Here is a 131718-nt window from a genome sequence, read left to right on the forward strand (position 1 = left end):
GACGAGATAGTACAGCATCGCTAATTTTTCTGAAGAATTACCACTGGTTACTAAAGATCTTTTGGTAAATTTGACAGATAGAGCCTGACGTTATTTTTAGCCTCCTGGTTTCTTTGCCATATGCATTCTTGTTGAAAATATTCTGTCATTTTCTCCTGGATGTTCCATTCCTGCTGTATCCTATTATTGGTATGCCATTTCATCATAAGAGCGTTATCCTTTGTATGAGTAATATTATTGGTTTTCCTTATGTCACATTTTCCTTAACTGAAACCTAGAATTAGAGTATTATGAATCAGTAACAAAAGTGCTTTTACTAATGCTTTTTAGAATTATTCCAGTGGAAAAGCTCATGGTCAGCTCTTCAGGAGCATCCCTGGTAAAGGAGATTCTGGTCCTACAGTACCTTTGCAGAAGACTTTGGTCACGATTGTGGATCAAATGGGGGAACTGAACTACCCGAAAAGAAACCCGGCAAGGAAAACCCATGACAATTTGCAGTCAAGTTCTTTATTTCATTCTAGACACAAAAACGAATTAAACGTCTATACATACACTTTTGTAATTACACTCTTACATACAGGTATTCAGGTAGCAACTGAAAAATAAAATCCTTGTAACTGAGAGAAAAAACTGGGATTACTTACACAATATTACCGCTAAGCGTTTTAATTTACGGAAAACAGTTGCCGCAATGTTCTGCAGACATAACAGGTTTATATTAAACAGTTGCTGCATGTTTATAGAATGGTATTAAAAGCCTCGTACACACAAAAGGGCTGAGACAGACGTATCTGTTTTCTGCTGCTCTGGAAGTTTCACCGGTTTACGCACAGGAAAGAAGAAACTACGGACTCTCGCCGGGACAGGTTCCTAACTAACTCGGGATGCCGCTCGTTCTGCTCTGAGAAAGCGTGTGTGACCGCGTTCCGTGCCGGGTTCACCGCGCCGGGGAAGAAGCGTCTCCGTTCAACGGAGCCCCTGCCGCGGGGTCGGCGGGAGACTCTGCGCCCGCAGCCCGGTGCCCGCCCGCAGCACGCTGCCCGCCCGCAGCCCGGTGCCCGCCCGCAGCCCGGTGCCCGCCCGCAGCCCGGTGCCCGCCCGCAGCACGGTGCCCGCCCGGCACCCCCCGGCCCCGCGCCGCCGCCATTTGCTCCGGCCGCGGGGTGAGGTGAGGCGAGGTGAGCCGAGGTCAGGGAGGCGCGCGCCCGCCGCGCCTGCGCAGCACGCGCACTCCCCGCGCACGCGTGGTGAAGCGCGCGCGCCGAGCGGGGATCACCTCCCCGGTGCGCCATACCTGCGCACGCGCGGCGACGGCGGCGGCGGCCCCGGGGTGCCGCGGGTTGCAGTGCGCGCCGGCGCACGCGCGGTGGCGCGAGGCGCCGCGGCGGCCGGCGGCGGTGGGGGCTCGCGGCGCAGGCGCAGTGTTGGCGGGGGGACTCCCGGGCCCGGGTGCTGCTGGTGCCGCCGCCGGAGGAGCAGGAGGAGGAGGAGGTTCAGTCAGTCAGTGCCGGCGGGCGGCGGGCGCGGGGCTGCGCGCGGGGAGCGGCGCTCGCCGGGACAACGCGGGCGGGCGGCGGCAGCGCGGGGCCAGGTGAGCGGCGAGCGCGGCACGGGGCGGTGCGGGCGAACCCGCCGGGGCCCGGTGCGCGGCGGCGAGGGGAAGGCGGGGGGACGGCGCGGAGGGGAGCGGTGGAAGTTTGACAGCGCCGGCGGGTCTCCCGCCGCGACCCGGCGGGGCGGGAGCGCGGCAGCTGCCCTTGGGCGGGCACGGCCGCGGCCGGGGGCGGGGGGCGCTCGCGGGGCACCCGCTAGGCCCGGTGACCCACTTTGCTCCTGTCACAACTCCCGGGCGCGTCGGGAGCGCTGCCCGCCTGGCCCCGCGCCCGCGAACCGGGCAGGGCGGGCGCGGGACTCCCTGGCATCCCCCGGGCCGGGCCGGGCCGGGCCGAGCGGAGCTGCGGGCGGCACCTCCCCGCGCGGCCCGTCCGCCGCCGCTCGGTGGGGCGGCTCGTCCCGCGGACGCCGGGGAGACCCACCCGGCCCGCCGCCCCTCGCGCGGGGGTGGTTTCCGCGGGCCCCGCGGAGCGCGCCTGTTTACACGGCGGGCGGGCGGCGGTCGGTGCCCGCTCGGCCCCGGGCCCTCCCCGCGGCGGGACAGCTCTGCGGGGCCTCGGGCTCCGGGCGGCGGCGAGAGCGTGCCCGGCGCTCGCCCTGCGGCAGGTGGGCTGGAGCTGCGGGCTTGCGTATGCACTCTGTAGGCTTTCCCCCTCCCCTCTTTTTTTTTTTTTTGGTTCTGATAACTTTATTTAGATAACTGCGGCGTGTTCACGCTTGTAGAACCTTAGGGATTCTCAGTATCCCCCGGTCCTTTCTCGAGTTACTGCGGCCTTAAAGTCAGTGGGTCAAATACTCCGTGCGTGCAGGTGTGAAATATGACCAGCGAGGCACTGGAAATCCGTGGTGCTTCAATTTTGTGTTTGGGTTAAGGTGGATCAGGATTTCTGGTTGGTTTCACTTTCAAGTTCCAGCTACTTTAGGCCTCAGTATAAATTGGAAATGTTTTTTTTTTTTTTTTTTCCGTCACGAGGAAGAGTGCTTGTGAGCTAATCAAACATATTTGCGGTGCGATTTTTGTAAGGCCGTCAGTTTCATGTCTTGGTAAGAGTTGACCTACCAAGAGGCACAGGGAAAGTCAAGTATGGTTTTGGCTGGAATATGCAATGGCATGTAGAGGACGAGTGGCTGATCATAGATCCAGATTGTTTTAATCCTAAAGTAAGTATTTTTTCATAAATGACTTCAGTTGGCAAGTAGTGCTTTTGGTGGCACTGTTGACTTGACCTGGCCTGCCACTTCCTTGCTCCAGCTGCACCAGCACAACGGTTCATGGAATTGTGTCCTGTAACTAGCTCGAGGAAATGATCCAGGTTAAAATTAACTACCTTGGTTTTTTTTTTTTTCTTTTTAATGTGGTTATAGTTAACGTATATAATTTCCCTGGGTAACAGGTGTGTCAGGAGGTAAGAGGATTGTTTTAACAAATACGCTGGTGAAAAAGTACTTGAGAAATACACCTCAACTGTGGTAGTCCTAGCAAAGTTCAGTATGAGTGGTTTCAGTTGTTTAATAATATTTAGTTTTACAGACATAATATAGACTTTTATTATAAATATCTGTGGCATTTGGGCCTGTTATTTGAAATTAGACAGCATTTGATTGTTGAAATAGAGGGATTCTACTTGACAAATAACTCTGCTTTTTAATTATTTTTTAATTAAACTATTAATTTTCATATGTATCCACTTAAGATACTTCCTCAAACTTGTTACAGACTCTGCTTTCAGATTACCTGACATTATATATTTGGTTTAGGTTTTTTTTTGTTGAATATGGGAACTTGTCTGAGAACTTTGTTGGTAAGGCAAGGGTTACTGCTTCTTAACAAACAATTCAAACAGGGAAAAAAACCCCAAACTTCCGGGTTGATATTTAATAGTTTAAGGTGCCATTCAGCCATGTCTTGTTTTTTATTTCTTCCGCTTCATGTTCTTACTTGAAAAAGTTTAACACATTTGGGCAAAATAAATGACTGCGAAGAAAGCAGAGTGTTTTCATTGGTAATGCACTTCTAAGGACCCCAAAACCTCTGCTGTAGCTAACTTTAGTCTCTTTGTACTAAGCAATTTAAAAATGGAGTGGTAATTACTTTAAATTTAATTTGTAGTGTTGGTTAATTAACTTTTTAGTAAAGATTTCACAGAAGTCATGACTCTTCATGGTTTGATTGGTCTTGGAAAATAACTTGCTGCTTTTAAGAGCTTTAAGCTTTTGCCTTTTTTTTTCCTGTATTTTACATTTCTGCAGAAAGTTGAAAATACAAACTAGTAGTGGAGGTATTGCCCCCAACTTTCTCCACGTGATCTTTATATGAAATGTTTTTATCGACTTAAAAAGTTGTGATTTTTTTTATTAAAAACCAATAAACTTGTGTTGAAAATAGTTATGAATCAAAATGGCAGTTTTCTTCACTAGGTAATTTCCTCATTTGAAAGCAGCTTCTTTTTTAGCTCTGCTTTCCTTCAGGAGATACATATAATTTGCTGTCAATGTCTCATGGCTTCAGCTTAGTTTCATAGAAGAAGACTCTGGATAGTTCTGAGAGTAGAAAATTAGTACCCTAATACGATTTTTAATACAAAGTATGAAATATAATTCAGAAGAAGTGGAATTACAGCTAAGGTGCCTTTTTATTACATTGTAATGAGTTAATTTTTCTTGAGGGAAGGACTTTGGTAGATCTCTGAAGTAAAGTTCATTTTAGTGTTTCAGTCTTTTTAAAGTACTAGCTTCCATATGAATGCTGGAAACTGTAGAGGCCAAATGAGAAAGCAGATGTAGAAATGTTTCTGAGGATTGGTGATATTAGTAGGTAGTTGCATAGCAGTCAGTAGTAGTTGTTCCTGCCATTTTTACTTTCTGTTTGTTTACTTTGCAAAGTATTTTTAATCTTTCAGTGTTAATGAACTGGTTCACCACTGAAGGGGTGGCACAAGACCAGGAGAGTCACCAGACTTTTGGGAGAACAGAAGCTGTTTTACAGTAGCTTTATCTATAGAGGAGAAAAATAGTGTGAGAGTACAGATAGCGGCCAAAACATTCAACTGTTTCTGTCATCTTAAACTAATACTGAATTATTGTTAGTAGTATTGGTATTATTATTTTCGATTTAGTAGTCTTCAGAATAAAAAGATGTGTTGGAAGCACATTTTAAGTCCCGTACCAGAATCTGGAATGAAAGATTCCAGTGTCTCTGTGTAACTCGGACACAAACAAGTGTGCCGTTAGGAAGGTACCTCATTCGCTTCTGTGGATGATCCATCTGGGGAAGGGAACTTATAAGTGCAGTTGGTTATTTTGTTAACTCAGTTAATGGGAGTCTGTAATAATTTGAAATTCTTTGTCAGACATTACACTGTTTATTTGTTGTAGGAGTTAAAAGATGTGAAGTGCAAAATCACAAAGGAGAAAGGAGACTCAGGGTTGATGCAGCTGTGTGCTGCCCTGAAGGATTGAATTCTCTATCCCTATTGCTGCCACAAAATTCCTTTGTCATGTAAAAGCCACTTTAATTTCGGCATACCTCACACCTGAGTGTTTAATTTTATAGTCCTAATGTTCTCTTACCATACTTTTTGTGTGTATTATAAATTCTTCATTATAGCTGCTTTTAGACTATATAATCATATACATAAAAAGTTTTGGTGCTCTGTGGTTTTCTTATATTTAATATTATGTGGAAGCAACAAAGCTTCACAGATTCTTTCAGCAGTTTAGAGCTGCACCCTTTGGATTCTTTCCAGTTGTTACATTTTGCCATTAAAGTCAGTTAATTAGTTCCCTTATTCTGTACTGATGTTGTGAGAAACATTGCTGAGTATATTATAAAATCATCATTAGTAGTATTAATATTTTATTAGGTATAGATTCCTAAAAATTAGTTATGCATATGAGATTCAAGACTGATAATGACTTATATTTAGAGTGTGATGTTTTTGAAGCTTAGTAGATACTATGGCTGTTTCTCATATTCATGATAAAAATGTAGCCAAATTAGGCATAAAAGTTTCTACTTCAATGCTTTGTCCTTAAAACTGTGTGTTCGATAATCTCAGAGTATGTTAGAAGGCTTCAGTTTTGAAGCTAATACCATTTTACCCAAAATGACACCTGGTACCACAAGATAAATAGCGTTTAGACTCTTATACTTTTGTTAAAACAGAAGAAAACATTTCTTGGAGTAAGATAGATCCAATTAAAGTGGATTTTAAAAATAAATATATGTGAAATCATTCTTTTATAGAGGTCCTTTTAGAGTTCCATTAAAAAGGATGTTTGTAGGTATCTGAGATGGTTTTTGATGTGTGTTATTTTGCTATATGACCAAATCCATAAAATGATACAGTGGAATCAAAACTGATTTAGATGGATTTTGTGTGTCCAGCCCCAAATAAAAATTGTAGCCATGGTAGAGGTTTCTAGGTTTTCAATAGTAAAGTTTTCCAAATACATTGAAGATTTGTTCTTATTCACATCTTCCAGAATCTTATCACAACTGAGCATCTTGGCATCTAAATCTGTTTACTATTCATAAATTAGGCAATCTGTAAATTAGGCCTTCACTTGTTCAAAGGCATGTTCAAACCACACCTCAGGCACACCTGTGGAATTGGACTTGGACCAAAACTCTGTGGTGACTCTCCCTTTTGTTCAGAAGCACAAAGGAGTGAGGAGGAAGAGGTTTTGTTCATATCTCCTTTAGAAAAAAGAAATATGCAAAATAAACAACAAACCAACAAAACTCCAAAGCCTAGAACCTCACTTTTCCTTGCAGATGAGATGATTAGTCTAATTGGGCTAAAGAGATACACTAGGCCAATTATTTTCTTGGAGAAAAAGAGGTGAGTACCTGTATTGTGGCCTGTGTTCCAAAATCTGTTTTGTCTTTTCTTCCATTTAAAATTTTAAATGCCATTGTGAACTTGAAACGGTGACTTGTGTGTCTCTTGTTGGCTGCCCTTCTCCGCAGAGAGGCATGCACAGGGCTGCTGCTGCTGCTCTGTACAGCAAAGTGTTACTTCTTATTTTTGCTTCCATATTCTGAATATTGCCACTGAAAGGAGAAGTTAAAAGTTGATCCATCTTCCCAGTGCGTTGCAGAGTCTGCTGAGAGGTTGTGGTTTGAGCTCCGTTTAGCAGAGTAGAGATTGGCTTTCCAGTTTCTGTGTTCCAGGTTACTCTGCTGTAACCCTGTGCTGCTGGACAAAATGAGAACACATCTTTTTCCCCTTGCTGGCATGTTAAAGGAATATATTACTCCTGCTTTGATGGGAAGAGCTTAGCTATGTGTTTGACAAGGACAGGGACCAGGATTGTAAGAACTAACCATACCTATTGTCCTAGACCTTCAGAAACAGTTGAAGGCAAAATACTGTGTTCACTGGTTACTTTTGTAGTTCACATCTATTAACTTTTTCAAAAGTCTTGCCGAGTGATGCATTTCTCCCTGGCCTTGGTGCTTAACAATTGTAGATCCTTTTGTGTGGAATCCCCTTTTTGTGCCCTGGTTTAGACTATGCTTTGGGGTTGTGCAGCCTATTACAGCCAGAGCAGGCTGCAGCAGGCAGCAGAACTTAACTTACTAACTTCATTGCTTGGTAGTGGTCTTGCTGTGGGACACCTAGAAAAGGAGGAATATCTGGGAATGGGCTGATCATCCAGCATGATGTCAGAATTTGAAGTGCTTTGTAGTAGGGAATAGTATTGCTAACAACCTCATCAGCAATAGTTTTTAGCTTGCAGCTCCACAAGTTGGTGAGTGTATCTCCACTGCTTGCAGAAGAATGATCCCACATCCCAAAAGGATGTCACTGTCTGCTGAATTGGTAGATCTCCAGAAAGTTTCAGCACTTTATTCATTGGGGCACGTATTGGTGAACATAGAGGAGCCAGGCTGGACTGTAAGAAGTGGCTCTTGTTGGGGGTTAATGTGTGAATTTCCTAACATACATTAGAAACACTGAGGAAATACATATTTTTACATCTTAAATTATTATCTTAATGATAGTATGAGATACCAAGCTGCCTAATAAAAAAGATACTACAAAATACATTAATATGGCTAATTTCATATTTCGAATTCTGAGAATTATGCTGCTGTTACAAATAAAAGTCTCCATTTTTACATTTGAATACAGTTTTTAATGACATAGTAAATAATAGCTTCTGGCATTTAAGGGCATTTGAAGTGTTCGGTAGCTATTTCACTGTATGTTAAATGCAGTGTCAGGGACTGCCTGTTGAGTTTTGGCTATTACTGACATGCACCCTGGAAGAATAACATTCCAGGAGTTTGGTGGTTGCTGTTGAGAAGATGGTTTTGAATACAGAGAGGGTAAACTCCTGCTGGTGTGCTATGGTAGAAGGTATGTAGTTTTTCAGATTATTCTTATTAGAGAAATGCTAAAGGCTTGGATCTTCATCAGTCATCCAAAAGCCTCAAGATACATTCAGAGAAAATACCTATCTTGTTGCATATGGTAACTTTCCCAGTGCTTACTCCCCCAAAGCTTTATTTGAAACCTAAGTGTGAAGTTGTAAAAAGATAAATCAGAAAGTATTTTGCCCAAATCTGCTTATTTCCCTTGGCTCAGTAAACAACTAGGAAATTTTCCTTGATTAAAAGCCGTAGGGAGTTGCCATTTTTAAAGCCTGATTTCCTAAGAAAATGAGATTTATGCATTTTCCTTGTTTTCTCTCATTCTTTCCTTACATGTTCACCAGTAGCTTTTGAAATCGTTGACCAATTGCAGCCACATTTGTAGGAGGAATGGAAATCACAGACTAACATTACCACAGGTTTTGGGAAAATGGGCAAGCTGGGTAGAGAGAAATGTGTCACTGCCCTCTCTTGAGAGAGAGATAATGCAATGGGATTTTGGTACTGACCTCTTTTTTCAGCACGCACTGGGTCTGTGTTGGATAGGAGGAGTTGTATGTGTCAGCAGGGCTTGAGACAGGAAGAACATAGGGCTGTTTTGGAGAGGAATGGGGACCAACAATGTTGTAGTGTGACATTATAGCAAAATAATAAATAAAAAAGTAATTTTCTATCAGCATAAGAAGAAAAGACAGTATTTCCCAAATCTGATTTCCAGTAAGCCCATTCCTCTGTCTTGTAACATGTAGTTATTAGTTGAAAAGCAGGAGTTGAACTTAGGTCTAGAATGGCATTTCTCGTCTTCTTTCCTGTCTGGCCTATATTTGCATTACCTATTTATCATGATAAACAGCAGATTGAAATCTACCTCATTATGTTCAACTTGAAGATTTTTATCAAGTCTCAGTAGGAAAATGTAGGGTGTCCTGCTGATTGGTTTAGAAAAAACTTCTCAAAAACTTAATAATGGTAAAAGTGAAGTAAATTTTATTAGCTTATGCTGCTTTCATTTCTAGAGAATTCTCTGCTGTAAAATATGAAATATACTTCTCAAGCCTTCAGTAACCAATATAATCTTCACCAATTTTAATTTATTAATTTCAAGTATTAAAAGAGTTCATTTTTAATATATCATGGTGGACTGTAAAATAGGTGATTTTGACTTGTGTTTATTTTAAAGTAGTTTTCATAGTAACAACAAATACTCTGAAGGAAGCTGGATTTTCCTCTGCTGTGAGTAGAAAAGCAAGTAGCAGCATGAATCACATCTTCTAAGAACTGTCAGAATAGGAATGCAGATTCTCTCTTTCACACACACATACACACACACACACTTTCCTGTCAGTTTTAGTGTAGTAATGTGATTTAATAAAGTTTTCTTGCCATCCACAGCAGCAACATCCATTATATGTAATCAAGCTACTACTAGCAGTTGTGTGTTTGAGATCTGCAGTTTAGAGCTAGTATGGTTGTTCTACTGATAGTTCTCTAACATCTTAGCAATTTTACATATATTTTTCTGGAAATATTATTGTTGTTAAAATGTTGTACTTTTCTTTATATATATAGCCATTTTTTCCAGCTCAGAAGCTTTGTCTAAATGTTTTGTACTGCCCTAAAGCTTTTCATTATGTTTCATAGATAAGATAGAGTTTCAGCCTTGAGAAGCTTGTGATCTGAATTTCACTGACATAGAAAATGAGGAGAATGACCTCAGAAACGGGGACAAGGATTTAAATTAATAAGCGAGTCATAGTAAGTGAATTAAATGTTCAATGTTTTTCAGGATCTGTAAAGCATAGTAAAATCAGCAAGGTACTTGGAATCAAGAGAAAGAGTAACTAGAAGGTTTAGGAAATGGGGCTAGAAGGTTTAGGAAAACTAGAAGGTTTAGGAAAAAGATCTGTAGAAACTTACAAATTATGTTGGTGGGTTTAGCTCTTTGGAAGAAAAAAAAATGAGACAGGAAAAGAATTTGAGAATATGCTGTTTCAATCAGTGGCAGGGAGGTTAGGACACAAAGTTTGATACTAAAATTTATTTTTTCAACCCTTTAAGACGTTCAGCTGTCACTTTAAAAGTAAGTTCAAGTGAGTGGCAAAACAACAGGCAGCTGTGCCTGAAAATTTGCTCAGTCACTACCTTTTATTACACACAGTTTTTCTACAGGCTGGATGACTTTGTATGAATTTCAGTACAGTTGAAGGTAGGACTATAGAAGTTTTTACTGTCAAGGGTGATTGACATACTACCACTTTATCTAAGTCAAAAGGATCACAAACTTTTTTCACTAAAATAACTGAAATGGCCTTTCCAAATAATTTTAGTTAAATTTGGACTGCCTTTATATTGACAAATTAATTTATGGTTGATTTAGATTAAGTTATGTTAATTTTTGTGTTGCCAACATAGGAAATGGAAAATAATCTTTCATAAACTGGGATAGATTTTTTAAAAATGCACCTAGACTTCATGTCCTGTAGAATATAGTTTGCCATTTCTTATCTATATGCCAGTATTTGATTCAAAACATTGATTTCTAACTTTAGAATGCTTCATTTTACTACATAGAAAAATAGATACGTAGATGATAATGATCTGCATTTCTTATCCCATTAGGCTTGGCAGTAGATCTTGCTCCAGCATTTGGCATTCTTCTTCCCCAGGTTGACAGCTTCTTTCTATGTTAGGTGTACTGGGAGACAAGGTGGTAAAGAACAGGGCTTTAGAACTTACTTTGTTTTGGTTATTTTAGGTCAAAGGAAATCCGCCTATCCTTGCATACAATGGAATGGAATAGATTCATGTATGCCTTAAAGGATATGCTTTGCCACATGGGAATGCTGAATAGAAAATACCAATAGTGGTAACTAGCAGTAGATTTTCCAGCAGATGGTCATTGGTGTGATGATGTAACCATGCTGGTGCATGTGTATTTAGAACACAGCACTGTATGGAGGAATACAGAATTTGTGATCTGTAGTAGGAGGGGAGCTGTTTCCTTGTTGAATAAGTAGTGTATTTGTGTATAGAAATCTCTATTGTATTATTAGCTTTTGATCAGCACAGCTAACTGAAATTGTTTTTTTATCAGTGAGGGGAGTTTGAGTCTTTGTTTTGCTGTTGCGTGCCACATTCTCTGAGAGTTTCTAGCTGTGTCCTGAAGTAGTCCACATGTCCTGTTAGAGCCATAGTACACATGGTTAAGATTTTATTGATGCTTTTTCTTTCCACAAGTTTGCATAGTATATCACTGATGTTCTGCAAGGTCATAATACAATCCAAAGCAGTTGTAACACAATAATTGTAATATTAATGTTTCATAGACATCATCACAGCTGTAAATTTCATGTTGCCATTGGGCTATTGCATTTGTCTTGCAGGTTTGGATTTCAGACAGAGCTATGTAAAAGGTGGTATGCAATGCTGAAGTTCTCCTTCATGAATATTTACTTCATTATAATGAATAGAGGAATTGGAAATTGAAATTGTGGACAATTTAGGGATGCATATAAAATGAAATGTCAGGAGAGAAACCAGAAATAATCAAGGGCTTACCTCTGAAATTTGTTTTGAACAGATTAATTTTTATAGACCTGCGGGGTTTTCTGTTGTTTTTCAGAAGACTGTGCCAAAGAAGACTTTTACTCAGATGACATCACATTTGGACTACTAATGCTACCCACCCACTCTACAAGGCACAATGTATTTCTAGGTAATTTAAGTAAGTATGTAGATTTTATTGCTACTAGAACAGTAATGCGTTACACAGAAACATCTCTTTTCCAACCTTAGGCAAGGTAGACATTCCACTTCAATTTGAGATTCAAATTAATGATGTGTGTGGGCAAGAACAAACTTCAAATAAGCTTTTTATAAGCTTTTATCCTGTACACTGGAGCATGGAATGAAACAACTGAACTGTACCTGAGCTGCCTTGGAAACTAGAAGGAAGAAAAAAACCAGACCTTATGAAGGCAGTCCCCAGCAATGAAGTGTGCTAACGTGGCCCTGTGGTTTCTGGAGACTAAAGGAATATTCTCCCAGGGATATGTTGCAGTGAATGAGCATATGCCATGCTCGCTGTTTTTCTGAGTGGGGTTTTTTGGGTTTTTTGTTTGTTTGTTTGTTTGTTTTTTAGATGCTCTTGTTAAGGTTGAGATGGCCTTAATACCCCATTTGTGTAAGGTTGTAGCAGAAGAGTGCATCTTAATGGGTTCAAGTACCAATATCTCTGTTCACGTCACATTATTTATGAAAGAGGTTGCATCTCCCCACTTCCTTGAGTGGACGCTATGTACTGTCCAGCTGAGGATGGGCCAGGAGGTGCAGATTTTCATCTGTGCAAGATTTGTCCATGTCTTATGTTGCAGTAAGGTTACCAATTGCTTTGTGTGTCACACTAAGGGAAGCGCACAACAGCAGGGTAGAGTGTATATGGTTCATCTTAAGAGCAACAAAGGGGGTTTGATACAATGTATCATGAGGATCATGGCCCTCTGTAGATTTAATGTATGTGTTTTTATGCTTTATCTTTCTAAATAGGTATTATTTTTCGGATGTTCTGTTGTTTTTTTGAGTGGGTCAAAACATATACTTTTATACTGAGTCAAAAAAGAACCCCAAGAAACTGATCAATTGATGTAGATCAGATATGGTGTCAGTGTTGCTGAAATGGGATTATTTTGCCTTGCTGGCAGAAAGCCTTCCTGTATTCCTCATGTCTTATAATGCATTGGAGGTGTTTGGTCATGCATGAAGTTTGGTCATGAATGGAATTACAGGTAGCAGTGCTTGTAGTTAATGATGCTTGACACTTTCTATTTCAGAACCCTGGTTTAGGTGCTTATAATTTAGTAAGACTTAAATCTCTGAGTTAGATGTCTCCTTCACCTAAAATTCTACCAGACATCAGCTTCTGTCTGAGAATGAGTTGAGAGGGAAGAACATACTGTTTTGGTGATGCAAAATGCAATGAAAATCCTGCCACTGGAAAAAAAAAGCACCTGCTTATGCTGGAGCAAGCATGCAAGGTTTTAGGAGAAACAAATTGTTACACTGCAGTAGCAGCCTATTTTTTTGTGCTATCCCAAACTCTTATATTTGGCAGCATGATAGATTTCTGAAAATAGGTTTTGTAATGGTTCAATGAATTTCCTAAATCCATTTCATCTGTCCAAATCAGATGAGGTAGATATGTTCCAAATCCTTTTAGTCATAACCAGACAGAGCTACTGAGCATGTTCTAGCTAGACTATGAGAAGTAAACGGGTCTAATCTGCTGCATTCCATTGTACAGTCAGGTACAAACACTGAGTAAGAAGATTTTCTTCTGTACTCTTAGTGATTTTCTTTAACCCTATCACCCATCTACTGTTTTGGTCCTTCAAGTTCTGCTTCAGCTATGTATTTCTATAACTGTTGTCCGTTTTTTCATTCAGCTTTGCTCTATTCTTTGCTTTTTCTTTATTGCTACTCTTGTGTTCACAACAGATCATAATAAAATTGATAATTTTGATCAATGCGGGCTGTATGTGGTTAAAAGTTATTAAGTACTTCCTTTTGAGCGTCCTGAAAACCTCTGCATGTAGGGCATCTTTGGTGTAACTTTTCAAGTAACATTTTTAGACCATAAAGACCGTATTTCTTCTGAAATGGGAAGGCAGTATACTTAAAATTTGCAGATTATGTACGTGTAAAAGGTTGTATAGTGTTGTTTTTCTTAAAAGACAATTTTTCTTTAGGAATTGGTCTAAGGAGATCTGATTTTTTTTTGTTTGTTTTTTTGTTTTTTGTTTTTGTCTAAATTTAGCAAATGTAGAGAGGAGCCCATTCTTTCATTTGCAAAATCTTCTGGAAATTTATTTGGATCTTGCATACTGAACATCAGTGCAACTAGGTGAGTCTGAATATTTTGGTTATTCTAAGCAAGTAATGAGTTATTTGTATGTGAAAAGAAAAAAAAATCCTTTTTGTAACTTACAGTTCTAGAAGAAACTCTGGCATTTAACCTAAAATCTAGAAGATTTAATTATTGTATAAACAAATAACATAGCTCAGGAAGAAAAAAAAGGGCAAAGATTAAGCAATATATTCCTGGCTTTACACCTAATGTAAAAAGCTGGGCATACACAAAATACATTTTATCCAATGTTTCTTTAATGAAGTTCTTCCATAAAATGCTTGATTAGTAATTCCCTTAGTATTTCTATATTTATTAGCAATAATATTAGCAATTCACTTAGTATTTCTGTATTTCTGTGGCTGTTCTCTGAGATGATGTTTAGAACCAGGCTAATTTCTGTCTTAGAGTAGACTAATATTGCTGTGTCATTAATCTGATTTTTCTCGATTCACATAGTTGCTTAGCACAGGATTAGAGATCGGTTTGAACCACTGAAGTAAACAAGTGATCATCTTCACCCATTTTAAGTTATGTTTGAGTTAGGTCACGTTAAGTCACAGTAGTAGTGCTTACAAACCTGTCTCAGGCTATCTGAATCTCCAGGGAAGAAAAATACTGTCTGAAAGTTCAGAAATGCAAGACTATTTCATTTTCTCTTACTGTATTTAATAGTATAGGTAATAGGAGGAGGTGAATAAATAAATGAGAGAAAGGCTGAAAGAAATAAGGTAGAAACAAGAGGAGACGTCAAATACTTAAGATGAGAAAACAGGACATAAAAGATGAAGTAAATAAGCAAAGAAAAGAGAAATGAAGCCTAAGGAATAGGGATATCTAGATTTTTGTCTTCTGCTGAATTTTGGTGTAGGGGAAATAGTTTTTTTGTGGAACCCAGTAGATTTTCATTTATTATGTTTTTTTTTAATTGTGAGGTATTACAAAGAAAAACTTACAGAATTTTTCTAGCGTCTTTCAGTGCCATGAAGTATTCGGTTTTGTGACATGACATTTGTGTTGATTAGTCTGATTGGAAAAGGCAGGGTATAAGTCTGGTATATGCATTACAGTTGTGATTTGGATGATTAAAACTGCTTTGAAGAAAATCTCTGTGTTGTCTCCCTTTACCACTTACTTGCTCAGTGTTTGAACTACATTTCTTTCTCAGAAAACTAGTCTGTGACTTCTGCTGCATGTGCAGAGTGCTTTTCTGTCTCTACTGGGGACATACAGTTCTGAAGCAATCATGAAATTCCTGGAAAAATTTGAATGGTCCATGTGATAGTGATGTTTGCTTCTGGAGACCAGATGAAACCTAGTCCAAAATAAACCCTCTTGAACAGCTAGCATAGGAGTGTCAGCACCAGCTGCTTTGATCTACTGATCCATTTGTGTGGTTTCAGATTTCTTTCTAATGGGGACAGAGCCAAAATTGTTCACTTTGGTTATAGGTCAGTAGATGAGGGCAGTGAACCTCTAAGATATGTATCTATGCTACAAATCCAGCCATGAGTTTAGGTGCTAGTATTGAGAAATTTCAAAGTGCCAAGAACATTTTTTTTCAATTTTGTGAATATAAACCATTAATGAAACATATAAATACTGTAAACAACAGTTATTCAGATCACTAAATCGTAACTGCCTTTTCAATTCTTATCAATTAGTTTGTTTTTTCCCATGCTTATATTTTTAAATTGTTAAACAGAGGAGCCTTCTGATTTTTTTCATTTTTTAACTTTTGTATAGAATTTTAAAATTTATATGCTTCCCACCCTATATGTTTTGCTTGAGCTGCTCACTTGCATTGAAAAAACCCCAAGGCCAGTGTTTTATGGCAATCACTAAGTAAGAGCATGAGAGAGAGATGATCTTCACAGGTTTTTGCTGGTATTACCCTTTTTTGTGCCTTGAGCTGTCATGAATCATGACAGACCTTTTTTATTTTGCCTGGAATGAATGCCTCAGTTGTTAAGGTTTTGAAATTCTAAGTAATATTTAGTTGCTGGTGTTAAGTCATTTTATCTTGAAATAAGAGTTGTAAAAATACTCTCCATCTGCTGTGTGTAATTTTAAGTTCCGACAGTCCCAAGAATTTTTCATGCTTAACAGTAGTATAATATCTCACATATGTAAGCCAATGATAGGGAGTAAACTCAGAGTTATGTTTCATGTTTATTAGGTCTTTGCAGAATCTAGACCTTGGATTTCAGCACTTTTTCCAGAAAATGTCCAAGTTTCAATTAAGATTTCTGTAAATAGGGACATTTAAACCTACAGCTTTTGAATTAAATCATTGAAATCCACCCAAAACTGTTAAGGTAGCAGCACAAGTAGCAGCAGCATTTTGGAGCTGTTTGGAAAAAAACACTGGCTTTAAGAAAAAACAATAAAGTTATTTGCAGTATTATTTAATTTGTTAAAAATTGAGATACAAGCCTCAATTTAAAATGAAGAAAAATACTGAGTCAAAATGTGAGAGCTGTAAACCAGTAAGTTAAGAAGACTCCTCGTTATTTTAAATAATCTTGCCTTAAGAATATTGCACTGTTTTGTTGAAGTACTCTATTTGTGAATTTTTAAATGTGTTTGGTATAAGTAACTGTTTTAAGCTTTAATGTGTGCTTAAATGCATTACAGCCATTTTCATTAGCCTGTTAACATATGGCCTGGACATATAATTCATGGTAGTTTCAGGATTTAGTGTGAATATTGATAGCTTTTGGTGTCCCATTCCTCAATACCAGAGTTTGATAGGCCCACTAGCAAGATCCTAGGTCTTTGAAACCATTCTCACAGTGTGGTGGGCAGAAGAAAATTAAATAAAACATGATTGTAATAAAACCTGATATATTAATTGTAAATTGAAATAGCTGTAATGCTTTTATGAATATTTCTTAGAGTTGTTTTTAGGGACATAAGTACTAGATTATCTGGGTCAGATTCTGTTAATAAAGTGGGAAAAGAGTCTGTGAGGAGTAGAAGCACGCACTGTGAAGGGGGCTCTGTCCCAGCAGAGAAAGTCTCTGATGGTGGGAATGACTGCCAGAGTGGCTCCTAGGTGATCAGACAGGGCACTTTCCTTAATGTTGAGATCTCAAGAGTGCAGAGAAGACTGAGGGATGAGAAATAATCACCCAGCGACATGTGTCTTGGTACATACAAATAATGTGGTCTGATCATTCTGTGAAAGAAAATCTTGAGGATTGTGAAAGACAAAAATTAAAAAACTGAGGAAGAGAATTTAAAGTCATGCAAGTGTGGTCCTAAGTAGTTGATATGATTTTGTGTTGACCATCGTGGATGGTAAAAAGGACTAATAGTTCTCACAGAAATAGTTTTGTGGACTCATTTGAAACTTTGTAGGGTTTAGGTTTATATGGGGTATCAGGACAGAATTTGAATTTCCAAAAATACAAAGAGGAGCTGAATTCATGACCTTTTCTCCCCCTTTATCTAATCTTGAAAATTCTTATCTTAAATATTGTAGCAGCAAATTTTAAAACAGCTTGGTGTAGAATTTCCTGTTACATTTTGTCTTTCAGTCAATATCATGATATTAAAATATTTGAAAGAATGTGAGATACATGATACTTTTGCTGTGAACATTGAATTAGTCTGCAAGGACTGAAAGCCTTAATTGTACAAATTCCCAGTGCCTGAAGAGTAATATTGTCATCATAATTAGTCAACTTAATTTACAGTTAAATTGACTGGACCCAAGATTTTGAAGATGCTACTGATATGTGGGAACAAGGAATTTGTTGTTTGTCTTTTGCTGTTTCTCTGGTGACCCTCAGAAGGTGATTTCTGTAGGTTTTCTGGACTCGCTTGGCACAAGCTCTGAAAGTTTTAAAGGAGGAGTGCATGCTGCTACTGCTTAGGAGAATGAAGTGAGAAAATTCGTTATTTACATCAATTGATAATGTTTTAGAAACACAGAATGCTAAAAAAAGTTAAATGTTTCAGTGTTACTTCAAACTATAATATTTCTTTGAGCTTTGTTTCCTGGACATTCTGAAATTCAGTTGTGTTCAGTACTCTTATGTTTGAATTAAGTAAGGATATTCTTTCCTTATAAGAATACATGCAGAATTATTACAGTAAAATTAAATTAGAAGTTTATTTTATGCATTTTTTCTATTGCTACATTGCTGGTTTTGCGTAGTTCATGCAGCACTATCTCTTTTGTTACAATAATATACCATCTTTCCCACCTGAAAAAGTCCAATGACTTACTAAATGCTGGCTGATTCCATTTCCTTTGGATTGTTGCTTGTAGCAGGGTGGCTTTGAGAAGGATACTTAGCATCTATACCCAAGGTGGTTACAAAGTGCTTTGCCGAAAGTTTCTAGGGACAAGAAAAATAAACTTGTTTTGTCTTAGTTTTATTCATTCTTTAGCGGAGACAGCAGTTGAGGTATTTCCTCTCGGTATAAATTGGTAAACTCTTCTGGGTTTTTTGATGTATTTTTTTTCTTTATTCTTTTCCCTGTTAAGGCACTTCTTGCCTTTGTAATATGAAGTACTTGTCCTCTATCTCAGATCTTGCAATCACTGTAATTCCAGTAATGCCTGGACTCTTCTGTTGAAAGCTCTGCCAAAAGAGTAGCACTAGTGTCTTCTTTAGTGAAATTAAGGTTTGGAATTTTGTAAGTGTAGTGTTGAATTTTTATTTACACTATAAACTTGTTTTTTCAATAACAGGTAGTTGTATTGAGAGATAAACTGAAGGATCTGACAGACAGTAGAATTCCAGAAAATTAAGTTCTTCACTTTTGTTAAAGCTTGTTATCTGTATGAATATAACAGTGAGCATGCTGATACAGAAGTGTATTTTGGCACGTATTTTTTGGATAGAATCATAGGCTTGGTTTGGAAGAGACCTTAAAGATCATCCAGTTCCAATCCCTCTCTCCCATAGGGAATGTCATTCCTTAGATCAGATTGCTCAGGGTCACATCCAGCCTGGCCTTGAACACTTCCAGGGATGGGGCATCCACAACTTCTTTGGGGCACCTGCTCCAGTGCCTTAGCACCTTCTGAATAAAGAATTTCTTCCTAACATCTGATCTAAATCTTTACTCGTTTAGTTTTATGCTCTTCCTCCTTGTTCTGTAATTATCTGCTCATGTAAAAAGTTGCTCTCCCACTTTTTTATAAATCCCCTTCAAGTACTGTGAGGCTGCAGTGAGCTCTCTGTGGAGCCTTCTCTGTTTCAGGCTGAAGAACCCCAGTTCTCTCAGGCTGTCTTCATAGGAGAGGTGCTCCAGTCTTCTGATCATCTTCATGGCCTCCATGTCTTTCTTGTGTTAAAGATCCCAGAGCTAGATGTAGTCACCTGTTGTCACTGGCCTTCATGTAGACATAGTCATTGACCACAACTCCCTGGCTGTGTCCATCCATCCAGTTCATTTTCTCTCCTATAGTCCACCATTCAAATCCTTGTCTCTCCAGTTTGGAGAAAAGGATGTGTGGGACCATGTCAAAAGCCTGACAGAAGTCTAGTTAGATGGCATTGGTTGGTCTTAACCTTGTCACGTGCTGCTGTTGCGCCATCATAGAAGGCCACCAGATTGTTCAGGCATGATTTGCCCTTAGTAAAGCTGTGCTGGCTGTCTCTGATCACCACCTTGTGTTGTATGTGCCTTAAAATTGCTTCCATGATCTTCCCAGACACAGAGGTGAGGCTCATTGGTCTGCGATTCCCTGGATCTTCCTTTCTCCCTATTTTTAAAAATAGGACTGATGTTTCTGTTTTTCCAGCCACCAGGGTTTTCCTCTGACTGCTGTGGCTTTTCAAATATGATGGAGAGTGGCATGGCAACATAATTTCATCTATTCACAAGTAGACTTGTGGCTATTCTATTTCATCAAGTGGTCCCAAACCTCCTCTGAGATTATAGTAGAAATACAATGAAATTACCATGCCCTAGTACTTCCCTTGTTTTGTTTCGTTCTTTTTTCAGCTACCTCACTCATTTTCCTTTTGTTACCACTTTCTGGTCTCCAAAATGATGTGCAGGAGTTCTGGGGAAAGTGGTGGGTGGAGGTAGGGAGTAGGAGCTGCTTGTTTGATAATTTTTGACTTGGACTTTGACTTGGACTGCGCTTCAGTGTTGTAGCTTAAAATTTTCCAGCTCTCTCATTTTATGGAAATGTGAAGTCTCACTTTTTTCTTTTTGAACGTGCTTTCCAGTGAAGTGCACTGCCTACTCCATTCTTCAGGCAGGCAAACAGTCCACTCTTGACAAAAGCTTTACAGAATAATTTAGCGGTGCATGAGTCACCCATGCTGGGAAATGTAGGCATCAGAAGCACTTCCACAGCTGCACAAATCATTGATTGTGCAATCAACTTGTAAAAAATGAAGTGATGACTATCACTAAATATTTTTAAAAGTGTTTTACTTACATGTATGCATTTCTACATCATACAGATAATTAAGTTTCAGATTAAATACTAGCTTTCTGAAACACCCGTCACATGTTTTTGGACGTTGCTGTTAGCAAATGTTGTAATTTTTTAAAAATTATGTCCATTTGGTATACCTATACATTTTTAAGGGTTACAAATTGCTGCTGTTGTTATAAATCATTCATCAAATTTTCTTAGTTTCATATTATTAATTTAGAGGAATATCCTTGTATGAGTATCTGTACCAAGGATCATCCTAAAACCATCCAGGTTGATGCTGTTTAACATGCTATGTGATAGGTAGGCTGATAACTAAGCAACATGTCAGATATATATTTTTACATTTTGCTTGAGATTCCCATTGACTCTGAGGCTGAGTTCTGGGTTTGTTTTCATATCCAGAAGCTGATCCCTGAGTGTGGATCAGTATATAAAAATAAGCCGCATTCTGCTCAGAAGTTTCATTTGTCATGGATTGCCAAATAAGATGCAGGAGTGCATGGGAGAGTAAAGATGTTTCATTTAAATATGAAGCAGGCTTCTCAAGTAGTAGCTACAATGCTCATTTCTTTGAACACAAATTTGAATCTCATTTTTCCTAATTTTGTTCTCTGGTTGTAATTTAACATATGGTGTAGGTCAGCATGAAATGGCACTGTTGCCAAAAGATGTCTAACCTGGTGATTCGCTGCTTCCCCTTCCCCTGTGCCAGCGCAGCCTTTGAGCAGTCATATGGTGAAACAAATGTAGTTGATTTAGCTGAATGAAACCTTTGGATTAGTTTTGGGCTGGACCGGTTTTGGGCTGTGTTGACTGATGACTTACTTATGCTAGCTGAAGAGAGGGAATTTAATGTGGCTGTGAAGATGAGTGGTCAGAGTAATGATCAAAGGCTAAGATTATAAAGACTTTTGGCTTGATCAAGGAGATAATAAAAGTGCTTACAGAAGTAGCTGTTAGGATGTGAAGTGCCTGGTCTCTGTAGCCATGTAGTTACCTGTGTGGTCTGAGTGTGCATTGTTCTTGCCATCTTTCATGTGGTAATTCTTTATCTGTGGTTGGATTCAGATGAAGTGTTTAAGTCTTATTTCTCCCATATTCTAGGTGAATACCCTGACCACGAGTTAGGAATAAGTCTGTCTCCTATTTAAAGAAAACCAGCCAACAAAAGGAAAAAGTGCAAAACAAAACAAACAAAACACCCCCAGCAAAACAAAACTATCCACAAAAATCCCTTGAGTTCATTTTGTTGAGTTGTCTGGCATGTTATGCCACTTTCCCTCTAACTCCTCTATCACTTTTTCATGTGGCATAATTGAGAAAAGCGGAAAGATGTTTCTGGATGTGCTAGATAATTGTATCTTAAAGGAGTAAGTTGAGGATATAAAATAATTTGATGTCCCTTAAAACTGATTTAAGACTCATAAGCTATTTCCTTTATGGACTATAAAAGGCAAGGACAAAGCAGGGCAGCAAATAAGATTGCAACCATGGACTTCAGAAGAGCTAATTTTTGCCTCCTCAAGGATCTTTGTGAAAGAATCCCATGGGAACAGGAGTCCAAGTGAGCTGGTTGATACTGAAGCATGATTTTCTCAAGGCTCAAGAGCAGTGAGCAGCAAATCGTGCAAAGGGGGCAGGAGACCTATATGAATGAATGAAGAACTCCTGTCATCTTTTCAAGTGTAATCAGGAAATACACAGGACATGGAAGCAGGGTCAGACTGCTTGGAATCAATATAGAGAGCTTCTCAAAGTAGAAATAAGACAGGAAGGGCCAAGACCCATCTGGAATTAAATCTGACCAAGGATGTCAAGGACAACAAGAAGGGCTTCTTCAAATACATAAATAACAAAAGAAAAGCCTAGAATAATTAGGGTCTGTTATTAAGTGGAAGGGGACCCTGGTGACAGAGGATGCAGAGAAAGTGGAGACACTGAATGCCTTATTTGCATTGGTCTTCACTGATAAGACCAGCCCTCTGGAATTTCTGACTCAAGAGACCAGAGTAAAGGAATCTTGGAAGGAAGACTTTACTTTGGTCAAGGAGGATTGGATTAGAGAACACGTAGGTAAACTAGGCATCTGCAAGTCCAGAGGCCCTGACAGGATGTGTCCTCAAGTGCTGAGAGAGCTGCTGGACACCATACCGAGGCTGCTCATGATCATAGACAGGTTGGGGCAATCAGGAGAAGTACCTGAGGACTGGAAGAAAGCAAATGTCACCCTGGTCTTCAGAAATGGCAGAAAGAAGAACCCGGAGGACTACTGGCCAATCAGCCTCATCTCAATCCCTGTAATGGAAAGGTGATGGAGCGTCTCATTCTGGAGGCCATCTTGCCATGTGGGTGACAAGAAGGTGATCAGGAGCATGGATTCACTAAGGGTAAATCATCCTTGACCAATCTGATTACCTTTTATGATGAAACAACTACCTGGATGGATGAGAGGAGAGCAGTGGATATTGTCTACCTGGACTTCAGCAGGGCTTTCAATACTGTCTCTCACAACGTCCTTGTAGGCAAACTCAGCAAGTGTGGACTGGATGTGTGGACAGGGAGGTGGATTGAGAACTCACTGATCCCAGAAAGTTGCTATCAGTGACATGGGCTCTAGTTGGAGGCCTGACACTAGTGGTGTCTCCCAAGGTTCAATACTGGGCCTGGCATTGTTTAACTTAGTCATCAATTACTTGGATGAAGGGGCAGATGCCTCCTCAGGAAATTTGCTGATGACACAAAGCTAGGAGGAGTGGACAGTACTGCAGAGAGCTGTGCAGCCCTTCAGAAGGGCCTCGACAGGCTGGAGAGATGGACAGAAGGGAAATTCAATGGGGGAAAGTGCAGGGTCCTGTACCTGGGGAGGAATAACCCCCTGCACCAGCACAGGCTGGGGACTGGCCTGCTGGGAAGCAGCTCTGCAGAGAAGGACCTGGGGGTCCTGGTGGACAACAAGCTCTCCATGAGCCAGTGATGTGTCTATGTGGATGAGAAGCCCAGTGGTATTCTGGGGTGCATTAGGAAGAGCATTGCTAGCAGGTTGAGGGAGGTGATTCTGCCCCTCTGCTCAGCCCTGGTGAGGCACATCTGGAGTGCTGTGTGGCGTTCTGGGATCTTCAGGACAAGAGAGACATGGAGCTCCTGGAGTGGGTCCAGTGGAAGGCCGTAAAGGTGATTAGGGGACTGGAGCATCTCTTACAAGAAAAAGCTGAGGGTGCTGGGCCTGTTCAGCCTCAAGAAGAGACAGCCGCAAGGGGATCTTATGAACCTGCAAGGAGAGTATCTGCAGGGAGAGTGCCAAGAGGATAGATCCAGGCTCTTATTGGTGGTGCCAAGCAATAGCACAAGAAACTGATGCTGAGGAAGTTCCTTCAGAAGAGGAAGAACTTCTTTACTGTGCAGGTGACTGAGCACAGGAACAGATTTCCCAGAGAGGCTGTGGAGTCTCCCTGACTGGAGATATCCAGGAACCATATAGACACAATCCTGTTCTGGGTACTCTAGTAGCGGGGAGGTTGGACCAGATGACCCTCTGTGGTCCCTCCCAGCCTGACATGTGATTCTGTTATAAAGGCACTAGCTGCAGAAATAATTTGCATAATTTACGGACCCCCTTGGCTGTCTGTTGACTTCCTTGATTTCTGAAGGTTTTAGAATGGAATAAAGAGAACAGAGCAGGAAATTTTGACTGAATCTTTTCTTGATTAGTCAGAACTCTTTATGTAAAAAGTGTAAGTGTTCATTTGGATGTAAAAGCTAATAAATCTTCATTGGGTTTTTCTTTCTGGGCTAGGATAGAGTTTTAGAAAGATTCATTTGTGTGAATTTCATAATCTCTTTTTAGCTTCCTTTCCCACTTTGTAAGACACATCTGCATACTAAAAGTCTGGCAGTTGAAGAACTCATGTAATGTGTAGGTTCATGCTTTTCTGGAAGATAATTTGAGGTAGATAGTTGAGTGTTGTTGCTGTAATAATAATGATAAAGTCTCATTTTCTAAACTTAAGCATGCATTTATATCAACACCAAACAGAAATTTTGCATGGAATGGAAGAAGAATTTCCTTTGTGTTATCTTGCTTTGAATGTGTAATAATTACATCTGTTGAAATTGATAATTAATTTTCTGCGGGACAGTTTTCAAGAAGTAGTTGACTTTCTGTATCTAGTCATTCTTCCCTCTTACTATTGGGGTAGAGGAAAACCAATGTTTGACTCTTTGATCTGTCTCATTTCTTGGTGAATTTTCATGTTTATTTTTCAGTATAGGAATAAAGTGTTTAATAATTTTTTTCTTTTGTTTGTTTTATTAGGATTCTTCATAATATTTATGCTTCGATGAAAATGTGACAAACCATTTTAGAAAAATTGGTTGTTTAAACTAACGTTTGTGTCTGATACAAAACATCAAAAATTTGTAATGCTCAGCTTTGTAAATATGCACATTTTTAATTGGATGAATTATTTCAAAGTGTTTTTAACTCCAGGATAGATATCTTGGTACTGTATTTTAAAGCTTTTTCTTTGAATTTCTGGTAATATTGAGAAATCATCAAGTGAAGATTGTTTTTTTATTGTCTGGTAGCTTTATTCTGTAGAATAAAATTGATTTGTGTGTAGTAAATAATTTTATGGGATAGTTATAATACTCAGTGGGAATTCAAACTTTAGAGTGTGTGTGTGTGTAATTTTTTCGCCTTGTGAACTTCTGAAAAAAACCTGTCAATTGTGTACCTTCTCAGTACCATTTAAGAGGCTGGAAGAAGGAAGCTTGGCTTTGTTGATTGCAAAATGTACCAAGTTTAGATGAGTCCTGTGAGAGAATGGCAGAGTCTGCAGATTTTACACCATCTATAGCACTTTTTTCCTTAGCACAGTGAGCTTTAATTTAAGATCTGTTTTCAGCTGGCTTGGCTGACTGCAGATTGTATCTTCCCAGAGTTCCAATAAAGTAAATGGAGCTTTACAGAGGGATGTGAAAGTTTTCAGTTTTGAATTGTAACACTAACAGGTTAGTGATTAGCTTTCCTTGACCTAAACTCCTGTTGCGAAGTACTGGCTTTGTGTTAAGCACCATTTAAAGAGGCAGTAGGTGTACTTTTAAGCCAGACTTGATTATGAAATATCTATTGTATTTCAGAAGTGCAAACACAACATGTACTCAAGTCTAACCCAGGGTGCCCTGTTATAGTCCAGGAGTAGCCATTGTAGCTAAGAGGTTCCTGCTCTTATTTGTTGAGGGGTACTGTTCCTTAGCTGTGCCAATTTTCGAAGGTACATGGAGCCACACTTTTAAAATACAACCTTCATTATTTTGTTCTTATTAAAACTGTGTGCTATGTATGTTCTTTTAAACACATAATTTCACAAATCTGCTTCAGTGTGTGGCCAGAGCTAAAAGGGTGCACTTTTCCAGTGAGAGCCAAGGAAGGGTGGAGCCTTATAAAAATGGGAGCAAGTGGGATCATAAGACATAGCTAGTGTCTTTTTTTGTGCAGACTAGTTGTACAGAATTTGCAAACATTCCTGGCACACTTACAACTTTGTTATTGAAGGAAGGGGGTCTTTCATAAGCAACTGTGAATACAGATGACTGAGAAAATATTTTAAATTAGACTAAGGAAGAATAGCAGCTGTTTCTGATGTCTAGTTTATTAAATGCTGCCTTTCAAATTTATCTTACAAACTTAGGTTCATACTATTTTTGATTGTCCTTTTTTTTTGGGAGCTTGTTCACTGACAACTCTGAAAATCTGTATTATATCACTTTTTTAGTATCCTTGTTACTAATTTGATGGAGGCACATGAACAACACTTTAGGTATTTATAAATGCAGTTAATTGGGATCCTGGAAGGCAAAGATAATACAGGCAGCCTGGAAAGGGATGGAGGGGGAAAAAGTCTGGTAAGTGCTTCAGCACCCCGCAGGCAAGGACCAATTATTAGACACCTGGCAACCTGCTGTGTGCTTTCCTGGTCACCCCCAGGGAGCTGGAGGGAAGCCAGGCTCAGGCAAAGAGCCCAGACTGCTAGCAAATTCCTCGTGAAGTGGCAGGTCTGAGGATGTTTTGAGAAGTCAGTTTGGTGAGTTAGAGACCAGATCAGTGGGGTACATGGCGAAGGGGTGAGCCAGGTTTAAATGCATTGTGAAATGGTTTAGGTTGGCAGGCACCTTAAAGATCATCTGGGTACAATGTTCCCCTTTTTCCAGTCACTTGGAACTTCACTTGATTGCCATGACTTTTCAAATATTATGGAGAATGGCTGTGCAAATACATCAACTAGTTCCCTCAGGACTCTGGGATGCATTGCATCAGGTCTCATGAACGTGCAGTCAGGTTCCTCAGTTGATCATGAGCCTGATCTTCCCTTGCAGTGGAAGCAACTTTGTTCCTCTAGTTTCTGTCTTGTAGTCCATCCATTCAGGAAGTGTGGGAAGAGAGATTGCCATCAAGACTGAGACAAAAAAATTGAGTGCCTCAGCCTTTTCCGCATCTGTTGTTATCTGTTTACCAGCCTTGTTTAGTGGGTGTGTACACCTTCTTTGACCTTCCTTTTCTGGTTAATATACCCATAGATGTTCTTGTTATTCTTTGCATCCCTTGCCAAGTTCAGCTACAGCTTCACCATGGCCTTTCTCATGCCATCCCTTCACTGCATCCCTATACTTTTCCCAGCATACCTGTCCTTGCTTCTGCTGCATGTGCATTTGCATCTTTCCCTTTAGTTTGACTGGTGGTCCCTGCTCATCCTTGCTAGACTCTTGCGTTCCTTGCCTGATTTCTTGTGCCTGGGCATTGTTAGCTCTGTGGAGGGCATCCTTAAAGATCGGCCAGCTCTGTTGCTCTCACTTGTCTCTGAGGGTGGTTTACCTGGTGTTTGTATTGACTAGCTCTTTGAAGAGCTGGAATTTCATTTTTCTAAAGTTCAGAGACCTAACTTTACTGCTCACCTGACTCACATCCCTCAGGACTGCAAACTCCACCAGTATGTAATCACTGTAGTACAGGTAAAGGCCTGAAGCTTATTAAAGCTTTCTTCCATGCATCCTCACTGCAGTGTGGACCAAGATTAGAGAGCTGCACTGTATCAGGGAGGGAGGGAGCTATGGGGCCACCTCTGTGTTGAGTAAGGGGAAGGAGATACAGGCTACAAGAGAAAGGTGGAACTGTGGCAGCAGAACAGCTGATGAAGCAGAGATCAGCCCAAATGATCTGGAGCAGAGGGATGGTGGGCAGGGGTGTTTTCTTTAACTGTGAGATAGAGAGATGGAAATTGCAAACTGTGAGATAGAGAGATGGAAATTGCAAACTGTGATCAGTGCCAAGTCACAGAGAAATCTCTCTCCTGATGGCAGGACAGTCTAATACATGAAGCATGCAGGAGAGAATTACTTTTTCCTGCAATCCTCATAATTCATGGTTGTATGAAGATACTATTTGTAGTGACTTTTGACCAGACTTGTTTAAGCAGCTTGCTTAGGTCCATTACTTTGTTAGGGAGTAGACCAGGATACATCTGTGTGACAAAGTGTGTCTAAGAACTTGACCTCTCTTTACCTCTGTTCTTATGTTTTCTGCTACTCAAGGTGATGTGTAGCCTCTTCCAGCTGCTGTGGACTGTGTATGAAGGTGGGCAAATAGTATGCACTCTTTCAAATGCCATTATAACTCAACTAAATCTGTGATACCACTGACTACTACCATAGCAGGCCTCCTAACAGGCATTTAATCTCTTCTGTAGACTGCTTGGACATCATCTCTTCCCAAAAGTCTTTCAGGAGCAGATATGAGACTGCCATTCAAGTAATGGCAACTCACAGCACCAGTCTTCTGCTATACTCTCCTTTCTCCATTACATGTCTTTGAGTACTCCCTGAAAAGGTGACAGACCTGAGGAAGCTGCTCATCCACAGCAGACTACTCATGGCCATTCACAAATTTTCCTATTAAAAGCCATCTGGGATCCATCCATGCTAAAAGGAACCCTCTCCTCAAATGTCCTGTGAAGTGCTGGAAGATGAACACCTGCTGCTAGAGCATGTTTTATCTACTGAAAATGACATTTCAGGGATGTGTCATCTGTTCTGCACAAGTACAGACCAAAAACTGATTTGTTGATGTGGCAGAGGAGAGGTTGCAATATGTGACTATTCCCAGCTGCTGGAATAACCTATTCAGCTGCAAAGTTTGAACAATGTTCCTTGAAATTCCTTTTAGCCCTATCTTTTGATTTTTTTCAATTGCCCTTTTTTGAGGTAGAAAAGGAGACTTGTCAGTTTTAAAACCAGAGTATTTTCACAGATAGCCTTTGATTAGCAAGAAAAGATTAATCAGTCATTATCTAAATTGCTTTCTGTTGGTGTATATACCATTGCAAGCAAAGGACCAACTATCTTGAAACCTGCTTGCTTGTTCTATTAGACCAAACTCTGTGTGACTGGAGAGCAAGTTATGGTTTACCTGTCTAAGAATCTCTTGCTCTGTGCAAAAGTCTGTGGTTCCTGGAGAGAAACCAACCCCCAGAGCAAATTCTTCCTCTACTCCTCTCATCTACCCCACCAAAAAAGAGAAAGGTAAAGAGAAAAATGGCTGGGCTGGAGGTAAACCAATGAAGCAAAGAGCAAAATGGAAAATACGAGTGATAGTGATGTGCTATTCTGGGCAGAAGGTAATGGCTGGATCTCTGCTTGCCCTAATTATGGTATAATGTCCTAGTAGAGTAAAACCCCAGGAGTTCATAATCCAAATGATCAGAAGCTCATGGGAAGGAGTATCAGAAGGGTTTGTAATTATCCTCAGAATCTCTATAATGAACAGGGCTTCTGATGCTGTGCTTACATTGGGAGTCAGGTTCTGCTTAGCTGTTTGCTAAGTGTGATGTTTCTGTCTTGGTCTTTCTTACCCTGGTGGGTGACTAGTGTTAAGAGCTCTTCAGGGCATTGCGTGCTGTGATTTTGATTCTTTAAACACAATCTTCTCTAAAGCTAATCCTCAATGATTATAATAACTAGTTTGCTCCCCTGGCAAAATTGGATTATAGCACAGAGATCACGTTGTATTAATCTATTTATGTTTGAAAAAACTAGTGTTGGAAAACTGTATTAATTTGTATGATTTTCATGTGATGTTCCAAATTGTCTTAATAATACAAGCCACCTCACATTATTTCTGAGGGCTCTATTCTGCAAAATCATGTATTACTTGTATGCCTTGACATAAATTCAACATAAGGCTTTTCTGTAAAAATATTTTTTACAGTATAAGGACAATACTGATTTTTCCTCAAAAATATTTATTAATTAGGCTGAAGTGCTGGAGATCTAGGGAATTCAGTTACTGGCTCTATACAAAATGAAGCACAGGCAATGCATTCACCATTGTCCCGTTCATTTTCAGTCCAGTCCTGAGAGAACATCTGTCATGAGCAAAACTGTACCGTAATTTCACAGTTTGTTCAATCTTCAAAATTGTTTCCAATATTTAATATTACCAACATGCATGCCAATACTGATAATAAAATTGGACTGAAGGTACTGAAATTCTTTCAGTCTAAAAAAATGGAATTTTTTATCCGATGGTGTGGACTTTTCACTGTTGCCTTAGATTGGATTATGACTTTTTACCCTGTAACTTATTCAGAACCTTTTTTATTTGGCCAGCCAGTGACTTGGGACCCAATAACTTATTGCCTCTCCTTGAGTGATTAGTCAGAATAGTGCAGAAGTTACAGTATTGCTAGTTTTTGTAATTTTTCTACAGATTGAGCAATTTTGTGTAGAAATGGTTTGCACATCCATGGCAGCAGTTAAGATTTTTGATTGAGGACCTCAGTTTCACTTAAGATACTTTCTGGATGCCTTGGTTACAGAAAAGTTTAAAAACATGCCTGAATGTGTACAAAAGACATAGTATCAAGAGACAGACACACGTAATTTTTTTTTTTTTTTTAAAAACTAATGAGTTGTGGAGACAGAATGATGACCTTTGAACACTTCTGGCTGCCAGTGCTGACGTGTAGGCGTTTTAACCTTTCTGCTGGCTTTCATACGCATGCCATTTCTACTGAGTTAGAGATCTATGTGGTTTTGGCAACAAAGGCTTTTCCACTGTGATTAGCTTCTCTTTTGGTCTGATTTAAGCTTGCTTGTGTTCACTTATGATATAAACATATTCCTTTCCTGTTCTTCTTAAAAACCCTTTTCGAAATATGTGTTAAAACTTCCTTTTTTGACATTATAAAATACGGTTCTGTGCTTAAGACCTGTGATGTTTATATGAAATGTTTACTTGTGATTTTAAAAAAATGCACCTCTACATACTGCAGAGAGGAGGTCTAAAATTTTCATCATTAGAACTCTGTTAGGCACCGAGTGAGAGTTGGCAGAGTTGTTTCACTCCAAGCACTTTAAAAACAGTAGTTTCATGTTGCAGACTTCCATGGGACTCTTTGTCACTATTAATGTTTGCACTTGTCAAATGGAACAAAACAGAATAGGAGAGGAGGCTGTAAGCACCTAAAAAAGTAGGTCAATGGGCCAGCAGGTTATTTGGCCAGACAAGAGCGAGTGGCTTCATTGAATCATGCTGTAATTGTTTTTCTCCTGTTGGCAGATTGTTCTGCTGTGCTTTAACTTCCTATGTTAGTATTTGCATCTGTATTTTAACCACTTGAGAACCTCTTTTAGGTGCTTCCAATCAAAGAAGTGATAAATCTGGTCTTTTCCATAAAAGTCATCAATGAATTTAAGCGTAGCATAACTTTGGTTTATAGATACCAGCTTCCTTTTTAGAATTTAATATGCTTTAAAATAAAATTTTTCAGAAGTGGAAGAAGTACATTTTATAGTGAATTTATTATATTTTAAGACCAGTAAGCAAGGCAGATGGAAAGAGGATAAAGATGGGGGGAAAAATCTGATTTCATGTAGCCTAAAAATGTGGGAGTGGCATGATTCGAGGGAAGCAACTATAAGTGAAATGTAATGGTATAAGGAGGCTGGAAGTAGGCGATCACTTACATCACCTGAGTTTTTGTATGGAACAAATGCGGTTGTGAAGTAAGTTTAGGATGCATTCTAGGAATTGATTTTGAAGTGGGCTTTGAAAGAAAGAGTTAATGGCTGTGTTTGAGGGAGTAGCAGTAATGCAACTGGGCAACTTTGCTAGTTGTCAGCAGCACCTTTCTACACCTTCTGGAGTCCTTGAGAATAACAATTTTGGAGACTTGGAGAGTAGAAGATGTAACAGAGAAAGCCAGAAGAGACCCTAATAAAAACTTCAGTGAAAAGGTGTTTAATGGTGTATAAATGTACTTTGAAGGTAGCAAGTGGAAGTAAAGATGTAGATGGTATGAATGATACCAAATTCTAAAGTAAAAGGGACATTAAGACTAAAGATAAACATAAAGTGATAGCTTAAAGCTGAGATGAAACTGTGTCAGAATATCCTGCTTATCAAGAAGAGCTTTAAAGCAAGGTCAATTCAGGTAGTGAAATACTTAAGATATTTTTGATGACTAGAATATTGCATTTAGAGGTTACTCTTGTTAAAACAATTGCTTGTCTTTTTTAAAAAACTAAGAAGTGATAATTTTTAAACTCACTATTTTAAAGATCTCCTTTGTTATTTTTTGACAGTTCAGAATTTGTTTTCTGCAGAAGAGGATACATCTAATTCTACACTGTTCTTCACAGGAACCAGGTTTCATCCCTAAACCTCCTACTTTAGCAAGTCCCAAAGTATAAAAGGTAAAACTGTGTTCTTAAAATTAATATGGTTCCCATGGCTTTCAGTGATCAATAGTGAAGGGCTGAGCAGCACTGTTAAGTAGTGTCTTGTTCTCCAGAGCATGGCTGAATTTGAATCTTAAACAGATATAGTCCTTTATTTATCTAGTGTTTACTTTCAACTTTCAATTCCTGGCTGGTTTTGTTGGAATTATCTCTGCAGTCTTATCCTTGGCATGTGTAATCACTGAGAGTGTTCAGTGTCTTGCAAATTTGGATGCAAAGACAGAAGTATCAGACCTTGAAAGATGGGAAACAAGTGTGCTACAGGTGCATTTCCTTTACTTTTCAGTTCCTTTAACTGTTTGTCTTGGATACCAGATCTAGGTTGCCAGTTATGACATAAGAGCTGTATACTGTAATGAATGATTTTGTTGAATTCTGGGAATTGAGTGCTCTGTTAAAGTGAAAATACTGACTTAAGTTCTGATTCTGCATGATGAAGATGTCAGTTATGTCACAAGTGAAAGTTTCCTGTATTTAGCTGGGCAGGTATTTTTCTTTTGCAGGTTAAGGAAAGTGTATAGTTAGTTAGTCCTACAGAATTTCATATTGCTCTTGGTCCCTATTATGTTAGGTACCAGTTTTGTATACAAATTAACACATGGCTGGAAGTGTAATTAGTGCATAGCTGTATTAGGGCTTACCATGAAAGGTAAACAAAAACAAGTTTACAGTTTTCGTCTTGATTTTAAACTTAGTTCCATGCCAGTTATGGTATGCTGAGCAACCTGTCTGTTGTTGCATACTTCTGAGAAAAATTTGAACAGACACTTCTTCATAATTTACTTTTCTCATCTCATTTGTGTCTGGTTTTCAAATGACACACCTCTGTTACTTGACCAGCTAATTTGGGGAGTTTGTCAATATGGCTGATGCAGTTGTTACTTTGAAGAATTGGAGGGAAGAAGTGGTTTACTGCCAGTGTGTCTTGATAGCACTAGGTTTTGGAGGGTAAAGGCAAGACAAAGGTGGGCCCTACTAACTGAAGAAGGTGGGGCATTTGGGCAAAAACACCAGCATGCCTTGTGATGTGCCTTGAAAGAGATTGTGCTGCAGCACATCTCTCCCATTTACTTTCCTACTGCACTCAAGTTATGAAACTTTGTGGTGAAAAATGCTAGTCTTGTGAAGGAAACCCACACAGTATGTAGCTGTTGTAGATGCAGAGACACTTTGGTAGAATCATAAGCTTTCTTCCTCAGTTCCCTCATAATGCATTTGCTGCTATGTTTCTTGTGGTATTGACACTGTAAGTTCCACTGCATTTAGCACTCTCAGAAACAAAAAAATCCTTTCTTCTCAGAAATTACTGAGTCACTAAATTGACTAAAATCATCTCCTTTGAAATAAATGCAGCACCTGTTTACTATTAAGTTTGTAGCCTGCTAAAAATTCCTGAAGATCTGCAAGTTCAGCTCATGCAAAACTGCTGCACGCAGTTGTTCCCTAATCACTGCCAATGTTACAATCTTGCGCTTCATTTGAGCAGCCTCTGACAACTGACTTTTCCATATGAAAGAAAGTGATTTAATTTTATTGGTTTATGTTTGACTTTAGCCATTTCATAACCTGTGTTATATTCCTTCTCTCACTATTAATATTTTGTTCACATTCTTAATTCAAAATCATGTGCAGATTCTTAATTCAAATCATATCATATGCATATGTTCATATTCTTAATTCAAAACCAAAAACTTCCTGTCATGAGTAAGTGACTGCTCCAAGAAATGGTCAGATTAACTTTCTCGCAGTATGGAGATCCCATTCCAGTTGGTGTATTAATGTTATCATTTCATGTGTCTATTATAATAATACATGCTCAAGAAAAAAATGAGTAAGAAATAAATTATAGCTGTAAAGTACTGTATCCCAAATGCTTCCTGTTTGCACTATTTCTAAATAGAATGTATTATTAAGTGTATTTCACATTTGTTCAGCCTTCAAAATTATGAGGGTTTCTTAAAAAAAGATAAAAATGAAAAGCTACATCTAAATTCAGAGTCATAAAAAGGTTTGTACTGGTTTAGTACAGACTTACTTACTGTGGCCTTTAATAATGTTCTCTTGAACTCTGTCATGTAAAATGAGTTATTGAGGTCCAGATTATGATGGTAATGGAGACTGCTTTAGAGAAGGTTGGAGGGCAGAGCAGAAGGCTGGAAGAGAGGGGAAGCTGTATTGCTCATAGAGCAATGAAAACATCAGTATGCTCTAATGAAGAAGGTATTTTTTTTCCCTCAGTCACATTTTGATATTTTTTCTTCTCTTATAGGCAAACGTACAAATGTCTACCACAAGACTAAAGTGTGACATGTTATGTTTTTTACCATAAGCAACCATAAAATGAGCTCCATTGCAGACAGGTATGTTGATAGATATGGAGAGCTTTGGGAGAATTACTGTTCAGTTCTTTCTGTAATAGTCTTTTTCATATGGTTAGTACATTTAGTTGTTAATTACTGAAAAAATTAAAGAGTAAGGTTTTGGCTATTTTTGACAAAGTTAGTTTGGTAGTTGTCACATGTGTAATTTTGTAGTCACTGGAAATAGTGATTTCAATTACTTGAGGTTAATCTTAAAATGCATTATTTGTTTTCAGCCATGGAATAACATCTGTGCAAGTTAAGCTGATTTTTAATGTTTACTTGAACTTTTAATTTTTTTAGTACTTCAGGTTTTGATTAAGGAAAGCAAATACATCTAAATGATTAGTGTTGCTGTAGATTATAGTAAAGTGACCTGCTAACCTATTTCAAGGGAAAAGTAATAGCTGAGGCATGTTTTATACTAGATTCCTTGAGCTGCACTTTCTTAGCACCTTAGGTGAATGTCTGTCCTTAGTATTCTGTGTGTTACCATTTTTGAGATTTCAGGAAATGAAACTTGCAAGTTTGACATGATTGAAATAAATAACAATAAAAGCAAAGGGTAAAACTTCCATAATGCTTGTCTAACTTGTCAGTTCTTCTAGTGAAGTTTTGTGGCATCTCACTGAAACTTCAGCCTTCTAAATATATTAATTGCTTCTAAAAGCTTGATGTTTATGTAGTAGCATACAAAATAATAACTTCCTAACATCACTGTTTATCATAATGTACAGTACAATTGCCTGATGATTTATAAATGAGAGAGATGAGGTAAGCTTTTTAAAAAGGTTACTTAGCTGACGGGAAGGAAACGTTAGAATGATTAATTTCAGGATAGACATACAGCTCAGTGTGGACAGCACTAAATAGACTGAAAGCAGGGAGAAGAATTGTGGAAGCCCATTATAGAGCAGTTTTGGAAAAGAGATGAACAGTTTTAGCTTGACTTCCAAAGCAAAAGAAAGTGAAACAGAGGTGTTGTATGAAGGATACTGGGGCATCTTCAGAGGAGAGCACATTCTTATTTTGGTACTTTAACACCTCTTAACACCTCTTTGGCAGTAGGTGGACAGTTGTCAAGCTGAGAAAAAGTGATACTTCAAGAAGCGAATATAATGATTAGTTACTGCTTAACATTGATATTAATTGTATATTTATGAAATTATATATGTGGATGAAGTATAGCATATTCCTTAGCTCTCTTGCCTAATAATTAGTGAAGAGCTTCTCTCTTCACTAATAATACTTCAGAACTTAAGAAAAAAAAAGTTTTCAGTAATTGGAATAGAAATTGCCATTAAGTAAAAATAAATTACATATGTCCTCTCCCATGTTTTCAAAAGGACAAGGTAATACAAATAATCAAGAGGACAGAAAAACAAAATTAAGCATTGTTCAATTCAGTGTTTGTATAGGGTTGTAAGTTCTTATTAGAAATAGTCCAAAATCCTTTGAGTTGTATCAGAAATGTAACGTTTTTTGCTTTTTCTTGAGTAAAACAAGCAGGACATAGAAGACTTAGCTTCAGGTTACTAATGATGGCCCTTGTGAGACACCACAGGAAAACAGTTCCTTGCTTTCTTGATGCAATTGGAGATGATAATGAATAATCAGCTCTTACCCCTTCCCCATTCTTTGTGACTGGACTTCAAAGGAGAGGAATTTTTCCTCCAACATTTATTTATTTTCTTTTGTTTCAGAAATGATGGAAGCATTTTTGATGGGCTGGTGGAAGAAGATGACAAAGATAAAGCAAAAAGGTAAGTTTTTAAGTTATTTAAAGCTAAAAAACGGCCTATACTTGTACAGTTTAACTTTCCTGTGTGATTTCTAGACAACAAAAATTTTACTCTTTTGTAAATAAACATATTACTCAACAGCATTTCTTTTACTGTTATTTTTCAGATATATTGTATATTTATAATTGTGGTTCAGTTATTTGTGTTTTGTAAAAGGGTGCTTTATTCCAAAGGCTTTGGTTGCACTGTTCCTTGAGGAGGAAGCCATTCTTCAAAAATGGTGTTTGACATATGGAGTAGGTGTTTCTGTGACAGTTCTCACAGCAGAAATTCATAAGGGTCTGTTTGCATCAGGAACCTGGCAGTAGTATGCAGCTTATAAATCTCATAGTTGTTACAAAACATTTTCTGGTTTGCTTTTCAGAGTGTCTAGAAACAAGTCCGAAAAGAAACGTCGAGATCAGTTTAACGTACTTATCAAAGAATTGGGTTCCATGCTTCCAGGTAATGCTCGGAAGATGGATAAATCCACTGTGCTGCAGAAGAGCATTGACTTTTTACGGAAGCACAAAGGTAATTATTTGTAACAATAAACATTATTTATAAATTCTTAATTTTTTAAGTGATACTCAATTATTATATAAAATATTAAAAACTTTGCCGCTCCTTTAAGAAATTTGTCAAAAAAATGTTAAGTGCTCCTGGAAAAAGGTATTCTTAAGATCACCTAGGTAGCCGAGATGTAACTGTGTTTCTGCTAATGCTTTGCAGAAGCCAGAGCTATTTTTTTCATCCCATAGTTGTCAATGAAGTCTGTTTCACAAAGGGAAGCATTTATTTTTGAAATAACCTCAGAGTTTTTTGTTCTGCTCAGATGTCGGTGCAAGTTGTTAAGGTTTTGCTTCACAGGAAAACTGCTGATCTGTTTCAGTGGAAAAATGTGCAGGAAATACTTATTTGGATATTTAGATAAGCCTGGTTTCAGCAGTCGATTTCTCTCTCCAGGTTCTACAGAAAGCAAAATAAATCACTGAAAAGCTAGTCCAAGAGAAGTTGGTGCTCCCTGTCTTCATGTCAGGTGCCTACACTACTGGATGCTTAACCAAAGATTATAAGGCAACAGTGCATTGTGGTTTCCAGTAGTGTTACTGGGTTGGTTGCTTGATGAGAGAAGGTGAAATACAGGGGGTATAGAGACCAAGAGTATGGGCATTTTGGCATTGTCTTTTCTCCTTTTAGCTGGAAAAAAAGGCCAGAAAATCCGTAAATACTTTTAGCTAAACTTTTCAAGTGTTAAGATGTACCCATGGATGTATAAGCCACTGAGTGTGTGTGTTGTTCTTTAAAGGTCATGTGAAATGTCAAAACGATCGATATCCTTGAACATCCTTGCTATGCTTTGTTCCTCTGGCTGTTTGCATCAGCTGATGGTGGGATATACCCAGATATGTTGTACTGAAGTTTGTTACAGGTTGTTATTTCTGTCATGAAAAAATTCTTCCACCAAGTATGCACTTATTTATGGGTGTTAAATATTATATATATATAAAATCTCTGTTCCTGCTCCTACACTTGTTCTTAATATGGCACCTTGTGGTTCACACTGCCAAAAACAAGACTAAAAATTGAAGAAAATGAATTCTTTTGCTAGTTAACCCATTTCCTTGGGTAATTTCTGAGAATGCATACTAACTAGAAATCAGTAGGGTCAAACGAAGTAACTATAATGTTATAAAATAAGTAAAACTATTAAATCAGTGAATAGTTACGTATTTATCAACAGTATGTGTGTCAATTTAAGGTATGAGAAATGTTCTTCCATGCCTTAGCATGTCTTTTCCATTAGTGTTATGTTTCCAGTAACACCAAATGTTATTGAATATTGCCATTAAAATTGTAAACATAATTTAAATGAAAAAGGAGGGGGGTATAATTCATATGACAATTTATAGGTTTGGGTTTTTTTATCCAATTAAATATTGATTATGCTGTTAAAATTTTCTGAGATACATTTGTCTCATAACAAAAAGCAGTATGAAGGCTCCTCTTCTGTGAAAGTCACTTCTTTAGGTTACAAGGCCTTTGTGAAAATCGGTTCTGTTTCAAAGTCACTTTACCTTGTATTGACGACTCCTGACATAAAATATAGAATGCAGAATGAACATGCATGTCAGCCAGTCATCAGCACCAGACATATTTTTTTCTTCAAAGTTCTTTCTGAAGGTTTGTTTGGTTGGTTGGTGGAGTTTTCTTTGTTGGTTTGGTTTGGGCTTTTTTTTGGGTTTTTTTGGTTTTTTTAAGAATAAAGGGGCAAAAAGCAGCTCTGAAGATGGATGCCTTTTAGGGCATGGCACTTTTGTCCTTCACTTTGTGTGACAGAATGCAGCTCTGTATGAACTGCACATATCATATTAAGGTTTCTAAAGCTCTGGCTGCCAGTGCTTGCTAGCATTGCTGTGCACTGTTTTACATTAAAATGTTTTTGGACGAAGTGTTGGCAATGTTCAGAAGAATATTTTATCTCCTGAAGTGCTTGGATATGTTACAATAAAGCTGAATGACCTAGCAATAAATGAATTGTTCAGCACTGATTAGCTGCTTTATTGCTGAAATCCTACTGTGTCCAGCCACCAGGATTTTAAGTGCATTGCTTCTGGTTCTTTCTGGACCATTTCCATTTTATCCAAGCTTGGTACTCTGGCAGCAGCTCCACATGAGCTATCTCAGCTGGTTATTGGCCAATGTGGATTCTCTTCCTCACTGGGAAAATACAGGAGGCTAAACACACTGAAATTGTATCACTGAGAGCTTCTCCTTGACTAATACTGCCTGTCATCTTTCTTTGAATTTGTAAACAAGACATTTTTTAAAATTAGTAAATACTGGAGAATTTAGCTGCCTGTAATTTCAGGTAGTAGACTGATACTCCTACAACCCACAGATAAATAGTACTTGGCCTGACTAGCAATTTATTTTGACACTTCTCAGTGCTGATGTAGAGTTACTTCAGGTACAGAATTTGAAGACAGAAGTTTAATGTGCAAGTTTCGTTATGCTCCTCTCTCTGGTATCTAGCTCAGGAATGTGACCTTACTGCCATTTGAGTGCAACCTTCTGCTAGAACTTTTAGGCATTTCTCTGAAGTTACCAAGTGAAACAAGTTTTCTCTGTTACTTCGGCTCTGTTGGCCAGTATTGTACTTGCTCTGATTATGGAAAATGTAAAAGATCACCTGTACTTGTGATAAGATATTTCAGAATAGTTTGTTAAAGGCACAAACTTCAGCTTTTATTTAGCATAAATCCATTCTGATGCAAAATACAGGGGTGTTTTTGTTTTGGTTTTTTTTTTTTAATTCTGAAGTAGGATGGCTATAAGGGCCAGAATGAGCCAATGAATCAGACTTTTCCAATTTAAAGTGAAGATTATCTATGTCCTGTGGAATGAATGGACTAAGTTCCTGGAATTTTGCCTCCACTTTGGTGGCAGAGCTTTTAGTTTCCAAGTCCTTTGACTTACCCCTCAGTGTTCAGTATCTTTGTACTGAATGAAAAGTTGGATTTGGGGTTACACTTAGGTTTTGCTTTATTCTCTAGCCCACTTTTCCTGCTTTGTAATACCATTTTGAAACAGATAGCAAAAGCCTGATGAATTTGTGTGTTTTGTGAGATCTGATAATTGGCAAGTCTTATTTGTTGATATTTTTTTCACATATTCTTGTAGCTTTCCACTTACAGCCATGACGTTGTTTGCTGTTCTTTTAGTTAAGTCTAAAGCTCTTCTGCAAAGTTTTGCCCTTCAGTGTGGTAAACAAAATTACAAACTGCTCCAGCCCTTTGCATAATTAACTCAATTCCAGGTTTTCTGGCTCTTTGAGCCATCTGAACTAAGACTCTAGTTTAAGATCTTTGTACAGACTTGTCCTTTAAAAATCAAAAACCTTAAAGATTTGGTTTGGTTCTTTCGATTTGTCTAAATATTTGATTACTTGTCCAAGGTTGTTAAAACCAGCACTTCTGTGATGCCCTTGTTATTTATCAAAACTGAAGTGCTATGAGGTCTTGCTTCTCGTTGTTTCCGTTATCAGTTGATAAGGAAGCAGCACTTTCAGAACCTGGGGTCAAGTTTTGCTTAGCAGATGTTGTTTCTCTCACCTGTGTATGGAAGTTAATATATATATGTCTCAACTCCTGCAGGAATCTCTGCTCAAAATTCATCGATGTCAAAATTCATCTATGTGTATGTAACAGACAGGAATTCTAGACTGGAGTCTGTCATAGAGCTCTTAAAAATCTTTCTTGAAAATCTACTCTTTTTTGAAAATAACCAGAAAATAGATGGAAGAAGAGAAAAGACAGTGACAATTTTTAGTGCAAGGGTTAGAATGAGAAGGATTGGCCAACATACTTGAGGATTAGCCATTTTAATGACATAAAATGATTAGGAATTTTGGCTTTCTAAATCTGTGTAAACAACACTCTTAATGAAACATTTTATTATAGTCTCAGAGGAAAGAGTATTTTTTCATTATCAAAATCCATTACTGACTGTCATGAACTTCAGTATTTCCTTGAAGTCTGCCAGGACTGTAGCACAAACTGGTTGAAGGAAAGAGAAGAGAAATTTAATTATGACATGGGAGAGGACATTTGTTTTCTTGTTTTCTTTTTAAGGAACAGCCATTTCTATGTAATGAATGAACAACGGAGGAGACTGGAAAATTTTCTGCTATTTCTTAACTGTGTATATGTAGCTTAGGGGAAAAATAATAGCTTTTGGAAGTATGAATCCTTATATTGTGTATATCTTTGATTGTAGAAATTACTGCACAATCAGATGCCAGTGAAATTCGACAGGACTGGAAACCGACATTCCTTAGTAATGAAGAGTTCACACAGTTAATGTTAGAGGTATATTATTTCTGTTTTTCTTGGAGTAGAATAGTTCCTTGCCAGGAGTCATTCCATTGTGAAAATTTTTGTTTCATGGCATATCTTTTTATTCTCATATATGAGTTCTAACTGTATGTTTTCATGAAGATAAACCATCAAAATTCCTATGTATGCAGTGTTTCAGAAAATCATAGCAGATTTTCTTTGAACTGCATTTTCAATTAAATAAAGATATAACAGAGCAAGTCTATAAATGTCCAAATGTTTACTGTCCAAATGGGTATTTTGAATTAGCAATGTAAGGAAGGTACTAGAAAAAGAATTTTTTTTGCATAAATTAAAATCCTAATTAAGAAAAAGGCTCAACATATCCGTGTAACCTGTGAACAATAAGTGTTCAATTTCTTTACTTGCTATGCTTCTCAAAACTGGTGTGGGCATTACTTTGCTGAAAATTACATGAATAGTTGCAAAACTACTAGACAGAAACTTTGAATATAAGCTATAATTTCATTGAAAATGAACGTAAATCCTTTATGTCTTGTTAGTGAAACAATTTTTAATAATAGTTAAATGAAAAATATCATAAATGAACAAGCACTTTTTAATTTTCGTTCCATAGTTAAACCTTTCTTTGATGCATATAAAAAGTTAAAAATTCTGATTTTTGGTATTTAAAAAAATTTCAAAAAATGCTCTTAAGAGGTTTTGTTTGAAGAGGTGAGCTTCAAAATTTCCTATTTAGCAATACAGTTCTGTCATGTTTTTGTTGGTAGCATTCAACTGAAACTTTGCTTTGTATTCTGAGGAAAGAAGTTTGAGTTCAGGTGAAGATACGGCAGTCAGAACTGTCTCATTAGTTTCAACTCAATAAAATCTCACTACAAGCTTCTTCCTTTGAGATTGGGAATACTGAGATTTTTAAATATTAAAATTCTTTGATTTTGCTGGCTCTTTTTTTTGTTGTTGTAGTTTTTCCACATCTTGCGTTTGTCTCGATCTCATTTTTCTGAGTCTTCTGAGGTCTAACATGGTGATGGAATTAAAAATAACAGGCAGGCAGGGTGGGAGTTGGGGAAAACAGTGACTGTCTATATATGTACTTGCTTCTGAAACCACAGATGATTTAACAACAGAACAGTATGGGAATTGTAATGCTTTTAGTGTAAAAGCAAGATTAAGGATTTTTGGTAGGGAAAGGCATTCCCATTTTTGCAATAAACGAAACTAAAATTAGTCTACATTATTTTCTGTATTGAATATAGCTTAACATTGTAGTATGCTCTGTTTCTTTTTATTTAACTGCCCGTTATGTTTAATTTCAGGCTCTTGATGGTTTTTTTTTAGCAATTATGACAGATGGAAATATAATATATGTGTCTGAAAGTATAACTCCCTTACTTGAACATTTGCCAGTAAGTAACAAATTGCTTTCAGTAACATATCAGTTTGTCTGTTGTTGGTTGGTGTTCTGATATGAGTACTAATTGGCTTTTTTGGCATTGTAGGACAGATGTATGCTTTGTTTTAATGTTTCTGTTTTTTCTTCAGCATAACTCCTTCCTGCTGGCTTGTCTTCTATATTAAATATTTCCTTTGGAAATGCAGAATGCAGTCAGCACTCTCTTAGGAAGGATTATGAAGTGCCTAGCATCAATTTCAAAATAACTGAAGAACACAGTTGATTGCAGGAGACCCTTTAGAATTCACAGCCTCTACATGAGTCAGAAGAGTATTACTAAAGATCCAAATAACTGAAATTTTTAAACTACTTTTTTACTTCCTTCTTCTCAAAGCACTCTGATAAATACTTTGCCTCTGGTTCTGCTTTTTAAGTATATAGTTTTGAGTTTGTCACATTTACTCATCCTTAATCTGGGTGACATTGCTCACTGGTACATGTAACATTCTAGTTGTTAAAGTTACCTTTGAATAATGTTATTCTTAAATGAGGCAAATTAATTTGTGCGAACAATCAATTAGTGAAGTTGAGTCCTTTTCTAGAGGAGAAGGACAAATTACTGTTAAAGGCTAGTTGTCTTACTGTGGTAAGAGACAAAATTAATTCTCTCAAGGTATGCATGTAACAGTCTGAGAATTTTTTAAAATGTGCAAGTAACTGTGATTTTTATTTTTTGTCTAGTAGAATTTGCCAGGTTCCCAGAGGCACATTTAGTCCTGGATTTTAGGTGTGATTTGTGAATTCTAAACATACATTTTATGATTCCTCTTTTTCAAATGCTTAACCGAATGTATTTATGCATATAATCACTTGTTCAGTTTTGCTGCATTCACCTCTGTTATTTGTAGTTTTGCGTACATAGCTGTGGAACTGATTATGGAATGGGGTAACTGGCAACTCATCCTCGCCCAGCAGCTCACTCATCACTCCTCAGTGGGATGGGGGAGGCAATTGGAAGGGTAAAAGTGAGAAAACTTGTGGGTTGAGATAAAGACAGTTTAATAGGTAAAGCAAAAGCCATGCATGCAAGCAAATCAAAGCAAGGAATTTATTCACCACTCCCCATGGGGCAGGCAGATCAGAGTGGGATTTTTTTCTTGCAAAATATTAATGTATATTCCAGCAGGTGGCTTTGTTGAGTCACTAATGAACTATGGAGTTGTTTTGTGTTTAAATAGTAGGCTTTGTGACATTGTACATCTTGAATTGATGCTTTATAAATCTTTTTCTTTCAGTCTGATCTTGTGGATCAGAGTGTATTTAATTTTATCCCAGAGGGGGAACATTCAGAAATCTATAAAATATTGTCTTCTCATCTGCTGGAAAGTGATTCCTTGACACCGGAATACTTAAAGTGTAAGTAGTTACTTCATGCTAACCCCTGTAGGCAGCTTAGCCCCACACAGCTGCTTGCTCACTCCTGCCAGTTTGGTGCACAGAGAATCAGAAGAGTAAAAGTGAGCAAACCTGTGGGTTGTGATAAAGGCAGATTAACAGGTGAAATCAAAAGCTGTGCACTAGCAAAGCAAAATAAGGAATTAGTTCGCTACTTCTGGTTGGTAGGCTCAGCCACCTCTAGGAGAGCAGGGCTACATCATATATATGATGGTTACTTGGGAAGACAAATGCCATGAGCCCAAATGTCTCTCCTTTCTTCCCTTCTCCAGCTTTTATTGCCAAGCACAGTGGCACACAGTATGGGATATCCCTTAGTTCAGTTCTCCCAGCTGTGTCCCCTCCCAGCTGCTGGTGCACTCCCAGCCTCCTCACCAGCAGGGCAGTGTGAGATAGAGAAGGCCTTTGCACTGCATAAGTGCTGCTCAGCAATAACTGACACATCCCTGTGTTAGCCAACATTGTTTTAATCAAAATCCAAAACACAGCACCATATGAACTGCAATGGAGGAAATTAACCCTATCCCTGGTGAAACCAGTTCAGTAGTTGTATTAAAAATTATCTACTTGGAATCATGTGTGATCAGTTTTTCTAGTGTTAATTAAGCGGAAACATATGCTTCCGAGCCCTGAAGAGCAGAAGTGTTATTTTGTGGGCCCCCGAGCTCTAGAGTAGAATTTTCAAAGTTGCATTGACTTTTAGTCTACAATTTTCTCATATATTAGATATGTTCATATTGTTTATAGAGCTTCTATTTATACAATTATAGCAAGTGGCAAGAATGAAAACACAGCAGCTTAATGGGGTTTGGAAGCACATGCTTTAGTGAACTTCAGTTCAGAGCATTTTTTTTAATACAGCTCTAGTTCTAAGAGGTTTTTATGTCACTAATATTCAGGCCCCACATGCACAAATTCTAAAGGAGTTCTTTAGGTTAGTTACTGTCATGCTGGTTAAAAGCAGAGGCTGTAGCCAGTTGTAATCACTACACTTACAGTATCTCAATATGTATGCAGCTTAATTATTGCTGCTTGCCATTTTATGTTGCCTGTGTGCTTCATCAAGCATGTAGCCTATTAATTTGTTTATTTTTTTCCAGCAAAAAATCAGCTAGAGTTCTGTTGCCATATGCTGCGAGGAACAATAGATCCAAAAGAGCAACCTACATATGAATATGTAAAATTTATAGGAAATTTCAAGTGTTTGAATCATGGTAAGTAATTTCAGCAATTTTGGAGTGGAATACTTAGGCAACTCCACAACTAAACTGGCTTGGGACATTGTGCAAAATATAGGTGAACTAAAATCAGTCTTTCAAAAGAAGATCTTGAAGCAGAGTTTTATTACTTCTATATTCATGTAATGAAAAAGAAGAAAAACTGCCTATCAGGTATTACAAGTCTATGTATTTGAATGCAAAATGTAGTAGTTATTCTTAATGTTTTCAATTAAAGAAAACTAGTATTTTATAAATAATTTTTAAAATAATGTAAGAAAAATTTAAGCCAATGCATTAAAATAAAGAGTCTGAATTTAGTTCAGCATAAGCCATATTCAAGCAGATGACCAACTTGAAGATCAATGGTACTGAATACCTGCAGTTCTCATTATACCAGCAACTGGGAAGGAAACTACAGGTTTTCCCCCAGTATGAGTTCTGTGCTTTCACTTGACAGGAGTTACCACTCAGATGAGTGGATAGGCCAGTACAATTTTCTGCACTGAGATCCTACTCCCTTCCACTAAAATTATTTTTATTAGCTATTTATTATTTTATAGCTAATACTGCTCCTCTGTACTGCATCTCTAATCTAAGTTTGGCCAGTCTCTGCTGACTATTAACTCGAGAAGCCTGTTTATTTGTCCGAGTGGATTCTGCAGCGTGATCAGTAGTAGATTCTTAGAAAGATCACCCAAAAATATTATGAAAAGCAGTATTTTGTAAATAAATCTGTGGAGTTTTTTATCTGATACCAGTATTTTTCTCATAAAATGGGAAGAGGTTGAGTCTTAGTGCCAAATGCAGTTATGTAATATTACAGAAAATACAAGAAACAGTCATGAAAAGGCCAAATATAGTGCTAGTCTGGGAATGAGGAGTTGGGAAACTGCTGACCTATTCGGTTGCAATTCAATATTTGGAAATACTCTGGAACTAATAGTTAAACTATATATGATTTTCAGGAAGCTAGCAAGGAATTGAATGGCAACTATTGTGGATTTTTCAGGTAGAAATAGCATCAAATCAGTTCAGCTTCCTCTTCCAAAGAATAACACACTGTGTGGATAAGAGGATAAAGCACAAATAAATGACGGACTTTTAAAATGTTTTTGTTACCGCATTCTGTTTTCACAAATGTGTAAGGGAAGCACATGTTAATTGAAATTGCTGGAGAGTAGCTCCAGAAACTGATTGAAAAGGTTACCAGTGTTCACCATCAAGATGCAGTTTTAATGGACAACTTCTGGGTTTGATCAGTATTTTCATTAATATTGAGAATAATGGAACATAGTTTGCAGTCATGAAATGATCCACTAAACACAAGAGAAGAATTCAATTCCAAATATAGAGAAGAAATTATTTTGGGCTAAAAATCCAGAAAAATTGACTAAGAAAAAATGCAATATAGTACATTTAGGAGTATCAAACTGTGTTAACAGGGATGGTTACAGCCAGCTACATAGCAGTCCATTAGGAAAAGGAGTTACTGTGGAATGTAAACTGAACCATGACCAGCCACCAAGCTGTGAAAATGCAACAGCCTTTCTAAAATACTGTCTAATCCACGTGAAATAATCACAGTGCACTTCTTACCACTTGCATGTCCTCATTCAGTTTTTGACACTTACTTGTCAGAGGAAGCTGGAGAGAGTTCGGAGTAGAGCAACAAATGCAAGAAGTACTTTCAAAATCTAACTTAAAAGGCAAGATAGACTCTGAAGAACGAAGGACAAGGGCTAAGATAAAGAGGAAAGAAACTTCCTATTTTCTTTCTGATGGAAAGAGCAAGGAGCTGTAAGCTGAAATTGCATGAAGAAACTTCAGTAAGAGTTCTGATCTAGAGCTGAATTAAACCAGCCAGGCTTCAAAAAGCTTTAAAGTGTTTTGAAGTCACCATCTCTAGAGCTTAGTAAAGATAAACTAAATTGATAACTGCTGGAAATTAAAGATGAGGCTTATCTGTCTTGAGGTGTAGTCCATCCTTTGCTTCCTTCTGATTCCATCTCTGTGATTCAATAAGTGGAATTTGTTCTCAGCTCAGTATCCTGATTCTTTCACATCCTTAATTGTGCCTTCGATTGTTGTGTTACTCGGTATGTCTTTAGCATGTGCTGCTTAAATGTGATGGATGTCTAGAAAATAAATACCTCAGAGTTCAAAAGAAAAAGTTAGCAAAACATGAAACAAAAGATACATTTTAAAGATATTTTTGAAGAAAGTGTAATCCAGTCATTTTTACCAGTTAGCAAGGATTGGAACTGTTATTAGTTTCTTAAAAATGCTTTGTCATTAATAATAATACTAACTGTAATTTTAGTTCTTTGAGAAAGTTATTTGATGGCTGTGTTCCCATTACTACTCTGTAAGTGCCTCTACTGCAGTATTACTATTCCTGGGCATGTAAGTGTAGATATGGAGCATTTTTCTTGATGCCTGTTAAGTTACAAGCAAACTGCATTAGATAAATATTGGGCCACTTGTGATATTACTGCCATTTTCCTCCATACTTCTATTATCATCTGTGTTGTCATCTTCTCCTTGGTCTGCCCTCAGTTCCCAACTCAGCGCACAATGGATTTGAAGGAACTATTCAGAGATCACACCGGCCTTCATATGAAGAGAAAGTTTGCTTTGTAGCCACAGTTAGATTAGCCACACCTCAATTTATCAAGGTATGTACAAATGAAATCACTTTTATGTCATTCTTAAATGGACTCTGAATGGCAAAACTTCAGAGAGAATGCGCACAACTTTTGAAATATTAATGAAAACCATAAGGAATTTTATGATAGGAAACTGAAAGTGTCTGTTTCTTATTTCAAATAGGCTAATTTTTATGCAAAGTATCAAACAAAGGTATGGTGAACACTAATTCTAAATATTAATATTAAAGAGAAATATGCAAGAAATAAATTTCAAAGAAGTCCAGAGGAATATAATTTAACAAGATAAATTTAAAACTGAAGATTACATTGAGACTCCACTTTCACTGGAGTATTGATTGATTTTAGTTGAAACTTGGAGGTGAATTTTATGTTGCTGGTGATCTTTCTGCAGTTTGACACAGAAGTAAATCTTGGACAGCTTAATGAAAGCTTACATTACTTGTCAGTAATGAGCAGTTGGGTTTGAGGTAATAGAAACCTTTTGTTTCAATGCAGTTGTTCAGTAACTCAGTGGTTTAAACCTCACATTTTGTGTAACAGCTAATGTATAATGTGAAGGTGCCTTTCCAAGTTTAGAACTGGATGCATGTGATACTTGTAGTTCACTAAGTATAATCCTGTTTCTGTCCAAAACCAGTCAAAATAAATACTCAGGATACAGTACATTATAATCTGTGATTGTGATTCAGATTATATGTTTCATGCAAATATATGAATCAAGGTTTAGGATAGTCTACTATCTAACATCTGGTTTTGCAATTCAGTTGTAAATAATGGCATGATATGTATGTGGCCCACTGTTAATCTGTTGTCTATAATACAAGGACTCTGAACATTTAAACATTCTGCCTCTTAAGTTTAAAGCACTGATGTCTTAAGATGAAGATTGTTGTTGGTAGCTTCTGAAGACATGGAGTATATTCTTTGCACTTCAAAAGCATGGTAGGGAGCCTATAGAGAAATCATATAAACTTCTTCAGTTCTGTCAGGCTGCACAGGAATTCTGTCTCTCCAGACTCCATGCGAGAGAAAGTGTCTTTATTTTTTCTGAAGCTATGGAAATCTTTCATGTGATGCTTTTCTTCCCATGCAGGTCTAAAAAATGTTCTTCCTGTTATACCTACAGTTGGTAGAGATGTTAAATGTAGGATTTTTGCTTCATGAAATAATTGGGGGAAAAAGACCAACCTGACATTTGCAAATGCTTTTGTCCTATAAAGTCTGACAGTTTATAATAAAACTTCTATGTTTCCTACTTCTGGAGGTTGAAGAACATCCATTTATGATCTTCAGGTGTCTCAGTCTCCTGCAGGCTAAAGCCTTACAGATTATGCTCTGGCCAAAGTTTCATTCTTGTACCTGAACCTCTGAGCCCTTAGTGCCTAAGGAAGCTTCTATGTTATAGAAGTTTTTTGAGATCCTTCCAAGACTTCTGACTTGTGCTGTTCATTTGGGAGATCTTCCGAAGAAGACTAACATTAGAGTGAAGACTTAATCTGGAAATACCTGTTTATACTCGTGGTACCTTCTGTTATTATTGAGGCTAGCAGTGACTGGACTTCAGCAAATGAGTGTATGTCAGGAATTTTACCATCCCAGTAACTTCACTAACAAATGCGTGGTGCAGCCAGTAATGGGATGTGCGGTTTAGTGCTTGCCTTATTTAAGGTAGAACCTTCCTGCTCATCTGTCACTTACTCGCTTTCTTTCAGTTGTTACATGGTTCTGGATTTTTTTTTTCCTGAAATGTAATTTCTCAGGATATACGATACTTTTTGTACCTTTCAAGTTCACATTTTTATTTTATGCATATGACCCTACCAGTTTTGTAACAAAACATGTCACCAATTTTGCTCCCTAGTGAAGGCATTTGGTTCTACACATTCTTTAAAACATTTGTCTTTCATTTTGGCTAGTTGATTGAATCCTATCAAGGAGGCAGAATTAATCCAGCCAAAAGAATTCTACCAGAATACTTTTTGTTACAAATGAAAGTCCTTTCTTTTCTAGATGCTTTGTTGACAACTTCAACAAGACGCCTTGTTGAACAAGCTGGCTTCTGCCCAGGGGTATTTTACAGTGGAATAACTGCAAATCATTAATAGAAATGCATTGAGTAATCGGATACTAACCTGCTGCCATTTCTTCTCTAACAATGATGTTTTTACTGTGGTTTTATTGCCTGCACTTCAGTGATTTTTACTTTTGTTTTGACTTGTGCCAAAATAATTAGATCAAAAGAAACACCAAACCAAAAGTATATCTCAAGGATATACTCTTGCTCTGTCTTTTCTCTTAATTTACTATGAGTGATGCTTTATTAAATGCTGTAGTTTTACGAAAGTAGATGAGCTTTGGGTTTTAGGGGTAGTTTTAAATTTGAAGCTTAAGTCTTGCTAACTGGAATTCACATCAAAAGTCATAAATTTGTGCCCAGAGTTGTTTAGTTCATTGCCTCCATCTAATTAATCCATCACTCCATTTTCTAATTGATTGTCTTTAGATTTCACAGTGATGAAGGTGAGGAAAAACGTTGCCTAGGTTTGGTCACTTTTTCCTTTCATAGAAAGAAAACTTAGATCTATTTCAAAAACTGCAAAGTATCCAGTTAAACTCTTTGCATTATAACCTGAAAGAAGGAAAAGAAAGGTGGTCCCTCTTTTAGTCTTCTACTGCATTTATTTGCAGGACTACTTTAGTTATAGATGTTTTCAGGGCAGCAGTGTGCTTGTGTGTCCACTCTTGTGAGTATTCTGCCAGTGTAGCAGCAGCTTTCACATTGCTGTCTTTAGGAAACTCTTGTACCTGATAATCAATAGGTTCTAGTGTGCTCCTGGCACTGGGAATACCATTGCAGGCTCCTACAAATGACAAATGTGTGCAGGTGTCCAAAAAAGAAAGGTTTACTTATCTCTAATTTTAATGTAATTCTTTGAGGAATATATTTGTATGCATGTATTCCATCATCCATCTTCCTTCTTGTAAGGCAGTACTAGAGGAATTTGCAAAAGAATCGACTGGCTTGGGGTGCATGAAGTTGTTACTGTCTCTGCGTGAGGCACAGTACTCGGTGGGGCATCTTTACCTCTCTCCAAGGGGACAGTAGAAGTTGGCTGACATGCTCTGAATATGTTTGAGTGGAATACATTTAGAACAAGGTGCAGAATAGCTTGAGGTTTTGTTGTAATGGAAATACAATCATTCTCTTGCTTTTTGTGAGTTCTAAACATAAGAATAGTGTGTTATTTGTAGTACATGTCTGTGTACTCAAAGAGATTTAAAGTTCTTTGTATTCACTAAATGGAAGAATCATATTCCTAAACTCCAAGTAATGGGACCATTTTACTAATATTGGTTTTTACCCATTATAAACATAGACTATAATCAGACTGTCTTGTGGGAATGTTTCATCTCTTCTTTTGCGTGTTACAATTTAAAAGCTGGAACAATTTAACTGCAGGAACTATTGATTTCTGCTTGTACTACTGTGTTTGTAGATACTGAGTTTGAGTTTAATCTCATGACATGGTTCATCCATTTAAATCGACTGAGGGTCAGCTTGGCACATTTGAGATTAGATTCTGCCTCATTACTTTGCGTCTAAACAAGCAAAACCAATGAATCTGTCTAAAAATAACATTATAACTATTGTGAAGTTATCTACTAACTTTAGGTAAGTCTGAATTTTGAAAGAGGTTCTGTACTAGAGTAGAGTGGTTTTAAGAAGTTTTGGTTTTTTTTCCCTTTTTAGGAAATGTGCACTGTTGAAGAACCCAATGAAGAGTTCACATCTAGACACAGCTTAGAATGGAAGTTCCTATTCTTAGATCACAGGTGCAGTTCCTTCTGTGTAGTAGCAATAGCAGCTGAATCACAGTGGTGGCTGTAGTATTTGAAGTTCACTAAACTGCATTAACAACTCATAGCTTATGTTGGGTTTAATTTTTAATTTTTTTCGGAGCACATACTGTAAAGAAGAAAGCTTATATAATTAATTATGTTTTGTTTGGGATTCTTTTGTGTGTGTGAAAATAAAATGACGTTAATTTTTTTATTAATTAGGGCACCTCCGATAATAGGTTATCTTCCATTTGAAGTTTTGGGGACATCAGGCTATGATTATTACCATGTGGATGATCTAGATAATCTGGCAAAATGTCACGAGCATTGTGAGTACAGCTAAGTCACTAAAAACAAGCAAGTTTGTTAAACCGTAGAAACTGTTCTGGTGAAATTTTGTGATATTTTGAGTGAAGGGTCTTTACTCCCATTTGTTTGACATTATTATACTGCTGTTCCTTATATATATATATTTTTTTTTTGATTCAGAGCTGCAAAACAGATTTAACTTTATCTTCTAATTCTGAGCTTTCATTGTGGTAAATTGGAGTGCCCAGCTCTATGATGAATAGTTTTCCAGTTCTTCCAGTAGCATCTAAAAGGCTTTATAATGTTTAATAAGTGCAAAAATTGTTTAAGCTTGTAATAGAATAAGCTTTTTGTTCTGCTGTATTTTTTTCATAAAGCTGTATTTAAATTCTTTGCACATAAGTTCTTCACAATATGTAAAAAGCCTCACAAAAATGGAAGTTGAATTCTACAGTTCAGAAATGCAGTTAGCTTTTTTGGGTAGAAAATTTTCAAATCTGTTGTTGGTAGTTGTCATAATACTGGATTTAGACGTGGGTTTGGGCCATATGAACCTGGGAAACAGTGTTCTTTTATGTAATTGGAGTCTTTACAGCTTGGCAAGACAGTAAACTTTATTCTTCATCTTTATAGTAATGCAATATGGAAAAGGGAAGTCATGTTACTACAGATTCCTTACAAAGGGACAGCAATGGATTTGGCTGCAAACACATTACTATATCACGTATCACCAGTGGAATTCCAGGCCAGAGTTTATTGTCTGTACGCACACTGTGGTAAGGTAGGTTACTTTTTAAAGTAATCCTACTGGCATGGGAGCTATCTTGGTAGTATTTTTGGAGGTAGAGATATTATAGCAGTATAAAGAATCACTGGGAAAATTCCTGGGATACTTCATAAAGAAGGTGGCTTTGAGGAATTTGGTCTTTGCAGTATATTTTTTAAATCATCCTGAAATATAGTAGTCATACTTGGTTTGTTCTTCTAGTTATGCAGAAGTTAGAGCAGAAAGACGACGAGAACTTGGTATTGAGGAATCTCTTCCAGAGATAACAGCAGATAAAGTGAGTGTTTTATATAATTTTATTTTACATCTTACATAGTAAAAATAATGTGCAAGCAAACATACAGCAGCAAAAAGTGTATTGTCCCATTTGTCCCCAAATAAAGTAATTATTTGATCTCTAAATAATGTGACTATTTAAAATTATGAAAGAAGTCTAGAAGGAGTGTTTAACTGTACTCTGCCTGTAACACCCTTCTCTTTTCAGGAATTAATGTGCATGTTGTTATATTATAACATGGTAGCATCCATAAGTTTTTATTAAGATCTGATTTCTGCAGCATTAGATTCCTAAATACATATTCTCCCTTACTGGAAGTACCTATAATCTGAAAAGCCAAGGTCAACACACAAAGATGATTAAAAGGAATTCACAGTAGAAAAGTAGGAGCTCTTTAATTGTGTGACTCTGTCCTGCTTTGTAGAAGTATGCACAAATGCGTTAATGTCCTTGGAAGCTCGGTGAATCTTAAAAGTTTGTGGAGATGATCTGTCATGTTTTAGTCTGACAGTTCAGAAATGTTTTCCCGTGGCAGTTTCACAAGTTTCATCTGTTGGTGCTCCTTCTAGTGGAACAAACTCATCCTTTCTCAGAAGAATAAGCAGTTCACTCATTACACTATTCAGAATGAATTGAGTGGCTAGAGAAGGAGGTCAGCTCAATAGTCAGTTTGTGGCCTAAGTCTGCCTGCATTTTGGTTTCTAGGCTTATATGGGTTTGGTTTCCAAGGATTAAGACCTCAAATGGAAACAGAGCTTACAGCCATCAAACAGACCACTATTTCTGCACCATCACCTGTGTAAGGGGGTTGATAAGAAACAGCTAGGTCTGAGATATTTACAGACAGAACAGAAATATACATTGTGTGCTGAATTAGGTAAATAATTGTTGTTCATGTGTGTCTCTTCAGAGTCAGGACTCTGGGTCTGACAATCACATAAACACAGTGAGTCTCAAAGAAGCACTGGAAAGGTTTGATACCAGCCCCACACCTTCTGCTTCCTCCAGGAGTTCAAGAAAGTCTTCACATACTGCAGTATCGGATCATTCATGTAAGCACCAACTCTTGAAAATAGAATTGCCTTCCTAGTGAAGATTTTCTCTACTTAATTTAATTAAATGCGTAACTGGCAGTTAAAAATCATGTTATGAAAAGTGTGCAAGTGAAAATATCTGTTTTGATGGTTCAGGTATCTGCAGACTACTCTGAAAAAGACTTTTATGTCTAAGAGTACAATATCAGACAGTAGAACACCCTATTTCAATCCATCATATTGCACTGTTGGTGGATAGTCAGGGGAAAAAAAAGAGTCCAAGCTTTGAGAGTTTTTATATTCATTAAAAGCTTCCTGTGATTTGATTATTGCATTACAGAATTGAGATTATTGTTAACATGTTTCTTTTTGTTCTAACTCATAACATTGTCAGCAACACCAACTAAAATGACAGTGGACACTAGCACTCCGCCAAGGCAAAGCTTATCCGGTCATGAAAAGACTGCACAAAGAAGATCATCTCTGAGCAGTCAGGTAACTTCAGAGAAAAATGTTGTATTTAAACAGTGTAGTTCATATTTAAAAGCTATTATTAAATCCATATAAGCTTTGTTTTGTTTCTTCTAGAAACACAATTTAAACTAAGAGTTTTTCTTGGAAAATGACTCCTAAAATTATATTGTCAATATGCAACTTTGGTATACTAGATTTTAAAGGAATACATTAATTAAGCATATATGTATTTAGGTTTTGTCATTAGGGTTTGCAGGAATGTAAATGAATCTCTGCTTCCACTTACACAGAACTTCTTTCTGTGATTCTGGATTTTTAATACATACACACACACACACACATATATATATGTAAAATTGCCAATGTAATGCAGTGAGTGTCCCTATAGAGAATTCATACAAATTTATGACAAAGAATATCAGTAAATACTTCCATATCCTTTCTGAATTCTTGGTAGTATGAGAAATTGTCATGCTTCATGAACTTGGTGCTCATTTTCCTGCTGAACTAATGCATTCACTTCAAAAACAGAATGCTTATTAAAATATGTATTTCTAAAAAATGTTAGTATAAGAATAAATCAAAGGTATCAACTTCCAAACTGGTTGAAAAGGTCTTTCCCTCAATTCCATTTAAACTTCTAAAACATTTGTAGTTGTAATTTCTGTTTTATAACTACTGCTTATATATATTTTTAGCAGTGGAAAAATCATGTATATATTATGTAGATAATCAGTTGCTCATATTTTCTTAATACTCTAATAATTAAGGTTAGATATTTCAGGAAACAATTTACTGGTTTGTTTCATATGTTCATATGATGCTGTTTTAGATTTGACACTTTAAAGAAATACTTCATGTCAAGTATGAAGTTCATTTCCTTATGATTATGGAACAATTTTTTTATCCTAGTCTTTAAGCTCACAGTCTCTTGGACAACCAGTAACACAGCCAGCAATATCTCAGCCTGCAACTTTACAGCTCCAGTCTGGAATGACTCAGGTATGGATTAACTTGGTTTATTATTTTTTAAACAGTCTTGTTCTTCTAGAGAACAACATTTTCCTGGAGTAATGGGCTGCCTGTGACTTGGGTGTGTGCACTGTTCACTGAGTGAAAAACAGTTTGGGTGGCCAGGCCCAGAGAGTGATGGTGAAAGGAGCTGCATCCCGCTGGCAGCTGGTCACCAGTGGAGTTCCACAGGGCTCAGTACTGGGGCCAGTCCTGTTTAACATCTTTATTGATGATAAAGAGATTGAGGTCACCATCAGTGAGTTTGCAGATGACACCAAGTTGGGTGAGAGTGTTGATCTGCTGGAGGGCAGGAAGCCTTTGCAGAGAGATCTGGACAGGCTGGATTGATGGGCTGAGGCCAATTGTATGAGGTTCAGTGAGGCCATGTCAGGTCCTGCACTTGAGTCACAACAATCCCTTGCAGTGCCACAGGCTTGGGGCACAGTGGCTGGAAAACTGCCCAGCAGAAAAGGGCTGGGGGTGCTGGTGACAGCAGCTGAACATGAGCCAGTGTGTGCCCAGGTGGCCAAGAAGGCCAATGGCATCCTGGCCTGTAACAGCACCAGTGTGGCCAGCAGGACCAGGGCAGGGATTGTCCCCCTGTACTCAGCCCTGGTGAGGCCACACCTTGAGTGCTGTGTCCAGTTCTGGGCCCCTCACTACAAAAGGACATTGAGGAGCTGGAGCGAGTCCAGAGAAGGGCAACGGAGCTAGTGAAGGGGCTGGAACATGAATGAGACAAGGAGTGGCTGAGGGAGTTGGGGTTGTTTAGCCTGGAGAAAAAGCTGAGGGGAGACTCATTACTCCCTCTCTATGACTACCTGAAAGGAAGCGAGCTGAGTGTTGAATTTTTCTCCCAGGTAACGGGACAGGATAACAGGAAATGGTCTTGGTTGCTCCAGGGAAGGCTTAGATTGTATATTAGGAAAAATTTCTTTACAGAGAGGGTTGCCAGTCATTGGAACAGGCTGCTCAGGGACTTGGTGGAGTCACCATCCCTGAGGGTGTTTAAAAGCCATGTAGATGTGGCACTTAGGGACACAGTTTGGTGTTGGACTTGGCAGTGCTGGGTTAGTGGTTAGCCTTGTTGATCTCAAAGGTCTTTTCCACCTTATACAATTCTCTGCTTCTATATTCTGAATATAACATTTATTTTTCTTTCAGAAATTGAGTCCTTTTTGGTGCCAAATTCACCTTTAAATTTATTCTCTTGAAATGAGACAATTCTCTAATTTGACATTTTTCCTTTATGTTTTTCTTCCTTTTATTTGTGTGGATGTAGTTTTCAGCGTTAGCATTAGCAGCATAGATTTAAACACAGTTACAACTAAAATATTTTAGGGCATGAATTTAAAAATCCATCAACTCTGCTGGTAACTTTCAGGCATATGCTTGTAACACAAGGCTACTTGGTCTGGAAATGCTTCTGTGTAGTCAGAACAGGATACAAGTATCAAAAGGTTATACTGACCTGTGGCGTGTAGCAGATGCCTAAGGAAGAATAGAAGTGGCAGATAGTTTCTCTATGGGCTCAGCCTTCAGCATTTTGTGGCTGAGGGTATTTCGAGTTAATTTGTATGTTTTAGCTCTGGGTGAATTCTTTTTTCTAAACTGGCACAATTCTAAATTTTAACATGAGAGAGTTTTAACATCCACAGTGCCATGTGAGTTACTAAGACTATGCACACACATATATATATGTGTGTGTGATTTGGGCACCAATCAGTTTCTTGTGCTGTGGATTTTTTAATTCACCAATTCTGGTGCATCAATGAAATGTGAATTCTGTGACATTTTCATAATAATGAATTGGTCCTCATTTAGTAGTTTAAAGAGCAGTGCTTCATTTCTTTGCTGCTGTGGAAGACTGTATTTACCTCTTGTAAATGTCATTTTTGCTCAGCTTTTAATTTATTGATTGCACTACAGCCTGTGTTTCAGTTTTCAGCTCAATTAGGAGCTATGCAACATCTAAAGGACCAGCTAGAACAAAGAACACGCATGATAGAGGCAAATATTCATCGGCAGCAGGAAGAGTTGCGTAAGATTCAAGAGCAGCTTCAAATTGTTCATGGTCAAGGACTCCAGGTGAGTTAGTGTATCACTTACAGGTTTCATCTGTAGAGAATTTAGGACTCATCTGAAATGAGTATTGGGCACCTAATTCCACAACATGATCCTCCGTATTCCCTGTCAGCTGCTATCTGGGCCTAATATGTCTAAAATCCATGGTATCTGAAGCTGCTATTCCAGAGGTACCTGATGTTTTGCTTCTGAATGTATCTGGAAATGCCCCAGTGTTGAGCAGGTCAAGCCTAGCTTATGACTTAACCTAAATAAATGTAAAAGGATGGAGTGGTGGTTAATTCTTGAAAAGTTTCGCATTCCATTTTGGATTAATATTCCATTGGAATATTAATCCAAAATCTGCAAGATGAGCATCTGTTTTCTCTTTTAGCTCTGAGCACGTCAAATCCATACTTGTTTTTTCTTAAACTATCTTTATTATCAGACTGAATGGCTCTACTTTGCATGGTAAACTTGAATGAGTTACGGAGCCAGAAAGACAAGAAGTCTAGAGGATGCATTACTCAGTCTAGCAGCTGACTGCCTGATTTCTAATTTTTTTAACTAGTTTATATTTTTCTATATTTGTCATTCTCTTTTCAGCAGCTGTATTTGGAAGAAAAGAATTACCCTATTGGGTTTTTCTAGTTAAAAGACCCAAACCAAAAAAAACCTGATCATCTCAAACTAAGATACATTTTAAGGAAACAATTAAATATTTTCAGTGTGGGTTGTGACAAAAGAGTAGAAAAAATACTTCCTGGAAGTATTGAGTATGTGGCTTAAATTCTGTTGGAAGAGTAGGAGTTTCTGGCATGTGCCATTTTCAACATTGTGTGATGTCTAGTGTAAGCATGCCAGCGGTAGTCTGCCTTATCCATGTCTCAAAAGGAGATATTCACAGCCCTGTTCCTGTGCAATGTGGAGGGACCTTTTTCAGGAATGTGGAAACTAGAGAAAATACTTCAGTGCTGCACATTCTATCTTGTTGTAGGCTTGGGCCTAACTGTTTGTAAAGAACAAAATATTTTTATGCTGAATTCTGTTTATTACAACAATGTTGGAAAGTTCAGTATATATATATAGTCACTATGATTTCCTTATTGTCAAGAAAGATTGATTTTCTTCATTTGATTTGTTGTTACTCCTGAAAGTCCTACAAATGGATGTGTGATCTCAAATAGGTTTTGTCTTTAAATAGTTGTAGACTACATTACTAGTTAGTCTCTAAATGGTACTTTTTCTTTAATAACAAATATTGAATGGTAATGTTTCGAATTCTGTAAATCAGAATTCTGATTTTTATCAGCTAGAGTAGAGTCTTTGAATACTGACCTTAAAACTTGTGGAATTTTTTAAGATGTTCTTGCAGCAGTCAGCCTCTGGACTCAACTTTGGTTCTGTGCAGCTTCCTTCTGGAAATTCTTCAACTGTTCAGCAGCTTGCACCAATAAACATGCAAGGTCAAGTTGTTCAGACTAATCAGACTCAAAGTGGGATGAACACAGGCCATATAAGTACTCCACACATGATACAGCAGCAGCCTTTGCCGAGTACTGCAACACAGGTAAAATTCTGTTGCTGATTTTGCTGGATAGAATATGTGCTCAAAACCACAGCTGAAACACAACAGCTTCTCTGACATTCCCCTGTTATGAATGAGTGTTTAAGATCACTTAAAAAATGATTGGCAAGGGTATCAGCAAAAGCCAGATTTAATATTAAGCGACAGCATGACAAAGCTAATTGGCAAGATTCACTCTACTACTTAGAGGACAGTTAAGGCACAGCAATGAAAAAAACAAGCAGCAACAAAACCAGACAAAATCCAGGCAATCAAAACAGAAATGAACCGAGAAACATCTAGGGGAGTGTGTGTGTGTGTGTGTGTGTGTGTGTGTGTGGGTGTGTTTAGGTGCATGTGACAAAAAGACAGTGAGGGCAAAGATAAAAAGGAGCACAGCCTAAAAGCTTAACAGCGTTCAAACTTAACAGTACTTTAATTTATACCTTAAACCTAATAATTTAACAAAGAACAATACTTAACTTACACCTTAGACTTATTTATAACTTAACCTTGACAATTTAACAGAGGAATAACACTCAACAGCATTTAACCTAATTTAAAACTTCAAAGTTATACTAAGCAACTTAGCAAAAGAATAACACTTAGCAGTATTTAAGTAAACTTAAGTCATAAATCACAAGGTTACTTACAGGCCTAACTTACTTCAATTCCCAAGGTTCTTAAACATCTAAGGAAGCAGCATTTCTGTCAGATTTGCTATAGCATATGCGCATGTGCATGCACACATACGTAAAGAGTCAGTGCAAGCAAGGTACTCTGAAAAATTCCCCTCAGAGGTCAGTGAAATACTCACTTCAGATGCTTTTGCATCTCCCAGCGGGCAGTGATGGTATCAGCCCAGGACTCATTGTTGCTCAGCCATCCTCCAAGTATAGCAAACGTGAGGGTTTGCTGGCTCTGAGAGGCCCTGCTCAGAGGGAGATTGCTGGTCACAGCCCTCTGCAGCCCAGGAGAGCTCAAAAGGCTCTCACTTTGACTGCTCTTTATAGGGTCTCAAGAGAGTGGGCTTTAGTCATAACAGTGTTTCACCCTGGCCACAGTTTGGGTCAGCACTTTCTCTGAAAGTGTGAGAACAGGAATGTTATACTGTTCAGGCAAGAAAAATATTTTCTAAGGTTGTTCATAAGGAAAACAATGCTTGTTGGACAGCACAGCTTCCTTGGAGCAGACAGTGTTTCTGATAAGCTTGGGAAGAGCTGAACCCAGGTGCTGTTTCTCAAGGCTGAGGCCTAATGAGTGTTTCTCAGATCACAGTGTGGCCCGCAAAGGAAGGGGGGAATGCTTCACCACATCCCCTCCCAAATTTCTTTTGAACAATATCCATTGAGTCATTAATGTCTTTATGTTTGAAGCTTTATAATAGAAATGCAGTTACGTTCTTGATAATGCAATTTCAGATCTTGTTTTCATTTTAAGACATAGGCATGTAAATAAATAAAAACAAGTAGCTTTTTTGAAGGTCTGGTTTCAAGAAAAGTTTTAGCTTGCCTTTTTTTGAATTTTGAATTTATGATTTTTTAGCAACAGAACATACAATGTTTTCCATCAGATGCAATAGGTGTGGGACATCTATACTGTAATGGCCTTTTTCTTCGATGAGTTTATTTAGTTTCTTTCAATTGTATACTTTTGAAATTGCAGTATCTTGTAGTGAATTCTACAGCTTTACTTTCTATGAAATGTGATTGTTTGCTTTTTTAAACATTATCCATCTCATATACTGGGAAACACATTGAGCAGCTCTTCACTTTTCATCCTCTGACTCCTACATGATTTTCAAGTTTTCTGTCTGATGTATCCCCATAGAAGCTGGTTCTTCATGCTGAACACTTCTAGTGGGTTTAACCATTATGTGTATGGAGACTCCTTATACATCTTATCTCTGTGGTCACCCTACTCTGTACTCTTTTCCACATACCATACTTTCTTTTTGAGATTTGTGAAGACACAGACTAGTTGTGGGTGATACCATCTCAGCAGTAAGCTGGTTCCAAACTTTAAAGTAAGAAATTCTTGACATTATGTGGACATTTTAGTCTAAGTTGGGCACAGGGATGCTAAAGGAGTAAAAAGGCCATCTTGAAAAAACAGTATGCAAGTAGCTGAAAAATTCAGAAAAAAAAATTACAGGAGAAGATGTTAATGTAAGATACTCAGATGTCCAAGGTCCAGTCCCACCTCCAATTGCCCAGTCAGTAGAAATATCTGTGTACTTTAAATTAAGCATTTGAGTAGAAAAAAAACCCTGGAAGTTGTGTGGGCAGTGACAGTGAGGAGAACAGCTGTACCTGGCTATCTTTAACTTCATATATCTAAATTTCTTTTCAGCATAATCAACAAAATGTACTTAGTGGACACAATCAACAGTCTTCTCTTGCCAGTCAGTCACAGAACACAGTCTCGGCACCTTTGTACAACACTATGGTGATTTCTCAGCCAACAGCAGGAAATGTGGTGCAAGTTCCCTCTAGCTTACCACAGAACAACAACCAGAACACTGCTGCAGTAACCACTTTTACACAGGACAGACAAATCAGGTAAATCTTCAAGATGACTTTCTATAATGGTATGTTTATGCAGCTGCACCATATACAAAAGGAACTAAAGTAGCATTAAAAAGATCATGTGATTCGTGTTTCAACTATATGGATACAGCCCTTGAAATGAAACTTTGCCCAAAATAACGTGTTTGCAGGCTTATCACAACCCATGTTGTTATAGCAAAGTATGACTGAGAAATCTGCCTTTCTCAAGTGTATGTGATGCTTCATATATTTTTTTTCCTGAAGGGACTCCAAATGTCTTTTTCTATTAACAGATTTTCTCAAGGTCAGCAGCTTGTAACAAAACTTGTCACAGCCCCAGTAGCATGTGGAGCAGTAATGGTACCAAGTACTATGTTTATGGGACAGGTGGTGACAGCTTATCCCACTTTTGCTGCTCAACAGCAGCAGACACAGACTTTGTCAATAACACAGCAGCAGCAGCAGCAGCAGCAGCAAAGTCAGCAGGACCATCAGCAGCAGCTCACCACAGTGCAACAACCAGCTCAGTCGCAGCTGACCCAGCACCCCCAGCAGTTCCTACAGGTAATGAGTGTAGAGTTGTCTACAAATTTTTCCAAGTCCTGGCACTTTCAGCATTGCTAGGTTACCCAGGGGTGCTTTACCTGAAAACAAAGTACTTAAAATATAACCTGTGAATAACCCTAATGCATGAGGTAAGTTTATTGTGTTGCTCTTCTCTAAAATCCTATTACTTAAAGGAGAGCTGGTCTTTCCTGCAGTTTCTCTCCATGTATTGTCTTTTCTTATATCTTTTTCCTTTTGTATTCCTGCTCTTAATTGAATGGGACGAAAAACCAGATGTTTGCTTTAAAACAGTTTATATTTTCTTTGCATTCACATATTAATGCAGTAAGGTATGAGAGATGATGGTTAGTCTAGAAAGTAGCACACAGCCCAAAGCAAGACACGTGCCAATAACGTGAGACATGAACATCTGTCTAGGCTACAGGGGAGGCTGAGCAGCAAGGAACCTTGTAAGTAGAGAGTAGGGAAAAACCTTGTTTTAGTGGAGAAAGAAGAGAGATTGGGTCAAAAGAGAAGGAAGACAAAACTGTAAGCATTGTAGAAATAGGAAATCTCGAAAAGAAAAGAAACAGAAGGTAGATGGAATTGATGGAGAAATCTGTTGCCATTTGTTGCTTTCAATTAATTACTGGCACATGGCTCACCCAGCAGCTGGAGTTGGTGACAGAGATGTAGTGGTGGCTAGAACACTAGTGAGGCAGTGCCTCCAAGAAGACATGAGTTCAAAAGATCTCAATTTGGCCTTTGATGTTGTCTTCTCCAAAAGAAAGGTAAAGTCTGTGCAAATGTAGTTTGTGCACATTCTTAACTCTGTTTGGACTGCTCTGGGAAAGTAAATTTATTTTTTGTTTTTTATTCTTTAATAATATACATAATTAAAAACTCTTACTTTACAAATATTCCTTACTGTGTATGGTCTCCCATTTCCACTAAATTTGGGATCTTCTGCATACATGGAGTATATAAAAATGCAGTAAGTAATTTAAGGCTTAACCTACATTTATATGCACAAGGGAATGGATACAGTTCTGTTTAGGACTGAGTAAAATTTTCTTTCATTAGCACTTCAGCACTCATATAGTGGGAGACTCTTCAACTGAATCAAACCAGAGTGCATTTTTGAATGTGTTCTCATATCTGTATCTCTGCTTCTAAATTTAAAAGTTTATACAATTTTCACTTAATTCTAGTGAAAAAGATTTGTGTAATATGAAGATCTCAAAAGGTCTGTTCCTACCCTAGAATTTAATTTCTAAGCAAAAGTCTAGTATTTTTAATACAAACTATTAAAGTACTAGAATTTGAAGTGAAGCAAATACTCTTTAAAATGGCCAAAAGTGCCTCTTCTGCTTCTGCTCACTGGGGCATCTTACAGTCTGATTCTGTAGGTGGAGCAGTTGATGTACTTTCTGCTGCAGAACATTTCAGTATTGAGACATACTAGTGCATTTGTACCCATCCTTTACTGCTTTTGTTCTGTAATCATAATTTTTTTTTGTTCTAAGAAGAGTAATATTAAAACTAAGTACCATTTCCAGTAGTAATAAATCTTCTTCAAAGGGGATATTTGGGTCTGCAAATGCAACATTTTCTTTGACTGTGCATTTGGTGTGTGGGGAATAAATGTCATCTGTGCCAAATCATGCACTTTTTTCATTTGACTGCAATGACAGCTACCTGTGCTTGTTCAAATAGATTCCTTATGCCCTACTATGCTTTTGTGGTTTTCTGAAATGAAAAATTGCCATGTGTTCCTACCTATCACCGCAGAAATTACAAAGACCAGTTACAGCTGCTTTATTAATTGGCAGACGCACTGCTTAAATGTATTAGTATGAACAAATCTTTGCATTGTTTGCTCAGCTTAACTGGCCAAATCAGAAGTTTATTTTGATTGAACCCGTACGAAAAGTTAAAAAGCAGCTAGGCCTGTGTTTGTCAGTGCAGCAGGAAGAATAATTTTTTTCTATTTTTGTGTTTAGACATCCAGGTTACTTCATGGAAATCAGTCGGCTCAGCTTATTCTCTCTGCTGCTTTCCCACTACAACAAAGCACTTTCACTCAGTCCCACCACCAGCAGCATCAGTCTCAGCAGCAGCAGCAGCTGTCACGACACAGAACTGACAAGATGACTGATCCTTCCAAAGTTCAGCCACAGTAGTGTGGGCACTGCCTCTTTTTGAAGCAAACTGCCAGGAGGGGCTGCCCCACAAACAGTTGCACTGAAGCTACAGAGGTAACAGTATGAAGGCTTTCTAACACCATGGTGTTGAAATCTACTTCTAACTTCTGGAATCTGATAAGAAAAGCCACAAGATGATGATGGGGACATGGCCAACTTTGAGAGTTGCCCCAGTTTCTGTGTTCTAAAGAATTTGCTGCCATGTTTTAATTTGTCCAGGTGAAACCTCCAAATGTGACTGAAATGAGAGTGATGCTGAAAATATTGGTATTTTTATCAATCCTGTACATTTTTAAAGTATTAAAACGGACATGGAGCAATTGTTTGAATTAGCAGGAAAAAATGCCGGGAATATAGTCCAAAAACCATCTAATTTTTTTTCAGATGATTATGGGACAGTAAATATTTTGACAATGTTGTGTGAAATCCAGTTCTCTGTTGTACAGATGCTGTAAAATATTGTGTATATGTCTGCATAAAAGGAGAAAGAGCAAAATATTTTATATGATGCATGAAAATGTAATCTGTTATTTGTAGGTTTGAATATGTTTCCCTAAATTCTCACGCCATACTCAGACTAATGTTTTCCTCTGTTCTACCCTTTTGTTTACAACATGATGCATCATTATTTTCACCCTTAATGTGGGCACAAGTCTCTTGTTTGTGCTTTGTCTGTGATGTCAGGATTTGTTCGGTGAGGTATAGTGTGTTGGTTAGATGACTTCTTGAAGTTAAATTATTGATGAAGCTGTTTGAACTGGTGATCATGCATCAGGGTTCAGGACATTCAGATTCATGAATATCATTCATCATTTCATAATGAATTCATTGTTTTATTTGAAAAATAGGAATTTGCACTGCTTTCTTGCGGATGGTTTGGAATTTTATTCCCCAAAGCTATCTTTTGATATAGTTCATAGTTGGAAATATTTATGTAAAAGGTTTAAAAAAATGACAGTAATTTTCAAGAATGTTTCAGTTATAGGAGTAATTTGCACAAAAATATATTTACATTTAATAACCTTTTGGGCACTTTTTAACCACTTTCTCTGTGGTGAGAATTGTAACTTGTTAAAACATGTTGGAATCTTTTTATTCTCCTTCAAAAATTAGTCAGAACTAATTCAGGGTCATTTTAACAACAACAACAAAACCCATAGTGCCTTGATTTTAATTCAGGTGATAATGTTGAACATCTTGAATTATAATGTCTTGAATCTGTAACCATTTTCAATTTTGAAGTCTTAGCACATTGTCAACCAAACTTGTGTATCTACTTCATAGATATTTCTGTATTGTGTTAATTTTAACAGTGGTCTGAGTTGAGACCATGAATATTTTTGACTGGTACTCCCCCTCAGACAGTAGCCAGAAATAGAGGAGTCTCAAAAATCTCAGACCTTTAAGGTAATACTCTTAAAAAAACAAAAACAAAAACCAAACGTTAAAAGACAGGACTCCTTTTGCAGAAGGAAGAATAACAAGCTGATTTTTTTAAAAATCATTTTTGGAAGCATTTAATGTGTGTATTGGGGGAGATCATGATTGCATTTAACACTACCAGGTATTGATTTTAGAGATATCACTGAACTAAGACTTCAGAAGGCAACTTCACTTTATAAAGAAAATAAAAAGTTCCAACAGATATGTGCTATTTAAGTAAATGTTGGTAGGTTTTTATGGTACTAGTTTGTGGAAACCAGAACTTCAGAGGAAGATAAATAAATGCTGATAGATCTGATAATTAAAAACAAAAAAACAGTAAAAGTAGTTAAAACTAGTGCTAGGGAGAGAAAGCTGGATTAATCTTGAATACTGAGGAGGAGTTGAATGAATGTAACCAAATGGTGATGGTCTATTTTGTACTATGGAACAGTTTGATTGTATTACTGGATGAACCAAACCCGCAGGAGGTAATACCAGTTTAGCCAAGCCATTGATGCACTTGGTTACGTTTGGGGCAAGCCTTTACCTCTGCATGTGTCCCAGCATTAGACCTTTGTTATTCCCCAGTCATAAAACAAATGTTTGGCACCAAAAAGCCAAGCAGTGAACAAGGAAGGAGAGTGTGAGAAACACAGTACCAAAGAGAATCAGATTGCCCTCTGCTCCAAGAAGCCTATTGCAACCTGGAGCAAGGAACAGATGCCAATACCAAACATAGCAAGGAACACTTTCCCTTCTTTAAAGGGATTTCTGGCATTCTTCAGACTGGGGTAATTGTCAGAAACCTATTTCTGTAACGTTCTATGTAAAGAAATCCTGCCTTGCTCTGCTATCCCTACCACTCCATTCCACCTGTTTCTATATGAAGCTGCATTGACTAGAGGTCTGTGCTATCAGTTCTTTGCCTAATGGGAAATAGGTTAGATATAAATTTTTTTTAACCAATTACAATAAAGATATAGCACTGAAAAGGAAAACTGGGAAAGCTTTAATAATGCTGTTAGAACTACTGAATAGTGGTAAAATAGGTGTACTAAGCTATTATACAGATAATTACAGAAATTAGAGATACCAGCCAGACAGTTAATGATGCAGCTTTTTACATAAAGCTTCATTTTAACCTCTCTTCCCATTCCCCCCTTCCCAAATACTATGGTGTGCTGCTATAGGTCTGTCAGTAAAAAGGCTAAACTAGGAGAGAGAAATTAGATGATGGGATAGCGTGGCTGCTGAAAGATAGGTGTAGAAATGCATGCTTTGATCAAGAAGCTTTTTGTAGCCTCAGAGAGAGGTCATTCAATTACAGAACTACCACCTAGTAGAGAAAGGAGACAGGGAAATACAAAGAAACTGGAAAAACACAGCACACATTTGAAGAATTTCTGACGTGAATCAGGCAAACTTTACAAAAGCAAGTGTGTAGAGCTTGGCCCATATTGTGTGCAAGTATGCAGATGCCTTGTTCACAGGTAGTGACTAAAAAGTGTGTATTTAATGCATCTGCAGCTTCCCCTGTTGCTGAATCAATTGCTGAGCTATCCTTGAGTTTTAGTGAGAAAAGGACCAGGCTGTTGCCTCTTTCTTAATCAGCCTTTTGCTTCTGCCTGACTCATTTACTACAGACTTATTTGCAACATCCTGATAAATGGCACGACAATGAATGCTGTGATGCTGCCAGTTCTGGAACAGAAATGTTACAGAACGATTCTGACAGAAGGGAAGGAGTCTGTCAAGGGGAGGACTGTATTTGTGAAGAAATGGGTTGGTGATACATAAAGGAGTGAAGAGGATGGCATATTGCACAGAGTTTAGGAGATAGACATTGTTTGCCTGCGATGGGTGAGGCTTTGAAGAAAAGTGTCTAGGATAACTTCAGAGACAAAAAAGAATATAGCTATTTTTATATTATATTTAATATATATTTGTATATAAATATGAAAGGATTCTAGTAGGAGCTCTCCATATGCCTTCCACTTCATCTAGAAGGTTTACCTTCTGCACTATGGTTCCAGCGTGTCACCACCTTCTGTGGGCATCTTGCCTACCGCCAAACACCAAAATTAGTAACCCACTATCCTTACAAAATATAGGTTTCATTTCAGCTTTATGTAAAAATGAATAAAGTAAAGATATATCAGGCAGTTTTTCACAGGAAAAAGAAACTATGTTAAGACTTAAATAGCACTTTCTCTTTTTTGTTTTTTTGGTTTTTTTGAGTAATAACAAGCACTTTACTGAAAAGACTATTTGAAAAACAGTTTATTTCTTTAGTCAGTGAAACTGTTAAAAAGGGGGGGGCATTGAGGAATAACACATAAATCTGTCAAGAGAGACATTTCTGGAAAATGTTTCTTTAATATGGTGATCCTTTGAGGCTCAAAGTGCAGGATTAAAAAGGCTTCTAAAACCAGTTGCCTTTGTGTTTTATATGGCCAGGGAAAGGGATTAGTGATGACAGCTTCCTTGGAAGGAGGCTTTTTAGGTTGCACAGTTGCCTATGAGAGAGAATCATCTGGAGGCTCACTTGCCTGCTCAATAATTCTAAGTGTCCCTTAGGATTATAATTTGTGAGGAAATGTTCTGAAGGTTTAAAGATGTGGCCTTTTTCAAATGTTAAAGTCAGTTCAAGAATCATTTATATTTTCAGAGATTTAACCCAGGTATTGTTATGAGTGTTTTAAATGTAAGGGCATCAGGAGATGTCAAACCTGTCAGATTCGTAAGCTTCTCTATTTGAAATAATTATTAAAATTAGATGTACAGTCAGAGGGCTGGAAAATGGTTATTTTGATTAAAAGGGAAAAGAGACTAGTTTTAATAATTAACCTTTTATTTTTTTACTTATCCCTGGTGGAAAAAATTGAAGATAATGAAATTAATTTGGATTAAAAAAGACATATTTAAACAAATCATAGTAGATGAGACAACTGTGAGAGAACATTTGAAATTGTCTTGGTTGTCCATGAGACTGGATAGTTGCTTTTTCACTATCATGATTTTTAACACTACATTCCTTGTCTTTTTCTTTTTTTTTTTCTTTTTTAAACAGGTGATTTTAAGCTCTGCGATACTTCATGCTAAGCCATCTGCATGAATTTTGCCAGCATGATATGCTATATTCAGAGAAAGTATACCTAAATAAAAAAGGAGGGGGGGGGAACAAAACACTGTGTCTGAAAAAAATACTTTATGGCCTAATACAGAGACCCCAGCTATGACTGAGAGATGCTGCATTAATAGACAATCAATCAGTGGGTAATAATTTATGAAACACTTTAGGGAATGGTCTTAAAGATGTAACTGCTTTGAAAGCAGTTGGTGAGTTGTCTTTTTCTAACAAGATAGGTAAAAAATATTTATTTTCAAATATATCAGATTGAATTTTGAGTTTTTAAGCAGTGTTGATTTCACAGTGTCTTGGGTTTCAGTTTTGTTTTGTATTTTTTTAACTGGCATTAGATTTATATACGTAAAAGAAAACAAACAGAAAAACCCTAGTGCCGTTCATATTGACGTCAGGAAATGTAGATACAGTTCCCTGGTGTTCATGTGACCATTACTAACTGTCAATTTTTTAACTGAATAAATGTAACTCATTTAAAATTTTGCTTTCTGTAGCTTCTAAGGTTCTAGAAGTTTTCTTTCTGAGTTGCTTGATGTCAGTTTTATCCAAGTTTCACAGTGAAGCGCTCTTACCCTTCCCACGACTGTACCAAAGGCACTCTCTCCCCCACCCACAGAACTGACTTGTGAGAAGTTGCTTGATGTCACTTTTATCTTCTCTCCCCTACCCAGACAAATGACTTGTGAGATTTCAGTAAAAATGCATACTGTATTTTTTCCTTGTCTTCTCTCTGTATCTCTTTATAAACTGATGCCCCACTCTAAAGGCTAGAGACCTCTGATTTGTGTATTTACATTACTGCCTTGGAAGTTACCCACACAGCACTGGATTGAGTGTGCACAGCTTAAAACTGCTTTTGTACCTTCACATCTACAGTTGCAGAGTGTTCAGGTGGGCATAGCCCTTCCCTCAGTTTCTGTCATGAGCAAAACACCCCTCTCTTTAAATTGGTGCCACTCCTCCCTGGCTATTTCTTCTGCTGGTGAAATGTCAAAGAATAGTGTTTTTAAAGGAGTAGAGCTGGTCTGAAGTGTTGGCTATGCCACTGAACAAGGAAGCAGAGACATGCATTTAGCTGTGAGCACTTGTTGAGAGTGCGTAGCTCCTGCCTGGAAGAGCTGTGTGATAATATGTAACCTGTCGGGGTGGTCTAACCCTCCCTTCACTGATCAAAGTGTAAACAATAATTCTGAATGAATTAAATGTTCAAGGAAAGGTGGGCGGGAAGAAAATTCTGTAACTGAAGCTGAATGCCTGGAGAAAATTATAAATACACTTAGCCATTTTTATAGTCTGCAGTATTTTTTTCCTATTTTTTTCACATGGGATGCCCTAAGGAAGATACTGATCTTTTACCTTTGAGAATTAAATAATACTTTTGCAAGCTGTGTATTGCTTCTATATGCCATGAGGCCCCCATGCCCCAGGAGGAAAATAAAATCATCTGTATAAGTGCTGTAGCTGTAGTTAAGAACTGTCAACACCCATCAGTGATAAGACTGAGAGCATACAGCAAGCAAGATTAGCAGTTCTCTTAAAACTGAACTTTGGAAATTGCAATATACCTTTTCATAAACTTATCATGAAGAAGAGTGGTAATTACGATGGTAATTGCCACACCTGAAGCAATGCTGTTCAATGGCATTTTGCTGTCATGCAAGCTTGAAAACAAAACCCTTGTTTATATGAGAATGAAGCTGTTAAGTACTTGTAAAGATTAGCAATCCAGAGGTTAGTTGCACTTCTGACTCTCAGGCATTAGTGATAAAAATTCCAGAACATTTCAGCTGTTCCAGGGTAACATATAATAACAATAGCCTTACTAGAAATTCTTTGTAGCACACAGTCTCCATCACTGTCAGACCCTCTGGCCCATTTGGGAAGTAAATTTAAGTAATTTAAGTAATCCCAAAGAAATGCACAGCTATAGTACATGCCCCATGTCAGTGGGAAATGCTACAGAAATATAACCTGTATCTACATTAGCAGAAGCCTGTAGCTGTAACTTGGCAAGGGTGCTGACTTCAGGGGCCATACAAGGTCATCTCTGGAAAAATGCCATGTCAGTACAGCAAGTGCCATTACATCATTATTTCCATGGCTCTGGAAATTAAGGATAACTCAGATTATATTAGGATGAAACAGTCTGATCCTTTTGATTCAATATCTGATTTTTTAAAATATACAGTGTCTGGGACGAACGTGGAGGTACACTAACCTACCAACCTCTTTCTAGAAATACATTGTAAAACCGCACACGTGCATCCGGTGGCAGCATTCTGGAGGCAGGCTGAGCTGGCAGGGCAGCTGGGCTGAGGGACAGCCTGTATGGCAGCAGGCTGCCTCACAGTGCTCAGCGAGTACAGCCCCTCTCTCACTTGCAGAATTCCTGACTTAATGTCTGACTCATAGATCTCAAAAGAGCAAGGCCAGGCACCAGCCTAGCACACACACACCTGCTGGCATTACCCTAGGGAAAGCAGGTTTGCTTGTGACCTGGTCATGTACTTTGGTTTAACAGGCTTCCTTTAAAAACTTTGTCCTGGCAGGATGGAAGATTAGAAGTTTACCTTAGTCTTCGTTAATTGCACTTTGCCATCCAAACCCACCAACAAAAATAAACAAAACCCTTAAAACAACCCAAAAAATCTCACCACCCAACCAATGCAGTTCCTTTGGCCAAGACGTAAACATACAGACCTGGAGCCTGAAATGGCAGCCTGTTTTCCTACCACTGTGCATGCCTGGCATTGCACTGCTTAGGTCTTAGGAGTTTGAGAAATGCAGCATTTAAGGGATTTTCTGGGAAGAGAAACTCAAGGATTAGAAGCTGCTGTGTTTGTGGCCTACAAATGGAATGGTCAAATGTGTAATGCTCCATAGTACTTCAGCTTCAAAAAAAGGCAGATTCATACTATTAGAAACTATGTCTTCTATCTTCCAAGACTGCTACAAGGTAGATCTTAGTGGGTTTTTTACGCTCAGAATCCAAACAGCACTGAAGAGCGGAGATAAACATGTATTTCTGCAACCCATGTATCTTCAGTGCTCATAATTTACAAAATCTTTTAACACTGGCATTTATCATTAACCAATATAAATTTAGTAAAGTTTCCTCTCCTTAAATACATAATCACTAGGTAAACCTTTGTGGCAGGAATTATGGGAGCTATCAAAAACAATACTGAAAATAACACAAATGGAGACACTATGTTTTATTAATACTCTTCCAGATTACATTTCTAGTCCTAAAAAGAAAAATCAGGAATACAGCTAAACCTAAGAATTCCACTACTGCTCAGTCCTGGGAAGAGAACATGGTTAAGTTGGACCACTTCATTACTTTCTGTATACCTCAATAATTAAAAATGAAAAAAAAAAAAAGTCAAATAATACTAGTGCCAGCCAGATTGCATATTGAACACAGTAGGTTGTTAATCACCCCACATCAATTTCCTGATAAAAATCCCTGATTAAGAAGTTTTCCCTCTGAATTAAGTTTATAACATTCTCTGTTGGTTGGCTCAGCCACTGGATAGAAGTGCTCCCAGGTTTCTTTGTTGCCTCAGGCACACCATGGAACCACCATCTTTGGAGGTGGGAGTCAGCAGTTTTCTCCTCAACACCTTCTGTTGAGCAACATGGAACAAGACACAAGTCTGCTTCGAGAGGCCTGAAGACTCAGCTCTTGCAGAAACAGGAAAGGCGGTTGTGTGTAATGGAGGAAGAAAAGAGGAATTCTCAATGCTTAAGAGAGTAGATCTTTGAACTGAGCTGAGCCAGGTCCAGCAAGTGAGAAAACCACTCAAATCCCACCACAGGAGTGGGCATCACAGCACAAACAAACCAGATAATAAGCAGATCTCCACTGCAGAAGCTGTCCATAAATGCATCAGTCCCATGAATCATCTGCTATAAAAAGTTCAGTGTCTCATCTTCAGCACTTGTTTAACTAGAATTCTGTACATTATATACAAAAATGCACAAGGATAACTGCTTGATGCTTCCAATCCTTGTTCTTTTACAGCAATGAAAAATTTTAAAAACCAGAGTCTGGACTTATAAATAGTGCAGAAAATGCAAATGCCAAGAAGACAATGCCTCCTATGATTGTCACTGAAAAGAAAACAAACCAAGAAGAAATTAGATAGCAAAAAGTAATTATCTTCCATGACACATTACAGGTATTTTTTTAAATGTCTGTCCCAAATGACCTTACTTAATTTATGCTACAAGCAGTGGATATTGTTTCTAGCTCAGTGTAGGGATGCCCATACACCAACTCACTGTCCAACTGCATCTTCAAGAATATATTCTGGCCCATAAAAAGAAGTTTTGTTTTACTCATTACTTGAGCTAGTATAAAACTAGGTTAACACCTGCTGTTGAGTATTCGGCTGTGTGGCACAAAATAGGATAGAACATTCTCACACCGGAGCAAGCCATCAATTAAGACTGACATATGATTAGCTTTTTTTTTTTTGCATATTTTAGTCAACTGTATTGAGAGAAACAGTATCAAAACCATTAACTCCTTGCAATGGCCATGATCTGCTAGAGGCTGGGACACAATCCTGGGAAAGCACCACTGTATATGTTCTCTGACTCTTTAAACAAACTAACATGCTAGAAGGATCTTTGGGCTAATCTAAGGCTATTCCTGTGGCTCAAGATCCACCCGGTGCTTGGAGCATATGAAACCATTGTTAGATTAGCATTTTGTCACCAATTTCCTTGGCAAACAAACACAACAGAGTGCATGTTTCACTTTTAGCAGTGAAGTTGTTTTTTCACCACCTCTGCAACCACAGAACAAGTATTATGAATGAAGATTTATAGGAAGGAGCTTCATAGGATTGTTCTTGGGAGCAAGAAATCTCACCACATATGACTGACAGTGGAAGCAAGCTGGAATCCAAGCTGAGGAAAAACAGACAACCCAATGTAACCTTACTGGTCCTGCCTGTTGCAGTTAGCAGGTAAGATTAAAAAAAAAAAACACATTTTTGCCACACAGAGTAGCTTTCAAGGCTTTTATATGGCTGGTGTGAGCTATTAGTATGCAGTTCTCTTGCTCCCCTGGCAGTCTAGACTCAGAATTGCAACAGAATTTCCATTATTCACTGTCAAACAATACTGACCATTCAAAATAGTGTATTTCCTTCCTCTGGTTTCCTAAAAGGAGTAGCTAATAGTGAAGCAAAATGACGTGGGATGTATGACAGTCTTAAAAATCCCCCCCAAAAAAGCCAAACCAAACCACTAATTTTATGGGTTTTCCAGAAGTTTTGAGAAACACAGTTTCCAAGCATGCATCCCTTTACACCACAAACATTACCAGCATTACATTTTTTTGGCTGGGGTGAGTTTTCACTTACCAGTCCTAACAGAAATTTTTTGTGCTATCATTCTCCCTCCAATAACTGCTAAACCCGTGCATAGGCAGTGTCCTACTGTTCCTCCTACAGCCACACCATAAGGGTCCTATTGGAGAGAAACAGAAGCACAAAGGGATAAATCAGCACTGTTGCAAACCCACTGTGTACAACAACCTCGGAGCAATGCTTTGATTCCCTGGTTGCAGACTGCCAAGCATGGAGGATACTGTCTGGTGATTCCTCTGTTCTGCTATTCAGCACTGTTCTAAAGACCAGTAACAGTGTACATCAGCTGGTGAGACAGACTTGAATCCAAGCCTAAGATAGGAGCATATAGCATGTGTCAGCCAAGCAGCATCTTTAAGTTGTTAAATATAGATCCAGAAATCACTCCACTATAGTCAAACCCATAAGCAACCTCTAGAGGGAAGGTGGCAGCTGTTGAGAAGCACAATATGCATCAGCTGGAAGAACACCAACCTATGAATACAGAAAAAGAAAAATCAGCCCTTGAACTGCAAACAAAAGCTTTCAGCAGCTAAAACATTTCAAGTTCTTTGCCCTGTTTCACCCACTTGTGCTCTACACTCTGCCCCCCTCCATCATCCAAAGAGAGAAGCATGAAAGATCTTAAGTTCAGAGGATAATAAACTGTTTTATAATTTACTGTCAGCAACAGCTTTTCATATCACTGAATAACAAGCAGCTCCTTCACTGTGTGAACAATTGTACTACCTAAAGAGGTTTCTCAGATCTCCTTAGAAATTACACAGTTGACAGCATATGTCCCCAGCTCATCTCTATGTGACACTTTCAGCTCCAAGAGGAAAAAGAAAAGCTGCATGAAATCTCTAAGAGGCAAACAGCAAAACTGTCTAAGAAATTCTATGGTTTGGAAGACAATATTCACAGCGCAAAAGAACCAAAACCACAAGCCAAAAGGTGGCGAGCACCAAGCAGTTGACAGGTTAGAAAGAACCAAGAAGTGCAGGAAGATGCAGGGCTGGGCCAGCAGAACAAACCTACCCCCAGGATTGGGACCCAAAGTTCCTGGATATCCCTGCAGTCAGCAATTACCTATACAGTCCTCACTGGCAGAAGGTGGATCTCATCCCCCATTCCATCATAATCGTTCACTGATTTTGAAAGACAGTATCAAGATACCTTCAATTCATTTTTTGTAGGATTTGTTTGGTAGCACTCCTATGAACACTTCATATGCTACAGGTATGGCAGCCCACAGGTTTTAACTGCAATGCTCAACACTTCACTAACCAGACCAAAGAGTCTCACAGACACTTCCTAAGGGGACACTTAGGAAATACAGACCAGAAGTCAACAATCCCCTGTGAAAAGATGGGCTTAAGCAACTTGCCTAGAAAACTGGGCAGAGGCTGTGGTGCTTCCTTTTTTTCCAGGACTGCATGTAACTGCCTAAACAATGAGCTCATCCTCTTCTGCTGTTGTCTCTAGACCTGTTCCCTAAACTGCAACAGAGACAAGAGGCTCCTGCAGATTAGAGCCTCCTTCTTTACACAGCCCTGATTTATCCCTAGGGAATGTCTGAAAGTGCACCTGAAAGAAGCATGAGTCCTAAGGAAAAAAATGTAAATTATCTCAATGCATGAAAGACCACAGGCAAGCTACTTATGTTTATTAAAAGCTTGACTATAAGCCTTCATCTTCCTTTATATATATAGTACTGTTATATGCACTCTAATCATCACAATGAATATAATTGAATTTACAGCATTATTTAGTGCCTAGCAGTTTAGAGTTTACTGTCTTTCTATACACTGTACCACTCAGAAGATTAACTCATATTTTAACAAGAGGTACCTGAGGTGTATTTCTAACAGTGTTAAGCTTGATGGAATGGAAGTATCTTTTAAAGTTACGGAGCTAAAACTGAATGACCACACAGAGCAAAGAAACATCTGTTCTGTAACATCTCTCAACATTGTAACAAAACAGCTGCATGTTACAAAGCAACTATTTCCAGAAATACCAGTGCAGTTCCAATCATGTAACAATAGTTTTAATACTACACAGAGCTTCAGTGCACTTATTGTCAGGTCTTGACACACACTCAGAAAGGCACATCAAGGCAGCAGGTGTGAATCTGATACCTCCTGCAAGAGTATTTTGTCTCTCAAATCTCTGTGGGCAACCGAAAGATGGCAAAAGAACAGCAGGGATTGTGCAACACTCACCTCTCTGGCAGCCAAGACTATGGTTGTTAATTGGGAACGATCACCCCATTCTGCTAAAAATGTTAAAGTAAAAGCTTGAACAAAGATTGGAGAGATAAAGTGTAGCCACTTCTTCTGAGGTATAGTGGTGCCTGGCCCAGATTCCACATCTGCTGGCCCATTTAACAGTTTAGTTCTCTGAAGCTGTGGAGGTCAAGGAAAAAATACAAGAAATAACCATAAAATTAAAAATGTCACCTAAACAACCCAAAAGAAACACTAAATAAAGCTAGACATTTAGTTTTTTAAATGTTATTAGCCACTGACTGCTGCATTATCAAAGTATAATTTATATAGTCACCATTACAAAAAAATAGCTATGTGCACACATGTATGTGGGTGGAAATACACACACATATATATACCTGTAAACAGCTCTAACCTCTTATTATTGTCCATCTTGTACTGCTTACAAATAAAGTGTGACCATAAAAAAAAGTAAAAGTAGAGCCAAGAATAAACTGTTGATGTTCTGTCTGCTAGCAATGCATTAAAAACACCTCAAAAACACCCATGCTAAGCAGAAGGTCCCTTCTCTCCTAAGAAGCCAAGCGTGCCACAGAACTGGAATTACTTGCTAAAAGAGCTTCCAGGGGCCACATCTGTCCCATCTACCACACATTTTCTGTGTCAGATTAGCAATCACAGACACAGCTAAATACCCCAAACATGACAGTGCTGTTCTGCAAGTTCTCGGCTCTAGCTCTTCCAGCAGCTGTAACTAACAGACATTTTATGACTTACTTCCTCATCTTTTTTTTTTATTTCTGCTTGAACTTCCTCCAGCTCTTCCTGACCTTCATCTGGACTCATTTTCAAGCCTTCTCGAAGCATTCGGATACCAAAGATTGCAAACAGTGCTGTTGATACATAGTATGTGTACACACGAGGAATAACCGTGGTGGCATAGCCAAACAAAACTGAAAAGAAAACAAACGTGTCATTAAAAAAAATAAGCATGAGGATCATAATTGTTTTTCCCGCATCTAAGAAGTGCTTGCTAGCAAAGTCTACAATCCAAATATCCACTGATAAATAAATATTGTATCTGTTGCTAGTTTTGTATAATTTTCCAGGTTTTTGGAAGATAACACACTAGAAACTCCAACCATTACTGGTAGTGCCAGAGACTGAAGTCCACTAAGACACAGACAGTGCACTCCAGCCAAAGCTGAGGTGCTGCTGCTCCTGAGAGCTAGTCCAAACAACATTATCTTTCCCATCAAGGTCTATGCAAATCCTGCTTTTCTCCATGCACACCATGAAACTACCATCTGTAATTGTGTTACATTAGTCACAGTGTACCCCAGTTAATTCCACTTACATGTTGGATAGCATCTCTTTCCAATAATTTCATTTATCAGTTAAAGTCAGAATAAGATTTTCAACAAGTGAAATCTACCAGGCACATCTACAAATCATCTAGTTGGGTGAATCTGTGTCTGCCCTTGCCAAGTGCACATTACCATTCCCTTGTCCCCCATATTCCCCACATACACACAATGTGATCAACTATGATCTTCCTTTATTTCAAAGGCAGATCCCACTTACAGACCAAAAAGCAAGCTCCACAGCATCCTTTACAAGTATTGAAGGTGATCAAACTAAGCCAAAACTTGTTCTTAAATAAGAAATATGTATCCAGGACAAAGTACTTATTTTTCACAAAGTAAGACCACTTAGCATTTTTTTTTTTTTGCAAAAAAAGGCCTACATAAATGGGAAGAAATTGAAACTCCACACCTTATATTCAAGGTTGCTTGGACCATGCATTTATATGTGTTTCTGCTGCTTTACTCCACATGCAATTAGCTAAAAGGAAGCATATTACCATATGTGCTTTCTTGTACACAGGTTCTTAGCTGAAAAATGCACTCCGAAGTTACTACATAATCTAGAAATAATTCTGCACTGCCACTACCAGAAGTAAGAATGAGACCAAAACTGATCAGACTTATTACTCATAAACACAGCACATACGTACTGCAATAGCAGTACTATTTGCACAGCTAAATAAACCAGGAGTTAAACAAAACTACTTTAAAAAGACTGAAAATACTACCGTAAAACAATGCAAGAAAGCTTTACAAAAAAGCTATCTTTTTCTTAGCATTTCTTCCATATATAAGCACAGATGTAATGAAATAATCAGAACAATAAGACAGATTATTTTGTCAAGCATAGCTTGAAAAAACTATCCCAAGTAGATAACTTGAAACTAATGAGTTTAAGTGAGCATGTCTTCATGAAATCAAGGTGGGCAAACCTCCCAGGAATTTCCAAACTCAGCTTGTATAAAACAAGGGCAAAAGATAGGAGAAGACAAGGGTGTGGGGAAGGGAGAAGCCAACAGTAAAACAAGTTCTTTTCTGAAAAGAGAAGAAATAATTGGAAACCTCTACACTGAGAGATAAAGGCAGAAAAGAAAGATTTTGAGAAAGCATCAAGAAAGATTTGAAGAAAGACTTGGAAAAAGAGAGACATGATGGGCAGGAGAAATGACACACAATGCAAGTGGAAATTGCTCTAACTAAAACTGCAATAATTGCAGCAGTGTACACAGCAACAGCTACACACCCAGAACCCATTCACAGAAACACTTTCCAAGCAGCTGAGCCAGTAAACTGGCTGTCTCCAGTGTGTATAAACCAATCACCACTCTTCCAAGTATTTCTGAAATGGGCATGGTTAGAAATGAGCACAGAAACTCATTGCTGCATCTGATGTACCTGAAGGCAGCTCCATTTTACAGCTCCAATCACAGCTACGTAAATGCCCACAGCTACAGGTTCCTCAAGTGCCACCTGATACCTTACTTCCTGCTCCCTCCCCTCCATCTTCCATTTGTGCCGCTCCCAGCACAAATCCAAACAGCTACGTGTGCAGGAATACAAGTCAGATGAGGAAAATGTGTCATCATATCAAGAATCTTTTGCCTTAGGAGGAAAAACAGAAGCCACTCCCACATTCCCTTTAGGTACACTAATTTAACAGGAGCTAAAATGAGAAAAGGAAACCAGGGGTCCAAAAATCAAAGAAAGAGCTTAGGTTCTCCATCTCATTCCCCTTCCTTAAACTCCTGTTGAGGCCTAAGGAACACAAATATTTCCTTGGAGGCAAGAGCCTAAATATTCAATTCTGAGATTCCATGCTCCGTAGGAAAAGCTTCACACTCTCCTCAAAACAGAAAACTGCATACATGTACTACCTGCATTCCAACTGCAATTAAATTTTTTTGATAAATACATACCTGTCACTTCTGAAGAAATAAAAAAAAAAGGAAAAATCAGAGTGCTAACCTGATAAACATGTCATCAGTCCCAGGGCAAGCATAGCACCAGCCAGTACAGTCAGACGGTTGTAGCGCATGGCCATGATGGCTGCGATGAAGAAGGTCTTGTCCCCCAGCTCTGATACGATGATGACAGATATAGCAGCCACAAATGCATGAATAAACCCCAAGTTAGTCTTGTCAGCTGATTCTTCACTGACAATGTGAACTGGAGCAACTAGTGAGGAACCTTTCTGTAAGAAGTGGGGGGAGAGAAAAAAACAAAACAAATGCTAAACACTCATCAACTAGGATGGAACACTTGGTACACAGAATTACAGAGCCTTGTATTTCTCCTGTCATACCATACCGCATAGAGTAACATTTTAAGTCACACCTCTCATGCTCCTTTAATGATTGTTAACTAGCTCCTGGCAGCCACTCACCTGGGTGCAAGTTAGGCACTTAGCAAGAGGATCAGATCTTGCTGATTATTAAAACATTACTTCACTGTGCACACTACCACCAGAACACGAGAACCACCGTAACAACAAAACATGCTCAGCTCAGGTCTAATACTGCTGTCTTTAAAATCCCTACCTGCTTTATGACTTTAACCTTAAACAGTTCTTTGATAGAAATATTATTAAGTGCTTCAAAATAAAACTGGGGGACAATGATACCTTAGGAAAATAAGAAGCCTGTTCAAAAATGGTCAGGATCACTTTCTTCCCTTGCATCTCAGATGCATTAAAATTCTATAGGTTTGCAGAATGGGTTGGAAGGGATCTTAGCAATCATCTGGCAATAGGCAGGAACATCTTTTACTAGACCAGATTGCTCAGAGCTCCATCCAGCCTGGCCTTGGACATACCCAGGGATGGGGCATCCACAACTTCTCTGGGCAACCAGCACCAGTGCCTCATCACTCTCACAGGAAATAATTTCTCCCTAATATCTAAACTATATTTCTCCTCTTTCAGTTCGAGCCTAAATTTTGTGCAAGTTTTCATCAGCTTTTCTGCACTTGTTCTATGTTTGTTGAAAACTAACTTCAAGACTTTGCAGTGGTGAAACCAAACCAGCACACTCCAGCTCCCACTCACTCACCGAAGTGTTTACTTCTACACACAGTAAGATATCTATGATCAAAAGTGAGGCCCAAGATCTCTATGTCGATGCTCACATCCTTGACCAGGGATGGCTGAGAAAGCTTGTTACAGCACATCCACCAGCAGAGACAGCCCGCAGCATGTTTTGACATGACGGCTTCCCAGCATTCCACTTTCAGCAGGGCTCCAAGTTTTTTGGTGTTGATATTTAGAAGCTCCCACGCTCTGTGTGACACACTGTGACTTCCCAAAGCTCCTTCACCTTTTGCAGCACTCTGTTTTTTTGGTTTGGGTATGTGACACCTGGCAGGCTCCATGTGCTACACCAAGCCACATGCCAGTAATTTTTCCATCCCTCTGTGCAATCAGCGGCACTAGAATCTCCTCACCGACGACACTGTTCAACAAGTTTTAACGCGAAGGAACTGATATTAAATGCTGAGGTGCGGGGCGGGGGGGAAACTGACAGGTTTGGAGCAGTAACAAAGCCTGCTTTCAGCTGCTTCTAGCGGGGGAAAGAGAGTACTGACCCCTTTCCCATGTCGGACCTAGATGTCCCTCTTCTAGCAGAAAAAGAGGAGGATGAGGCGGCCCTGCCGCCTTCCTTTTTTCTGCTGAGAGCGGGGAATTTCGGAGCCCGATGGCCTCCGGCGGCGCGGCGCGGTGCCGGCCGAGCGCTGCCGCGGGGAGCACAGCGAGGGCAGCCGGCGCGGCCCGTCCCCGCCTCACCTCAGCCCGCGGTTCCGCTCCCTGCGCCGCCGGCGGTGGCGGCGGCTCCTTCCTCCTGCCGGGCTCTTCCTCGGGAGCGGCGCGGAGCCGCGCCGGGGCCGCCAGGAGCAGCGCGGCCGCCAGGAGCAGCGCGGCGGCCCGCGGGAGCGGCGGCAGCGGCAGCGCGGACCCCATGGCGGCCGAGCGCGGAGCTGGGGGGCGGCGCGAGCCCCGCTTCAGGGCGCCGCGTCACCGCCCGCGCCGGGCCGCGCACCGCCCCCAGCCGCTTCCTGCCGCGCGCGGACGTCCCGCCCCGCCCCGCCCCGCCCCGCCCCGCCCTCCCGCCGCCGGGGAGCCGCGCTGTGTGCCGGGGAGCCGCGCCGTGTCCCGGGGAGCCCGTGCTGTGTCCCGGGGGGCCGCGCCGTGTCCCGGGGAGCCCGTGCTGTGTCCCGGGGGGCCGTGCTGTGTTCCTGGGGTCCCGCGGCGGCTCCGCAGCGCCCGGCCCGACACCCCGCCCTGGCCTTCCACCTCCGGCTCCCGGTGTCGCGAGGGGACGGGCAAAGGTGGCTGGGCGGCGTTCCCGCGGAGCGGGCGAGTCCAAGCGCGTCCCTTCCCCGTTCGGAGTTGCTTACGGGCAGGGAAAGGGCGCAGCGGGAGGGACGGGTAGCGGCTGCGTAAGGCGGCAAAAGAACTCGCATAGAAACGGCCTGGACGCGGCCCGGTTTCATTGCTGGCCAAGTGCACAGCAGCGGTCCGGGTGTGCTGACCCCAGCAGGGCCGTGCGCCCCGAGCACGGAGTCACAGAACGGGTCAGGCTGGAAGCGACCACACAGGGTCATCTGCTCAACCCCCTGCTCAAGTAGGGTCATCCTGGACCACAGGGCACAGGACGGTGTCCGGATGCCAGATGGTTCCTGAATGTCTCCAGTGAGGGAGACTCCACAGACTCTGGACGTCCCTGTGCTCAGTCGCCGACACAGTGAAGAAGCTCTTCCTCCTACTCAGGCAGAGCTTCCTGTGCATGTTTCTGCCCATTGCCTCGTCCCGTTGCTTGGCACCACCAAGGAGAGCCTGAATCCGTCCTCTTCACACCACCCCTTCCTTTAGATACTTCGGTCTTTAGATACTTTTGATACTGAGGTCCCCTGCTGAACATGCCCAGCTTCCTCAGCCTTTCCTCGTGTAAGAGAGATGATCCAATCCCATGATCACCTCTGTTTCCCTCACTGGACCTGCTCCAGTAGCTCCATGACTCTCCTGAACGGAGGAGCCCAGCACTTGCCACTCCAGATAATGCTCTCCTTGGGGACCCCAGGAGAGCCGCGTGCCCCAAAACTCTCCCCAGAGAAAGGACAGGAATGTGCTTCCCAAGGAGTAATTTAGGAAACGGGACAAGAACGTAAACAGAAGACATTTGGAGACAGGTTCAAAGGGCCTTTCGAGAACCACTGAAAAAAGTTCTATGAATAGATGCAGTTCCAAGACATGGCTGCTGATGTTCTGTGGTGAACTGAAACTACAGGAGTGTTGATGGAAAGAGGGATGCAACAGCCAAGAGAGGTACAGCATTCTGTGCAAAGTGATTGCTCGTGTTTTTCAAATACGTAAGTTCAATTTTGAAAAATACAAAATGGGAATAGAGGTTAATAAACTTTTAATTAGGCACTTCATAAGATGTACTTCAGTTTATAAAAATACTTCTTATATACAAAATAATGCGTGCCTGCAAGTAGACAACATGCTGAAACACCAGCACTCATATACTTCATCATACAAACTGATCATTCATACCAGTATCATGAGAAGGACAAAAATATTCAATAGTTAAGTGCAAAAAAAGTCCCTGTGCTGAGTGACATCATCTCCCCAGTAAAGCATTTCTTTGCAATGCATGTCAGGTACCGGTTTTGTGTGTTCTCTGCCTTGGCAGTTCATTATATCTGCTTAAAAACCAGTGTAGTGGTCATGGTCATCCTGCACAGCTGTCCCCTCAAACACAGGAGGGACTCCAATAACCTGTGGCAGCACCGAAACCTTTCCCACAGGAATTTTCTCTTCTTCTATGTTTTATAAATAAAGATAAAAGTTTCATGTTATTGAAACGGCCTTTTGGATACAGGTGGTCAAACGCCTGGGCCAATCAATCCCTGGGAGCGGATGATTATTGGTCCAATTCAAACGGCCCTCTGATGTGTATATAAATTGTTAATTATTTAATAAAGCTAGTTCTTTCTAGCACTCAAAGGGACTCGCCTCTTCACTCCACTAATGGTCCAACAGTGACAATAACCCACAATAAAGACAACAGAACCACAACAAAGAACATTAATTTTCTGCAAATTCTCTTCTACTGTCTTTGAAGTCAGAGAACCTTCTACTGTTTTCCCAGTTTAGGGATAAAGTAGTCTTCATTGATGAATGCACTTTGGTGCAGAAGAGTTAATGCAGCAAATGGGTCTGTTTATCACCCCTGCTGAGCATGAGTCATTCCTCCACCACAGCTTTCTCCATTGCTTTTTGTGCTTACAGTTGTAAAGCGGTGGCTGGTTTTAATTGTCAGCAGGGAGGCACAGAAAGATTCACAATTTGCCTCCCTCTGAACTGATTCAAAAAAAAAGAGACTTGGAAAGAAATATGCTTAAATATTAGTTAAGACATGAAATACAGTAGTTCAAATTATTCCCTCCTTTCACATGTATGTATTTGGACTTGCTGCACAACAGCAAGTGTTTTATACAAAAGACATAAAAGAGCAAAGACGCAATTAGCATCTCTCCACTTAGAATTAAGGTCTTCAGTAAACCTTTTTTGGCTTGATATGCAGAGACCTTACATTTCCTCACACAAATTGGTTACATGGATGATATTATCATTAAAATTATGAGCTTTTGAGGTAGAACTAGAGAAAGTGTGTGACTTTACCTTGGTTTTAATAAACCATAAATCTCTTATATTACCAGTTCAGACTAAAGATACTTTAGAAAAAATTCTCTAAAAAACAAGTGGTATAAATGCTTTTCGATGCTTTGGGTAGGAGCTAAAATTTTTCTGATAGAACTCATGACACAAAACAGCAGCCAGTGCCTGGTTAAAAAGAACATACATCACTACACACCACCATGTCACATTGTGAATTCCAAGTGTTATGGCCATAGAAACATATATGAGGAGCTCTGCAAAATAATGAGGGCAAGAAACGCTCTCAAACCAGTCTCCAAAAGGTACACTGTGGCTCAGACTTACAACCTTTCCTGCAAGCAAACAGAAAGAAATTAATTGGGAAGATGCATTAAACAAAATCTTCTTCTCACAATTACAGAACAATATGCTTATTAAAATTATCATCATCATCATCCACCTCCATCTGATCTGACAGCTTTGCGCTTAATTAAGTAAGATTCCCCCTCTGGTCGTGCAAAGACAGAGTAAGGAAACCGATTTTCATCCCACATGGAAACAGAAGCAAGGTCCCTGAGGAGTGGCACAAGCTATAACCATAAGGATGTGTCCATTTTTAAGATGTTAGAAGATAGATCTCCATTTTAAATTTTACAGAACTGTACATACAGACACAGCACACACTCTCCCCCTAATTCAGCTATCTACTCTCTTATCCAAACAGCCTCATTTAATCTACACACTACAAGAACTGAGAAACGCTCATGTTTAAGGTATAAGAACTTATAGAAACCTATTGAAACAACCAGAAAACAATACCTAAGTAAACAGTTGACAGAAACAAAAAAGATCTCACCTGATCTGCTTTTTCTAAGGTTAGCTAGAATTGCAAGACATCTGTGTTGGTGAAGAGAGGCCCAAATGTACATTGTAACTCCCATAATGTGATACCAGCAGATCTGCACAGAAAGCTCTTTTCCTGAACGAAATATGTTTTATTAATATACAAGGAAATTAGGAATTAGGAAATAACTTCCTAAGCATCATCCCGAAACACTATATACATTTTTTAAATGTTACTGTCCTGTAAAATTTTAGTACTGAGCCTCTAATTCCTTGATAGATGCTTCTAAATCCTGCCTAATTTAAGTGCCCAACTAGCAGTCCATTTCCCTTAACTGGTCTATATTAAAATACCTAGTTATTAATCCAGTAGCTTGAAATTCAGTGTGATGTGCAATGGCACATAATTGGTAGTCTAACACCTCAATATTCAACACTGTAACTATTATTATCCTAATTAAACATCTTGTCATGTTTAATTAATGCAGGTCAACATGCAAGCACACTGTTGTCTTGCTCCCACATATATACACACACATACCTACATAGAAGCCTGATGTGGTTCCAAGTAATTAAAAACTTCACTAAACTTAATACTTGGTAATGACTGCCTCACAAAAATTAGTCACAGGAGGAGTGCTACAACTAGCTTGTGGTTCATCTATGCAGGGGATTTAGCAGCTCATTTATGAGACCCGGTGGAATGTGTTGGCAGAAAAAGCCACAGAATACAAATTTCTCATGTATTAATGGAAACATTATAGTACTCAGGGAAAGAAGAGACTGCCTGAATCAAGGAAGAGCAGTGGCAAATTCTCTATGGAAGAAAATGGAGGTGGCCACTGCAGATTCATCTTGCAGGAAAGCTTACAAAAAAAAAAACCTCTTCAGTTTGAGAACTGAAGTTGTGTAGTGGCATTTGAGAACTGGTACCTATTACTGTCCTTCGCAAAACATATGATCAATATCCTGAAAGTATCTATGTGAGATGTCTTTCAGCAAATAACCATGATGGTTAACATGGAAGTGTGTCACTGTCTGTGTTTGTGGATAATGTTGGCTGATTATATGATAAACTGAAATGTAATTACTTTGAACTATGCCAGGAAGTACTTTACATTTCATCAGTTAACACACTTCTCAAACAAGCAGCCCTCTATGAAACCATGTGCCACAATGGAAACAAATAAGAGCAAAAGTGCATCTTTGAAGATAACTAAACAGGCACTTACCACTGCTGACATTAGTAGGCACTTGACACAGCACAGTTGAGCCAACAGCAATATAGTACCCAAGTCCAAAGCAATACTGCACGATATGAATTACTCCATTGGAAAACACACTGGTCCAGAGGCATTCTGCAAGTCTTCGACAGCTGTGCAGCCAAAGGAGCAAGAGAACCAGGAGCGCAGAGAAGTGCTCGCTATCTGCTTACAGATAAAAAACATCAACTGTGAAACAGACAGGAACAATTTAACCCTGTCAGTGCTTCAAAAAGACTTGTTCCCCCTTCACATAGCAAAATTTTACCTTAATTTTAAATTAACTGGGGAAAATATTTGTACAGGTGAGGCGCTGCTGACCATAGCGAGATTTCTTCCAGAAGGTGCTAATGGTCGTTTCTGTTAGAAGGACTGCTGAAAGCCATCATATCCATAAATTAGAAATATGCTATCTTGAACACTGACAGAGGTACTTGGTGTAACAGCAAAGTCATTTGTAGCGTAGTTTAAAAGCAACCGATAAAGTAGCACTTGGATACAAATTCAGCACAGTGTTGGTAATAGTTTGTTAATATTTTAATGGCTACATCGTAATACCTGGAATACTTGCCTATGTTCTCAGTCTGAGAATCTCTGCCAAGAGCATGGTGCATGTGCTGAATCCATGATGGGAGTGAATCCCCAAGGAACTCAGCTCGGAAAAGCCAGATCAGCAGAAAACCATTCCAGAGCACAGAAACCACATAAAAGTGAGTAAACCACCTGTGGGAACAAAAAAGGGTTTTCATTAATGTTCTCATCACTCCTTAGCTGGAAATGTAGCTGCAGGGCATGCTTGCCTGATGGTGAGTACACTCCTTTTTGGTGGCCACATCAAAAGCCTAAGTAGAGAACTCAGGACTTCAGTGGTACCAAGCAGGAAAAACCTTAACACATTTTACCCCAGTGAAAAGCTGCCTGGAATAACTCTAACTTAGCTTACCTTATTAACCATAGCTGCACTAAAGAGGAGACAGTGTAATCCACATATTGCAAAGGTATTCCTCAAGGCTTAGAACTATTCATGATGTACATAACTTTTTCTTCATAATTTGCACCACTAAAAGCACATCCAGACTAGTTTTCTGGGTATTTCCAAGCCGCTGCACCTTACAGCATTCCCACTTTTCTCAGTTCCAGTGGGTGCATTACATGACATAGTAAAGTTTATCAAAGGCACCTAGAAGTAATTACCCTGCTCTACATTAAAATATCCTGTCCCTCTGCAAATTCAAGGTCTGCAACCATCATATAGAAAAAGAACCCGTGACTATCAACTATCACTACAGGGTGATTACAAGGCAAGACCACATGTTTGGTTTTTTTAAGAAAACAATCTCCCAACCCCTTAATGCACTTATAAAAGCACACTGCGCATTACTGAAATGCAAGACATGACAGTCAAGGCAGATAGCCTACAGCTCTTTACAATATCCAGCTCAAACTAGGTAATCCAGCATTTCCTTTTGCTTTTAAAGTTCTTCTGGCTATGAAGAAAAATCAGGACCTGTGGAAACATCTCCAAAGAGATAAAATACGTCCCAAGGGAAGACGCTGATGGTCTTGACATGACAACATAACTATAGGCACAAAACTAGGATATAACTGTATAGTCAAGAGAAGACTATACTTCTGTTGAACATGCAAACTCTTCTCTTAGGGCAGTGTAGGAGTACAGCACTGTTGCTTAGTGAAACCAATGAAAGTGACCCCCTCCCAGAGCAGTTCAGGTATCTCTCAAGAGCACAAGACAGACCAAGTCAGAATCACAGCAGCAATGAGCATCCTTGAGCATGCCTCCACGCTCCAGAGCACCCTGCCCATTAGCAGCTGGCAGCCCCTACAGATTATCACTTCTCTTTGGTTTCTTCTCCTATCAGACAGAAACTGCAACATTTGGTCTGCTGTTTCACAACAGCAGAACTAAAATTTAACCCCTCTCTCTCACTTTCTAAGACAAACAGAATTTGTATTTTGTTTGTCACCACCAAGCTTCAAGCTCTTTTCCTGCTGTCCTGTTACTCAGTTGACTCATATCCTGTCACTGGCCAGGGAACTTTCTCCACACATTGATTTCTGCTACCAGCACACAAACAAGCTTTGGCACCTTAAAAGACAGACACCCTGTGACCTTTCCCAATTACACTGGGGATATATCTGACCTACAAATCAAACCAGCAGTGCAGTAAGTAGATGTGCCATCTCTTCTCATGGAGAGGAATTTTCACTATTTGCCAAATCAACCTGAAAGACAGAATGGCAAAGCTAAAAACAAGCCCAGGCTAGTGAAAACACAATGCTTGTCTGGAAACAAGACACAGATGGAAAGAACAGAAAATGCCTCAGTGGCTACCTTCAAGATCTTCTCTACTCTTTCAGGTAGAAGTGCCATGGATTCACTAATTAAGTAACAGAATTGCTTTGCAGATGTTGAGAGCTTGAGACCAGTTCCACGGAAAAGCACATTCTTCACATACCACTCTCCCTAAGAAAGGGTGTTGGGAAACTTCTGTTGGAGAAAGGTCAACTCAAACAAGAACCTACCTGAAGAATGTGGCACTTTGCAGTACACAGTGATTAAGAAAAAGCCTTTATGAGCCCTTATTTCACTCAGGGTACTGCAGAGCTTAAACATATCTCTGGGTATTTTCTGTATCACAAAGCCTGATGTCAGAGATTGTTAAAATAGGGGAAATCAGATCTTCATGCCAAGTAGCCTTCCAGTCCTGTCCTACTGGCCTTGCAAGATCCTATCTGGCCCATGTTCAAGTCAAAGACTAGTTCTAGTAATGAATCTCAGCTGACCAAAAAATAAGAAATCCCATCATATATAAAACCAGAAACATATAAAAAACTGTAAATGTGGGGGGGTTACCCCCCTCTCATAATTTCACTAAACATCTATTTTATTTCATTATTTCATTCCATTAAACATCTAATCATATACATATATTTTATTTCATCAAACAACTAATAAGATGCATTTGGATAACGCAGTGCTTCTTTTGCCTTAGAAGACTGTTCATGCAAGGTCTGGACTGCTGTGCTCCCATGCTGTTATTGATCACATTTCAAAAAGAAACCTTGAAGGGAGAAGGCAAGGACTGAGAATCGGTATAAGAGAGTTAACCTGCAGCATGTTTGCACAGTTACAGTTACTCAGAATTCCGCATTCCCAGGTGCCTGACCTTGCAGTAAGGTTTGTTTTGGAGATCTCGCATGAGACTGAGATTCAAGAGATTAGGTTTTTGTTTCGATTTGGAGTACATGGATTCTGTATGACCGCTCGCAGTCTCTGTGCTCCTCGGTTCCCCACGTGCAGAACCAGAGTAACGCTTCTGCAACAAAGCTGAGCCCAACTCTATAAAAACGCGCAGTGCTCGGTGCGTGTGCTGTTCACTGTGCCGACCGCCGGCTGCAGTACCCGAGACACGCTCGGCCACCGCCGCTATGGCTTCGGGACCCGCATCTCACCTCTTGGGCACCTGCAGCAGCCGCAGCCAGCCCGGGAGCTGCCCGCACCCGCGCTTCGTCTTCCCGTAGCGAATGAGGTCCTGGAAGAGGCCGGAGATCACCAGGCCGGCGCCACCGGGCCGCCGCGCCGGGGCCAGCCGGAGCAGCAGCAGCGCCGCCAGGAAGGCGGCGGCCAGCAGGCACCAGGCGGCGGCCAGAGCCGCCAGCATCGCCCTGACCCCGCTTCGCCCCGGCCCCGCTCCGCCCCGGCCCGCTCTGCTCCGCCCCGGCGGCGATGCCGTCCCTTCCGCTTCCCGCTGCCGGGAATAGCTGGACTGCTGGGCGGGGAGAGGCCTTGCGGCAGCCGATGTCGCTGCGGGCTGTCTGTGGAGCTGCGCCCAGAGCAGCGGTGGGGGTGTTTCTGCCCGGACTACACTAAAGCTTTTGACGCCGTTTCCCGCGGTATTCTCCTGGAAAAGCGGGTGGCCCACGGCTTGGGCAGGTGCAGCCTTCCCTGTGTTAAGAACTGGCTGGATGGCCGGGCCCAGAGAGTGGTGGTGAATGGTGCTGCATCCAGCCGGCTTCTGGTCACTAGTGGGGTTCCTGAACGCTCAGTGTTGAGCCCAGTCTTGTTTCATGTCTTTATTATTGATCCGTATGAGGGAATCGAGTGTACCCTCAGTAAATTAACTTATAACACCAAGTTGGGTGACAGAGTTGATCTGGAGGGCAGGAAAGCTCTGCAGAGGGATCTGGACGGGCTGGATCAATGGGCCAAGGCCAGTAGTGTGAGGTTCAACAAGGCCAAGTGTCAGGTCCTGCACATTGGTCACAACAATCCCCTGCAGTGCTACAGGCTTGGGGCAGAGTGGCTGGAAAACTGCCCAGCAGAAAAGAACTAGGGGTGCTGGTGACAGCAGCTGAACATGAGCCAGCTGTGCCCAGGTACTCAAGAAGGCTGATGGCATCCTGGCTTGTTTCAGGAATAGTGTGGCCAGAAGGAGTAGGGAAGGGATTGTCCCCCACTGTACTCAGCACCATTGAGGCCACACCTTGAGTACTGTGTTTAAGTCTGGGCCCCTCACTGCAAAAAAGACATTGAGGTGCAAATTTTATATTTTACCAATGTACTTTACTAAGCAGAGGTATAAACCCTCCCTAGATTATTTTGAGGTGTGACTGCAATAATCAATCCCATCAGTGAATCCTTCAAAGCAGCACATGCTCACCTGAAGAAGTCATGATATCAGTAACATCACTTTGGGAAAAAATCATTGAAATTCACATTTTCTGCTAAAACACGTGTTGGTAGCTCTCTGGTTATATCTGCATGGCAGGTTATAATAAATATCTTAAATTCAATATCATTTATGTCAATGCTTGGAGCTCAGTCTAATTCTCTTGTCAGTTCCGTGTAACTGAAACCTAAATGTGGCTCAGGGATTTCATGGCCAAATTATTTTGGTAATTAACAGGAAATGAATATATCAGGCAGGTGCCTGTAAATTTTTGGGGAATGAGAGGGAGGAGCTGGCCATGTATGGGTAATCCCACAGCTGGTGAGAGCAGGGGGAAGGAGAGGAGTTCCAGGCTGTGCTGGATTGGAGGTAGCAGTGTCACCATCCCTGCTTCCCTGCCCTGCAGCTGGGAAACTCAGTCAACAACTGCCTTGCTATACTTATCTCTGCATTCCACATGGCCACGTTTCCAAAGTGCTGCTGTGGTGATTGGCTCTGGCAGAGCAGGGCAGGTGTGAGCAGGGAGCCACCTCTGCTTTGTAAGCAGCAATGGTACAGGAGCTGTCTGTGACAGCCTGCAGGTCTGCAGCCACCATGTGCTTCTGCAGGTCCTGACTCGAGGCATCCTGTCCTCCTGTGCTGCCCATTCCCCACAGCTGGACATTGTCTGCCCTTGCAGTGTGTCTCTGCAACACCACAGATGTACCTCTTTCTTTCCAGCCTCGTCTGTCGTCTGAAACACAAAGGAGACACGTTGCAGCCTTGTCTCTGCAGTCTGCTCCTCTTATGGCTTCCACAAGACAGATAAGGCAAGGGGCAGCAATGGTCTGGCCTGTAAAGCAGTCCAAACAGTAACCTTCCTTTGTCCAAACAGTAACTTTCTAAAACTTAAAATAGCTTTGCTCAGCAATTTTGGTGGCCAGTGCAAATATAATTTTCATTAAATCATGGTCTAAAGACTCGTGGCCAGGTGTATGGAATGGCCCTGCAGCAGTCTGAGTGGGTCCTTGGCTTCCACTGCACTCAAGTTATGCTTTTCTGTAGAGGTTGGGATGTTTGTAAAGTGAAGTTATTGATAAGGAATGTGGTTGTTATAGTGTCCATGAGACAGTGGAGGCCTACAGGTGTGCTGCTGGGGAATAGATGTGGTGTATGACAGCAGGACGCCAGCAGGACAGTCCCATATACCCAAAGACATAAAGTGCATCTTGCCGTGTTCCCATTTAGGGTGACAGGTACTCAACTTTTTGGCACTTAAATATTCTTAATTTATCTAACCTGGAGCCTTGGAGGTACAGATCTCATTGAGATCAGTGAACTACCACATATTTAATATCAACAGTTTCATGAACTAAGCTCCATGGAATAAAGACCAGGAATCTTCTAGGTGTGGGTCTTTAGTGTATGAGGCACTAATTCTACATGGGAAGCTGTGTTGCCAGCCATGATGTATTGACTGGAGTTACTAGCAGCAAAGCCAGGCAAAGGGATTCAGCAGGCATGGCCCAAGACTTGTTCTGCACTCTACCAGGACGTATAGGAGGGAGGGGAGAGAATTGGTGTCTGAGAAAAACTGCAGCTGTAAGAGATAGAACAAGACTCTTTTAATATATTACCAGTTGGCTTCAGCACTGCTGCCATGTGGGGTTTCCTATGGAGCAAGTAAGAGCCACAGCATGAATGCTGTGCCTGTGGACCAAACCATGGCAGTGACCATGTGCAGCAGCTTAAGGAAAGCACTGTGGTCCACAATGTTTGGTCAACACTTACTCAGAAATTACTTTAACGTACTATGAAAGGGTGCAGAGTCCACCCATCAGCAACACTCCCCCAAGCTCCAGTGTCCCTGCAGGTTATTGTCACTGCTGTAATCATGGTGAAACACAGGTTGTAAGTGGCAGATTTAATGATGAGAGAAATACAATGATTTATGTTCGTTCTTGAATCCTTCCTTTTTTTGTGGATACTGGCTCTTTTCCTGCTACAGTGCAGAGCAGATTTAAGTTACACAGGAGATGCTAGACTCCAGATGGGTCATTTGGAAAAGCTGGTGGTCTGCAGAGGGCTGTGGAGTTGCATCCCCGAGGCTTTTTTTGACCACGTAGTTAGTGCTTCCTGGACGCCCAAGGCACCCTCCATGCCAGCTGGCTCTAGCCGTGGCTACAGGAAAGAGGGATCGAGCCTCCAGATGTGGTCAGCTTGTTGGCTGTTTCCTCAGAGTTCGCATAATTGGAGGAAGAAGGGAAAGAGTGCAGCTGTGGGGCTGGGAAATTGTTTTAAGAGAAGAGGAATCAGCAGTTGGTTGTCTTAAATATACTGTCTGCCTTTATAATTGCAAGCTATACTGAGATGAAGATGTAAGTTGTACGCTGCTCATATTCTGTGTGTAGGTTGCACAGCAGTGAGAGCCGTTCTTTCTAGGATTTTTTTCCCCAGTGCCGTACATCTGTAGCAAATTTTGTGACACCGTATGCGGTAACGATTTCCCCAATTTTTAGGCGAGTGATTCCCTCTAGGTGGCACCAGAACTCTTCGGGTTGCCCGAAACCCTCCCGCCCTGTGCTGGGCTCCGGCTGCTGCTGCCCGGGCTGGCCCCGAGCACCCCTCCAGCATCCTCCCAGCAGCAGCGCTGCGGAGCTCCCACCTCGCACCCTCTCCTCGCCTTAGCTGCCTGTAACAGCTGATCTTTGCATTTGTAAGCTTTGAACTCCGACGATTGCAGACGTTTGTGGTTGCTTGTTGGTTTTCTGTGGCAAATACTTGTTCTTAGCTCTTTGACACTTACTCCATCTTGATGGATGGAGTTCAACTTACCTAACTTTATCCATCTGAAAATTAAGTAGATAGATGAAACTATTTGAGTGGGTTCCTGATATAACTAATGGAGACGTGTACCTCCCAAGTGCCAATTTTTTTTCTTCCTAAATGTGAATGTCTCAGCTATTGAGCTGAATTTTCCTTCCTGGTGGAGATCCACTTGAGGGAAAGAGAATCTGAAAGGATCCACAGTAAAAATGGGTATAAGTTATTTATGCTCCCTGATCTAGAGTTGGTTTGATGAAGGTCATGCAAAGAGGTTTTCGCTAAGTTAAAAAAAGCACTTTTTCACAAAAGCCTGGGCCATGCAAGAAAGTTATCTGTAAATGTAACACCTTTGTGTTTCCTGCCTGTTAAAGCAGACCTACCCAGACAGTTTATAGGCTTCTGTGAGACATCACTTATAACAAAACTTACTAGTTTTTAGTATATGGAGAATGGAGAGAGAGCCTGGAAAGATGCTGTGCGAAAGCAGAGAAGGAGGATCAAGGTTTGGCTAAACCATGATAGGAAAAGCTGGAGAGATCAGACAAGAGCTCAAATCTATGTGTCACAAAGCTGGATTTGTGTGGGCCACTGTGGGCCATAATGTTTACTAGAGCTTCATTAAATGCTTGTAAGGTGTGGGAAAATCTCTGCTTTGGAGATTTTAAACTCAGGCCATCATATTATTCAAAGGAATTTGTCTGCATGAGGGACAAATATCAGAATCATTTACTGGCTGGCCCACAGCAGATTTCACTGCAACTCCAGACTTAATAGACTTACCCACCTATATTATGTAGTGATTTGGATTGGCTTTTTTTTTTTTTTGTTGGTTGGTTGGTTGGTTGGGCTTTTTTTGTTTGTTTATAAGGGAGAATAGGGAAATTATTCAGTTACTTAGATAGTTTTTGCTGGTTGCTTTGTTCAGACTTTATTTTTCCAACAAATATTTTCATTTGCGAATGAAGCCCAAAAACTTTGTGAGCAGAATAGCTACAGTTAGGTTTCTTGGTAATCTCTGAGACAGGATTCAATGTGAATTTAGCACAAAAACAACCCTGAAAATAGAAATAGAGGCCACAGCCCTTCAGACTTGTATCAACATGCTTAAAACCAGTACAGGTGAGGATTTTAAAATCTAGATACTTGGTTATAGGATGTAATGATCTGTGTTAAGTTGGTTGGTACTAGTGGGTCTATCAACCGTAGTTGTCAAAACATTCTTTGATTCAACTAATTAACACAATGAGGTAAAGTCATACATTTTTGTAATTTGTGGGCAAGTAAACCAAGAAGCCTATCAGACTGCTGCATTTTGAAATTAAAAATGCTGTCCTGTGCTCTACTGGTTTTAGTCACTGGCAGAATATACTAAGATATGGGGCCAAGAAAACATAAACCACTAAAAAAAGTGCACTTAGAGATGTGAGAAATTTCCACTGAAATGCACTTCCCACCATTCAAGGATCACTATGTGCCCTTGGCTTTCAAATTATAAAATGTGAGTGTTTCCACTAGCTGACAGAAAGCAGAAATCAGTCTCTGATAAGATGAGAGCTCCTGTTCAGGATTGGTGCCATGCTCTTGGGATAAACACTGTTATATTTGCCCAGATCTTAATTCATAATCAATGAACAGGAATCCATAGACTTCAAGGTGTGACTTCTATATGACTTAGAGCAACAACAGTAAAATATATGATTTACTCACTATTCGGCTATGTTATTTGCTGAGTTTTCAGCAAACACAGCTAACCAGTATCTTGCCAATACAGTCAGCTTGGAATCTGAGACAGTTTGGAGTTTCACCCTGGGAAGAAAATCAGCTTTATTCAGCTTTATTCATTTTGTATGATATAGTATTGATCTCAGACTGGTAATATGCTATGAAGGCTAAGCCTGGGCAGGTTGTTTGCTATATGAATTGGCATTTGGATTTTTTAAAAACTATCATTATCTAAGGAAACTTGTAAGGGAAAAGACTACCTAAAGCTCATAATTATCACTTGAATCACTGATTTTCAGAATAGCTTAATGAAAAGTAAATACACCTTTATTTAGGATTATAAGTAAGTTATGGTTATAATAAGAGCAGGGAAGATAACTTCAAATTCTCAGGGATGAATCATTAATAGTTTCTTTGTCAAAGGGCACCGGTCCATGCTACAACCACAGCTCTTGGCAGGGGCAGAATTCAGTCCCTTAAGAGTAGCAAATAATTGTCTGATTCTGTACAAGATTCCTCAAAGGGCACACCTGTTTCTGTCTTCTGTATGTTTTTTTATGTTATTTTAGAAATCTGCCAGAACATATTTGCTTGCAAAATGATTGGGATTTTCCTGGAATAGGCAGATTGCATTCAGGCATGGGTTGAAAAGTAAAGGTTTCTCCCTGAGATTTCTTCTGAAACTTTTAGAATCAAATACAAGAGTTGAGAGTTCAGGGCCACTAACTGCTTGCCAGAGGAGAAAGACCAAGGCTGATAAAAGTCATGAAGGGCAGTTAGTTTTCTCAGGGATATCAGCTGAAGAAGAAAAGCTGTAAATAAACTTGGCAGGTAATCAGAAAGGTAGTAACAACATTTATAACTCACAATTGGGAAGAGTCAAAATTCCCTCAAGGAAACACAGACCGTTTCTATGCTGCTTTATACACTCCACGGAAATGGATGATATTAGTGGGCTTTTCCTACATCCCCTGGGACTGTGAATGAAAAATATTTTAATGCTGGTGCCTGTTTAATAAGAATAATCTCAGAAACAGAAGGGATTTTGGACATAAGTCCTGTTCTCTGGGGCAGTAAAAGATGTTCCAGTCTACACATGAAATCATAAACAGGAGCATGGGTTTTGTCATGGACTATGAGAATGATATTACTGAGTAGCAGAAGCACCTTCTCAAGTGGTCATTATCCAGTGTGGGTACCTCTCCCTTTGTGTGGGAGCTAAAGGAAGTGCCTGTGTCCCAGGGGTACTGCCTGCTTCAAAAAGGCAAACATTAGGTTTGAAAATGCCAGGCTACTGCCCTGCTCCAGAATACAGATGTGTCATTTTTCCATATGTTATCAGTGCTCTGCTCTAACTTGAAGTCATAGGCTAAATTCATGTATCTGCTCATACTTACTGTTGATCCTCCTTGGGAAAGAGGCAGAGAGTCAACCCTTACTCTCTGTGACCTGTGACTAGAAAGAAATTCAACTACTAAGTAGAATTAACAGCTGTAGAAACAGCTGTAGAAAATAATTTGTGTTGCTAAAGGTAAACATGTCACAAGGGAAATGAAAGCTGTTCATGAATATTCAATTTTTTTTTCATTTATCCTTATTGTATAAATATAATCTGGGCAAATTAACTCTTCCTGATTAACTAATTTAGTGTAATATTGGAAAGACAATTTAATATCTTTTCTTTTTTATTAATATCACATTGCTACAAAGGGCAAAAATGGTGCAAAGTTTATGCTAACAGTATATGGTTTGTACTTCAAATTGAAAAGTTACCTAAGCAAGACTTGATCCTAAATGTATCTGAGCTCAGCCTTTCAGTGTGATGTGGTATATGAGACAAACTAATGCTGGCTTTGCAGTATTTTCAAGTGAAGGTGCAAGACAATGTGATTTTATTCAAAAGAAATTAATTTTATCTGTAACTTTTGTTACAAATCCCAGTCTAGTTCTGAATGAAACCTGGGGTGAGAAGGGAATCAGTTCCACTTTAGCTCACACATCTTTTATTCTCTCAAACTCTTTGCTGTGTACTTCTTCCCTTGCTGGCATGCACTTAATTTTTGTACTCCTTTTTGCCAACTGTTTGATTAATTTTTATCTTGTCTTGCTTTTCTAATTCATTTTTTGCAGTTACAGATTTTTAAAGGAAATCTTTTTCCCCGGGGTACTTCCTGACTGAAAATCTCTAGTGAATATTCATCAAGAAATTATTATGTTAGTAATTTTTTCAATAAATATTTGTTAAAGACTTTACACTACAAACATCAGTAGAATTGTGATAAATACTGGATTCAGCTGACAGAGAAACAGTGCCTGAAGAGCACTGCATGCTGCAAGCATGTTCAGATGCAGCTGGTCAGTGATAAATATCTGGTGATTTTTAGGTAGGAGAGCTGAACTTCCCTTACCTACCAGGTGTGTCATACACGTGATGGCCCAGGATTGGCTTTTGAGCTGGGGGCACAGAATTAAGAAGCAAATATTTTAAAATAGCAGCAGCAAACCAGAGGAACTGGGGGCTGAAATTGGTTTTAAAGCACTTTTGAAAATACACTGCCTCTTCTCCCAGTGGAAACAGTCTTCTGGATTTGATAGATACATGAGAAGCCAGAAGGGCTTCTTGTGATAGAGCTAGACAAGTGCATTGGTGTCCACTTCATTGGCATCTGTGTGTATGTCTAGGAAAAATAATTTTTAAAAGAAGCCTGGAAGTGTTAAAGCAAATCAAAGGTCATCCACAAGTTAATTACTTGTAGTGCCTTACCTACAGATTTGCACTGACACATGCTGCTCCGCTGCTCTCTGAACTAAGGGCTAGAAAAATAAACGGATATGAGTGCGTAGATATGATGGAGGCATGGGGGGTTTCTGGCAGTAAATAATCTCAGCCCTTGTGTTCAGATGCTGCAAGCAGCTTTGGCTAACGTCACGACTTGCTTGCCAGATTCATCGTTTGCTGTTCAGCAATCGAGACAGCAGTTAATAAACATTCTTATTGTCCACACTCAAAACAAAGCTGAGGTCACATGGGGCTGGCTCTGTTACCTAGGAGGAGATACACACTGTGCTCTCCAGGCTGCTGTTTTCTTGGCTGTTTTAATGAGATCTTACTCTGGCAGGTTTCAAACTCCTTGCACTGAGAGCAACAAGACTGTCAGAGCAATAGGGATGTATTATTTGCATGTGCTGCTGCTCTTTGTGCCAGGAGCACAGCAATGTACTGGCTCTGCTATACCTGTAGCTCTGCTGTGCTTTACATACAGAATGCTATTCCTAGTGAAATCATTCCCTCTCCTGAAGCAGTTAGAGAAAGAAAGGGGAGGGATGTGAAAACTGCAGCAATTTATACCACTATGTAAACAATTTAGGTTTTCCTTTCCAACTGTGCAGCCCATAGGTGTAAGGAGAACCACAGCCAGATCACTAAGCTTTCTAGGCTAGCTTGTCTGAGCCAGTGCTCAGCATAGACAGGGCACAGGGCAATTAATGATAAAGACCTCTCCTTAACTGCCACTCATTTACACCATATCAGAGGGATGTAAGTGGCCCTGTCTCCACTGTCATTGGCAGAGATGTTGGGACATAAACGCTGGGCATCCTGCATGGTGGGTCTGGGCTTGATGGGCTGGCCTGAGAAGATGTGCAAATGCTGCTGGCCAAGAGGAAAGACCATGGCACATCAGAGCTCTAACTGGGCAAGACAGACTCTCCCTGATCTTTTAAGTCCAGTCATCTTGCAGCTGACTAAGGTCTTATTTCAGGAGTCTCTCCCTATTCAGCAAGGGATTAAGCACAAGCTTCAGTGGCTTTGCTGAACAGGGATAGTGTTAAGCTCAGGATCTCCCTCATAATTATTAGCATGATAGTCAGAGGCCTGGCTGTCATGAGCAATGTATGTAGGAACTGTGAATACCCACTGAATGGCCAGGCTGCTGCTTGTCACTCCTGCATTTTGTTGGGACCATCAGTGCAAGTCATGCAGAGTCCTTCTGCTTGCCCTCAGCCCCTGCCTGACCAGGTGTCCAGGGATGGCAGCATTTGCTTCCTCCCCACCTCTGCAAAAATCAGTTTCAGCAGTATCTCGTCTGCCTCCCAGTTCATAGTCATGAGAGGGTCTGTTGGAAACTTACAGATTCAGCATTTACTGCCACAGTCACCCACGTGGTTAAATTCAACTCCCGATCTGCTCATGAGCTCCCTGAAAATGCATCCTGGCTGAGGGAACATGCATCTTACATCTCGTGTTTCATTTCACCACAATACGGGTGGTTTTAGCCCGCTAAATTCCCTGGTTCACCTCCAAATGGAATCAAAAGCTTCCTTCTGGCTTGAGGACTTAAGGAAAAGCATAGATTAACTCCCAGCGACATGTGCTGGAGTGATGTACTGGAGGCAGTTTCAGTGTTTGTCACACCTAAAAATGCAATGACAGTGGACGGTTTTCTCTGCTCAGTTCCTTTCTTTTGCGTGCAGCATTTGTTTCCACTTAGATCTTAAGAGACTTGGAAAGTGATCTGATGAATTAGAAGACACTACTTAGGAGGAAATGAAAATAAACCTATGCAGCTCTCTGTTGCTTCCTCCAGCCTTTCTGTGACTAGTACTAAGCTGTTATTGTACAGGATTTTTGAGATGCCAGGGAAGGAAAAACAAAGGGATTTCTGTGTAGCACTAAGCTTTCCACCCTGGAGTTTTGGATTCCTGTTTGTGGAGCTGACACAGAGCTATCCTGCTGCTGTCCACCAGCAGCCTGGAGCTCTTGCACATGGAGGGGGCTGGCTCTCACCTGGCAGGAGCTCCAGTCTCACCCATACCAAAAGCCCTGTGCACTGCCAGAAAAACGAAAGAGGATTCTTTCTTCATTTTGTGATGGAAATGAGCAGGCATAAATCGCAGGAAGAAATAGCACTGATTCTTACCTCCATTCTCTGCTTTGGAAATCAAATGTTGTTGGTGAGTCCTGCAGCCAGGCTGGCCTGCATGGGAGCACAGTGGGGCTAGTCTGAACATGCCATGCCACTGCTGAGCATCCAATAAATTCTGCTACTATAGTTTTTTTAAGTGTGTCCTTCAAAAAATTTCCCTCTCTCTTTCTCTCTCCCTGTCTCTTTTTTCTTCTTTTTTCTTTTTTTTTTTCCCAACTATACAGGAAATGTTTTGGAAGGGAGAGTCAAGAGACTTAAGTCTGGAATTTTTATGTACACCAGAAACTTAAATGTGTGGTTCAAGCTGATAAACGCACCACGCCTCTTTCTGTTTTCTTTATAGACTTATAGCAAATATCTGGCTTGGAACCTTGATTTATGGTGTGAACAAAAGGAATATAGACCGTAGAGACATGAAAAGATAAATCTCTGGAGGAGACGTAGAAGAGTTTGTTCAACTTTTAGATTGTTTCTTAATGAAACAGAATAACAGAAAAGATCAGAACACTAATTTTTTTCAATGTTTGTGTTTAAGGAAGCTGTTGAACATTAGTGATGCCACACATATAATATCACCTCTATAGTTTTATGCCTGAGTTGAAATTGCCTATGGAGTGCAGCCCTGAGTTTCTCATTCAAATATATAAATATAAATACAAATACAAATATATATATATATATATATAAATACAAATCATCCGTTTGTATTGCTCTCAACTGCAGGCTTTTACAGAAAAAGCACCAGCAAGCACAGAGATTTCATGCTGTATTTTTAAACAAGAGCTGGACAAAAGTTCCCCATGGTGCATTAAAGAGTACTTTTTTGATTCATTTCAGATGGAATGTTTTGTGAAAATGTGTATATTGTCACAATATTTAATTGAGAAAAGAATAAATAGGTAATTTCTGTTTCTCTATTTTTTCTTGATACTGTATTTTAAAGAATTCTAATCAAAATTAGTCCTTGTGACTTCAGTTTTGACAGTGCCATAAACTCCAAAGCCTCTGTGAACATTCAGGACACCTTCATCCCCAGCAAAGACATGAGACTTCCACGAAAGTTTGACCTAGAACACCATCTAGAAAAAAAAGACATTTACTCTTGACTTGCAGATTTTCAGTGGTGGAGAATTCCCACAAGCTTTGGTAAGTTTTCCCAGTGATTAGTTATCCTTACAGCCAAAAAGCTTGCACTTTGCTTGTAATCTGAATTTGTGTGCTTGTATTCATCTGAATATGACCAAGAATTGCACAAGGCATCCTATTGCAATAAGAGTTCAATCATAAATACCTGAATAAAGTTTAGTTTGAATAAGACAGTGTGTTCATTTGGTCCACCTAATTGTCTGTTTTGAAACCTCAAGGATTTTGCATGTCAAAATCGTATGGCACTGAAAATGCATGAGGATAATTTTGTGAGGCCAACAGGTTTCTACTGTTCACATATAACCATATGATATTCTAGGTCCACTTTGAGAGTTATTTTGCTTAGAGTGGAGCTCTTTGCCTTTAGAAAAAGGGATTTTAGGCAGTAAAGATTCATATAACACACAGACTCAAGTTAACATGTTGAAAAAATGGGTGCTCTAAGTCTATATATTTCAGTATCTAATTGCCCAGATAAACAAATTAAGATTTACTTTGCACTGGGAAGCTAGAAGATCTTGGATGAGGAACTTAATTGTAGGTTTAGTCTGTCTTCATGTCACTGGTAAATGAGAGTTACTGGCCTTTAATGGTTACTGGGTTTCCCATGTGAAAGGAACTATTGAGTCTTATAACCACGAATAGCCACACCATAGTATGGCCACCATAGCTGTTCTTAGCAGGCACTTTCCCCAAAGACTAAGTAAGTGTTCCAGGGCCAAAATTACTGTAGAGACAGACCTACCAATTCAGCCCTATCAGGATGCCTATCAGAAAAAGAAATGAGGCACCTCATCAGGAACAGGTGGGGAATTTACACTGCTCCTACCAGAGTTGTCATTTCCCTATGGCTAAATAAGATATTTGCTCCCAGCTCTTTCAAAAGCACTAAATTACCCTTAAAAAAAATCAGGTCTGTATCCAAATGTAAACAGATTCTCTCTGGGCCCTAACAAATGAGATTGTGGTGAAGAATTATGTAATTCTTGAATCTGACCTCCAGTCAGTGCAAACCTTCAAGAGCAGCCTCGTCTTTATGGGGATCTATTCCAAGCTTTAAAGAATCTGTGGCTCTGGTTTTGTCATGAGCACATAGTAAATGTGTCTAAACATAGCTACTGCGAATGTCTGGAAGTTTCCAGCTAAGGCAGAAGCAGCTAATTGAATACAGCACCAGCAGGCATAATGAATGTGCCTTGATTTTAATGTTATGTAGAAGATTTAATATTCAAGTGACTACATTACTATTAATTGCATTGCTTATTCTAAATATGCAAAAGATAAAGAATTACTAAAATTAGTATGTTAATTCAACTCAAATGAAGGGATTAAAAGTAGTGAGAAAAATGAAAACAAAGCATTACCAAATCCTTTTACTCTTTTTTTTGGTAAACAAGATCTTTCTGTTCGACTAAAAAGAAACATTGATAATTATAATGTATTATGCGCCAAGTGAATATTTTCCATTGCAACAATTATTTTCACTTAGCACGTTAATGTTGACAGAGAAAGACCAAAGGCACCCTTGTGACTTTACCAGCATGTCATAACAAAATGAAGGCTTAACCTGTTTCTGAAGGATTGACTTTCAAGCAGGAAACTGGGCTATTTTGGAAACTTAGCTAATGACATTGTTATTTTTCTCCTGAGTGATAAGGTTGATGGATACATACCATTTGTATTTTGCTTAATCTTTTTTCTCCCATGCTCAGGACTATCACTTACACCATAGTGTTGATCAATCAATGTATATTAGTATCTAGCTCTACTGACAAATGCTCTTACTCTGTCGTTTGCAGCTGTAAATTTATTTTTACAGAATTAGCTGACACACGGTATCTTTTTTCTCCTTTGGAGAACTGTAAAGAATAAAATTTTCAGAGGGACCTTGTATAATTTGGTTTCCAACTCTTAGTGAAATCCTAGGGGGTAGCAAGTGTCTGTGTGCCCTGGTAGTCCTGGACAACACAGCCAAAGACTTGCAGGATCTTCCTTATGCTCCAGAATAATGTCACAGTACAGCTAATGGGATAGATGATGTTTCTTTAAAATGTGGAGATGTAAAGACCAGTAAATACACAGATTTATGAGATTTAGAAAGATTGCTAGTGACAGTAGCCATCACAGGTGTTTAAACATTCAAATTTTTTTCCCTAAGGTGAACGTTTTCAAGCTAGCTCACCAAAATAAACTCTTTCAGTGAGCACACAGTAAAGGATATATTTGGATTACAGAGCTCTGCAGTATCAGTGCTTGGCTTCCTTATAGAATTTAAAATGCATTTTAACTGATGGTGAAGCATTTCCAGTGGAAGAGAAGAGGTGCTCAATAAAAACATGATTTTACCATCACCCGACACTTCTGCAAGGTCATGAGGGCAGATAAACAACTTCCTGCAGCTGTGGCTACATCTGGCACACGACTGAGGCAGAGAGCGTGCTTCACAAAGATAAACATATCAGGTTGTATCTCCATAGCCTCCTACACTTCTGGATAAAGCTTGGGGAACTGAACGTGGCCCTGCAGTGCCAGCTGTAATTAATATCTGCTTTGCCATAAAAACTGTTTTGCCACTAATTAAGCAAAACAGCCCTGCAGTGAGTTTAACCCCTGCACTCCAATAATGTGTGGTGATGGGGAGTAGCTTGGGGCCACTGTGCTACCCCTGAACCCCAGTGTTTTTTCTCACCTGGAAACTGTAGCTGGTGAGATGCTTCAGGGGCAGAGTGCTGAAAGAGAAGAATGACTTGTGGATCTGTGCGAGGTCTATGGATGGTGTGTGAGAGCCAGGTAGCAGATCTGCTCCCAGAATTGTCACATGAGCAATTCTTGGGCTGGGGAATGGGTTCCTCATGGCCTCAGGTTAGGGGATGCCTCTGTGTTCCTAACACATTTTATCAGCCATTTTTAGAAGACAGTATATCTATGGATTTCTTAAATTCTGCAGACTTGGTTGATGAGTATTTCTGGCATATTGTCTCACAGGTGACTGGCTTTTTTCTTAAAGGCTGTCATGGTACCTTCAGGTGTATGGTGGTGTATAGTTTTTGTTTGCTGTCTGAGAAAACTGAAATCAATAAATGATTTTCAACTGATCCCAGGTTGAAACTTTTTGGCATATTCAATGACACATGCTGAGTTAGCTTTAACCTGAATAGTAGTAGCAAAAAAATTAATTAAATTTTGCATGTTTTTTTACTTTTGGCTAGTGGAGTAATGTTGCACAGCTGGAAAGGTATTTCCCTTGTAACTTCTTAGGCAAATTCTGTGTGGGTGCCACTGCATGTTTTTGGAGGGAGATGAAATCCTGAAAATGTGCCTTCCTCTTTTCCTGGACTAACCCAGGAACCCAGTTGACTACAGAAGGTAATCCAGACCCTCGTCTGAGGTTGGAGAGGAGTAGACCATTGTCCCCTCTGCTGAGGTTGGGTACCTTGTGGAATAGGGAAGGACATCTGAGAGGGAAGGGCAGGCAGTACCCAGTATCATTATATTACATTTTGGTTATTAGTTAAATGAGGATTACATTGATGTGGTCATAACACTTTGCCCATGACTGGGAGCTGCAACCCTCTGAGCTTGAAGAAGCACCTGAGAAGTACCCCTTGAGCTCTGTACAAGAAGTCCTTGGGGAGCCTGTATCGCGGGTAATGCCTGGACAAATGCCTGGACAAATGCCTGGACATAATGTACCACAGAGGTGGCCCTGGGTGGATGTAACACAATGGAGGTGCTGGGCAGACACAGAGCTCTTGAGGCAGCCTCTGGCTGCCCTCTGATCCGGGGACCATTCAGCCAGTAGCTGGCGATGGAAAGATCACATATATGTTGTACCAGCCACATCCCCATCACAAGGAGTTTTACTTTCAAAGAGGAAAAGCAGAATGCCTCCTCTGCACTTAGCATGGCAGTTTGCACCAAGGAATAGTGGTTTGGTGGCATAGCTGCCTTCTTAGTTATGTGTTGAGAGACACTGCTTCCTTGCTTGCTTGTGTGTTAGGAGATCATTGGCCTTGTTGCCTGTAGATGTTTATGACACATTCCATGAGAAAACTAAAGTTGCGGGGACCTTTGCCCCAAGTTTATCCTATCTGGAACAGCATCATTTTTGGTTTGAATTTAATTCAGTTTAGCAAGTAAAGAAACAAAATGAATGAGTTATAAAACATCTATTTTCTTCACAAAACCCCCAGTTCTGTAACAAGCCATGTCAGGTAAGTATTTGTCCACAATTCAACACATCACAGGGTGAAGTGCAGGAGCTGACAATATACAAACCATTTGATGTTGTGTTTTCTACCCTGCTTCCTGGCAGACACCTCTCTGAGATGACAAGGGAGTATCATTTTTACATGACGGTGTTTCTACCAAACTGCTGATAGAGCCCTTCACAAGATCACAGAAGGGTCCATATCATCTGATTAGCATTTAGAGAAGCTGGTCATCTGGGAGGGAACCGCAGGAGACCAGAGACTGCACCCTCGAGGGCTGAGAGAGGAAAGACTCAATCAGTGCTTGATAAGGGTTAGCAATGATAAATCACAAACAAAACTCCAGGCTTAGGAATTCACAGCACAATCTGTCATGAATTTCCTTCCCTTCCCTCCCTACCCAATATCTGATGAGAATTTGACTTTAAAATGGTCTCTGGCAGTACAAGAAACCCAATCAGTGAGAATTGCTGAGATATTCCTGGCTTTGGTTAGTTTTCTTAGTGTTCTATTTTATTTTATTTTATTTTTTTATATATCTGTTTATTTTTGTGTATGTATGTCTCTGGGTATATTTATGCAACATTGTAATGTTAAAATGCAAACATCCCATGAGAGAAACACTTGGTACCAGATTACAGACAGTTTAAAAGAGGGACATTTGAAATCTGTCTAGGAGTCCCAGTTCCCCACTGGAGATGACTGTAAAACCCTTTAAAAGTCACTTTGGAATTGACTTCAAACCAAAAGACCTCCTTTACAGGAGGTACTTCTGCTGGGAAGAGTGCTCTCTGCATCAGGTTTTTCAGCAGTTCTGAGTGGCTGTCACACTTTACGCTGCTAGCTGCACACAAATGCAGTGTACAGGCATGGAGGTGTAGGCCAGTGCATGGGCTGGAGATACATGCAGTGCTCCACACCGTGGCTGTGGAGGAGAAGGAGCACTGTGGTGTCCGAGCCATGGGACAATGCATCTAACTGAACCTGGAACAGGCACTCTGCGGTTTGGAATGGCAGCATTGCTGATGGTCTGCCCAGGACAATTCTGCTTTGGCCCCTCTTCCCCTTGCTAGCTGTTGCATTGATGAAAAGGAAAGATGCAAAAATCTTTAGGTCTCCCTTTGCCTAAGAATGGTATAAATAGGATTTAACAGTGTATTGCTCCTGACTATAGCACTTACAGTTGTGTTACACATGTACATTTTCTCTCTCTCACTTTTAGGGTGCAGTGAAGAGGGGTGGAAGCAGGCCCTTATTTTGTCTCTGTCTCTGGGCACAGGAACCTCCCTGTAGACTGTGAATCCTCTTCCCAGCACTTTTTCCTTGCCGCACCTCACATGAAGTTTGGAGGCAAGTGAGTGCTATTAGCTGTCTTTCATATAAACCAGCATCCTCTGTCTCTTCTGGGAGATGCTGGATGAGCAAAGCCTGCACAAACAGTGTCCCTCCAGCCAGTTAAGAAGCTAAAAACAAGGAAGAAAAATACTGTTAGAATGAACCGTGGAGGAAAAATAAATGGATTTGAGGGGGAATGGTTGCAAAAAATCCCAGAACTGCAAGGAAAAAAAAAAGCCAGACAAGAAGAAAATAATTCTCTTGGAGAAAAATCCGCTGTGCTAATCATTTAGAAATTGCACATTCACTGCTGCCTAGTTTGAGGGATGGATGATAAGAACTGCATTGAGCCTTTCACAGAATTGCACTTGGAAAAAACCTTAAAATGTTGGCTAGTGGGCTTGTGATGAAATCTGTGTTTTTTAACACAAACCTGTGCTTCTGGGATATTTTGGGGCACTGTTGCACTGCTTTACTATGGTGGCTTACAGGATGAACTGAAAAAAAGCATAAATGCCCTTTTCAAACTGATGTGAGAAAGAAAACTGTTTCCAGAGGGGAACACTGAGGAGCTATTTTTAGTTTTTCCCTTACCAAAAATCACTGTATGACTGCCATAGTGTGCTTTACATCTGTAACAATTTCTGCTCTATAAGAGCAATAGGATTCTTCCAAGGGATACCCAAGTATGCAGAGATGCTCACACTAGCCTAATGCTGGTGCTAACAGTGTGCACTGCTTACTCTTATTAGACAATAACATGTACCCTGGGGTGTCTTCAGGCTTTTGATTAAGCTCCCTGGGATTCCAGCTTTGTAGAAGGGCCATTGTAAATGCAGAGGCAGAAGAAAGATGCGATTGCCTCTGCTCCAAGGGTGGTACAGCCACCTCTCCCAGCAGGAAGTGTTCAGATGCCCTTGATGACAATGGGCAAACAGACACTGTTTTTGTTTATTTTCTCATAAAGTGCTGATGAACAAATGAGGCAGAGGCATTAAGAAACTCATGCTGTGAGAAGAGATTTGAGTTTATCAGCTGCTTCTTGGCAGGCTAAATTTTACATAGATCAAGAGTATAAAGCAATCCCTTCCTGAGGTATGAGACTCCAAAGTTTTATATCACAAATAAGAGGGGAGGAGTGCTTTCCTGAGAGATCTCTTTTCTGGAGTAAAGTTTGAATGACATAATTTATTTTCTCTGACCTTCTTTGGTGTAACATGATCGTGAGACACATCACAACTAGCTAGTCTGTAGCTGACAGGCAGTAGAGGGTGAGAGGAAGCATCTATGGATAAGGCACAGCCTAGAAATACTGAGGAAGATCTCCAACTAACAGGGTAAACTCTGCTATTAAACTTTATTCATGTGACAGTCTAAGGTTTCTGATGACAGGTTGTGTTCAAAACTCTGGCTGCTATCTGCTCTCCCTGGAGGCATCCAAAATGGTTCCAAATACAGAACCACAGAGCATTCTGAGTTGGAAGGGACCACAAGGGTCATCGAGTCCAACTCTTAAAAGAAATGTAGGGGGTTCATACAGAATCATGGCCAGCAAAAAGAGGCAATGGTGACCCTGAGTGATCACATAATTCACATGCAGACCTCCGACCTGCCAAGTGGTGAGGGCTGAAGATATCAAACCTCATAGGTAGCACACACAAGTCTCATTTTTCCTGGTACCCTTACCTAGGACATCTTTATATGTTTCAGCAGAGAACTCATAGTGCATTGAAGATTTGGAAAACATTCTGGAAATTATTTTGTGAAGCAAAGTGGGATCTTCCCTCCAAAGCATCTAGGGGCCAGTGTCAGTGTCCACATGATCTCTTGTAGAAAGGTGATGCCATATGGCAGGAAGCCATTTATCTGCCTTCATTGCTGTAGGGAGTGAAAATTGACAGGACAATGCTATCTGCAGGGCTCATGGAGCTGGGTCAAATCCTGCTTACCTTACTTATGTAAATAATTCCCTGCATCTCAATAGCTCTGTGTTGTTACAAACTGTCCTGATTTGCACTTTGCAAACTGAGAGTAGAAATTACTTCCAAACCTTCCAAATGGAGCTTTTCCCTCAAACAAAAAAAAGCTTTGTCCTATCCAACCAAGTCATCTACATGACTGCAGAAACCCAGTAGTGTTTAATAGGGAGTTTTCTTTTGAAGTTTGGTTGTGTAAGACAGGAGGAAAACCTTCCCTCCCAAGCATAATCCTGTAGTGTAAAATCAGCTTTAGATATATTTATTTTGACATTCAAACTGCTATTTTTAATGCATATGTATAAGCTCTTAGGGATTTAGGTCTTCATCTCTTGGTGATTTGCCTAGTATTTGTTACAGTCCCCTACACAAGGGAACTATTTTTAAGAAATTCTGCACTTTAGGCTTTGTTATTTCTTTTTCAATGGTTGGAAGGAGAAGACCGGCGTGGGCAACAGACGTTTAAACAAAATGTTCAAGGGCAGTTTTATAGACTACACAGTCCAGAACTGAAACCTCTTGAATTGTTGCCAAGCCTTCCTCTCAGATTCACCTGAAATGTTTCAGAACTGGTGCAGGTCAGGGCTGAACTTCAGCAAGAGTTGTTCTGTGTTACCCCTAGGGAGACCCTGCCATGCTGCACCTGCCTTTGCAAATAGAGGATCTGTATGGTGAAGAAGCACTGAAAACAAAAAGGAAGGTACAACAGTTAGGAAATTATCCTTGAGCACATGCTCTGCATGTATAGTAATCTCCCCTGCTGCAGTCCTCCTGTGCAGCTGTGGCCGAGCCGCTGAGACTGCAGTCTGCAGATGACAGGACTTGCTATGGCTTGATGGGATCACCAGCCCCAGCACTCAGGAGTGTGGTGCTCAGCACCCCAGCTTTCACCACTGCACTCCCCTTTCACCACTTCACCACTGCACCACTGCACAGTTGGAAACTGGCTTCCACAGCTGGAAGTGTCTGGAAGGATCCCAGTCCTGGCAGCACCAAAATGCCTGCACCTCACCCACGAGGGGCCTGCATGACCTTCCTTCATTGCCTGACACTGCTGGAGCCCAATTCCTTAATTCTCCCTTGCACCAGACAGCACTGACTGGGAAGAGTGAGAGGACTCATACATAGCCTTGGACTCAGGAAAAGAGATGTGAGCTAGAAGTTGATTTTTGAGATGTTTTGCTTAGCTGTTTAGGTATGCAAGCATTTCTTCTGAGTAAAATGCAAAATATTATCATAAGATGGAGAAATTCAGATGTGCTCATCTGGAATTAAATGCAATCTTGATTTGTTAATTTTGGCATCTGGGAGCCTGTGTGAAGCTGGAAGAAGTGGGATTCCTGCAGATCTATGTATTGGCCTGGCAGAAGACTAAAGAAATCAAAATAGCACAAAACTTGGGATAGGAATTAGTCTGCCTAAACCCCACACTGATCCTGCTTTCTTGAACTGGCTAATCTCTCTACTGATGCCAGAAACTATAAGCATAGTGTTAGCAACCCACACCCACACTTTCAAGCAATAATCCAATTGCTAGAGATCCCTCCCAAAATAGAGTCCATGTCTGCCCCAGTCTGAAGGAGCCTCTCTACGTGCACCCAACTGGGATAAGCAGCCATCCACCCAGTTGCTGAGCAACTGTGATGAACATAGCCTGCAGCAGCCCTTCAAAGCTGGGTTTCCTTCCTCCAAACAAGGGTATCCCCTGGGTAATTCTTCTCCTCTTAGGGGCACCCAGCAGAGGTATGAGTACCAAACCTGACCTGAGCAAATCACCATCTGGACAGACATGCTCTCCTCATGCAGGTGAGAGGGCCAATTCACTGGATGGGATCTGCTTCTGGGGGCTGTCAGAGACACCTTCCTCCTGCCAGGGCCTTGGTGATGAAATTAAGAGCTTACTTTCACAAGACTAACTCATCCCCTCCTTCTTCTTCTTCTTTCATAAAATTGAAGTAACTGTTTTGAACATTTGGAGAACTTATCTCTACCACCATGTATGTAAGTTAGGCACCTAAACTGGGCAATCAGTGAGCTAAAACATGAAAATGACTCTGTCTTTTTCACCAGGTGAAGATGTTCCACACAGAGTCCCTTGGTCTCTGTTGGTGTCCCCTTTGTCTCCCCTGTGCTTCCATTCTCATCCCAGACAGTCAGCATGGCTTTGAGGGAGCACTAGAAACAGGCTTGAGCAACTATATCCCTCCGTCTCCTGTGTACCTGTATCAAGAAAGATAGCACGAAGTTGTTCAACCCACTGATTTACCTGCATGAACAAGGCTCAGGATTTCTTTTTTGGAGGCCTATTTGTTATTGACATACATTTCCATGTATCCATAAACCCAAACCTATCTAAATGCAATAGATGTGCACAGCTGAGTCAAGCCTGCAACATGTTAAGCTGTGTCCCCTCTGCTATTAATTTTTTTAATTGGTTGCTGTAAATATTTGGAAAGCTTCAGCTCCTGAGTTCCCCAGCTCTCTAACTGCTTGTTTTATAAAAAGCAATCTAAAATAGAAATACAGAATGGAAATAATAGAGGGAGCCCACTCTTACTGCTAGTATTTTGGCCTAATTAAGTTACCCTGTGGAAAGATTTATCATGGCTTGTTTTTCTAGAAAAAATGCTCTGAATAATGAAGAAAAAATGTCATCAAAGGGATGAAATTTCTAAATTATAATTTATGTCATTTTCATTGCGCTTTGTAACTCTTAGAAAAAAGTTCCATTGTTTAGTGTTATCAGGAATTTCAGTGGGAACTCCCTAGAGAAAGGTGCAGTTGGCTCACTAAAAGGCTTTTCATTTAAAACATGACTGTAGATGGACCCATACATGAGATAAGAAGGAGGGGGCAGTTAAGAGGAAACAATAAAATATGCCAAAATGTTCTGAAATTATGGTGCTGAGTTGATATTATTTTTTTCATTTCCTTTTCCCCCCCCCCGCATTGTCATATGAAGAACATGACTTCATATTTTCATCAAATGGACAATACAAATTCAAAGCTCTGGGAGGAAGGGGAAGTCTTTCTTCCAAACTTTTCAAAACTTGCAATCTGTCAGCAAAAGCAAATATGTTTATAACAGAGAAATTAGTTGAAATTTTATTTAATGCAGAGAAATGCACTTCGGTAATTCATTCTTTTGGGTCCATACCCTGCAGAGAAACAAGAGCTTTCAGACTGACAGAGGATGTTCATCATTTCAGGTAAAAACAAAATATACAATTAATGATACTTCTTCTGACTCTGTGTTTTGTTTTCAGTCAGTCCCTCCTTTCTATCACTTTTTAAAAATGACCATTGAACCATAAGCAGCTCATTCCTACTGTCCCAAACAAAACAGAATGAAAACAATTTATTTATGACTCCATTTAAATGGAGCATTTTCTGCTCCATTTTCAGCTCTCAGTCTGACCCTGTAACCATCCAGCTCAAGCCCAGTCCTTACCAGTAATTCCTATTTTAAGAGCTCATTTCTAATTTTGACCCATCCTGTTTCTTCAAGAGCCATAATTATTTTATACATTTACTCTGCACAAAGGAGAGGGCATCCTACGTCCCCCATCTTCAGTTTGATTTCGCCCAAGTTTCAGTGTACCTGTGTGTTACAGAGCTGAAGGAATAAAAAGAGCTTGTGTTATAAATTCCCTGTTTAATATATTCTTGATTGTATTCCTATTTTGCCCTGAATTTTTCAATTCTTACTTTCTGTTCAAGACACTTCCACTCTTCTCTCTTGCTGTGTGGAAGATTGAAGCTTATGTGAATTGATATTGAGGTCAATGTCACTTATGCTGATAACTCAAAGAAAAAAATCCTGTGGGTTTTTCAAATTACGACAGGCTTTGCATAGTTTTGCAGGATAAAAAGACACAAGAAAACTACTAGTCACTGTATTTCTATGATGAGAGAAGCATTTCAGGATTCTCCACCACATTTGCTCCCAGACTTTTAAAAGTAAGAACAATACAATTTTATTTGCTTGGTAGTACTGGCTATCATTAAAGTTACATGTTATTACTTGTAGTACATGTCAGCCCCTTGAATTGATATTGCCCATGCTGGTGGTCTGCTACAATAATAATAATAATAATAATAATAATTAGTAGCATACTTTCCAGTCTTAAAATGGTGGGGTTTGTTTGGAAAACTATTCCTTTTAACTTAATGAATTAAATTTAGGATGGGTATGTATTGGTCCTGAAAAAACTTCCTTTTTTTTTTTTTTTCAAATTACAAATATATTGAAAAGTAGCCATGATATTAAAATTTCATCTAGGTTTTATTTCCGAGATCTCTGGAGATTTGGTTCTCACTGAACTACCTCTGCTGCAGCTCTTGCCATAGACCAGCTCCACTCAGCACCTGCGTTACCTGAGACCAGCCAGGGCAGATTGCACCCAGTATTTTGAATATCCCCAAGTTTTAGGGAGTAAAACAACAGCCAGAAGAAGTGGAAAACCTCATTAAGGCAAAGATTATTTCCCCTTGTCCATGGATTCCATATTTCAGAATAAGAAAAGCAATTTAACACTGACTTGGTGTCTCGCTACTCACACGGATTGAGTAGTGCTTAGGGGGTGTCACCAGATCAGAAAGCAGGAATTAACATTTGTTCATCCCAAGATCCTCTGGTAGAAAAGAGAATTTCATTCCTCAGCTTTGCATTATGATGAGCACTCAATGTACAGGTTATGCTATTTCTGAAAAAGCGAGTCTTCCCTCCCTAGAGGTTATTGTCCTTGGGGCATTACTTTTTCATATTGGTAGCACTGCTTCCTTCTTAAACTGAAGAAGGTAAATGTAAATGGGAAGGTCAAAGATCATTGAAACATGAAAGTTGAAAAAGCATGCTTTTCTTTCTGAAATTGCCACTTTTGCTCTGCGTCTCAGGGTTTATTTAGCCCGGCTGTATTTTGAAACAGCCTTCTGGATCAGCAAAAGCTTCCTTGGTGTTGCTCCCAAGAAAAGTCTAGGTACTTCTTTAGCAATTTCTTTGAGCTAAAATCAGTGAGTGAGAGAGAAAATGCTGAATGGGAGGAAGAAAACTGGCATTCAACCAGCATATAAACCACAGTCTAATAACGGTCAAATGGTAGGGATAAGTCAGAAAAACAGGAAGGGAAACAAATTCACTTTCGTTAGGAGAACTGCAGGATTTCACCTGTAATACTATCTTCTTTCCTTGTGTTTGTGTAACTAACAGGCTCCATGTGAGCAAACAGCCCAGCTGATACCTCTTGTCGGGTGTTCACAACAAGGCTCCTTCTCCCTAAGCACACATCTTACATGCTAATTGATTCCACCTTCCCACAGCGCAGGATTTCACGACGCGAGCTCTCAGTGCGTGTCCGCAGCGTGCTGTGGGGACCCACCGAGAGCAAGGAGGAATTTTTAGAGTGAATCTAATGGCCTTTGCTTGCCATTAAGCTGATAAGTGTAGAAATCACTCTCCAGACAACTTGTGATGCTTAATGCTTTTCACACGATACTTTTGTAACTTAATCATCCCCACATCACCTCCCTGCAGACACAACCTGTGTGTCTGAACTGCAAGGCAGAGCCTCTGTTCCATGGCCCTCAGTGGCTCTATGGTAGCCAAAGGGGTTTGTGGTGCTAGAGGACAATGCTCTGCCCATATTTGCATGCTTGCATTCCAGGAAATATTTTTTTAAATGTTAAAGAATGAGAGAAGCTGAATGTGATGTAGTTCTACAGGAATAAGCAAATCTGCTGTTTAGGATAAAGATGCACCTCAAATGTCCTTTTCAAGTGATGGCTGTATTCTAAATTATAAGCTTTACATTTTGCTTTACATCTCTCTTAAGTGTCAGTGTCCAGATTTCTCACAAAATCCATCTAATACCAAATACTGCTTCCCTGCTTATTAACTCAGAAAATGTGGCCAAGTCTCAGCTGTAAATGATACTGCTATTGGCAATGCACTGCTCAAGGTGGTGAACTCAGGAGAGGGATTCTCTTTCTGCTGTTTGTTTGTACAGTACCTAGCTGAAGGAGGATTTAATCCCTGCTTGGACCCTTTATGCACTACCACATACTAGAAGCAGTGGTTCAATTTCTTACTCAGCCTGAACTCGTTCTTACCTGTGCAAATTGTCAGACATTGTTCAGTGCTATTAACTACACCCATTAAGTGTGTATTTAATTAGCATATGGACTTTCTGACAAAACTGCAGCAATGCCAGGGTCAGCTACTTCTCCATCCAGCAGTGTGTACCTTGCTGGGCACAAAGCATGGGGCTGGGTGTTCAGCTCTGACTGCTGTGGGCACATCACAGCCACTGCCATGGTTGCCAGTGCTCCCTACACCTTGTACAACAGGTTTTTCCTTCTGAAATCCTGAACTTTAGAAAAAAATCAAAACAGACTTTGTGTGAACAGTTCTACTGTCCATCAACAGTCTTCAACATGTTTCTGCTACGTGAGGATTTTTCTTGCCTCAGCAATTGATGATCAACTGGTTTTCATGACCCTTTTCCTTCCTAAAGCATTATTTTTATATTTGTGAACTGGTAGACTAGGGATCTGCTCTGCTTACAGAAGAGCTTATTTTCTTTGCAGCTAGTAATGACTGTTTATTTTGTCATAACAATGGAGATAAGATTCTGTGATCCTGTTCAGCTGTACCATGATCCACATCTTCTTGGAAGGGAAAGAGCTAGTTCTCTTCTACAAATCTCCAAAAACTGTAGGCAGCTTGAGGGTCAAACTTGTGTTGTGATATGTGAAAATCAGAGTGTTAGGCTAGTGCAAGTAAAAATAACTCCAAAATAGTGATAGTTTAATCATAAACTTGTGTGAAAGATGACATTTAACCTCTCAGTGAGGTCACTTTGAGGTGGATGTGACCTCATCTTTTACATCACCTCCACTGTAAGATTGCTTGAGCTCCTAAATGAGGGTACTTATGACCCACCTAAATATAGCATGTGATTGTTTTTACCTCCAAATTTCACATGTTCATACTTTTGATGCTGTTTGACCATCTTTCTCTATGCTTGACTGATTGTGGAGGGTTTTGAAAGTCTGAAATAAGTATCTCTAAAGATTACATTTATTCTGCTGTGTCTTTTGTTGCACAAGAAAATATAGTTTTTATTATTAAATACAACACTGATAAATACTGTACAACAAATACAAGGAAAATCCATCTAAAAATTAAAATCACCATAACTGGAATGAAAATCAGAAATTAAAGCCAAACTACTTTCAGTTTAGCAAAAATTTAACTGATTTTGGATTTGGTTTTGTTTTGGGGTTTTGTTCTGGAATATCCCATCCTAAAGCTCTCCTCTTTTTAAAAGAGGAAGGTGTTATGGAAGTTAATGTGTGTGCTTTTGCCCATTAAATTATTACTAAAATATTACTAAAATATTACTAAAATATTACTAAAATATTACTAAAATATTACTAAAATATTACTAAAATATTACTAAAATACTAAAATGTCACTACTGGAAACTGTAAATTTCATTCTCTAGAAATATTTGAGTTGATCAAAAGAAAGAGCAGTGAAAAAGCACAGAAACATGAGTATGTGCTGAATTACCTTTTTTTTTTTTATTATTAAAGTTATGGCTCTGTGCTGCTGACAATGCTAAATTTCCCATTTGAGACCTTTGGAATTGATACCTTCTTGAGGGTTTAAGGCCTCTTAGTTTTCACACAGCACCAAATGGTTTGTTTATATTTAAATCAGTTCTTTAGACTTAGTTCAAGCAATTTTTCAGTTTTTTACAATGTGACTAAGCAGGCACTTGAATAAGTTGTCCAGAAAGGCCATGTAATTTCTGTCCTCAAAGATATTAAAAACTGGACTAGACAAGGCCCTGAGCAACCTGATCTAATTTTTATGTTAGGTCTAACCTAGGAGCTGACCCTGCTTTGAGCAGGGAATTAGATAATCTCCAGAGATCCCTTCTAACTTAAATTATTCAATGGTTTTGTGATTCTATGGGTGAATTTTAATACTTATGACAAATAATTGAAAGTATTTCAACAACTGTGCTGTCAAACAAGGTACATTTGTGTTCCGAGGACAGAAGGGACTTCTTCCTAAGTTTTGTGATCATTGCAGTTAATTATTCTTTTCTTGTCTTCCTTCTGCCTTTGGAATAAATTTCAAGGGTGGGATATGTTTTGTAGTTGTCCACAGCATGATGGACACTCAAGGGATCTGGAAACACACTCAGCTGTACACAAAAGGAAAATAATCTAAATATAGATTCTTCTATATTAAACTCTTCCTGCTGGACTTAAATTAATTTTGCTTTAAAAAGAGAAGGATCCTGTACACTTCCCATCATTCGATCCAAGCATAAATGCAGTTTACATAAAATGCAGAAGAGCAGACATCCCAAAGGAGATGGAAGCATTTTCTTGCCAGTTTCTTGTCCAAATTGAGTATCACACAGATTAAACTGTATTGTTAAGCAGCCAACACCACTTAAGAGCAACTTTCCTGCATGCCAACGTAAGCACCTGAGTGGAAAAAAACCAGGCATTTCTGAATGTGCATTTGACATCAAATTACATATTACAAGCTGCAAAATGATGGCAGCCAAACACTTCTCCACAGAGCCTCCTGAGGTAGCAGCCAGCATGTGGAGACAAGGGAGGAAGATGCTGGGTTGCAGTTGCAGGTACCAGGGGAAACAAGATTTCTCCTTACCTTTAAACTCCCTCTTTTTTTGGGAGGGGTTGGGTTTTTTTGTTGGTTTTTGTTAGTTTTTTTGGGGTTTTTTTGTCATTCATCATATAGCACAATCTGAAAGTCAATGCTTCTAATCCCTGTGCTGAGGTGTGGAGTCTGGCACAGCCTCAGCTACTGCAGTGGGCTCAGTGGCCCTCATGGTACTCCCCCATAAGGGCTCTGGCACTAAGTGGTCACAAGACAAAAAAATGGTGTTCTTTCGATCTCTACTAGTAAGTATTGAACCAGTTAGTTATGTCTGTAAATTGTTCCCCAATGAAAAATGGCATTAAGCCTTCCTTTCAGGACGTAACTGGCCAGACTTCAAGCACATTAATATTTCCCCAAAGGCATGAGATAAGGTATTTTTACAGATAAATTCCCTGTTCAGTGGGAAATATTGCCCCTGTAGAAAATGCTTAGGGAGCATAAGGAAGTTACACAAAAAAAGAAAAAAAAAATCCATGAGTAAATTTCGTTCCCTGTTGCTCTGTGGCACTTGAGTTTTGGGACCAGCTACTGTCAGGGGTTGAAGACAGTACAAAGCCATGTGAGAAAAGCCTGTTTTCTTTGTACTTGCCAAGATAAAAGTCTATATCTCTGCTGGGTAAACACAACATTTAGATCATAGCCTTCTGCAGAATTACTTGGTAAAAAAGGAGTCACTCTACTCAGATGTAAGTGAAGAGCTTAAATTCCCAAACTTGGAAAATTATGCTCACTATCCACTACAGGTTATCACAGTGAGTGCTGACCTTTTTCATGTGCCAAAAATGAACTGACTTATATTCTATAGACTCTTCATTTTACCAGATCCATGATGAATGAATCTAACTGAGCAAAGCTTCTTTCTTCTCCTACACAATGACATGCTGTGACTTAAATGCTTAAATCTGAGGTACAGTTAACACACACAGAGGCTTTGTGAATTGAAATAACTCTTTCTAGCTTTGCTGCCACCCCATTTCATTTTAGGAAGAGCTAGGTAAGCAAAGTCTTATCCTCAGTTGTCTTTTTGCAGTCTCGGATACTTTGCAAATGAAGGCATTTTTTCAGGTATAGTTTGACATAAATCAGTCCTTTCTACTCACTAGGTTGGAGAGGGATCTGATTCTGTATTATAAGGCTGAAAAAATGATGCATTTAGCATACACATGTATATTTTACATGAAGAAGGGGGTTGATTCAGGGATGCATCCCAAAGAACCATAACTCCCTGATCCTTTCCTGGCCATGTGCAGGATGAGGAGGCAATAAGGAACTTCATTACTGGGCAGGAACTAATTGAATAGGGGGTTGCTAAAAATGGTTTCTTAGGATCACATCCTGATGGCTTCAGACAAGCTTTTGTCCAGATGCTTTTTTCTACTTCTTAACCTTAGCAAGTGCTGAGTTGATGAGTGATAAAGGTTTTCTTCCTTTTCTGAAAGTCTCCATTGCACTGTCAGTCAAACCACCAATAATTTCTTCAGTCCATTGGAAAAAAAAGGAACCACAGATGCAGTTTAACTTAAGTTCATATATTGAATTTGCAAATGAAGTTATGTTTTAAAACTGATGTGTCTAATTTTTAACTTCTTTCCTGTTCTGTTTCATATGTGAGAGAGGATAAAAAATAATATTTTCCCTTTTCTAGTCATTGGGATTCATTATTCTTTTGTGGGCTGGATTTTGTCTTCACCTTGTGATCCTCACACATATTCCTTCCCTATAGATCTTTCTTTCCTGATAGAATTGGGCTTTTATACTTTTCTGAGCTGACACCTTTTAAGTATTCTTTGGAGTGCTTTTTGTACTGCCACCAACCTTTCCTGTGCCAAGTGTATCATCCAGCTGCTTTGAAGGGATCTTTGTGATTTCTCTCATCAGCCTCTGTACTTGCTCAGCAGTTTTGTTTTTTTTTAATCTCATATCTAAGTAAAAAATGTTAAAACTATTGAATATCTCATAGCACTTCTGCTGCCATTCAGATGTGTAGATCTGAAGCACCTTTTTCACAGAGCAGGGTGTGCACCATGGCTCCTGTTTTGCAGCCAGGGAATGTGAGGCACTGACTGTGTGTCCAAGCATGGATGGAGGTGAGATCCCTGACCTGCAGTCCTGTGCCCTGATGGCTCCCCATGCTCTAGCCTGCCCTAAGCTAGCTTGCAGGCTAAGCTAGCAGGCTTCTGGGGAAATGGAAAGGAAAAAAAATTGGACATATTGTTCTCTTTGTACCTGCTCTCTTTGGTTTCAGATGAGTGAGGGCCAACCATGGGCAGGTTACTCAACAACAGCAGCATGCCGGCTGCTCTGCAGGAGCTGCTGATGCTCATGCTATGCCTCTGGAGTGAACAGGAGTAATGTTTTGGACTTGACAAGGGGAAAGAACACAATCCTCTGGTGAGGTAGGCCAATACCCTGCCTTGGCAGACTTTTAAAGTTAAATTTGCTTTCTCTGTATCACACCTTCCTTAGGTGTGTGCAAATCCCCTCAGTATGGTCCTTACAATAGTCTGATGTCTAGAGAATTTTGTGTATTGGGAAAATCTACTGGTGAAAATTATATGCTCAAAAAAATGCTGGACTTGTTCTTCGTGAAAAGTACTAATGGCAATTTAAGACTGGTGCCAAATGACTGAACATGAAGGGCATGCCCAGTCCAGCTACCTGCCAGAGCTGCAATATCTACAGCAGTTCTTGTGAAAACACCTGGAGGAGTTGATCTAGGATAGCTTCTCTTTCTCACAACTGTTGATTGTTGTGGTCTGTAATTTCTTTCTGGATGTGTGAAAGGTTTGCATGCCTGACTAGCTCAAGTTCAGTGGATGTTAAAGCTCATTGAGAGGGTGAAGGAAAAGCTTTGTGCAATTTTATCTTTCTCGTTATCTTGCTGCTCTTTCTTAATTTATCTCTGTTTAGTGAGGCAGCACCTCTCAGCACCTCCCAGGGAGCTGTGAAATCAGAGTCTGCACCCAAGTTGTCTCTTCTATAATCCTGGTAGCCCATTGGATTTAGTTGGATGATGGTAGTTATGTTAACTCACCTTCAGCAGGAAACAAAAGCAGTTAATTTTTGTGACAATCTCAGCAAAGATGATGTAGAAATATTTGAAGTAAATCAGATAGGCACAATGCACAGAGTTAATGCAAACAGTATAATCACAGTGTTTTTTCAAGGTTATCCCATTTACCTGGAATAAATATTTACATTTAAGCAAATAAAGTGTAAAATGTTGCTAATAATAAATAAATAAAAGGCAGCAGGGTTCTGGGCTCTTTAACTTCTATTGCAAAGGCTCATTTGAAGTGTATCTCCAAATCAAGATCCGTGCACCTAACAAAATCACATCCGGAATCCAAAAACTGATTATCTTTCTGGTTTCAGTGAAGGAACATTCCTCCTGCTAAACCTGCACAGCAGCCCCACAGAGCTCCACAGGAAACCTTCACAGAACCAGAGCTGATGTGTGTGCTGTGCATTGGCTCATATGAAGAGAAATGCGCCGCAAGCTGCTCTCAGTTAACCTTCAAGTCACCTCTTTCCCTTTCCAAGAAATCTTCAGAAAGTTTTTTAGGTAATAATGCCACTCTCGTGCTTATCATTTGTGTTGGTTCTTCTGTTATAGTGCTTACAGACTCCATACAGTCATATACTGTGACAGCAAATACTACTTTCAAGTCTTTCAAAGACTCTGAGTCACTAAAGCCAAAAGACTCTGATGATTTTCAAGCTTTGTCCTGCTTTACACAATGCAATAAATCATTAGCAGCTTGAAGGTGTAAGAAATTTACTGTCATATCACTATTCTGCCATACAAATTACACACTTAATGAGCAGTTGGGTCTTCCTGTTGTCAGAAATACATTTATCTGGTTGAATCTATACAATTAGCCATTTTTAACAGGCATCTATAACTGAATAATAAGATTATGAAAAGAAATCCTTTGCAAATTCAACATGACATAATTACTTTCCAAGAATATAAAATATTAAGAGCTAATAGTTTTTTAGTGTAGCAGAAGCTCTTTTCAACTGCATTGACTCCGTGTCTTTTCAAATCTGAATCCCATGGTTCTACAGAGCTCCAGCACTGTCCTACAAACTTGTCTGGCATTTCTACCAACTTGCTCCAGGGGTGACTCTTTCCAAAGCCAGTTGGTTCAATCCCTCCTGATTTAGCATCGTTCTGAGTTCAAAGTCAGCAGTGACTCCTGGGGTTGGTGTAGGCTATTTTGTGCTGGCATGCATGTTTGTATATGCATGTCATATAATATCCATGAATTATCAGTTAAATATGTATTGACATACAACATAGGTAATAAAAACCAAGACTGGTGCTTAAATCTCATCCCTGAATTTCTCTTTCCCCTCCTGTGTCCTGGTCCCTGCAGGCAGTTTACTGCAGGAAGCTATACACTAATCAGCCTGTAAAATGCTGCTCCGGGGCAGATAGGCTTAGGCAGATAATAGACTTGCCTCACTTGACAAAAAGATAAAAGGGTGCATTTTGCTCCTCATTATTTCACTGGTCTGGAGAGGTGAGTTCTTTGCCTCTCTTGTTTAGAGCACATAAACCACACCAAGTGTCATGACAGGAGTGGGAGCCTGTCAATGTAGCCCTATAATTACAAAATTTCCATGCATGAAGGAAAAGGGCCACTTCCTGACTCACTCATCCATAGATCAAAAACCCGAGTAAGACACAGATAAGAAAATGCCCAGAAAATGTAACATGCTCCATACTGCTAATTCGGACAGTCTTATTGTTTTTGTTGTGGTCAGGGGCTGCCTCATACAGCATTTCTGGCTCACCACCTCATTGTATCATCAGTGTTATAAAGGTTAGCAAGACAAAAGTCTGCTGTCCTATTGGGGCCAAGCATTTTGTCTTCCTTCCTCTGGCCTTCTTTCTTAACCAGAGTGTAACTCTATGGATGCAGCCTCTCCTCTCCTCTCCTCTCCTCTCCTCTCCTCTCCTCTCCTCTCCTCTCCTCTCCTCTCCTCTCCTCTCCTCTCCTCTCCTCTCCTCTCCTCTCCTCTCCTCTCCTCTCCTCTCATTATTCTGCCCAAAAATAATTATTCTGCAGAAGAACAATCTGCCAATCAACCTAATGAAATATTACTCCAGTTAAACTTTTCTACTCAACTGCTTGCTTTCTGGCATAATCCCACCGAAGAAGCACCTTGCTTTTTGTGAATGCCTCAGCTGTACTTTCTAATTTGTCTCTGTACACTACAAACACAGAATATATGAGCTCAAATAGCACTTAGGAATATCAGTCTCTGAGTATTTTCTTTCTTTGTTAATACTTTTCAGTATTAGATTCAAATTAGTGCCCAACTGTTTCAAAGTCTGGCCGCTTGGAGCTGGGGTACGGCAGGCTGGTTCACCACAGCTGTTTATAGATACCCAGGGAGGAGAGGGCAGGAGGGTTTTACTGGCATCAGCATCTGATCTGATCCGACTGATGATCCTGACATCTTAATTCTCAGGAAAAGCACCACGGGCTTTTCAGCAAGAACGTGAGGCCAAGACCTTGGTCCTGCAGCTCCGCCGAGCGTGTGTACAAACTTCTCACAAGCGAGAGAGTTAAGATCGTCTGTCAACAGCTCTGTCCCATAATGTGCTGAAAAGTCTGGCCCTGCTCCAGGGCTAATTTTAAGCATATGAGTAGCTTCTTTCAAGCCAGTGAGAGCAGCAGAGTGAGCTGCTGGCTCCATGATCAGAATGCTTAGGCACTGGTGCAGCTGGACCCTGAGGAGGCAGAGACAGTACCACCCCAAAATATGAGCTCACAGGTTTGCAACCCAGGTTCAGCCACCCCCTTTCCTACATACAAGCTCTAAAGGCATGTTAGGTAGTGGCAGGGTTGCTGCACTGCTCATATTGCATAGGATTTCCTCTACTGCCTGCTCAGTTCCCATGCACCATATGAGAAGCATACAGGATATGTCTTTTCCTGTATTTTTGCAGTACCACTGTTCCAGATGCTCAGGAGTGCAGGCTGGCAGCTGTCAGGAAAAATGGTTTTTGCACACCCACAGATAAATCACACTGTCTGTACCAGCCTTACTGTGCCCATGCTGTGCTATTCACCTGGGTGTGCACAGGGCTGTACAGATGCAATTGTGTTTGTCTGATGGGAAAACACAGTCAGAACCATGACCTGAGTCTGTAAAAGCCTTAACTCCTAACCTTTACTAATGCAAACACCCAAAGCAATGTCAAAATGTTTTACAATATTACTGATTTTTTTCCCTTTTGCTTGGCATGAGTGACATGAGTCTAATTTTATGTAGATGTCATGTAGATCACATTTTTAGCAGTCAAAGAGTTTAACAGTTTTCAGCTGCTGTTGTTGCACTTATTCACTGAAATGTTCCTGGACATGTGCAACTATTAGAATGGTAACTTAGTCTCAGTTTTCAGAATTTGCTATTGAAGATTATATCTTCAGAGTTGATACAGTATGCCCATATTTTATCTAAATCACTCATTATCTAAGTGAAGGCCATGTCTATTACAGAGCAGCACTTACCTGAAAAGCTCTTACTATCTAATGACATTTAACTAGGTAAATGTTTCCAGTGTCAGCTAAAGATGGCTACTGCATATTCAGAACACAGCCTACAGAAAAACCAATGTACCCATATGGATCTTTGCTTTATTAAAAATGTCTCATTCTTATCTAACTTTTTCAAATTCCCATCTATCCTATATACCTTTTCAGGTATAGAGTGCTGCCTCTCCAGCTTTCTATATTCTATGCTTTGCTTCTCTTCTTCCTAATTAATTTCCAGAAGATGTAATTTCTTTCCTTTCCTATCTGAACAGCAATACTAACATTATACACCAGACAAATGTACCAGACAGGTACTGGCAAATGACTGAAAGATTTGTGTCCCTTATTATGTTGAACCAGACAGCTATTATGCTTATCAACTTGATTAATTAAAATGAGTAATTTTTGCCCGTGTTCCTTTCCTGTGATCCTGATAAATACATTGGTTATGTTGAAAATACCCCTTGAGAAGCACCTTGCTTTCCTCTTCCAAACACCAATGCAGGGCTGAGCAGCTTTCGAAACAGAAGGATCCTCCAGGCAGTCACTTAGGTTTGCTGGTTGCTATTGTTTTGGCATTTTAATTCTTGTGAGCTGCACCATCATCTTGCCCAAAGAAGTTTGCATAAATCCCCCTTGCTGCTTCAGAGGCTATGAATTAGAAAATCAAACCAATTCATGCAGATTATAGTCAGAAAATGTTGAAAGTTACAAATCAGAACCAAAGGCTTTCTTCAGAGGTGTTTTTTTTAACTTACAAGTAGAAATTCAGGAACTTGTGCTATTGTCAAGGAAGCCCAGGAACAATGGCTCTTTCCTGTAAGTATCAGCAAAGTGATGACTAAACAGGCACTCCACAGCCAGACAGTAAGCAAGGCTATCTCCAGTGGGCATGCATGGAGTTAAGGATGGCTGCTGGGAAAGATGGTGAAATTAGACCCTCTTTATTAACATTTCTTGCCATGTTCCAAGAAGGGAAAAGTGACTAATAAACCAACAACAGACAGTAACTGCTGGTAAAGGGTGTCAAGGTTACTTGGTAATAAAATATATCTTCATATGGTCCAAGCCTCTCGTGCAGCTGTATCACACCTGCATTTCAAATTATGTTCAGGAAAAACAACTTCTGCCTTCTGCACAGGTCATGTGGCTGCTGGAGACAACACTTTTCTGGCTCACCCAGACCCTTCCTTGGCCATCAGTTCACCTCCTCATATCTCCACTCAGCCATACCCTCATTCCATGCTTCAGGGACCCAGAGGTGGTCGCCCTTCTGGAGGTGACCTGCACCATGAGTACAAAAGCATCAGTTAATTTCATCAGAAAAATGAATACAAGTTTCTCTCTGACTACAAGTAGAGAATATCATCCTGCTAAATGCCTAATGGGCCCCAGCTGACTCTTAAAGGCCTCTCCAGGCAGGAGCAGATAAGAGATGCTACCATGGGATGGACAGACTGTCTGTAGGGCATAAAGCAAGTCCAAAGGCCAAAGGAGCTTCTTAGTGAGGATCTAGCTTACACAAGAGGGAAAGGACCTATGGGCTGTGGTGTGACTATTATTTCTCAAGGGCAACATGAGGTGAATTTGGGCAAACCTGTGTTTGTGCACTGCTGGTGAGGATATAAGTAGAATATGCCATAGAGTAAGAGCCTAATTACAATAAATACAGTTAAATCAGTCAAGATCAATTGAATAAAATACATTTTTGGAACCACAAAGGTTGGGTAGTTAAAATAAGAAAGCCCAAATTTATTTTACCCCTCTGACTCTTGCCTCCTCATTATGACTTTTCTCAGTTCTTGATGATTTTAATGATGATTAAATCTTTCCTCACATTCTGAGGATCTCCTTCTGGCCCAGACCATGCTTCCACTTATACTCCTGTTTGCACACCTGTTTTGGGCATTACTCTGACATTCCCAGAATGACAGCAAGCCATTTTTGTTTAGAAATGAAGTTACATGAAATAATTTGAAAGACTTGTTGAACTTGGCCCATTGTTTCCCAGAAAAAATGGCTGGCAGACTTATTTGTCATAAAAATTTAGCTGTGTAATTTCTGCACATAAGGTTTGGCTGCAGACCATTTGCAAATAGTTTGTAATTAATATTGGATATTTGAGATGATTTGCTTTAGGCTACATGAGAAATTTCTGCACTCTTGGCTGAATGGATATAACTCCTAGAATCAAATTTCTTGTAGAAATTCTTGTGTGTATAAAAAGCATATTTACTTTCTGCAGATTCTTGAGTATATATAAGGATTCTGCAGATTCTTTGTAGTGTATGGTTGATCCTGCTAGGGGCTTTGTACACTGTGTCTGCTCCAGAAAAAACACTTATACCTGTGCTTAATTTTAAGGACAAGATTATTTTCCCAGAAGTCAAGTCAAAGCTAATTTGAGCATGTGTAAGAGAAAACGTAGTAAAGTTGTTTTAAGATTATATGATCAAGAAAAAAATGGGTGTCCCTTCTTGGTCCTTAAAATGATGCCACAGTGCTGATCTTACTTGACACCTGGCCCCATGCTTGCGGCACCTCTGCCCCAGCTCAGCCAACCCTGCCCCACTGCTCTGCTCAGCAGCAAAACCCCAGTGGTGCTGGGGGGGCTGTGCTCCCTGATCCCTGAGGTTGCTCCACCTTCTCCATCACTCCTAAAACTCTGCTCCACACCTCACCAGGGTTCTCAACGCCAAATTTTTATAAAACCTCAGTGAGAACTTCTGCAACTCTAGAATGAGCAAGCCGTACCTTTCATGAATGCTTCTTGCTTTACAAAAGTCCTTTAGCATCACAAACACTGCCTTTGCTTCTCCTCTCCGCATTATAGCACAGCTAGGACCAAGGATAACACTTGTCAACACTGTCACCTCATGATACATTTCTCATTAATGTTTGAGAATTTTTGGGAGAATTACATAAAGGCCATCCCATAAACAGCTTTTTACTCTGTCTTCCACTTCTCAGTTCTTCTAATTGAGCAGCCCAATAGCTAAATTCTTCTCTCATACCTCAAAAGCTGAATCAGTTGGTACAAATGGAGATGGTTTCAGTGACTTTGAATAAATAACAACAGTTTATACCAGCCCCAGATTTATCCCATGACATTTCTCTTCCTCCAGTGTAAGTGAAAACTTGACTGTTTCTAAAACTGGTTACCTCAGGAAGGTACCTGTCTTAATTTTTTATGATAGGCATAAAATCTTATGGGAGCATGCTGTGCTCTGGAGCCCAGTACAGAAATACCCAGCCTAGGTGTGACCAACCTGGGAATGAGGATGCCTCTGGAATGCCACTAGAAGCCCTCTCCAGTGGTACTACATTAAGATCTGCTCATCTGGAGGTAATATGGAGCATTTTGCATCCTACTTCCATTGTACAGCCTGTTGAGTCCTCCCTAATTGCCACCATGGCTCTTAATTCCAGAGCTCTAGGCTAAACACTTGCACAATTTTCCAGCAATTTAAGTTTCTACTCCTGAGCAAAACTCATTACTCCAGTGGTTGATCCTCCAGCCATTCTGTGAGGGAATGATTGTCACTTACAGTGTTGTCATGTGTTCATGGATCTGCTCTCCGTTTCAGCAGCATAAATGGCCACAAATCCTGCTATGATTACTGGTGCAGTAAGAGACCATTTTGGTTCCTTTGTCTAAGGCTGAGGGACCAGGTGTCCTGTGTTGGTGTAGATAGTCCTGACATACAGGAACTTTCCCAGCTCTTCAACAAAAGGCTTTGCACTCCTATCTTGTCTTCATCATTCACAGGGATGCAGGATTTTCCCGGTCTCTGCTTTTTGAGCCACAGCCTTGGGACCTCATCATTCATCAGGCTGCCACAGGGAGGTGGGGAGCAGGGAGTGCCCTGCTCCTGCCTGGCGCTGTGGGGTGGAACAACTCAGCAGGAGCATGGATTCGTGCAGGAGAGATCCCCATTTCCTGTTTGTCCCCTTTTCAAAAGAAACCTAATCCAACAGCAAATAAAAACCCTCTTGCTAAAACCTTTAGATTTAGGACTGACTTAACACTGTAGCAGAACTTAACCTTCTCTCTCCAAATGTGTTCACCTGGATGATGACAGAAAACACTGGCATTGCAATAGAGAAAGGCTGCCCGTGTCTTTGTAAGCAATCAGAGGGCTCCAGACCTCAGACTTTAAAAGTGTGAGCCTATCCTCTGCTACAAAAGCTATTTCTATTAATAAATACATAAAATTAAGGGAGAGCTTGGGGTCCCATCATTTCACCTCAGCATGCAATAACAGTTGTGGGTAAGCCCCATGTGAGAAATAAGTCCTCACAGCTGCTATCCTGTTAACTTTAGCTATTTTGTTATTTTGGCTAAGTTGTCAAAACGTTCATTTCCTGATGTCTGGGAAACTGGCTGAGCAGCATATATAGCACTGGGCTCTGCTGCATGCTCCTGGGATAGAGGGAGGCTGGGTATGAGACGCTGGCCTTCAGCAAACAGAAATGCAAAGGAAGGACTGCTCTTAGTTCCTCAGCAGCAATTTTATCTTATCTGGGCACATTGCTCTTTCCAAATCAAGACCAGTATTTTTGTAATTATAAACACCAGAGAGTAGAAAAATGTTCCCTGAGGCAAGAAACAGCAGTTGAAGTAAAGCACGGTAGTGGAAACTGCAGCATGCAGCAAAATTAGTCACTCCTTAAGACATATTCCTGCTCTCACTGCAAAAGTCTCTTTTGCTCCCAATGATACAGCCTAGGGTCAGCTCCCTGAGTCCAGTGAGACCATGTTGAGTCACAGCTTTAAATTGTGCAGGGCTTGATCTCACGAGGTGCTGCAGCTGGGTGTCCAAGCTGCAGTCCCATAGTGCATATCAACATAGTGCATGTCAGCCTCAAAACACTCTTCCTGCTTGTGAAAGCCATGGGAGTTACATATATGCTTAAAACTGAGGACACATGCTCAAACTTCTTCAGTAATAGCAAGGGCAGGACTATTCAGGTAAGACTGAATTAAATCGAGCTATAAGTAACTGGACCTGTGTGGGGTCAAATCACAACTGTTGTTAGAGGTGATGTCCAAACTAAATTCCCTTCTTTAGGGAAGAAAGCATATTGAAAAATGGGGTTTTTTTTAATTTTACAACTTCTCCCACCTCTTCTCCTGAGCTATCATGCTGTTTGTTCTATTAATTAAGAACATTCTCATTGTTATTACTCTTACTGTGGATCTGCTTGTTGCTCACTGCTGTATGTCTTGCAGTGCTGGTGTGTCATTTCACCCCACATTTTCTCCAGCCAAGTGACTGATTCTGCCTGTAATTGGAAGATGGTGTTTGTGAGAGTGTGGTCAAAGTGCACTGCACAGCACAGGATGACAGCCTCAAAGTCAGCCCTGCAGCTGTTGTGCTTCTTTGAAAATGGCCTCAGTCAGCTCTTACAAATTTGCTGATGTTATTTCATTTCCACCAAACAGGCCAGAGCCCCAGAGCCGTCTCTCTCCCCATCTGCTCCTGCCTTCCCTGCACACCTCTCAGAGAGCTTGCTGGAAAGGTTTCCTCTCCATTTGAAAGCCTGCTGGCATTCTGAACAAGGTCACTACAGCGAGGTGCTCACAAGCAGTCAAAACCCAACACAGTCTCGAAATGTGATTGTATCAGATCAGGACTTTGCTTTTTGGTAGGTATGAGCTTTTTTTATTCAACAGCATTCAAAAGGGAGAAAGAAAATCAAAATTTTTATGAAGTCAAGGGTGGTGAAAGATGTTTGCAGAGCAATCCTCCAGACTCTGTGCCCTCAGGAAGGAGCAGGAGAGTACAAAGAGGCAATAATGAATGTGATTCAGTCGGCAAAGGCAAGTGGCACTGCTGCTTATGCCAGTTCTGAAGATGATTTTTCGGAAAACAGGAAGCTTTGCAGGGAACATGATCCACTAGACTCAGCTGAGGAAGCAGCATTCTGGTGCAACTTCATGATTTACCTAATCTCACTTACCTAATTATCAGACCTAACTGCTCACTGCCAACAAGGAGTTGATCTGTGCTTTCCAGCTTCTCTCATAAGTTCTCTATTCTCTAGTAATTGCATGATTATGGGTTGTGTTGGTCTGTCTATCTGATCTGATGGAAAGCTGTTTCTTGGAACCGGGTCTGTTTTCTGCCAGATGAACTCAATTGACCAACTCACTGTAACTGTATGATTATGTCAGTAAAGAGAAGCAACAAGTTATGCCTGGAGGTGTAGCATGGGATCCCTTCCAGTGCTGCCTGGATCATGCTGGAAAAGAAAAGGTGAAATGTCCAGCTTCATATTCAGATTACATGCCTGAGGCACCAGTTGGCCAGCAGTATTCAGATTAGCCCAAAAACGAGGACTGTGTTGAGAGAAGGAAGGATCTGTGTTTCCTCTAGGACTGTAGCACTAATGCTGGCCCTAAAAAGCCACAGGGATGTCTGGAGAAGAGGCTGGGACCATCTTTCTCAGAAGCAGTTTCAGCTCAGCCCACATATGAAACACAACAGTAGGGCCTGAACCTGCTGTGTTTATGGGTAATGTAGGTTAAATTCTCTGTCTCTGGTTGAGATGAATACTACCAGCAAAACACAAGTCCCAAAGCAAAGTTTCCCGCTAATATCAGTGCATGTATGTCATGGTGAATGATTCTAGCCCAAGATTTTGAAAGCTGACCGTCCAGCATATTTGGCTCTTGGTACAGCTGTGTGGTCAAAAATCTGCTTAGCTGTCAGAAGCGATACCTTCCTACTTGTGCAGTTTCATTTACCACAGCAGGGAGCACAGTGGCACTCATTACATAAAAGGAGGGTGAGGGATCAAGCCGTAGCATCAACAACACATCTCTGAGTGAATG

The 131718-nt window shown here is 39.8% G+C and overlaps 3 protein-coding genes across 18 annotated transcripts; 1 reads left to right on the forward strand and 2 right to left on the reverse strand.

Annotated features, from left to right (window-relative positions):
- Positions 1-1406: 1406 nt before the first annotated feature.
- CLOCK (clock circadian regulator) lies at positions 1407-69849 on the forward strand. 14 transcript variants are annotated; one of them, XM_085058939.1, is made up of 24 exons: positions 1407-1594; positions 11622-11723; positions 13812-13898; positions 31954-32064; positions 34379-34469; positions 36173-36232; positions 36636-36784; positions 41030-41121; positions 42429-42518; positions 43801-43921; positions 45061-45174; positions 47737-47855; positions 51601-51683; positions 51912-52018; positions 52632-52779; positions 52987-53062; positions 53973-54114; positions 54491-54591; positions 55483-55572; positions 57514-57672; positions 59060-59218; positions 61568-61776; positions 62058-62328; positions 64314-69849. In XM_085058939.1, the coding sequence occupies exons 5-24, from the start codon at positions 34423-34425 to the stop codon at positions 64491-64493; spliced, it is 2517 nt and encodes an 838-aa protein (XP_084915065.1). In that variant the 5' UTR covers positions 1407-1594; positions 11622-11723; positions 13812-13898; positions 31954-32064; positions 34379-34422; the 3' UTR covers positions 64494-69849. The 14 variants fall into 14 exon arrangements, with proteins under 14 accessions (XP_084915065.1, XP_084915052.1, XP_084915064.1 ...); XM_085058926.1 differs by having other exon boundaries at positions 1408-1594; positions 59012-59218; XM_085058938.1 differs by having other exon boundaries at positions 1408-1594; positions 57526-57672; positions 59012-59218.
- Positions 69850-72284: 2435 nt separating this feature from the next.
- On the reverse strand, positions 72285-82072 carry TMEM165 (transmembrane protein 165). Its single transcript, XM_085058941.1, has 6 exons — positions 81827-82072; positions 80014-80239; positions 77459-77634; positions 76676-76858; positions 74463-74568; positions 72285-73200 (listed from the first exon to the last, which is right to left on the reverse strand). The coding sequence occupies exons 1-6, from the start codon at positions 81998-82000 to the stop codon at positions 73124-73126; spliced, it is 942 nt and encodes a 313-aa protein (XP_084915067.1). The 5' UTR covers positions 82001-82072; the 3' UTR covers positions 72285-73123.
- A 1370-nt stretch (positions 82073-83442) lies between these two features.
- Positions 83443-90541, reverse strand: SRD5A3 (steroid 5 alpha-reductase 3). Of its 3 annotated transcripts, none has more exons than XM_085058942.1 (5): positions 90283-90540; positions 87380-87531; positions 86779-86973; positions 85560-85682; positions 83443-85056 (listed from the first exon to the last, which is right to left on the reverse strand). In XM_085058942.1, the coding sequence occupies exons 1-5, from the start codon at positions 90489-90491 to the stop codon at positions 84797-84799; spliced, it is 939 nt and encodes a 312-aa protein (XP_084915068.1). In that variant the 5' UTR covers positions 90492-90540; the 3' UTR covers positions 83443-84796. The 3 variants fall into 3 exon arrangements, with proteins under 3 accessions (XP_084915068.1, XP_084915069.1, XP_084915070.1); XM_085058943.1 differs by having other exon boundaries at positions 86779-86969; positions 87376-87531; XM_085058944.1 differs by lacking the exon at positions 85560-85682 and having other exon boundaries at positions 90283-90541.
- Between the last annotated feature and the right edge of the window lie 41177 nt (positions 90542-131718).

The sequence above is a fragment of the Lichenostomus cassidix genome, chromosome 4 (genome assembly GCF_008360975.1).
Source record: "Lichenostomus cassidix isolate B80296 chromosome 4, HeHo_3.0, whole genome shotgun sequence".
Lineage (NCBI taxonomy): Eukaryota > Metazoa > Chordata > Aves > Passeriformes > Meliphagidae > Lichenostomus > Lichenostomus cassidix.

Bases quoted from the DNA above. Each gene is read 5' to 3' on its own strand.
- CLOCK (XM_085058926.1), top strand. From the start codon at position 34,423: ATGTTTTTTACCATAAGCAACCATAAAATGAGCTCCATTGCAGACAG. The intron at 36,785-41,029 runs GTAATTATTTGT...CTTTGATTGTAG, and splicing joins CTTTTTACGGAAGCACAAAG to AAATTACTGCACAATCAGAT. The intron at 43,922-45,060 runs GTAAGTAGTTAC...ATTTTTTTCCAG, and splicing joins GACACCGGAATACTTAAAGT to CAAAAAATCAGCTAGAGTTC.
- TMEM165 (XM_085058941.1), bottom strand. From the start codon at position 82,000: ATGGGGTCCGCGCTGCCGCTGCCGCCGCTCCCGCGGGCCGCCGCGCTG. The intron at 77,635-80,013 runs GTTAGCACTCTG...TTTTCTTTTCAG, and splicing joins ACTGATGACATGTTTATCAG to TTTTGTTTGGCTATGCCACC. The intron at 74,569-76,675 runs GTGAGTGTTGCA...TCTCTCCAATAG, and splicing joins TAGTCTTGGCTGCCAGAGAG to GACCCTTATGGTGTGGCTGT.
- SRD5A3 (XM_085058942.1), bottom strand. From the start codon at position 90,491: ATGCTGGCGGCTCTGGCCGCCGCCTGGTGCCTGCTGGCCGCCGCCTTC. The intron at 87,532-90,282 runs GTGAGATGCGGG...TTGTTCCCACAG, and splicing joins CTGCTGCAGGTGCCCAAGAG to GTGGTTTACTCACTTTTATG. The intron at 85,683-86,778 runs GTAAGTGCCTGT...TATTTCGTTCAG, and splicing joins GCCTACTAATGTCAGCAGTG to GAAAAGAGCTTTCTGTGCAG.